Raw genomic sequence first — 144,179 nt, 5'->3', positions numbered from 1 at the left:
TATGAGAATATTACTCAATTGGGTGAAGAAATTAGTGAAGAGATTAGGGAAGAGGCTCCACTATGTGACATGAATATTTAGATTAATGAAGAGGAGGACATTACAGGAAATCAACAAGGGAATCCTGATATTGAAAAATCATAGGAAGATGTTCATCAAACAACTGAAGAGATATGCCTTGTTTCTCATGAGGGAAGTACTCAACAAGATAAGGATGTAATAAAGGAACATCCAACCACTAATATTGATATGGTTCTTTACCAAGGTACACAAAGTGAGCATCCTCTTCATGAATATACCCTTGCAATGGTTAATGCCAATAGTAATACACCCCCTGTCACTCTTACAGTTCAGAGTGACTTCACTCCAATTGCTACAGGAATGGGAGGACTTCATGGAGTTCTTGATGCAAAATAGGGTATGCCACTTTTCTCTAATGCACAATTATGGTAGATTGTCACTCAACTCCAACAATCCAATCAGCAGCTACAGTTGCAATTGCAAGCACTTGTTTCTCGGGAAAATGGAGCCACTGCTGCAACTAGAGTTGAAGAGAATATATAGATATTGAATGTCAAACCTATTGGATCCAACCAATCACCTTATTTGCATGAGGACATGCAAAGCCTTTTAGCTGGGGGGAATAATGGGTGTGAAAATTGCTTTGTTTTTGTACATTCTTTATAAATTTTTGCCTTGTCTTAAGCCTGCCCTAACCCCTATCATGCCATTAATTATTAAGGAATATAATGCATTTAATAAAGTCTTAAGGTTTAAAATATTTCTTGAAGAATGGATGGTTAATGCATAAATAATGATAGACCTTGACTCATTCTACTACAAGAACTAAGGATGCGAGAGTATGGAACCAGTCAATTAGTTGGAGGAGCAGTTTGAAAGCTATAATTTTGTTATGCTATTTTGGGCAAGTAGTTATGAATGTTTAAACAGATCAGTTTTGGGTCATATGATATCTAGGCCAAGTTTTTTTGTAATCTGTTATGTGTGGCCAATGACCAAAACAAATCATTATCTATGTTTAGGGATTAGGCCATCGGCCATTCTAGTTTAGTTATCAATATGGTTAAACATTTTAAGACTATATAAACAATTGTGAATCGAAAAACAATATAGACTTGATATATGAAAACACTTTTTTTATTTTATCTCCAAAGTTTATTATTAAGAGCATGGTGTTCTAGTAGTAACTGGTTTTAGAACATCTCTCACCTTGCAAACCAGAGGAGGGTCCCCTCTCAGGAAACTTGGTGAGATTACTGTAGTTTGTTTTGTGAGTATTTCAGTATTAATTGGTTTTGTGTGCTCTTTACAGATTGAATTGATTGTGTGCATTTATAAGAAGTTTGTTGTATATATGTTTGTTAATTAAATCTATACAAAGCTTGTTATTGATCAAGGATTCAATTGTCTGATGAAGTAATTGGTTGTGATAGTCTTATGAAGAAATTGTCTACTAAATATCATTATTTTGTTGCTACAGAAATCTATTACAAAATACTGTCTATTGCATTCTTCCTACCACATCCACCCATGTATTAAACCATAATACTCATAATATTGTCTACTACATTCTTTCTACCACATCCATCTAGTTATTGACCTGTAATATGCATAATACTCATAACTTCCTGTCATTATTCATAATACTCTCTATCACCACTTATCATACTTCCTGCTACACTCTGTATTTAGAACCAATTTGTTGTAAACAACCTCCTACCACCACTAAATCTTCTGTAGCAATCTAAGTAGATTAAAACTCTTAATTAAACCAACTTTTAATTGGACAAAACTTTGCAATAGCATTCATAAAGACATTGTGTTTAATTGTTTAGAGGTGTGTTAATAGGAATTAAAACTTTAGATTATAATCCATTTGCAAAAGTAATCTTAGATGTGTGGTAATTTGGATAGATCAATTTATTAGCAAGTAGTAATTTACATTCATAAACCTCTTGATTTATTATTTTCACCCCTTGTGCAAACTGTCATTATATCTCTCATGAGTTTATAAATCTCAAATTGACATTCTTAGGGTATTGTTGATTCGATCATATACCATCAAGTTGAACCTCAATTTTACCCAACAAGCTTCTCAATCTTCAAATAAAGGAAAGGGCAAGAATAAGAAGTGGAAGAATAAATCAAAAGATGTAGAAAAGACAACGCCACAATCCAATCAACAAGGCAAGTCTTTGAATTCAAATAAGAAGGGGGACAATAACAAGGACAAGAAAAAGTGTGCTTATTGCAAGAAATTGGGTCATGAAGAACATGAGTGTTATCATAAAAAGATTGATGAGTTGACCAACATCATGAAGAAACATAATGTTCCATTTCCTAATGCTTACAAGGAGAAAGAATCTTCTTCAAATTCAAAGGGCAAAGGGCAAGCACTCATGGAAAATTTGAGTTTTTCAAAGGAATGGATTCTTGACTCATGTGCCTCATATCATATGGGTTCTTCAAAGGAGGATTTTTCTTCAATGAAGCAGTCCAAGGTACTACACATCTTTGTGGGAGATGATACAAAAATTGAAGTTGAAGGGAAAGGAAATGTGGAGATGGAAAATGGAGAGTTCAAGGATGTTCTCTATGTTCCAAACCTAAGTTCTAATCTCCTCTCAATTTACCAAATCACTCACCTTGGAGATGGTCATAAAGCTATGTTCCTTCCTGACTCATTAAAGGTGCACAATCTAAAAGATGATTCAGTGGTTGCAGTGGGGAAAGTTAATCATGATAAAAGGTTGTATTATTTCTCCCACTTTGTGCACAAGTCTCCTTCACAAGCCTTGTTGACTCAATCCAATTCTCAAATGCAATTATGACATGAGTGGTTTAGTCATCTAGCCTTTCGCTATCTTCAACAACTTTGCTCAAACAAAATGGCTAAAGGTTTACCTATAATCAATTTTTCCCAAGATGAATGTTCAATAGGTTTAATGGATATGCATCTAGAGGAGAAGTTACATAAAGGGAAGTCTTCAAGAGCACCAGTTGTTCCTCAATTGGTTCACATGGTACTAGCAGGTCCTTTTGGAGTGACATCAATCAACCAGGGTCACTACATACTTACTTTCATTGATGATTGGTCTACTTTCTTCATAACAAGAATGAAGTATTGGACAAGTTTCTAGCCTTCAAGACTCATGTTGAATAGAAATCAAGGAAAGCCATCAAAGTTCTAAGGATGGACAATGAAAGTAGATATGTGAACAAAAGACTTAAAGACTTTTGTAAACTTGAGAGAATTGATCTTCAAAATCCACTAGCATTCAGTCTGCACAAGACAGATGTTGCAACATTGAGGATCTGGACTCTTAAGTCTATGGAAAGTTGCATGATACAAGCCAAGTCTCTAGATCCAACACTTGAAGTTGAAGCTATCAGTAGTGCTACTCACATACTTAGTAGGTCTCCTCATAATTACTTAGATGGTAAGACTCCTTTTGAGGCATGGTGTGGCAAAAAACTAGTTGTGAGTCACTTCAAAGTCTTCGATTATCCAGCATGGGCAAACATATCTTCCAAGGGATGCAAGGCACCACCACCAAGGCTTTGTACTTTCATAGGATATGAAGAAAATGCTAAGGCATACAAAATTATGGATCCTGAGACTCGTGATACTTTTTGTGGAGAAGGATGTTCACTTTGAGGAAAGTTCACCAAGCTTGTCCTCTAATCCTCTTTGCACTTCATACATAGTGGAAACTGATAGTGACACCAACGATAGTACTTCAATAGATTTAGACACATGGGGTTCTATCGATAATTACAATGAGAGGTCATGACATTAGTATAGTCCACATGCATATATCACCATATTGATAGGTCTAGCAAAGAAAGGTACACCCAGTCTTCCAACTCTAGCAACAGAGGATGACTACATAGCAGACATTTCAAGTTTTTTTGTGGAGTCATACTCAGCAAATTTAGGGGACATCATTGATGATATACATCTTCTCTTTGATGGAAAATATCCTTCTATAGTTTTTGTGAGAGCTCACTTTGACCCTCGTGTCCATTCTCTACATGATCGATCTGCACAGGTTGATGTGATTGTGGATACTTATGTATAGCAGTTGCAGGAGATCTCTTTATCAGTTGAGGAGACTATACATTCTTTGAGATAGGTTCTACATTCATCCTTCATAGGGATAGTTGAATAGATTTCAAAGACATTGGTGATCATTGGGATTCTTTCCACACACAGTGGAAGCATCTCAATTTTACCTAGGGTATTATTTATTCCAAAGGGGAGGAACACTATTCTACAATCTTGGATCAGCTTCTACATTGGAGTAGCTATCACTAAGTGACATTCTTCTTTGGGGGGGGAGCCTATCCTATCTCTCTTCCTCTTCTCACATTTTTCTATTGTATATACTTGATGTATGTCATAATGGGGGGGTCTTGATTACTTCATCCATCCATGCATCTAGTTTTTTCATCTCTCTTTTTGGGGGAGGGTTTTTCCCAAGAGATTTTCCCTCTTTCTCCACTTTATGAGACATTGCATTTCATCATGTACATGGCTACCTAACATGGCCTAGTAGCTGGGACCCATTATGCATTTCATCCTAGTTCTTGTGAACTTAAGTGTATTCCCCTAAGTTTCACTTAAGGGGGGGTGTTGGTGTAAATAAGTATTTACTATTTACACTTTACTTAAGTTTACTTAGGTTAATGCATTATTTTATTATTTATTTAGGTGAGACACTTAGGAGTTTGTGTACTCTCATGAGTTTTCATGTTGACAACACAAAAGTACGCAACTCTAATTTAGCACATGATGTCTACAACACTGGAGTTTGTATCATTCATTGAGTTTTCATGTAGACAACACAGTTATTCGCACTCCCATTTTAGCATATGTTGTCTACAACATTAATTTGAATGCTACATCTTTGTAGGCTTATCTTCTCATCATTGCATTTACTTCTGTGCTTAATGGAGGATAACTCATATCTGGTGGACATGTGCTTGGTTGTATGACATATCATGTTGCTAACTTCTATGCATTCTAGAAGCCCTCTAGAGGCCTTTATATGCAAGCACTCATGGTCTACTTTGATGTGGAATATTGAATGAATATATCATCATTCTAATCATACTCTCTCTTTGGTCTACAATTGTGCTTGTGTTTGAGTTCCCTAGTCTTGGGTGAATTCTGCCCTAAGGCAAATTCTTACAATTTTAATTAATTTTAATTCTCGACGGCTTTGTCATAGATGAATTTCAATTACTTGGAATAGCCTATTTTCATTTGTGTCAAATTAGGGTTTAACTAGGTGACCTAGTTATTTTCCCTATTCTTTTATTCACTTGAAAAGTGAATAAGTAACCAAAAAGAAATTTTATTCCTCACTTCTCACTTTTGGAAAATAGAATTTGAGAGCAAATTTCCAAATCCTCTTTTGTAATATTTGTGTTTCTATATGCTATGGGAGCTATGGGCATGGGATTGTCGTGAGATCAGTCTCGTTGGATCTATCTTGGGGAGACCTTGGATTGTCATGACTTTCGACAACTTCTACAGTTTATTTATTTTATTGTGTTGATTCTCATTTCTGCCCTTTTGGTTGTCAAGTAGGACTCTCATGTTTTTATGTTTTAGCTCTGTTTTAGCTTCTATTTCTGGTAGTTGTGTGTTAGGAGGTTGAGAACTAGTGTTCCCCTCCATTTTTTATTGCTAGTTCTACCCAGTTGATTAGGTATGAATGTTTCCCTAATTTTCAGGATGAGAGTTTGGGGTTTAGCACCATTATGCTGGTTTTTTTTGCATATGGTGTCTAAACCTAATTTTTATTGGATTTTTGTGGCTTATTCATCCTTGAGGTGAATGGATTTTATTTTCATTGATTTTTGTCAATGTTGGGTTTTTTAAGTTTTCACCTCGATTTATGTGCTGCCCAATTTTCTCAAGTTTTCTTTGCATGATTTTGGTCGTGGACTTTGATTATCTGTAGGATGTCAATTTGACCATAGTTGCACTTTTATGTTGTATTGGGATGTGTGTCGCATCTATACTCCCAAGCTTGTATTTGGTTGAGTGTTATTTTGCTTGTGTTCTCATCCATCCCTTATTTTATGATATTTGTGATGTTAGTGTACCCACACATGAGCATGTGCACGAGAATTTATTGGGTGCTTATGAGATCCAAACTCCTGGTTGTAATTAGTGGAGTTATGTTCATTGGGGTTGGGTTGGGAATGTCATTTCCTATCGGCACTCATCATGTGATAAGCATGGGTAAGGTAGGGTAGCATCATGGAGGGGCTTTTATCGTAACCTTGGTGACTATTTTCCTAGGTTGGTGTGAAGAAGGCTTTAATTAAGGGATTACTAAATAAATTACTAGGTAATAAATTTAAGATAATAAAAGGATATGTGGGCACCTAGTTTTAGTTTGATGACATAGTGTGTGCGCCTCCTTGAGGGAGTTGGTGTTGCATAATACTAGCTTGTGCTACCTAATTCCAAGTGATTTACCCTCTAGTGAGTCCCTACATAGTTGACCCATAGAGTGTCTAATTAGGACCTATTGTACTTGCATTGTCTCATGATCTTTGTTTCAGTCATCTTTACTACCTAGCATGAGTGTTAGCCATGGGCATTTGTTTTATGTGTTTTTGTGGTTGGATCCTTATCTCCATCAGCATGGCTAGAGTGGACCTATGGGTTTCATTTGGTTGGGAGGCATAGCTACCTATACCACTACTGGGGATTAGTGTACTAAGATGGTCTATTATTCTAGTGTGAATGGTGCTTGATGTTTCACTTGGTATATTCAAGTTTTTGGAGTATGTTTCCTGTGATTTATGCTTTAATTAGAATGCTTGGATATCACATTTAGATGATGTTAATTTATTTGACACATTCCTTATTTATGATGTTCAACATATGGTTAGACAATGTGATTTACTTAGTTGGAAAACCTATTACTTTATTGGTTTAGCATGTTAGATCTTCTTGTTCTTATGATGTTATTATGTTGTAGTAGTGGCGCCCTCATAAGACAACTCTAATTATCTAGTTGGAAATTTGGGATGTTATGCATGGGGGATGGCTAGGGCCTTTGAGGTCTCATGATACTATTATAGTTGGGAGGAACCATGCAAGAGTTTAGTTGTTTTTGTTTATTGCGATGTTGTTTTTCACATGTTTTCTTATACTACTATGGTTTAGATGGTTAGTTTTCTTTATGTCTTGCTAAGCTTGTGTTCAGGTGTCCAAGCCTCAATTTTTGGATCTGGTACTCATCGGTTTGGAGGTTTTAACTCTTATTCTTCCTTTTGAATGTTCATTGGAATGTTTCTTGCATTCATGGGCAATGTACTTTAGCATTGAGTGATAGTAGAAAGTATCACACGCCCAAGGGAATTCCATTGTACAATACTGGAAAGTATCACACACCCCTTGGAGTTCTATCGTACAACACTGGAAGAGTACTACGCAGCTATAGTTTTGTCATTTTTGGTCAATAATGGCAATTGGAGGTCATTGGTGTTTAGATGTTTATTTAGTCTTCTGTTGTGATATTTATGATCCTTGTATGTTGATTTTCGTGTGCATCCATACTTCTTTTTTTTTAAATGTCTTAGCTTTTATTTATCCTTGCTCCAAGGATCTTTGGGTGGGGCATTACATTTGGTATTAGAGTCCATGTTGCAACATTGGAATCTCTGTGTTATGCTTCCATTATGATATTGTTTTCAATGTGTTTATTGTTATCTTATGCTTGTTTATTTTGATATCTTATTATGGTTTATGCTTGTGCCTCTTATGATTGTTACATATGATTCTGATCTTACCTTGTTGCTTCCATATTGATGCCTCCTACATGTAGACCTATTGATCAGGGTAGTAACCAAAGGAATAACCATGAACAAGAACACCATGAGGAGGAATGTCAAGATGGTAGGGAAGAATAGGGTAACAACGATCAAGGTGGCATTGGGGCATTGATGCCTTTTCTACAGGAGATTATAGCTCGGTTGGGACCTTGTATAGAGGAAAACCAATGTGACCGTGGTTAGGAAGAGGGATCTTGTCATGGAAATTCCCATATGTTAGATCATAGAGAGGAAGATGAATGTGAGCATGAACATTCTCATACACCACCTAGTGGTAGAAGGCACCATCAAGGAGATTGAGACCATGATGGTGAGGATTCCATCCATTTGGACATTATGAAATCCCTTCAGCAGTCTAAACTGCCATATTATGATGGTAAGGGAGGTGGCCTCAGGGCTAAGACTTTGGTTACTGGATATAAAACATTGTTTTCCCATGTGTTTGTACACAACCAACTTGAGAGCCTATTGTATTGTCATGCAACTAAGAGACCACAAATCTATTTGGTGGAATATGGAGAGGCATAAACTTTAGATCAGTATAGTAGATCTCACCTAAGAGATCTTTGAGGAGAGATTCCATGAGAGGTTCCTATCCCCTCAATTTTGGTAGGCTCGTGTTGATGAGTTCCATGAGATTAAACAAGGGAACATGTAAGTGGATCATTATGAGATTAGATTCTTTAAGCTCAGGTAATACTCATGTTATAACCATGATCGGATACTTCTTACTCAGCATTTTTTTTGAGGTCTAAAGGACTCTATCATTGGAAAGGTTCAGATGCATCAACCTAGGACACTTATCCTTACTATAGAGAAGGCACAGATTGTGAAGAGTAATTTGGCTAAGGGGTTTAGTAGTAAATCACGTTCTCAGAACCATAGTGCATGGACTTAAAGGTAGGATGCACACATTTCTTAGTCCTCAGGAAAGGGCCAAAGCCAATCAGCACCCTCACAGGGTGGACATCATTATGGAAATCGGCAAAGAGGAAATTGGTCTAAGGGTAGATAGAATTCAAGTGCCTTGGGGAAGAAAGGAGATGATCAAATCCATGGCCAAAATTCGTAGCAGAATCGCCCCCCTCAAAGTAGTCAACAAAACTCTAGTAAGAAAAGCACACCATTTTCTAGTGCTACCCAGGGTAGATGTGGACCCAGTTCTAGCTTTGCAAAAGAATGTTATTCTTGTGGCTAGCTCGGCCATAAATCAATTAGATGTCCTTCAAAAACTTCCTTAGGACCTAATAGAGGTGTAGCCAAGTCAAAGCCTACTATGGGAGATGTAGGTAGAAACCATCAAGTATTTGCGATAGTTGATAACTGTCAAGTTGAGCACCAAAGTACCATAGTCGAGGCTACAAGTACATTGCACGGAATTTCATCTTTAGTATTATTTGACTTAGGTGTTTCAGATTCTTTTATTTCACCATCTCTTGTTCAATGATGTGGGCTAGTGGCAACATGTCAGGTTCATAGGTGTAAAGTGGAGTAAGCCACAAGATCAAAAGTGGTTGTAGACTCCTTGGTTAGTGGATGTGTTTTGGACTTGGATACCTTCACCACCATAGTCAATCTTCACATCCTACCTTTAGGATTGTATGAAATTGTGTTGGAAATGGATTGGTTATCCACCCATCAGATGAATATCAATTACCAATGTAAGTTGATGCTTTGTGTCAATCACATAGGTGGGTAGGTGTAGCTTTTAGGGATCTAGAGACCAATCTCACTTTGGATGATCTCAACTAGCTAGCTGAAGCAAAGTGTGTGGAAGGGATGTCATATGTTTATAGTCTTTGTCAGTGATCTTGAGGAGGCTGAGAGTCGTACGAAGACACTTGACAATCACCCACTCCTTCATGAGTATGCAGATGGGTTTCCTAATGAGATACTAGGTATGCTACCATAGTGTGACATTGATTTTCAGATCAATCTCATATCAGGAATAGAGTCAATTTTATGAGCTCCTTACCGCATGACTACTTAGGAGTTAAGTGAGCTCAGATTGCAGTTGGAGGAATTGTTATCCAAGGGCCATATTTATCCTAGTGTATCCTTGTGGGGTACACCAGTCATCTTTGTGAAGAAGAAAGATGAATCATTACATTTATGTATTGACTATTGACAGTTGAATAAGGTGACAATGAAGAATTGGTATCCTTTGCCGAGGATAGATTACTTGTTTGATCAGATGAAGGGAGCATGAGTGTTCTAAAAGATTGATCTTAAGTTGAGATACCATCATCTTTGTATTCATGAGGTTGACATTCATGGGATAGCTTTTTGTACACGTTATGGGAATAACGAGTTCATGCTTGTATCCTTTGGGTTAACTAATGCACCATCAGTGTTCATGAGTTTTATGAATGGAGTGTTTTGCACGTACCCAAATCGATGTGTTATCTTGGATGACATATTGATCTATTCTAAGACTGTAGAGGAACATGAGGTCCATTTATGCCAAGTGTTGCAGTGCTTGCAAGATCATCAATTGTATAGCAACTTGGTTAAATGTGGATTCTTCCAGTCTAAGGTGAAGTATTTGGGACATATCATCACTGATGATGGTATTGTAGTGGATTAGGAGAAAATCTAAGCTATCATGGATTGGCCGATAGCCACTAATGTTTCTAAGGTTCGCAACTGTATGGGATTGGTGAGTTATTACCTTCACTTTGTGAAGGATTTTTCATGTGTGGCTCATCCCATCACTTCTCTTCAGTGGAAAGGGAAGAATTATGTTTGGTTAGACCAGTGTGAGGCAACATTTAATGCTCTTAAGGAGTGTTTGACCAATGCACCAATCCTTGTAGTGCCTAATCCAATAGGTAATTTTATGGTTTGCATGGATGTTTTGTTAGAAGGCCTGGGTGTAGTATTGATGGAGGATGGTCAAGTGATTGCTTATGAGTCTAGGAAACTCAAAGACAATGGATTTAACTACCACACTCATGATTTGGAACTTGCGACCATGGTGCATGCACTTGTGCACTGGAGACATTTCCTTTTGGGACATAGGTTTGAGTTGTATAGTGATCATCATAGTTTGCAATATATCTTTACTCAGTCGAACCTGAATGCACAATAGTGTCACTAGATGGAGTTCTTGTGTGAGTATAACTTTGATGTTCACTACATTAAAGGGAAAGAAAATGTCATTGTGGATGCCTTGAGTAGGAGGCGACATGAGATATCAATTTTTTCATTGGGAGTAAATTCACAAGGTTGTATCTTGGAGGCCTTTCCTAGTGACACATGGTATTAGGAGGTGAGGGCAAAGATTGAGTCTAGACATAGCCTTGAGGGGAGGTTTTTAGGTGATTTTCTTGAGTTTGATGGACTGATGGAACATTTGGGGTGTATCTATGTACCAATGTTTGGTGATCTTCATACCTTGATTTTGTTGGAAGCACATCATGCACCATATTCTGCACATCCTGGTGTCAAGAAGATGCATGTCAATCTTAAATAGTTATACTTTTAGGCAGGGATGAGGCACGATGTTGTTGATTTTGTTGCTCAATGTCTCAAGTGCCAAAGAGTAAAGGCAAAGCATCAGCATCCAACGGGTCTTTTGTAGTCACATAAGTGAAATACCATATCTATTGATGTCATTACAAGTTTGCCTATGTCATCATGACAACATGATTCTATCATGGTGACAGTGGATATTTTGTCCAAGGTAACACATTTTTCACCCATGAGGACATCCTATATGGCTTTGTCTATAGCGCATGTTTTCTTGGAAGATATTGTTCAACTGCATGGGATCCCTTGTTAGATTATTTTGGATAGAGATCCAGTGTTTACTTTAGCACTATGGATGTCTCTCCAACATGCTTTGGGCACACAGCTCAATTTTAGTTTGTCTTACCACCCAGAGACCGATGGTCAGATAGAGAGAGTGAACCAAGTTTTGAAAGACATGCTTCGCATGTATGTGATGGATAGGAAAGTGAAGTGGGAGGACTATTTATACCTTGTTGATTTTGCATATAATGATGGGTATCATAGTTCTCTTGGCATGTCACCTTTTCAAACATTGTATGGTAGATTGTGTCATACCCCTTTGAGTTGGGATCGTTTGGAGAACCAAGTACTTCTAGGCCGAGAGACGCTTTAGGATATGGAGTAGTAGGTTGTTTATATTAGAGAGCATTTGGTTACTACTTAGGATAGGCAAAAGAAGTATGCAAATACCCATAGGTTGGATCGTCATTTTTTAGTTGGTGACAGGGAGTTTTTGAGAGTGTGTTTGAGGAAGAGCCCCATCCATTATAAGAAATTTTCTAAGTTGGTGCCAAGTTTTGTCAAATTTTTTGAGATCCTCAAGAGGATCGGTCCTATTGCTTATCAACTAGCATTGCCACCTAGCCTATCACGCATCCATGATGTTTTCCATGTTTCTATTTTGAGACAGTATATTGCCCAATGTGACCCATGTTTTTTATTGGGATGCTTTGAAGGTGGAGGATCAAAAGTTTTCTTTGGAGCCCATTTGTATCCTTTAGCATCAAAAACTAACTTTGAGAGGTCATGACATAGAGAAGGTAAGGGTCTAGTGGGACCTGAACAATGAGACTTCCACTACTTGGGAAGATGCTACACGATTGAGAGATTTGTACCCCTATCTTTTTCTAGGCTTCTAGGAGTAAGCCTATGCCTAGTGGGAGAGGACTTAGTGCCTCTCATGTTTTTAGTCTATACCTTGTTATATTTTGATCCAAGAGATACTTATTACTCATGTTATTTTTACATTTGAGATGACCTGATAGTCAAATATTATACTTTGATTTCCAGTATCATAGATGTTAGATTACTATGTTATTCAATTGTTCATATCTGCATGATGATGCCTTTTGAGATGACAATATGTTTTATGATGATATCTAGTTATCCAGTATTTGGACATATCCTCTTATTATGTTTATATGTTGGATTTAACACTATGGTTATTTACTTCATTTTTTCTTTGTGATGCTTTATGCGAACATGAGTGATGTAAATGGATTATTTCAGTACAAGTAAATAATGGTTAAATTAGGTTATTTAATACATTTATTGCTTTAGCTATGTTATTATATGCAATTTCACTTGATCATGTGTTTTACTGTGTAGGATTTATATCCCTAGCAGTGGCATATGGAGTTAGTGATTCAATTGTTCATATCTAGAAAAATGTCGTCCCTGTATGGTTGACGTATCTTGTTTAATTGTTTAAATTAAAACCTTCCAATGATTTATTAAATCTGAACACATTTGTATTATGTGATTAGACCTCTTAGCATGTTTGTACATTTAGAGGTTAGCATTTATCACAAAATTTATTAATAAATTATGTAATTTTGGTTTAAGGAATTTTTGGGCTTTATTTTAATTAATTTTAATTCCCGACAGCTTTGCCATAGATGAATTCCAATTACTTGGAATAACTTGTTTTTTTTTAGGTCAAATTAGGTTTTAACTAGGTGACCTAGTTATTTTCCCTAATCTATTATTCACTCCAAAAGTGAACAAATATCCAAAAAGGAATTTTATTCCTCACTTCTCACTTTTGGAAAATAGAATTTGAGAGCAAATTTCCAGATCCACTTCTGTAGAATTTGAGCTTATGTTCTTTGTAGGAGCTATGGGCGTGGGATCATCATGAGATCAGTCTCGTTGGATCCAACTTGAGGAGACCTTGGATTATTGTGACTTTTAGCAGCTTCCACATGTTATTTATTTTATTATGTTGATTCTCGTTACTGCCCTTTTGGTTGTCAAGTAGGGCTCTCCCATTTTTATGTTTCATCTTTGTTTCTACTTCCATTTCTAGTAGTTGTATGTGAGGAGGTTGAGAACTAGTATTCCCATCTATTTCTAATTGCTAGTTCTACCTGGTTGGTCAGGTATGAACATTTCCTTGATTTTAGAGATGAGGGTTTGGGGTTTCACACTGTTATGCTGGTTGCTTTTTCATATGATGTATAAATCTAATTTTTATTGGATTTTTGTGGCTTATTCATCCTTGAGGTGAATGGGTCTTATTTTTGTTGAGTTTTGTCAATGTTGGGTTTTTGAGGTTTTTGCCTTAATTTGTGTGCTACCTAGTTTTCTCAAGTTTTCTTGGCATGATGTTGGTTGTGGACTTGGATTATCTATAGGATGTCAATTTGACCATAGTTGCACTTGTATATTTGCATTGGGATCTATACTACATCCGTACTCCTAAGCTTGTATTCAGTTGAGTGTTATTTTGCTTGTGTTGTCATCCAGCCCTTGTTTTATGATCTTCGTGATGTTGGTCTACCCATACACAAGCACATGTGAGTGCATTTGTTTAGTGCTTGCGAGTCCCAAACTCCCAGTTGTAATTGGTGGAATTATGTTCATTGGGTTGGGTTGGGAATGTGTATTGCCTACAAGCACTCATCGTGTGATGAGCATGGGTAAGGTAGGGTAGGGTAGGGTAGCACCATGGAGAGGCTCCTAATGCAACCTTGGTGACTATTTCCAAGGTTGATGTGAAGAAGGCTTTAATTAAGTGATAACTAAATAAATTACTGGGTAATAAATTTAAGATAATAAAAGGATATGTAAGCACCCAATTTTAGTCTAAGGATATAGTGTGTGTGTCTCCTCGAGGGAGTTAATGTTACATGATACTAGCTTGGGCTACCTAATGCTAAGTGATTTACCCTCCAATAAGTTTCTACATAGTTGACCCATAGAGTCTCTAATCAGGACCTGTTGTACTTGCATTGTCTCATAATCTTAGTTTCAATCATCTTTATTGTCTAGCATGAGTGTTAGCAATGGACATTTTCTTTATGTGTGTTTTTGGTTGGATCCTTACCTCCATTAGCATAGTGGGAGTGGACCTATAGGTTTAAAGTGGTTGGGAGGTGTAGCTACCTATACCACTGATGGAGACTGGTGTACTGAGATGGTCTATTATTCTAGTATGATTGATGTTTGTTGTTTCACTTAGTATATTTGGGTTTACGAAGTATGTTTCCTAGTGATCCATGTTTTAATTGGAATGCTTGTATATCACATTTAGATGATGTTAATTTATTTGACACATTCCTTATTTATGATGTTCAACATATGGTTAGATGATGTGATTTACTTAGTTGGAAAATCTATTGGTTTATCATGTTAGATCTTCTTATTCTTATGATGTTATTACTTTGCAGTAGTGACACCCTCATAAGATAGCTCTAACTATCCAATTGGCAATTTGAGATGTTACGCATTGGTGATGGCTAGGGCCTTTGAGGTGTCATGATGTTATTACAGTTGGGAGGAACTGCGCAAGAGTTTAGTTATTTTTGTTTATTACAATGTTGCTTTCTGCATGTTTTCTTATATTGTTATGGTTTAGGTGGTTAGTTGTGTTTCTATCTTGCTACTCTTGTGTTCGAGTGTCCAAGCCTTGATTTATGGATCTGGTATTCCCCAATGTGGAGGTTTAACTCCTATTCTTCCTTCTAAATGTTCATTGGAATGTTTCTTGCATTCCTGGATGATAGTGCTTCAACATTGAGCAGTACTAGAAAGTATCACACACCCAAAGGAGATCTATCATACAATGCTAGAAAGTATCACATGCCCAAGGAAATTCCATTGTACGATACTAGAAAGTATCACATGTATGATACTAGAAAGTATCACATGCCCCTTGGAGTTTTGTCATACAATACTGGAAGAGTATCGCACAACCATAGTAACTTTATTGCCTAAACCCTAAAAGTATGACACAACAATGTGAGAAATGTTGTGTGATACTGGTGAAGTATCACCTAGGTTGTTTGGAAATGTCACATGGGCTTGTGAGATAACCTACTTGAGCAACCAACGTGCACTTTTCAACTTGACCAAAAGATAATTTGGATACCCTCTATGGAGTTCTTGAACCCTAGTGTTTGACCTTTCGAATTCGGGATGTTTCAGATTTGAAAGCATTTTCACCTTTGTAGTTTTGTCTTTTTTGGTTAGTAGTGGCGCTTGGAGATCGTTGGTGTTTGGATGTTTGTTTAGTCTTTTGTTGTGATATTTATAATCCTTGTATGTTGATTGTCATATGCATCCATACTTGTTTTTTTTTTAATATCTTGGTTTTTATTTATCCTTATTCCAAGGATCTCTGGGCGGGGCATTACAGTATCCATACCATAGTTCAAAAGGTGTTAAATGGGTACCTTTCTTGACTTGTACATGGTTCAAGGTATAGATAGTTGTACTTATAGCTTCTCTCCAGTATTTCAATACAACATTCTTCTCCATCATGAGTGTTCTAGCACAATCCATTATAGATCTATTCCTCCTTTCAACAATACCATTTTGTGGAGGGGTCCTAGGTGGAGAAGTTTGTCCCTTGATCCCTCTATCATTACAGAATATCTCAAACTCATTTGATGTAAATTCTCCACCTCTACCAGATCTTAGACATTTCAAGCTTTTGCATGTCTCCTTTTCAACTCTAGCTAAGTACCACTTAAACATTTGGAAAGCATCATATTTTTGTTTCAGAAAAATAATTATCATCATCCTAGAATAATCATCAGCAAATAGGATAATGTACTTTTCACCTTTGTAGCTTTTCACATCAATTGGTCCACACAAATCAGTATGAACTAATTTCAAAATTTCTTTAGAGGTGTGAGTCTTACTTTTAAAACTAGATTTTGTTATCTTGCCTAACTAACATTGTTTGCAAATCATATTGTTAGGTTTCTTTAGTTTAGGCAAACCTCTACTTCTTTTCATGTTACTGATACTAACTAAGCTACCAAAGTTAACATGACATAACCTCTTATGCCATAGCCACACATCATCAAATTCTATAACAATACAAGTAGCATCATTCATTTCAAGGTAAAATAGATTACCTCTAGTCTAATCACATTTTCCAATTAGTTTCCAATCAGTGTCATAGATCTTTGCTCTCTTATTCTCAAACTCAACTTTACAACCTGAACTATTCAGTTGTGACACACTCAACAAGTTATAGTTAAGCCCTACATAATAAGCATTGTCATACATGATATTTGTTGTCAGTTTGATTAATCCTTTACCTTTTATCAGGCAAGGTGCATCATTACCAAATCTTACACTATTTCCATTATAATAATCAAGAGTAATGAACTTACTTTTATCTCTAGTCATGTGATATAGACACCCACTATCAATGATCCATCTATCACTCTTGTTCACATAAGATACTATTGCAGTTACCTCATCCTCATCAAAATCATCCTTCATTGCAACATCAACTTCTTCATCATCATGGTCATCAGATTCATCTTTGGTTTCCTCTTCAATATGTAGCAAGACTTCTTTCCTTTATCTTTATAATCGTTGTTGTCCTCATCTCTTTTATTTATGTATTTGTCTCCACTTATATTGTTCTTCTTCTCCAGATATCTAGCAACAATATGACCAACCTCATTACAATTAAAGCACATGATAGGTAGCTTACCTTTGAATTTTCCTTTGCCTCTGTGAAATCTCCTCTCCAACAGTGCTTCTAGGTGTTCTACATCCTTCTCATTTGTATCACTATTACTAGAAACATATTTGACCTTTTTCTTTTTCTCTTTAGGTTCCTTTAATGATACTTTATCTTGAAAAGGAAATTCAACATTTTTAGATTTGAAATTACCAAAATTATAGAGTTTAAAGGCAGTGAATCTACCCATCAATCCTTCAACGGATAGATTTCTACTAGGTATACACCTTAGTTCTTGTATGGCAGAAACTGTAATAGCATAGATAGGAAACAGTGTTCTCGGTACTTTTTTTATTACAGTCTCATCATCAATGATACCATTAGCTCCTCTAATAGAATTCACAACATCTTTAATTCTTGTGCAATGTAATACCCTGCCAAGGGATCCAAAAGAACTAACCTAAAGTTTAACTAAGTTTGCCAAACTTTTTTTTAAGAGAATAACATTCACAACAATCATAAAGTAGCGGAAGCAATAACATACATAAGAAAACATAATAGATTGCATTCCTTAAGGATCCCAAGACATTGAGTCTACAAGTCCAGTCCATTTAAATAATATACATTTGTTCTGAATACCACTTGGCAATAAATTCAGAATGCACCATCATCCACTGTACATGTCAGAAGGTATGAAAGGCTGAAAGAATATACATTTATAAAATAGATTACATCACCCCTTTTGAATCCTTGAAATAAGATACAATACAATAAGCAAAAACATCCATCAAATAGATATAACCATCCATCATAATACATAAAGATAGAATGATAGGAAATGTTGAACAAGGAACTCCAAGCATGGCATCAATGGATGGATGTCAAAGGTAAGAGTAAAAAACACTACCACTCGACCTCGTGGTAACCCAAAAAGGTCCACTTCCACTGCGCTGAGGAGATAGTCTCAAGTCTCAAATAGGATATCAATCCCAAAATCAAAAGTAATATGTAAGTCAAGGAAATCCCTAAAAGTAATTTAACTCCAAGGTTCCAAGATAATACAACATCTAGACCTAGAGGCAAACACAGACATGTAGGAAATCTATATAGCTAGTGGGCAAGTGTCACTGCATGAACCAACTCTAGAATTACCTAGCTAGTCTTTTAATCCTCTAGCCCCCTAGTGACTCTATGCGGCACTAGTATCCTTTTGTACTAATAAGGCATAATAATGATGCATGGTCGCAACCAAGTACCCTCTCTACTCCCATCCTAGTTTGTACTAGCACTCGAGGCATGGGCAAGGGAAACAAGACTCTTATTAGGTTCATTTTACTCTCATTTAGTGTAGTGTTTTCACTTATTAACTACTTAAAATGGGTTACCCTGGTAGCCACTTTGGCCCTTGGCCTCCATTGCAAGCCACTTCCCAACTTAACATATAGATTACCTACCCTAGGCTCATAAAAACACAAATCAAAGAATCATAGTTTTCACCTCAGTCCTATACAAGTGACTAGAAAGCATCAAAAGATAATCCACAATAACACCTCAATTCTTTACGAGCAACTGGAAAGCATCCCCAAAAATAATTGATCAAAGAACTCAAAGGTTAAGTCAAATAGGTCATAATATTCATCTCATAATTGCATGAGGACACTAAAAGCAATAGTGAACAATATAACCAAACAAATCATAGAGCATACCAAACACATTACCGTGGTTAAGTTCAAAAGATCGAGATCAAATCATCATAATAACACAAACATAGAATTCCCAAGCCTCAGTTAACATCTTGAGACTGGTCAACACTCTAGTCAACCCAAACCCAAAACATAAGACAACATACAGTAACTAGTGCAGGTTTCATAGTTTGGTTTGATTTTGAAACACATAGCTTGAGTTTAACAGTAAGGTCAAGTTTTTGTTTTAAATAAGTTTTTGAATACATAAGATTTACACTTTAACCCTTACTATTTGACCCATTTCTTGTATTTAAACAAAATGCACAATTACCCTTATTCAATTATAAGTTAAATATTCTAAAATAATTTAAAGGTAATTATTTATTAAATTATTAAATAATAATTATTGATTTTTAAATAAAATAATTACAATTTTATTAAAATCAATATCATTAATAATAAAATAAATTTAAAACTTTATTAATAATATTCATTATTAATTAAGGCAAGAGCCTGCAACACAACGGTAACTTGTGAGCCTCTTATGTGGGAGGTCTTGGGTTCGAATCTGCTTAAAATATAAAAATAATTAATTACAATAAATAATAATAATTAATTTGGGCTTTGGTCATTTACCAATATTTTAAAAAAATCATTATTAATTAAACTTAATTAAACTAAATTAAATTAAATTAATTAATAATTATTAAAACAAACTATATTATTATTAATTAATCATTAGTTAAATTAATAATTAATAATAAAATAAAACTATTAATAAAATCATTAATAAATAAAAATTAAAAATTAAATAAATTTAAATTTAATAAAATTTATTAACAAAATTTATAAAGTAAACTTCGCAATTTAATGTATGTGTTTAAGGCCCGCATGGCCAGCCTTCGCAGGCAGTTGTTGTGCGGTCGCAGACTGTCTACTGTCACATGCAGCAATATTAATACTGCTGCTACGGCCAACAGCCAGTCTACGTATGTAGGCAAGCTAATTCGTGGGGAGAAATAAAGAGGAAGGTGGGAGGTGGGGGTTTGGTGGCCCCGCCTCCCCACTAAATTTTTTTTAAAAATAAATTTATTATAACATTTTCAAAACTACCCTCCCCAAAAAAAAAAAATTTAATAAACATTTGCAAATTCAGTCTGATAGAAAAATTATGATCAACCATTCGAATTTCCAATCCAAAATTTCCATTTCTTCCAAAACCTTTCCCAAATTAATTTACAACTTTAAATCTACTGTACAAGGGTTTTACTAAATTTCAATCCTCACATATACAGAAGAAAACAATAAGAATACCAGTAAATTCTAATGAAGGATTGAAGAGTTCATCACAATGCAATTTGGAAAAAAAAAAAATTCACAGTCACAATGAAGACAGGAATATTAAATTACATAATTAACTGGGTGAACAAAACACAAGGATCTACATACCTAGTTCTAATGCTAATATACAAACACCCAAAGATTGTGAAAGAAATCTCTTCTCTCAAACCTTCTCTCTGAAAATTCCCTTCTTCCAAAAATCTTGGTCCCTGAAAAATGAACCCTCAATTGCTAATAAAGAGTTCTCTCCTAAATTCGGGGCAATGGTTGTGTGATCACCCAAGGGAACTCCTTGATCACCACCCTTTAACTCTTTATTTACTTATCTTTTATGTTTTCATGCACGCTTTTTGCAATATAAAATATCTTTATTAAATTTATTTGCTTTCTCTTTTTAATTAATTTTTTATATTTTAATCTCATGCATAAACTTTATGCAATTTAATTAAAATAAACTTTATTAAATAATTGCTTACTCTCTCGTATTAATTTTCAAATTGTTTGTAATATAATATTTATTAGCTTAAGTAATAATAATATTTAACATTTATCTAAAAATTATCTCCTAAATATATTATTATTAAATTAAATTAATATTATTATGCTCTCAAAATAGAACTGTAAGAATTTGGCTTAGGCCAGAATTCACCCAAGAACTAAAGAACTCAACACAAACACACAGTAGGCCAAAATAGGCAAAGGATGATCAGAATGATGATATTAATTCAATAATTGGATACTAGAGTACACTAGGAGTGCCTGAATATAAAGGCCTTAGGAGAGCTTCTAGAATGCATAGAAGTCAGCACCATGATATGTCATACAACCAGGCACATTTCCACCAGATATGGATTATCCTCCATTAAGCACGAGATTAAGTGCGATGATGTAAGGATAAGCCTACAATGGTATAGCATGCAAATCAGGGGAGTAGACAACATGTGCTAAATGAGGAGTGCGAAAAACTGTGTTGTCATCATGACAACTCAGTGAATGATGCATACTCCTGTGTTGTAGACACCATGTGCATAATTAGAGTTGCATAACTCAATGAGATTTCACAAACTCCTAAGTGTCTCACCTAGAATAATAATAAAATAATGCAAAATAATTAAATAATGCATTAACCTAAGTAAAACTTAAGTAAGTGTAATAAGTAAATACTTATTTACACCAACACCCCCCCTTAAGTGCAAGTTAAGGGAATGCCCTTAAGCTTACGCAATCTAGGATGAAATGCAATATGGGTCCCGACTACTAGGCCATGTTAGGTACCCATGTACATAATGATATGCAATCTCCCATAAAGCAGAGAAAGAGGGAAAACCTCATGGGAAAAGCCCTCCCCCAAAAAGAGAGATAAAGAAGCATGCATTGATGGATGGAGTTATCAAGACCCCCCCATTATGATATACATCCAATATATACAAGAGAATAAGAGGAAGAGAGACAGGATAGGCTCCCCCCCCAAAAAGAAGAATGTCGAACAGTGACTGCTCCAATGAAGAAGTTGATCCAAGACTACAGAATGGTGTTCCTCCCCTTAGGAAGAAACAATGTCAAGGGTACAAATGAGATGCTTCCACTATGTGTGGAAAGAATCCCATGGATAAATGATGTCTCTGAAACCTGTTCAACTAGCTGAAGAACCTATCCCAAAGAATTATCTGTCTCTGCAACTGATGAAGAACCCTGCTGCAACTACTGATCATAAGTATCCACAATCACTTCAACTTGTGACGATTGATCATGTAGAGAATGAACAGGAGAGTTGGATGGAGCTCTTGCGACAACTGAAGAAGGTATTTCTACATCAAGAAGAAGAGGCAAATCATCAATACTGTCCCCCAAATCTGTCATTAAACCTATATCCGAAAGACTGAAAGTACCCTACTATTCTGGACCTATCACTGTGGCTATGTATGCATGCAGATTGAACTGAAGAAGTGACCTCTCACTATATCTGTCGATAGAACTCCACATGTCTGAAGTTGTTGAAGCACTATTTTTGGTGTCACTATCAATATCCACACTGTATGATGTGCGAAGAGGAGTAGAGGACAAGCTGGATGAACTTTCCTCAAAATGTACATCCTTCTCCACAAAAATATGATGTGTCTCAGGATCTAGAAGTCTATATGCCTTCACACTATCTTCATAACCAATGAAAGTACAAGGCCGAGATGTCTATGCCTTGCGACTCTTGGAAGATCTCTTTGCCCATGCAGGACAACCGAAGACTCTGAAGTGTGTCACAATAGGTTTTCTACAGCACCATGCCTCAAAAAGAGTTTTGCCATCTAAGGCTGGATGAGGAGAATGATTAAGAATGGGAGTGGCACTTGAGATTGCTTCGACTTCTAATGATGGATCTAGAGACTTGGCATGAATCATGCAACTTGCCATAGACTTAAGAGTTAAGATCCTCAATGCTACAACATACGTCTTATGTGGACTGAATGTTGAAGGAGTCTGAAGATCAATGCCCTCATGTCTACAAAAGTCCTTAAGTCTTCTGTTCACATCCATGTTTCCATTGTCCATTCGAAGTACTTTGATGGCCTTTCTAGATTTTCATTCTACATGAGCCTTGAAGTCTAGAAATGCGTCCAACACTTTACCCTTACTATGCAAAAAGTAGACCCAAGTGAACCTTGAAAAGTCATCAACTAAGGTAAGTATGTAGCGACCTTGGTTGAATGCAAAAGGACCTGCTAATACCATGTGAACCATCTGTAGAACACTTGTTGCTCTAGAAGACTTCCCTCTTTGTAACTTCCCCTTTGGATGCATATCCACTGAATCTGATGAACATTTACCCTTAGAAAAGTTTCTTTGAGGTAGACCTTTGAACATGTGGTATGTGCAAAGTTGCTGAACATAGCGATAGTCAAGATGACCATACCGCTCATGCCATAATTGCATGTTTGCATATGATTTTGTTAACAAGGCCTTTGAATGAGACTTGGGTACAAAGTGCGAGAAAGAGTACAACCTCTTGTGATCATTCACTTTCCCCACTACAACCAAGGAATTATCTTTAAGATTGTGCACTTTTACTGAGTCAGGAAGGAACTCAACTCTATGTCCATCTCCAAAGTGAGTGACTTGGTAGATTGAGAGGAGATTTGAACTTAGGTTTGGAACATAGAGAACCTCTTGAATCTCTCCATTTTCCATCTCCACGTTTCCTTTTCCTTCAACTTCCATTTTGCTATCATTCCCCATGAAGATGTGCGGTACCTTGGACTGCTTCATTGAAGAAAAATACTCCTTTGAAGAACCCATGTGATATGAGGCACCTAAGTCAAATATCCATTCTTGTGAAGATTTTGCATTTTCCATGAATGCTTTCCCTTTGCCCTTTGAATCTAAAGAAGATCCCTTCTCCTTGTAAGCATTAGGCAATGGAACATTATGTTTCTTCATGATGTTGGTTAATTCATCAATATTTTTGAGATAACTCTCATGCTCTTCATGACCCATTTTCTTGCAATAAGCGCACTTCTTCTTCTCCTTATTGTTGTCCCCTTTCTTGTTCGAATTCAAGGACTTGCCTTGTTGATTTGATTGAGGTGTTGTCTTTTCTGCATCCTCATATTTTCTCTTCTATTTCTTTTTACACTTTCCTTTGTTTGAAGAATGTCCAGCTGAATGTTGAGAACCCTCATTAGCCACCAATGCTTTGGACTGAGGTGATTTAAGAATCCCTATTGTTTTCAACTTATTTTCTTCATCGTCCAATAGTTTAGCATATTCATCAAAAGTGACTTTCTTGTAGGCAGACCCTAAGGCAGTCTTTGAGGTGTTAAAAGAAGATACAAATGTGGAATATTTTGATGGCAACTTGTTATGTATGAGATAGATTAGTCTGTCATCTTTGATAGAATTCCCACAATCAGTAAGCTTTGTCCTTAATTCATTCACCTTGATGATGAAGTCCTTTATTGAGTCATACGACTTAGGATCTAAGGAAACAATCTCATCTTCAATCTTGAACACATCCTCTACAGACACTTTACCATAAAGGCTTTCGAGGGTATCCCAAGCTTCCTTGGATGTAGTACATTTCTTGATTTGATACATGATTTTATCATCTACCCCCAAACATATATTACCTAGGGCTTTCCTATCCATGGCTACCCAATTTGAAATTTCACTTATTGATACATTATCACCTGCTGGTTTAGGAAGAGTACCATCTACATATTGTGAAACTCCATTATGCATTAAGTGATACAACATTTTGATTGACCACGAAGCATAGTTATGAGGAGTTAATTTAGGAAACTTAAAGTTGCCCATAATGTAGAAAAATGAAAGAAAAATGCAGAAAAGAGAGAACACAACACCAAGAACACCCCCCCCCCCCCCCCCCCTTTTCACTAAATCAAGAAACCCCCCAAAAATAGATGCTTTGCGCACTTTATCAATAGTGCGATTACAATGGTCCACTTGCCAATTTTTGCCTTCGTGGACTTTTGATTTTGCTTGTTACAACCTCTTAATAGAGTACAAATCTGAAAGTTTACAAAGTGCTACAATACTGAAGCAATACAAAGCAAAGAAAGGCCCTATTGCTAAAAGTGACAATGTTGTCCACACAACACTACAATCTAATGCCAGATATGGAAAGTAGATAAAAAAAATATGCACTTTCAAAAAAAATGAAACCTGTTTTCGACTCCAAATGTGCCCGTACGGAGCGTTTGAAGTTGCAAAATGCAGGATTATCCAAGTGCAGTCACCAAAAAATGCAAATTCTAAAAAATCCATGCACCAAAACCAAAAAATAGCTAAACCACTAAAAAATTTAGAAAATTTTACCTAATTTCAAAAAAAATTGCACCTAATTTGGAGTTAGGATGTGCGAGTTATGGCCTCTTGAAGTCGGACTGCCAAAACTAAAATCAATTTGGTGAGGGGTTGCACCAGCAAAAGATGAGGTTAAATTTGACGATCATACAGTCGTCACAGTAGTTCTAATTTGGCCTATTTTGACGTCTAGACGAGCATCAATTTTAGGCTCATAAAATTGATGACATCAGCAACGTTTCCTGCCCTCGGATGACGTGGCAGCCGATGCAAATTTTTGTACTATATGAAATCATATGGATTGGTATGGAAATGACCGCGTGGTAAGGTCTAGATCCAATGTGGCACTGACTGGACTGACAGTTGGCAGTTGTCCGTGTTACAGTAGCTTCCCACATGTCAGACAGCAATGAGGGCGCATGTCTGATGACTGTATGAAACCGTACAGATTGTACAAAAAATACCTACTTCTCAAAACCGTACACTAATTTTGTAGGCTGATTAGGCACTGTGCTGACATGTTTAATTTGCGTCAGATGATGACTGGGCAGTCTAGTCATTGGTGACTGGGACGGGCGCAGAGGCAGACGTGGTGGAGTGAGCGAACAAAAGATCATCACGTGGCACTATGCTCTGCCTTCGTGGTCGTTGACTTTGCTTTGGATTGGAGACAGTGAATGCATTGCCGAATTCTTCACAGCGATGTCAGAGAGATAGATGCAGGTCGTTGGGAATCTTGGATTAATCCCACATTGCGTGGGAGAGCAAATTTTTTGCTCTTTAAAATTGAGAACCTGCGTAGACTTCACTAAAGGCAAGGTGGCCGGTATGGTTTCCGGTGGATATGCCGCTTGAATGTTGCCAGATTTGTGGTGTCACTGGTGGGTAATTTGTTGGAATATCGTGCAGGTCGCGCTTAGATATGAGTCACGCAGATTTAGATGCAAGAGCCTGCAGATTAATAAACAAAACCCTGCAAATAAATATATTTGAAAAAATTCCACCAACCATATAGAGCCGAGCTAGGGTGTCATTGCCCGGTTCAGCAAATAAATTTTCTCTATCTATAACAAATTGAAAAAATTCAAAAATATGCAGATTCAAAAAATACAGAGAAACGGATTTGAAAATAAAATTAAATAATTAGATCAAATAAAACAATCATACCCAATTGCAAATCGGTATCTTCGAGTGCCGATTTGCAAAAAAAATTTGCCTCATGATCAACTTTCACCCAAGATAGGTGAATTTATAGTCAATCTTCACCGAAATGATGCTCCAAACACAACAAAGAGGTCAGATCTAGCTCTAGACGCTCCCAATTTATGTGGATCCTCCAGATTTGAGTCGAGGTGCTAAAGCATGAACGGTCTCGAATGGCTACGTAATGAGAATCCTCCTCAACTCTGATACCATGTAAGAATTTGGCTTAGGCCAAAATTCACCCAAGAACTAAAGAACTCAACACAAGCATGCAGTAGACCAAAATAGGCAGAGTATGATCAGAATGATGATATTCATTCAATAATTGGATACTAGAGTACACTAGGAGTGCTTGAATATAAAGGCCTCAGGAGAGCTTCTAGAATGCATAGAAGTTAGCACCATGCTATGTCATACAACCAGGCACATGTCCACCAGATATGGATTATCCTCCATTAAGCATGAGATTAAGTGCGATGATGTGAGGATAAGCCTACAATGGTGTAGCACGCAAATCAGTGGAGTAGACAACATGTGCTAAATGAGGAGTGCAGAAAACTGTGTTGTCATCATGACAACTCAGTGAATGATGCATACTCCTGTGATGTAGACACCATGTACATAATTAGAGTTGCATAACTCAATGAGAGTTTACAAACTCCTAAGTGTCTCACCTAAAATAATAATAAAATAATGCAAAATAATTAAATAATGCATTAACCTAAGTAAAACTTAAGTAAGTGTAATAAGCAAATACTTATTTACACCAACAAGAACTATAATTTTTTCTTTAAATTTAATTCTTTTATTTAATTAATTTTCCAATTAATTAAATATTGAAATTATCTTAATAATTTTTCATTAAATTAAATCATTAATTAATCTTTTAATTTGACTTAATTAACAAAAAAATCACCAAAGACCTAAAAGACGAAATATTAAACCCAACATAAAATATAACACACAAAATCAAACTCAAGGGTTATAATCATGAATTTACATCCTATGACGAATTTGGAAGGGTAATCATCTCAGATACTTGTCCTAGTTTTTTCCTAGGATAATTGGTTTAAAGGTTAGGATCTGGACTCAAGAATTTATCTCCCCTCTCTTACCATTGAGATATTACAATAGGGTACGCTCATCCTAGCAATTCAGGTAAGTCGATACCCAATACCTATAATCTGCATAAAATCCATGCATGTACAAACACATATTCTAAACTAAATAGTCAATGGTAGGAAGTGGTGCATCGTGTAGATCCTAACTAGCAAGTGAATATAACTCCCTTCCTTAACCTGTAATATCCTCTCCTATTTTTTTTCCAAAATAAAGAAACTTGCAAGCTACTTTATGATATCAATTGATTTGCTTAATAACTCAACATAGCATTTTTGTCAAACACTTGGCACACATACTACCATATATAGGAAAATCTGAAACTTCTTATTTGCTAATTAAATATTAATTTTTGCCATGTCAATGTGCTCATACAATTGTTTAACATGCTGCGACAAATATCAGTCTCGTATTTAACAACTACAATGCAAAGAATAAAAATTTGACAGAAGGAACCTGGAATTAGTTGTTGTAGTATTTTTACAGATGTAGTTGGTAGCCTTCCAAACCCTCAAAATAGCAAGAATAAACAATAAACTTGTGGCAAATACTGTTCACGCACTATAGCAAATTCACTATTCATCCACACTGTAGCAAAACACTTCAGCTGGTCTGATTTTTTATTCTTCTTGATGCCCAGATCTACTTCTAGTGTTATATTTGTGCATAGATTTCCTTTATTTTGACATGCAACCACCAAATTCACCAAGAACTAACATGCAAATGATTAGAAGTAGCATGTAACCATAAATTTTGACATGCAGCTGATTAGAAGCAACATGCAACCACCAAATTCACCAAGAACTAACATGCAAATGATTAGAAGTAGCATGCAACCATAAATTTTGACATGCAGCTGATTAGAAGCAACATGCAACCATAAATTATGACATGCAAGATTTGGGTAGTTGTCAAAACTGACATGCAACACTGAAATCTCAATAGGCTGGCAAGATCACAGCAACACACTATAGCAAATTCACTATTCATCCGCACTGTAGCAAAGCACTATTCACGCACACTGTAGCAAAACACTATTCATCTGTACTGTAGCAAAACACTAATTGAAACCTAGTGTGTTTGGAAACACCATTAATCCTCCTGACTGTGTCTTTCAACAGTGAAGAGAATGCTAGCAAAGAGGGATTCCGTCCTCCAAGCCCAATAATCAAATATCCAACAACATAACATTAATCTTCATCCAAGCCTCCTAAAAAGAAGCTCTTCTATTTCTTTTATAGTGTTCTCACAAGAGCTCAATCCTTCATTTTCTCCATGTGGGATAAAACATAACTCCCTTTATGTAACTTATGTCTCCAATGTGTTATAAAATAAAGGGGACTCTTTTAAATTAAATATTTTCCACAAACTATAGTCTATGCATTAATAATGTTAAATATTAAATTTAACTTTATAAAATAGCTTTATCAATGCATAACAAATCTTATCAATGATAAACAAGTCTTCTTGTCAATTTTAAACAATTACCATTGATATACCACTGCCCCTGGATGTTCGACCATTTCCAAGATGACTTACTATAAATAGTAAGTATGACCAAAGTTGCCTCAAAACCCCTCAGAAAGACCTGCAACTAAAACTATCTAGGCCAAATGGCCTCTAAGTCCCTTTAATGTCCTAGTTAGCCTACGGGATCGTGGGGAAATAGGCTAACGACAACATCATGCTATGAATGCTAAAAAGGGGACATTACATAACTACATCAAAAATGTCATACATAAAGAAAACGTACACACACACACCATACACATGTAGTATGGGGTAAGTATCCATATAAAACATGTACAAATAATCCATCTAACAAACATCATTAAATAATCGAAATCACTATAATAGTCATCGTCAAGGTATAATTATGAATACATGAAGTAACTAGTACCAAGTAGTCTCATCATAAAATCAACTGAGTATGAAAACAATATCTGATAATCTGAAAGATAATGTACTAATCATCAAGCATAAACTGGCCTAAATGAGTTTGGCAATAATAATAGAATGCAAACTAGGGGCAGGTACTACATGCAATATTGAACAATGTTCTTACCTTCTTGCATTCTCATGTCATCAAACTTCCCTCTTAGACTTTTAGATTTGGCTCTCAAAACATTTGTATCTCCTACATAAATTGTTTGTATAGCATCCCACACCTTTGCAATGTTACAATCCTTGATGTCATCAAACTTTGAGTAACTTAGGGTAGAGGCAGTCTCTAACATTGCCTAATTGTGTTATTTCTTCTTTTCAAATCATCAACAGTTAGGGCTCCAGTGGGAACAACATGATCAATGGTGATGGTAGATTGTGCATAGTTTCCAAGACCTCTTAGGTGTAGCTTCATCAAACTTTTTCATGCAAGATATTTTTCCTTGTTCGGTTTAGGCACCTTCTTTTTATACATCTTGATCTTTAGCTCTTAGTACCTTCAAACTATTTCCTCTCAAGCACTATGGCTCTGATACCAATTGTTGAAATTCTTTAGAATAACTTAAGGTGGGGGAGGGTTGAATCAGTTATCCAAGGTCCAGATGTATAAATAAAACTTTTCAATACTAATAAGATCCATATCCATAAAACCTCAATATGCATGCATCCATTAGATCATACAATACTTTAACTTTGTAGGTTATTGTCTTAGGTAAAAATAACTTTCCAGAAATGTAAACATGAAATACCATAAGAACATTCACACAATTTGACACAAGGATTTTATGTGGAAACCCAATTTGGGAAAAAATCGCCAGTAACATGCTACTAATTCTCACTCTTCTAAAGTGATGCCCTATGAAAGGCCAACCTTGTTAAAGGTTACAATACAAATTGTTAAATGTGACATGGTTATAGGATTTCAATCACCGTGTTAGGAGTGAGCCTTGTCAGAGGACTTTAGACCATTCCATTAGAATGTCACCCGATTAAAGGATTTAAAAAAGACTATTAGGTCAACCTTAATCCAATGGATTTTATCCACACTGGTACAATTATTAGAAAGTAACAATAGGACTTGATCTGATAAAAAATTACAACTCACTTGAAAATTACAAATCTATGTTCCAGTCCTCTATTCTACTTGGCACTCATACTTTTCAGCTCGAATAGCTTTTTCACCCTTCAAGCATTTATCCCCTTAAGCCTTCTTATTTTGTATGCCAACTGTAATCTCTTCTGTTCAGCCACTAGATGAAGTAATACCCCAAACTTCTTATCTTCCTTAGGTTCTCACACATGACAACCTTTGCTTCTAACTAGCTATCTCTATAAATAGAGAATTTAGATATTTTACCACTTAACCACAATTGGCCATTTTAGGGTTAGGTAGGATTCGATGAATCTACCCACTTTTCCATTTTGTTCCTCTAAAAAATTCCTCTACAATCTTCCTTGACTTTGACTCAAAATGATTTACCTTGAATTCTATGCCACGAACTCATCATAGTTGTCTTCCACATGCTTCACATAATTCAAGAAATCAAATTAGTCAGCTTAGATTTGTCAAATCTTTGATTTAACACTGTTTGATGTCACTCGACATCTATGTTGTTCTGTCACTTGACCAACAATAGTTTACTCAGCAAATACTAAAGTTTACTAATGCTCAGCACCAACTAAACTTTACTTAGCGTATATTAACATTCACTTGGCTTGCATTGTTTGTCTTCTTTGCTCGACACCTCTTTATTTTCACTCGACTTCTACTAATTTCTACTTGGTTTGCACTGACTACTTGACAAGGCTTGGTAAAAAAAAATTTTGATCTTCTTCCAGTCTTAAGTAATCTTTCATTTCATACTTTAAGAAAATAAATAATACACTATAGTATCAATGTCTTACTTGGCCTTAGTGCTCCTTTTATATACCAAATAACTCAACCTTTCTCTAGGTTCTTTTGTTATCTCCTCTTTTCAAATCCTCTTCTTCAATCAACTAAATGATAGCTTTTAAACCAAAAAGAAATTGTCTCACCAGCAGGTAGCACGTTTGACTTCATTGACAAAATAATAATTGTTCCATTACAGGTTCTTCACTTCAAAATAATCTCTTTTTAACATCGTATTACCATCTTGTGAGTTGGTATGAAGCTAATTATATGATTTTTCCATAAATGAGATTCTTTGCAACCTTGTTTAAATGTGATTCATTATCTGGTTAGGTTAAGTAACCCTAGTTTCCATTGACAGTTGAGTTTTGAGGGTGAGTTTTCTTTTATTCAAGAATGTTCATGTGTTGCATGGTAGCATTCTTGGGTATTTGGGATGGTTACCCCTCTTGATTCCAATTTAGTCTAGAAGTGCTTAGTTTTTTACCTTGGTTAGTGATCACTTGGTAGGTGCATGTTATAATTGGGCACCTATGACAAGGTAGAGTGGTAGGTTCCTTGTCTCATAGTGTTGCACTTGAGGTTAGATGGATTTTCCTAGCCAATAGGAAGTTTCTTGTTGAAGGACTTTGTGGCAGGTCAGTACCTTTTCTCTTGTGGTTAACAAGGTGCTTTACGAGTATTGGAGTGATGTGGTTCAAATTGTTGAGAATTCAATGAGGTTTTCTCAAGTGTTGGTGATTTTAATTTCATTGTTGGTGTGCTTGGGTTACATTCTTGGACCATAGGCTTCCAGGAGTAAGCCTAGTCTTTAGGAGGGATGATATAGTGCCTCTTCTATTTGATTCTTTTAATTCATCCTAATGGATTCAATCTTGATGATCTTTCTTTGTAAGTGATCATGATTGGGATCCATGAGTGTTCTACACCCTTGGGGCATTTTGTTTTATATTTTTGCATTAGTTGGTTGATTATGCTTATGCCTGATTTATGAGCTTATGATGTACTAGATAGTTTCACCAAGGTTTGTGCCAATTGTTACCTAGATTGATGTGATATCATGATGTTGTTTTCTAATTACCCTAAGATGTGAATAGTAGTTACATTGTGTATTATTTATCCTATTCCACTTGACTAGGTTCTTGCAATAGTGCTTACTCGTGTATTTGACCATGTTGACTTATGGTATTTTGGTCATACCTGTATCCTAGTGTTTTATGATGTTGCTTCAGGATGACTATTTGAGATTCATGTATATTGTCCCCTATTATTTTATTGAGTAGTTTTTATTATTTACAACATTAAATGCTTTAAATAATTAGAAAATGATTTATCCATATTGGATTCATTGATTTATTGTGCTATGGATAATTACATTGTCCCTTCAATAATTTATGCAAAATGACTTGTGTAATGATTATTTAAATGAGGTTAATTAAATGCTTTAATTACATGATTATGCATGTGTTTCTTCAACTATAATATATTGTGCATCTACACTTGATTATGTTCATTTACACTGCAAGACTTATATACTTGGCAATAATACATGGAGTTAGTGATCAAACCTTTCATGTTGAGCCAATATCATCCCTATATGGGCAATTTATCTTTATTGTGTTATTATAACCCTACGATAATTGGTAAATCTATATTCATCATGCATTATGTGATTAGACCTGTAAGTGTGTCAGTGCATTTAGGATTCCACAGTTGTCATAAAAAAAATAAAATTAAATGATGTATTATTGGCTTAGAGAGAGTTTAATTATTTGACTTAATCTTTATTTTAATTATATCTAATTTATCATAGTTGAATTCCCAAAAATTGGAATTGACTTGTTTATTTGGGCTAAGGGAGTGAATTAGATTATTCTACTTTAATAATATAATTTATATGTCACTTTGTAAAAGTACATATATTGGCTAAAAAGTGAGTTTATTCTCACTTCTCACTTTTCTATTTCATGGTTTTGGAGGAAATTCCTCAAAACCCTCTTGTGAGAATTAAGCATTTTGCTTACGGCATGAGTTTGTCTCAGTGGATTGTCATAAGATTAGTCTCACTGGATTCTTATCAGAATTGGTTTGCTATGTCGATGGTTTCGTCTGATTCAGCAACCCCATTATCTTATGACAATTCTCATTTGTCTCTTTTGACTACATTGCAGGGCTTTATGGTTTAATGGTTTTTAGTCAATTTTACTTCCCATTTTTTATTGCTAAATGTTAGGGAGTGGACAACCAGTGTTTGCCTCCATTTTTATATAATTCCACTACCCAGTTGGATGAGGGTGAGCATTTCTATTTTGTAGGAATTCAAAAATGTAAGTTTTGACACTGTTATGTTGTTGATTTATATGTGGTTTCTTGGAACTCAACTTTTTCCTTAATTTGGGAATGTTTCCTCAATGGGTTTTCAGTTTCGTCGAATTCCAAGATGTTTTGATTTTGGGTGTTCTTAGCATTGTCTCATTTTGCATGTCATGTGGTTATCACCCTTTTCTGTGGTTGGCTTAATTAAAGGTTTGATTTTTTAGTATTTTCCTCAATGATTAGGATCACAAAATCAGAATGGTTATAGGACATTCTAAAGTATTTTATTTCTTGATCCAAAGTCGTGTCCTAATATTGGATTTTGTGGACTTGTGTCTTTTGTTGAATTTGTTGGATTGTGAATTTGAACCTATTTAGTGAATTTTATTGGACTCTTTGTATCCTAACCAATTTCTTGAGTTGGGGTTTTAGTTTTGTTGTTATCTAAGAAGTTTAAATTTTGGGCTTTTTATTCTTGCCTCGTTTTGCATGCTAACCATATTTGGTTAGGGTTTTGGTAGTGCCTTATTGGATTTTGAAAATGGATTGTATTCCATGTTTCCGTGCATGTTATGTTGTTACTTCATGGATATTGGGATTCATGTTGAATCCATATTCTTATATTCAGGTTGGTTGAGTGGGTTCATGATACTTGGGAATTTATTGCATTATTGAGATTTGTGTAGAATCCATACTCTCGAATATAGGTCAGTTGAGTGAGTTTGGTATACTTGTATTATTTGTTGCACTTCTCATATCCAACCCTTGCATTGGTATTACTTGGTTATATTCATAAAGTTGGTTATTCTCACACATGAGCACGCGTGTGTGCATATGGCAAGATCTTGCGAGACCCAAACTCCTAGATATAGGTCGGTTGAGGGATTATTCATTTAGGGGTTGGGTTGGGAACTTGCATTGCTTTTGGGAACTCATTGTGTGATGAGCATGGGTATGTAGGGTAGTAGAGTGACTTCTTTCATGTACCCTAAACTAGAAGGGCTGACAAGTTAAGGTGAAGAGGTTCTAATAAGTGGTAACCAAAATAACTAATGGGTAATAAAACACAATAAGGTAAGAGAACACTCTACATTCTTTGTTATGATTTGAAGAGACATAAATAACAATTACATGCAAATATAAGTAATATCATAAAATAACAAAGTAAAAGAAGAAAACACAAGACACAAAGATTTAACATGGTTCACCCAATCCCTAGGCTACATCCACTAAACAATGAGTCCAATATTCTTAATTTTCTAGTGACTACAACTTGAATACAATTAGTAATCCTTATAGCTCAATATCACTGCAATAAGTAACTATCACATCACGCACATAATAAAATCCCTAACCCCAAGTTATTTTATACAAGCTTCTGTTGCTTGCAAAATTAAGGCTAGATAATCTTGACAAGTCAACCTAAAAAATCCTTAGTGATTAAACCTTGGGAAATGTTTGTTGAGTTAACTCAAAAGTGTAAAAAAATTATGAAAAGTGTACAATACTTTCCTGATCAATCACCACATAGAAGATATGGTTATTGAGTTAACTCAAAAGTGTAAAATTTTTATGAAAAGTGTACAGTACGTTCCTGATTAGTCACCACATAGAAACAATCTCCCACATAGGGACTAATTAGGCTCCACACTAAAGCACCTTCCACTTGGAGATTGACCTTGTAGCAATATCACTACCACATGAGGCTCCTATAGGATCAAACCACCCTGGATTCAGTTGTTTGTTTATTTTTTCAACCTAGAAGACCAACCGAAGTTGAAAAGGAGTTTGGATTCTCCCTTGTCACTATCTTTGTGAATGTATATGTTAGATTATCATCTATATATATCTTGTCTAGTTTTAACTGTCCATCATCCAAAACTAACTGAATGAAATGGTACTATAACAGTATGTATTTTATCTTTGAATGTAGTGAATAATTCTTGGCAAGATGAATGATGCTCTGACTATATGTATATAGATACGTATCCCTCTATAGATTTCCCAATTATAACATAAATAATTGAAGCCATATGATCTCTTTGGCTACCTCTATCATAGCAACATACTCTGCCTCTGTAGTGGATAAAGCATTCACCTTATGTAATTTAGAAACTCAACTCATTATTGTCCGACCAACAATAAATATATAACCTAGAGCACTCCACTAGGTATCAAGATCCCTTGCCAAACATGAGTCAACATAACCCTCTAAATTAGTAATAGATCCCCCAAAATATAAACACTTACTAGATGTTCCTCTCAAATATCCGAAAACCCAACTGAGTTCATTCCAATGCTCAATCCTAGGATAACTCATATACCTACTAACAATGTCCACTGAATGTGTAATATCTAGCCTAGTACATACCATGACATACACTAAGCTCCCTACAACTAAAGCATAAGGTACCTTTGAAATCTTATCCTCCTCTTCTTGTGTCTTTGGACACATTTCCTTAGTAAATTTCAAATGACCAGGCAAAAGTGTGCTAAAAGCTTTGGCATTCTCTATAGAAAAACATTGCAACACCTTCTAAATATAATCAGCCTAAGATAAAGTCAATTTCCTATTTTTCCTATCTATGCAAATTTCAATACCAAGGATGTATTTTTTTCCCCAAAATTCTTCATAGAAAATTAATGTGTTAGTTGTTATTTTAACCCATTAATGCAATCCATTTTAGACCCAACTACAAGCATATCATCAACATATAAACATAAAATAATGTAGTTGTCATCATTTAACCTCTTAAAATAAACACAATAGTCATAATTATACCAAGCATACCATGCTCATTCATAAAACTATCAAATTTAAGATACCATTACCGAGGTGCTTACTTCAAGCCATATAAACTTTTCTTCAATCTACACACTAAGTTCACCTTACCTTTGACCTCAAATCCATGTGGTTGTTCCATATATATGTCTTCATCCAAATTGCCACAAAGAAAAGTTATTTTAACATCAAGATGCTCCAAATATAAACTTTTAGTAGCCACAATACTTAAAATAATATGAATAGAAGTCATTTTAACAAATGGAGAAAATATCTCATCAAAATTAATTCCCTTTTTCTGTACAAATCCTTTTACAACCAACCCATTTTAAAATATTTTCTTATCTTTATCCTCTTCTTTCAACTTGTAAACCCATTTATTATGTAAAGCTCTTTTATCTATAGACAATTTACAAAAATCTCAAATATTATTTTTCAACAAGGAGTCCATTTCATTTGTCATTACAAACTATCACTAAAGCTTTGTATCCACCTTCATAACTTCATCGTAACATTTAGGTTTACAAACATCTGTTGATAAAATAGAATAAAAAGAGGAAGAAAATATTTCTGGAGGTCTACTTAGCCTTGTTGTCCATCTAGCATTCACTAAGATTTGTGATTTTTTTGTTGTTATTGTGGAGCGTCATGGACTATTGGAACATCATATTTTTGAGTATCATTGAACACTACATTATTATTTTATTTCTTCTCATACTACTACAACAGATCTTTGTACAACATTTCCTCATTGAATATGATATCCCTACTTCTTACAATTTTATGATTTTCAAAACCCCAAAGCCTATAACCTAATTCATCAATGTAATATCCAACAAGTATAAATTTCTCAAATTTAGCTTCCAATTTGGTTCTATTTTTAGAATCTATATGTGCAAATGCTTAATAAACAAAGGTTTTGAGAAAAGAATAACCCACCTTCTCACTCGTCCATGCTTCCTTTGGAATACCACAATTCAAGGGAGTACAGGGGCATCTATTAATCAAATACACATTAATATTGATATCATTTTTCCACATATGTAAGGGTAACCCAACATGTAACCTCATACTCCTTGCACACTCCATTATTGTCTTATTCATATATTCAACCACTCCATTTTCTTATGGAGTCCTTGGAACAATTTTTTGCCTACAAATACCATTAATGGAATAATAATCATCAAATTAAATGCTGCAATACTCACCATCATTATTGGATTTGAAAACTTTTAGCTTTCTACTAGTCTCATTCTCAACCAAGCATTTCTATTTTTAAAAAGGACAAAATATATCAATTTTTTCTAAGAAAATAAACCCATACTTTTCTAGCTACATCATTAATGAATTTAATATAATAATGAGAGCCACCAAGGGAAGATACCAAAGTTGGTCCCCATACATTTGTATGTGCAAGCTCTAATTTCTCATTTTTCCTATCCTTCAAACTCTTCACAAAACTCACTCTCTTTTGTTTTCCATAAATACAACTTTCACATAAATCCATAGTGACACATTTCAAACCTGGTAAAACTTTCTTTGAATGAAGAAATTTCATACCTTTATCACTCATGTGCCCAAGTCTATTGTGTCATAGTGTTCTTTCGGAATCCACAACTACAATTTGTTCTTCCTACTCAACTATACCAATTTTCCTGAACATTCATTTTTTTGTGAAATAATTGAAGTAGAAGAGATAGTATGACCTGTACAAAGCTATAAAGTTCCTATTTTCACACCTTTTGCTACTATCAAGGAACCTTTTGAAACCTTCCAATTTTTATCATTAAAAGTAATTGTGCAATTCTTGTCACCTAGTTGCCCTACTGAAATTAAAATCTTACTCAACCTTGGAACATGTCTTACCTCTTGTAGTAGAAAATAATTCCCATTCTACAACTTAATCTTAATTTTTTCCTTTCCAACAATCTAACAAAGTTCATTATCTCCCAAATAAATAAGCCCAAAATCCCCTTAGGTATAATCAAGAAAATAACTTCTATGGAAAGAAGCATGAAATGAAGCCCCTAAATCTAGAACCCATGAATCATAAACATTTTCTAAGGAAAGATTCAAAGCATCCTCTTTAGATTTATTATTAACCACATTTGCTTCCTTTTTCCATTCTTGTTTGTCTCCTTCATTATTCTTTTGAGTCCAAAAATATTTCTTCTAATGTCTTGGTTTCCCACAGTAACAACAATCTCTTGGTCCTCTTGATTGAGACCCCTTCCTCTTTGATTTTCCTCTTGATTTTACATGATTTCTAGAATTGTTTCCTCTCTCATTCATTTTGTCTTTGGTTCGTGCATTCAAAACACTTCCTCATGTAGATTCATCTAAGTCTTTTCTACAAGTTTCTTTAGAAAAACAACATTCACATCATCAAATTTAGAGTATTAGATTTAGAAATAGAATTACTCACAACCATTACCAAGCCATTCCAACTTTTAGGAAAAGAACACAAAATCAAGAGAGCCCTAATTTCTTCAACAAATTTGATATTTATAGAAGACAACTAATTAGTAAATGTATTAAACTTATTTAAATGTTCAACAATTGATCCACCTTCTTCCATCTTCATATTAAATAAATGCTTCATGAGAAATACCTTGCTTGAAGTAGAGGACTTGTCATACAACTTTTCTAAGGTTTGTATCAACTTTTCAATCATCTTTTCTTTCATAATATTAAATGCTACCGATTATGCTAGGCATTAAAAAATAATTCCAAGTGCCTTTGTATCCAAAATATCCCATTCCTTATTTGTCATGGTTTTCAGTTTCTTGGATTTTCCTTACAATGGTTGTTATAAATCCTTCTAATTAAGATAATACTTCATTTGTATTTTCTATAACTGAAAGTTCTATCCATTAAACTTCTCAACCTTTAGCTTACCCTCATTTTCCATTGCTCGTACTTAACCGTTAGACTCGCACTCAATCGTGAGATCACCCTATAAAGGATAACTAAAAATAACCTTGCTCTGATACTACTTGTTAGGATTTGAAGAGATAGAAATAACAATTACATGCAAATATAACCAATATTAGAAAATAATAAACCACATAGAAGAGAACACAAGACACAAATATTTAACATGGTTCACCTAATCTCTGGGCTATGTCCACCAAAAAAAAAGTCCAATATTTTTATTATCCAGTGATTTAAACTTGATTACAATTGATAGTCCCTTACAACTCAATACCACTACATGAAGTTACTATCACATCACACACATAATGAAAACCCTCAGCTATTTTATAGAATCTTTTTCTACTTATCAAATTAGGGCTAGATAACTTTGACAAGTCAACCTAAAAAATCCTTGATGAGTCAACTCAAAAGTTTATAGAATTTATGAAAATTGTACAATACTTCTTTGATCAATCACCACATATCAACATTCTCTAAGCATCTTGAGGGAGCTAGTACGAGGGTGCACTACGAAGGGATTCCCGAGGGAGTTGATTTCTATGCCACAAATAGCTTGGGATTTTCAATGCCAACAGAATTACACTCCACTTGAGTCTCTACACAATTATCCTTAGTGGGTATGACTAGTGACCTGATGTACTACATTTTCATAATAATTATATAGAAATTGGTATCCTATTCTTGATTGGCCTATGTGTTAGCCATGGGTGATTGTCTTATGTGATTGTGGTCTAGTCATTATCTCCATCAAAACAACGGGAGTGGGCATGCGGGCACCGCATAGTTGGGAGGTGTAGCTACTTATACCACTGCTAGAAACCAATGTATAGAGATGATCTGCTTCTATTCTTGAGGCCAGTACTAGATGTTCACTTGGTACTTCGATAAATACGGAGTATGTTTCCTTGTGATTTATGTTTTACCTTGGATTCTTTGATATCATGTATTAGATGATGTTTAACATGTTTACTTATTGCATTCCCCTATGATGTTAGATCTTATTACTTAGATTACTTTCTTATCACTATTATGGATTCACAATGCTATTGGTAGATTAACATGTTAGATATATTTATTCATGCGAGGTTTGTTGATGGTTATTGGTAAGGTAGATTTCTTAAGGTAACACCAATGATCTTATTGGTGATTTGAGATTTCATGGTCAGGGTATGGTTAGGGCATGATGCCATTAAGATTAGGAGAAAATGAGCACAGTTGGTTTAGTTTGGTTGCTTCTTTTGTTGTGCATTCCCTTTGTTGTAATGTTTCTTTTGTGCATGTTGTTTAATGAGGATATTGATTATCTTGGATTAGCATAGTGTGATGTTATGTGAGGTTTTTTGAGCCTCTTTATGGTTTTGATGCTCTTGAGTGTTTATTCCTCAACTTTGGTGGTTCTAGTATTCCTCAGTGTGGAGTTTCTAACCCTATTTGCTTCCCATGTTAGCTTTGTAGTATTGTCTTTGACCTGGGTGATAGTAAGACAAAATATCATATGATATTGGTGAAGTATCACCTCCAATTTGGAGAAATCATGTACAATGGTGATGAAGTTTTGTACTACAATTATATGGTATGTAGTACAATGTTGATAAAGTAATTGTATTGCACTTTTATGGTATATCATACTACCATACTATGAAATATTTCTTGACAATATTGTGGAATATCGCCTAGTTCACTTAGGAGACCTACTTGGTTAATCATCAGATGTTTCTCGACTTCTCAAGTGAAATTTAGAAGATTATTTGGATGCCCTTTTGGAAGTTCTTAATCCCTAGATCTTGACCTTTTTAATTATAAGATGTTTAGGGTTCGAGTGTTGTTTTTGGCTATTGTTGTATCATCTTAATTGGTGACTTAAATTTGTATGGTTTAACCACTTCAAAAATTTGGATTTGGGCTTTAAAATGAACCTTAATTATTATGTCATATTATATCTTCAGTTGAGTCTTGTATGGCTATTTTTGATTAATGGAAATGGTTGCGTTTGTAAGTGATGAATGCTTGGGGATCTTTGGTGGTTTGGTTATAAATGTCTTTTGTTGCAATCTCTTTTATGTTTATAGTTGCACGTATCTATGATTTATCTAAAAAATGGTTTGTCTTTGTTTATCCTTTTCTCGAAGGATCTCTAGGTGGGGCATTATAGGATTTACAATGACTTTCTATTGAGGGGGAAGCAGAGTCATGAGAGGAGTTTGATATAACGAGGGCTTCCATTTCTCTAGAGGAAGTGTTGGTTGAGATACTGAGTACTTTTATCTTGGTTTCATTGCTGTGAGAAGATGATAACACACACATGTTGTGTGGTATTGATTAAATTTCCTATCACAGTGTAGATAGTAAGGCAATGTGCTTGCAAAGGAGTTAGGGGTTGCAGAGGCATCATGTGACTAGTCAGCTGAAGGTGAGTGATGGTGACATCACTCTATCTCTTGATCATTATGATGCTAGTTGCATCTAGTTGGGTTGGTCCATTTTTAGATGAGCATGGTGATAGTAGTCTTTCCCTAGCAGAGGTTTGTGCACTTTGAGAGGCTTTTAGAGTTTTAAAGCATAATTACTCACAGCTAGTTATTGATAGGGAATACCTTCTAGAGTGGGGTAGCACCTATTATGAGAGATTGTTAGGAAAAGAGGAGGAGGTGGTTGAGCTCACCATGAGATTAAGGTAAATGTGGAATCTCTTTAGTGTGCTTAGTTGGCTCTCCAAGAGTTAGAGTCACGTTTAGATGAGGTGGCCATGGAGTTGGAGCATGTTTGGTCCACACCATCTATAGATCCAATCTAGTTGCATATTTTGGTGGTTGGTGGTGAGTTTTCTTCCATGATTAGGGATGAGGAGTATGATGATGTGGCAATCACATCCACCCAAGACATAGGTGCAATAAGTATAGAAGATGTGAGAGCATCAATTGAGGACTATAGTGTGATTCCTATTGTGCCAAGTTTTTAGAGAGATCAATTATGGTTTGCGAGGGAGCAAGTTGATGCTTCCACATATAATTTATATTGTACTAAGTCATTCATGGAGTATTTTCTTGAGAGATTAGATCTATGGGAGGATTCATATAGAGCATCTGAGGGTAGCCTTATTTGGTCTTCTCATACTATACAACGATTGGTGGGGAAGATTATAGAGACCTTGGCTACAATCCTTCCCAGGATTTTGTGGTTGATTTTACTAAGAGGGTTCGACATGATCTTGTCCAACTAGTAGTTCAAAGTCAGAGATGGGAGCAATCTCCTTAATCTTATTTTAATATTGATGAGCCCTTGGTAAAGATTGGGAATTTTGTCCAACATTACACTATGAGGAGTGCTAATCACTTCTCTCTTGACCCACATGTAGAAAATTGGGTTTCATGTTAGTGTGCGTTGGCTCCAGTTTCATACCATCCATTATGGGATGGGTTAACACCATCTTTTGTAGATGGAATTGACAACTCCAAGTTAGACCACTTATAGTATCCACACACCCAGGATAGTTTACTAGAGGTTGGAGTTGATGATAGTGATTCATGTACTTATGCCCATTATCATCTCCATAATACAGTTGGGTGTGAGTGTCAATTTGGTAAGGACTCAGATGTTGACATAGTTAGTATTTTAGTTGGATTAAGTTGTAATGATTTATTACAACTATCAGTGCCTGCAGTCAATTTCCAAATTATTTTGTCATTGATATAAGCTATTTTAGTGTTGATGCTACACGAGTAGCTTGTACATGACATGGATAGTACGTAGTTCTTCCATTGGGATCTAGGTGGATTGTGATGTTCATTTTGCTTTGGGATTGCTTGGGGACAAGCAATCTTAGGGAGGGGTGACTGTAATGTCCCCATTCTTAGTAGGCTCCTATAGTTGGCTTGGTTAGTTGACTATCACAACCCTAATGAGATGACAGTGGGATTTGAGGGTCTTAGTTGAGGGGTATAGGATTTCTTGTAGCCTATGGTGTGTTTTAGCTTTGTTTGAGGGACCTACTATTTATAATAAGTCAGATTGTTGGTTCTGATAAGCTCAGTTGAGTTAGAGGATTTGAGTAATGCTTGGGATTCTGGTTAAAACTCCAATAATCTTGGAGAGAGTGTCTAGTTATAGTAAGTCATCTTGTCAGGTTCATTCATCATTTTCATCAGGATCACTCTCGTGTTGTCAGATTTTGATTTTATGCTTCTTCATTTTTTTACAAGATGGTTGAATTATTATTATTCATCCTAATATGCTAAGGTTGATATTTTTGTTGGTGGTGTATGTTGGTCACCTTAGTATCATAGCTTGTTGGAACTAGGTTGAAAAGTTTTAAATCACAAGCACAAAAGGCAATGGCTTTGTGTGTTAAAATATTATGTTATGGTGGAAAAGGTCATTCCTGGGAGCCAAAAGAAATTAATAAATTATATTATAGTGATACTTTATTATATTTTAATGTTGTGATGAGGAAGCTTCTTAAGTGGAGTTCATTTGGGAAACTTGTGCCATTTGGAGATTATAAATATGAGCCCACTTGATGAGAAAAACATCTAATTATTTTATTATCTTTTTTTGCTTTATTGTCTTTGCGACATTTTTTGAGCTTGTTTCCTATGCCCTTGCTCAAGTAAAAGGGTTTGAGGTTGAGAGGTGTTTGAATCGCTGCTAAGGTATAGTGATTTTATTTATTCTAAATATTTATTGAGTTTCCTATATTGTGATTATCTATGGCTAGGAGATCTTGTTTGGAGTCTTGATTGCATTGTCATTTTCAATTAGAGGAGATTAATACCTAAGAATTGTGAGAGTGCCCTACCTTTTTGTATCTATTGTTGTTGGGAGGCATTGATAGTGTGGATAATTAATTGCAATTTGTGGAGAATTGGAACTGCATTTCAAAGATGAAACTTTGTGGCATGTGCATTGCAAAATAGCTGTTTTAGATATTATTCCTTGTGCTTTGCATCACACATTGGAATCAAATTTCCAGATAGGTGTCTATATAATTTAGCTGTAGAGGTCTACAATTTGCATTACCTGCATTATATATTTTTGGTATTGGCTAACGGATCATTGGATTAAAAACTTAGGGTGTTTTAGTTCTAACATTATGTGTCCTTTCATACTTGATTTGGACATGGGATTGGTCTAAATCCTAGCATATTATTGTTTGATTGGTGTGGTATGTTTTCATGCCCCTAGTAGCATTATTTTATAGATTTATTAGTGCCAATATCTTGCTCCTAGGTGTTGTCATGTTTTAGTGATCAAGGACAATTGTTTGATTATTGTTGATCAAGGATTGGAGTTGCCATTAGTGGCATCATTTATTGTTAAAAACCTCTGATCAAAATTTAAGGGGGAGTCATAACCAATCTACTATGATTCTGGTATAAGAGTTTGAGGTTGAGAGGTATTTGAATCACTACTAAGTATAGTGATTTTATTTATTCTAAATATTTGTTGAGTCTCATGTAGAGTGATTCTCTATGGACGGTAGATATTGTTTAGAGTCTTTATTGCATTACCATTTGAAATTAGAGGAGATCGATCTACATACCTAAGAATTGTGATAGGGCTCTTCTTTTCTATATCTATTGTTGTTGGGAGACATTGATAGTGTGAATAATTAAGTGCAATTTGTGGAGAATTGGATCTACATTTCAGAGATAAAAGTTTGTGGCTTGTGCATTGCAAAATATGTATTTCAAATACTATTCCTTACCTGTGCTTTGCATTATACACTAGAATCAAATTTCCAACTAGATGTCTATGTAATTTTGTTGTAGGGTTTGCAATTTACATTACCTGCATTAGATATTTTTGGTATTGGTTGAGCAAACATTGGATTGAAAACTCCGGGTGTTTTAGTTTTGACATTGTGTGTCCTTTCATACTTGATTTGGGCATGACATTGATCTACATCCTAGCGTATGATTGGCCTATTAGTCTGGGATGTTTTCATGCCCTATTAGCATTCTTTTATAGATTATTAGTGTCAATATCTTGCTTGTAGGTGCTGCCATGTTTTAGTGGTTGGTGGCAATTGTTTGATTATTGTTGATCAAGGATTGGAGTTTGTAGAACTTGATGATGAAAAAATTCATAGATCCCTCGATATCTTGCAGGAAAATAACCTCTTACAAGGAAGAAAGAAAGGTAGAGAGAGAGAGAGAAGGGTTTGCTTGATAAAACAAGAAGATTGAATTTACTTGTGCAAAAAAAATTGAATGAATTTACAATTGATCAATCCTTATGAAGGAGATCAAACTTCTAAAAGGGAAACCCTAAGAGGTAAATGACATTTAATAATTACTAATTAATTATTAAATGAAAATGTAAGGTGCATAAAGTGAAATCTTAAGAAGGGAGTAAAGGTAATTTAATAAATTAAATTAAATTGACCTTTTACTCTAACACCCCCCCTTAAGCTAAGAAACAATGTAGCTACATACAGTATAGAAAGAGCAAGGAAACTACAATGCAATGCTGAAAGCAAACTTGGGTTACCCAATCACAACCAAATCTCTATAAAACAAAGAAATAGAGAAAACCTACTGGGAAAAACCCTACTCCAAAAAGAGATAGAAAAATATGCACAAATGAAACATCTTGAGAGATTCTCTCAAGACCAAAAGTACAATGAAAACCCCTATGATGAAGTTTGAGACTCCATAGCCCCCCCCCCCCCCCCCCCAAATGACAGAACACTTGTGTTGATGAACATACCAATGTGGCTCAAATTTGAAGGAAACAAAGGTAGTGGAAAAGGATGATAAAACCCCTAGATGTAAGGTAAAGATGGAATTCCTAGCGAATGATTAAAGAAGAATGCATGAGAATCTTGAAGTAGAATCTCCAATGAAGGTGGGATAATAGGTGTGTTGAATCTATCATGTGAGAGGAGATGTATGTCCTTTGATATATCCTTAACAACTACAGTAGGTGGCTCGATGATGAGAGCTCCAATGGTAGGCAACATTGAAGAGTAATCTTGTGCAAGAGATTGAATCTAAGTAGGAGGTGGAGGTGTCGAAGTCACAAAATTGGTCTTAGGAACAATACATAAGTTCAAGCAACTTGACTTCACCTCAATAGTCTCTCGTGAAGAAGGAGAGTGAGTCTTTGATAGTGGAGATGGTGGACCAAAATGAGAGAAGGAATATAGGTGGGAAGCATGATCAACAATCCTTGTAGCAACAATATTGCATGTCTCACTATCTCTTATGTGTACTGAATATTATACAAACTCATATGTCTTCCATGTCCCACTATGTGTAATATGATAAACAGAGAAAAGGTTAGAGGTCAAAGATGGAACATAAAGTACATCATGAAATGTGCCATTATCAATGTCAATATAACCTTTCCCGCATACAGTCATAACAATGTTGTTCCCCATCAAAATGTGTGGAGTAGGAGGAGCTTCAAAAGAAGAGAACAAATCCCGAGAAGATGCCATATAGTGTGAAGCACCTAAATCCAGTAACCATCTAGAAGAATGTGGAATAGTAGTTGCACATATTGCATGACCCTTTCCTATATCTTTACCATTTGACTAAAATGATGATGATGAAGATGATCTGTGAGAAGTAGAAGGAATATCAATGTTGCTCTTCTAAAGGAGAGTTGTCAAATATGAAACATGTTTGGCATAGCCATCTAACTTCTTTTCATAGCAATGTGAATCATCATGATTGGACTTATTACAATATGCACACTTTGGTCTTTCTAGCTTTAGTTTACCCCCCTTAGGAGGAGGTGGCCCTAATGAATTATGAGTGCTAGAATCAATTTGAGACTTTGTAGAATGAGATTTCTATGTCTTCTCCTTCGTCCTTGAAGATGGTTGAGCTACCAATGCATAAGTCTGTGAGCCCGTGAGATAATCCAACTAAGAGAGCTTAGCTTGCTCTCAAGTCAAATGATCACAAAAAACCTCAAAGGATGGCATGATAAATCTATTACCCAAAGCATCTTTGGTGGAATAGAAGGTAGAAGCAAAAATCTAAAAGTTTCCATGAAGCTCAAAAAGAATCAAGTAAATTCACTCAGTATCAGTTTTTGTTTTCCCACAACCCTAAAATAAATATCTCTATTGTTTTAACTTCATCAAGTGCTCTACCTCAATCTGAAGTGCCCTAAACTCATTCACACCAAATAATCCATCAAGCTTGGTCCACATAGCTAGAGGGGTATTGCACCCATCAAGATGAAATTATAGGCTATTTGATACCTGTAAAGCAATCAAACCCATTGCCTCATCCATCTTGTTCATGTGTTGCATGACCTCAAAAGGCCTCTGTAAAACTAGTTGCACTACATCTAAACAAGATCACAACCCTTTTGACTAGAGAAGTCATCTCATCAAGGTCACCCATGTGTGATAATTATGAGGGGTCAGAAGTTCTAGAAAAGAAGAGGTCTTGGCCATTGTTTTAGAATGTCTTTGATTATTTTTTAATAACATTATGGTTTATTGATGTAAATAACTGAAACAATAATAGAAAACACCCCCATAATATAGAAAACTAAATCCTAGCTACTAAAAGGAATGTGTAAATGAGAAGAGAGAAAAAATGATTCAGTTGGAGAATAAAATGTACCTTTGAGAAATACTAATGAAAATGGTAGATAATTTGCATAGGGCTTGAGAATAGCTTTCTGACACTTCTTTCAGATCAAAAAATGGAGCTAAAATGAGCAAGTTATGCCCCCCAGAAGATTGAAGACATCATCTAAATTTGAGTAAAAAAATAGGTACCAAAATGGAAAAAATAAAAATAAAATACCTACACCATCATCTTCGTCTCTGAATCAACTTTTTTATGCTTCTTTTAGATCAAAAAAATACCCTTGTATGCTCAAGTTAGAGGCAAAAAACTGATAGGGCCCTCGTAGCAAAACAAAATTTGTAAAACTCCTTTAAAAAAATGAATAGGGGCTTAAAATTAAGGTCCTCGACCCCCCATATGATAATAGGCTAGCAATGGATACCAAGTGGAGCATGGGTGGTGCACAACTAGCACAGCGACATGGGAGCATCTTTGTGGTGATGCGTGGGCGAGGTGGCTAGAGAGCGACATTGTGGCCGAAGGGCAGCTCTTGGGTGGCATGATGGTGGCCACAATTTTTTGATTTTGATTTTATTTTTTGCAATTTCTCACAAAAAAAAATCTCATTTCGCATGCCAAGAGTCGTACAACCCTAGTAGGCAAAAAAAGTTTGCCTCTGAATGCAATGTTGGCCAAAGTGTTGAAAAGAGATTGTTTGAAGTGTAGAACCTATCATAGAACAATAATTATCTTGTTAATGATGTCAAACCTACTACTTATTGGTGAGACAATTTCTTTTTGGTATGAATGCTATATTTGTTTGATTGATGAAGAGGATTTGAAAAGAGAAGATAACAAGAGAGCCTAGAGAAAGGTTGAGTTACTTAGTGTATAAAAGGAGCACTAAGACCAAGTAAGACATTGATGATATTATGTATTGTTGATCTACTTAAGGTTGAAGTAAATGGTTACTTTAGCTAAGCTAAGAAGAAGTGTTTTCATAAAAAGTGTCTACCAAGCCTAGCCGAGCAAACAATGTAAGCCAAGCAAATTCTAGTTCAGGCCAAGCATAAAGTTCGTATATGTCGAGAGTCAGTAAAACTTAGCAAGTGTCAAGCATTAGGAAATAATAGTAGTGACCAAGCTGAGAAGATGTAGTTGGTGCAAAGAAACCCAGTGTTGGCCGAGCATCAGAAGACTGTTATTGTCGAGTGAATAGTATAGATTTTGAGTGACAGTAAAAAGAGTTTAATCGAAGATTTGACAAATTTGAGCTAACTAATTTGATTTCTTGAATCATATGAAGCATGTGGAAGGTAAGCATGATGAGTTGGTGGCACAAAATTCAAGATAAACCATTTTGAGGTAAATTCAAGAAAGATTGTAGAAGTTTTTAGAATAACTAAAATGGAAAAGTGGGTAGATTCATTGAATATTACCTAACCCTAAAATGGATAATTGTGGCTAAATGACAAAAGATCTAAAATCTCTATTTATAGAGATAACATGCTAGAAGAAAAGTTTGTCATGTGTAAGAACCTATGGAAGACAAGAAGTCTAGGGTTTTTCTTCATTTGGTGGCCGAATAGAAGAGATTGCAATTGGCATACAAAGAAAGACGGCTTAAGATGTTAAATGCTTGAAGGGTGAACAAGCTGTCAGAGATGAAGAGTATGAATGCCAAGAAGATTGGAGGATTGAACTAGAGATCTATAATCTGCAAGTGAATTGTATTTCATTATCAGATCAAGTCCTATTGTTACTTTCTAAAAATTATATCAGTGTGGATAAATCCTTTGGATTAAGGTTGACCTAATAACCATTTGTAAATCCTTTAACTAGGTGACATTCTAATGGAATTTTCTAAAGTCCTCTAACAAGGCTCACTATTAATAGGGTGATTGAAATCCTTTAACCAGATCACATTTAACAATGTCTATTGTAACCTTTAACAGGGTTGGCCTTTAATAGGGCATCACTTCATAAGAGTAAAATTGTTAGCATGTTACTGGTGGTTTTTCCCAAATTGGGTTTCCACGTACAATATTTGTGTCAAATTGCATGAATGAGTTTGTAGCATTTCATGTTTACATTTCTAAAAAGTTATTTTGACGTAGGACAATGACCTACTAAATTAAGGTATTGGATGATCTAATGGATGCATGTATAATATGGTTTTATAGATATGAATATGTTAAGCACTGAAAAGTTTTATTTGTATGTTTGGATATTGGATAACTGATTCACCCTCCCCCCTCTCAGTTATTCTAAAGAATTCCAACAATTGGTATTAGAGCATTGGTGCTTTAGAGAAATAGTTTCAAGGTACTAAAAGCTAAAGATCAAGATGTATAGAAAGGAGGTGCCCAAACAGAACAAGGAAATTTTTCTTGCATGACAAAGTTTGATGAAGCTAAATATAGGAGGTCTTGGAGACTTTTCATAATCTACCATCAACACTGAGCATGTTCATCCTACTAGAGCCCTTACTACTAATGGTCTAAAACAGAAGAAAGAACACAATCAGACAATGTTGGAGCTTGCCTCTACCCTAAGCTACTCAGAGTTTGATAACATCAAAGGATGTAATTCTGCTAAGAAGAGTGGGATGCTATAGAGACAATCTATGGAGGAGATAAGAATGTTCAAAGAGCCAAAGCTAAAAGTCTAAAAGGAAATTTTAATGACATGAGAATGCAAGAAGGTGAGACTATAGTCCAATATTGCACAAGAATCAAAGATTTTGTGAATGCTATCAGAGGAGAAAATGGCATTATTGAAGATGAGACTATGATCAAAAAAGTATTGAGAACCATACCACCTATCTATGCTATCAGAGTCTGTGCATTAAAAGAACTAAGGTGTGTTCTTGGTAGTAATCTAACCCTTGAAGGATTGATGGGTAAACCCACTGCTTTTGAACTCTCTAATTTTGATAATTTTAAAACTAAAAATGTTGAATTTTCTTTCAAAGCTAAATTGACACTGAAAGAACCTAAAGAGAAAAAGAAAAATGTCAACCATGTTTCTAGTGATAGTGATACAAATGAAGATGATGTAGAAGAGCTTGAAGCATTGCTAGTGAGGAGATTTCATAGAGGCAAAGGGAAATACAAAGGTAAGCTACCTATCATGTGTTTCAATTGTAATGAGGTTGATCATATTGATGCTAGGTGTCCAAAGAAGAAGAATAGTAGAAGTGGAGATAAGTACAGAGGTAAAAGATATGAGAACAATAAAGATTGTAAAGACAAAGGAAAGAAGTCTTGCTACATTGATGAAGAGGAAACAAAAGATGGATCTGATGACTATGACAAAGAAGCTGTGTATGCTGATATGAAAGATGATTTTAATGAAGATGAAACAATTGCATTGATATCTTATGTGAACAAAAGTGATACATGGATCATTGTCAGTGGATTTTTACATCACATGACTGAAGATAAAAGTAAGTTCATTACCCTTGATTGCTGCAATGGAAATAGTGTTAGAATTGGTAATGATGCACCTTGTCTAATAAAAGGTAAAGGATCAATCAAATCGACTAAAAAGATCATGTGTGACAATGCTTACTATGTAGAAGGAGTTAACTCTAACTTGTTGAGTGTGTCACAATTGAATAGTTCAAGTTGCAAAGTTGAATTTGATAACAAGAAAGAAAAAAAAATATCTATGACACTCATGGAAAACTAATTGGAAATGGTGATCAAACTAGAGGTAATCTATTTTATCTTGACATGAATGATGTTGCTTATCATGTTATAGAACTTGATGATGCGTGTCTATGGCACAAGAGGTTATGTCATGTTAACTTTGATAACTTAATTAGTATTAGTAACATGAAAAGAGTTAGAGGCTTGCCTAAACTGAAGAAATCTGATAATGTGATTTGCAAACAATGTCAATTATGTAAGATGACAAAATCTAGTTTTAAAAATAAGATTCACTCCTAAAAAGAAATTTAGGAATTAGTTCATATTGATTTGTGTGGACCAATTGATGTGCAAAGATACAAACATGACAAGTACATTATCCTATTTGTTGATATTATTCTAGGATGATGACGACTCTTTTTTTGAAACAAAAATATGATGCTTTTCAAATGTTTAAGTGGTATCTCACAAGAGTTAAAAAGGAGACTGGCAAAAGCTTGAAATGTCTGAGATCTTTTGAGTTTGAGATATTTTGTAATGATAGAGGAATCAAAAGACAAACTTCTTCACTTAGAACCCCTCCACAAAATAGAATTGTTGAAGGAGGAACATATTTGTAATGGACTATGTTGGAACACTAATGATGGAGAAGAATGTTACTTTGAAATACTGGAGTTAAGTGTGATCCAAGGTGTAAATCAACAACAACAAGTATCAATGACTATTGAGTTGCATACAGTGGATGTCAAGTTGCATTCAGGAATTGAGTTGCATTCAAAAGTTGAGTTGCAGATAGAAGCTAAGTACATTTTGATACTGAGATCAATGTACATGAGAGGAATGTTGATTTACATGATAGAAAAGTACATATTGATTCTACAGTTGATAGGCCCATTGAAGAAAGAAGAGTAGAACCAAGATTGTCAAAGTATGTCATAAGACATCACCCTACTGAACAAATTATTGGAGATAAAGAAGCTAGACCAATGACAAGGAATAGGTTGAGAAGTGATACATTTTTGTTGAGAATGCATGAACCTAAGTCAGTGAAGGATGCATTAGAGAATGAAGACTGGAGTAAAGCCATGAAAGAAGAGATTGATCGGAATGAGAAGAACAAAACATGGACTCTAGTACCTAGACCAAAGAACAAGAATGTGATTGGAATCAAGTGGGTGTACATAAACAAACTGGATGAGAATGGTGAAGTCACAAGGAACAAGGCAAGATTAGTTTGTAAGGGATATGCACAAGAAGAGGGAATTGACTATGGAGAGACATTTGCCTGAGTTTCAAGATTGGAAGGAGTAAGAACTTTGCTTGCTCACTTCGTATACAAAGTTTTCAATGTTTATCAAATGAATGCAAAGTTACCATTTGGTATACTAGAAGAAGAGGTTTACATTGAACAACCAGAAGGATCTGTTGATCTAAACAACAAGAACATGGTATGTAGATTGCACAAAGATTTGTATGGTTTAAAGCAAGCCCCAAGAGCATGGTATGAAAAGCTTTACAATTATCTTGTGAAGATTGGATTTGAGAAGACTGAAGATGACAACAATCTGTATTTGAAGACAGAAGGAGTTAAAGGGATTTTACTAGCTGAAATATTTGTTGATGATATCATGTTTGGATGACAAAATGCATTGTGTAAAACATTTGCAAATGAAATGAAGAGAGAATTTGAGATGTCTATGTTTGGAGAGATAAAGTTCTTTATTGGTTTGCAAGTATATCAGATGAAATATGGTATTTACATCACTCAGTCTAAGTATGTAAAGGAAATATTGAAAATTTTTCATATGGAGGATTCAAAACGTATTAGCACTCCTATGGCAACAAGACACAAACTATCCAAAACTGATGATTTTGTTGAAGTAAATCAAATATTATACAAGTTTATGATTGGAAAATTGCAATATGTAGTATATAGTAGACTTGGCATTACATTAGCTATTGGGATTTTTACAAGGTTTTATTAAAATCCAAACGAGAATCATTTGATGGTTATTAAAAGGATCATAAGATACTTGAAAGGAACAAAAGACTATGGTCTATACTACAAGAAGAATGATAAGTTTGAATAAAGAACCTATACAAATGTTGATTGCACTGGAAACAAAGATGATAGAAAGAGTACAAGTGATGGAACATTTTTCTTAAGAGAGAGATTAGTCACCTAGACCAATAAGAAACAAAATTGTATATGTCAATCTATTGCTAAAGTTGAATATGTGGTTGCTACAGTGAATTGTACACATTTGTTATGGATCAAACAACTACTCAAAGGAATGAAGGAAGAAATTACCAAACTTGTGGTACTTTATTGTGGTAATACAAGTGTTATAAACATATAAAAAAAACCATGTGATGCACACAAATACAAAACACATTGCAATCAAGTATCATTACTTGAGAGAGTTGGTTCAAGACAAAGAAGTAAGAATGGAATATATGAATACAAAAGAACGGATAGCTATTATATTCACAAAAGCTTTACCTAAGGATACCCATGAATATCTTAGATGTAAACTAGGGGTTATACCCCTATCCAAAGCTACTTAAGAAGTAAGAGTAGTGCCCTGCATCAACTAAGTTGAATGTCATATGTTAAAATTTTGATGTAGTGGATCTTACTTTAGGATTTGCCTAAAGTAATGAATGAGTTGAATCAAAATATTTATAGTCGTATGCAAGGTGACAGAGGGAGAACCTAAATTGATTATATCTACATGAAAAGATGACAAGTCTTTGGCATCATTGTCAAAGAGGGAGATATAGGAAAGAGAGAGAAATTCAATTCCTAACAAGAGAAGATATAAGTCAAAGGGAGAATATACATTGAAGGAGATTAACATGGATTACATTACCCTATACAGAGGAAGGACATATACTGACAGAGGGAGAAATTTCAATGATATTAATTTTTTTTTTTTGGTATTGTTGTTGGTATTGGTTTTCCATCAATGCCAAAGAGGGAGATTGTTGAAAAGAGATTGCTTGAAGTGTAGAACCTATCATGGAACAATCATTATCTTGTCAATGATGTCAAACCTATTACTTACTGGTGAGACAATTGTTTTTTGGTTTGGATGCTATCATTTGTTTGATTGACAAAGAGGATTTGAAAAGAGAAGATAACAAGAGAGCCTAGAGAAAGGTTGAGTTATTTAGTGTATAAAAGGAGCACTAAGACCAAGTAAGACATTAATGATATTATGTATTGTTGATCTACTCAAGGCTAAAGTAAATGGTTACTTTAGCTAAGCCAAGAAGAAGTTTTTTCATAAAAGGTGTCTACCAAGCCTGGCCAAGCAAACAATGTAAGCCGAACAAATTCTAGTTCAAGTTGAGTAAAAAGTATATGTCGATCATCAGTAAAACTTAGTAAGTGCCAAGCATCAAGAAATAATATTAGTGACTGAGCTAAGAAAATGTAGTTGGTGTTGAGAAACCCAGTGTTAGTCGAGCATTAGGAGACAATTATTGCCGAGTGAACAATGTAGATGCCAAGTGATAGTAAAAAGAGTTTAATCGAAGATTTGATGAATCTGAGCCGACTAATTTGATTTCTTATGTTAAGTGTATGGAAGATAAGTATAATGAGTTGTTGGCACACAATTCAAGATAAACTATTTTGAGGAAAATTCAAGGAAGATTGTAGAAGAATTTTCTAGAGGAACTAAAATGGAAAAGTGGGTAGATTCATTGAATCTTACCTAACCCCAAAATGGACGATTGTGGTTAAATGATGAAAGATGTAAATTCTCTATTTATAGAGATAACAGGCTAGAAGCAAAGGTTGTCATGTGCGAGAATCTAAGGAAGATAAGAAGTTTAGGGTGTTGCTTCATTTGGTGGTTGAATAAAAGAGACTAGAATTGGCATGTAAAGCAAGAAGGCTTAAGAGGATAAATTCTTGAAGGGTGAACAAGCTATCAAAGATGAAGAGTATGAATGCCAAGCAAGATGGAGGACTGAACCAGAGATATGTAATCTGCAAGTGAGTTGTATTTCATTATCAGATCAAGTCCTGCTGTTACTTTCTAACAATTATAACAGTGTGGATAAATCCTTTGGATTAAGGTTGACCTAACGGTCATTTGTAAATCCTTTAACAGGGTGACATTCTAATGGAATGTTCTAAAGTCCTCTAATAAGGCTCACTCCTAATAGGGTGATTGAAATCCTTTAACCAGGTCACATTTAATAGGGTTGGCCTTAAATAAGGCATCACTTCAGAAGAGAGAAATTGGGTAGCATGTTTTTGATTAGGTAAAACAGGTTTTACAGGGATCTTGAAACCCAAAGTTTTATAGCAAAAAGAGCGAGATCAAACAAACTAACAAACCAAAAATTGCCACTAAAGGCCGGAGACAAAAGAAGGCCCAAAGCCAAAGAACAAAGGCCAGAGTCAGAAAAGAAAAGCCAAGCGAACAGGCTAGTGGCCATCCTTGTCCATGGCCTGCTGGGTTTCTGCAGCATCATTGTCCTTCTGACTGGCCACACCCTCCTGAATCCTGGTAGGAGTGTTCATCTGGTTCCCTTGATTCACCTGGTCGTTGGCCTCTTTCTAAAATTCATCCTAGTTGAATCCTTGCTCTGTGTTCTACTTTGCATCCCTATCAAGGCCAGTTATAGTCAGATAGTCCCCCATATTGACAATATTCTCATTCAAGGTGTGAAGGTGTCCACTATCTGTTTGGTGATTATCTAGTGGACAGAATCTAGCCTTTGGACCTTCTGCTCGAGCTGGGTGAATCTGTCATCCTGATGGTCTCTGGAGTCCTAACCTTTGTCTTTCTCCTAGCTACCCACATGGTCATTGCTTCCTCTAGCTTCTTAGTCCTTGTCAGTACCCTGGTTGTTGGGCTGGTTGTTCCTAGTTTTTTTCCAAATTGGGTTTCCACATAAAATCCTTGTGTCAAATTGCGTGAATGAGTTTGTAGCATTTCATGTTTACATTTTCGCAAAGTTATTTTGACCTAAGACAATGACCTACTAAATTAAGGTATTGGATGATCTAATGGATGCATGTATAATATGGTTTTATGGATATGAATTTGTTAAGCACTAAAAAATTTGATTTGTACATTTGGACCTTGGATAATTGATTCACCCCCTCCCCCCCCTCAATTATTCTAAAGAATTCCAATATCAAGTAGACTTATTTTATATAAAAATGGGGGTTTTGATGCCTTCTAAATCCAACCGTGAGGTTTGTTTGGCCTCAAAGTGTTAGAGACCCCCTAATTTCATAGAAAATACCTGAACAATGTCATATCTATTCCTTTAAACCCTTGTTCTTATTTTTCTTCAAACAAGAACATGTAGCCATAAGCAAGGCTCTAATACCATGTAGAATTTGATGATGAACAAATTCATAGATCCCTGGATATCTTGGATGCAAATAACCTATTACAAGGAAGAAATAAAGGCAGAGAAAGAAGGATTTTCTCGATAAAACAAGAAGATTGAATTTACTTGTGCAAAACAGAGTGAATAAATTTACAATTGATCAATTCTTATGAAGGAGATCGAAAACCTAATAGGGAAACCCTAAGAGGTAAACGACATTTAATAATTATTAATTAATTATTCAATGAAAATGCAAGGTGCATAAATTGAAATCTTAGGAAGGGAGTAAAGGTAATTTAATAAATGAAATTAAATTAACCTTTTACTCTAACAATCATCAGTGGCATCATTTGTTGTTAAAAACCTCTGATCACAATTAAAGATGGAGTTATAACCCGTCTACTATGATTTTGGAGGTTGTGCAAACACATAGGTTCTATTAATGACTATTGCAATTTATTCTTGCTGCAAATTGGATTTGTTAAGCATCTTAAGGTTGATTGCTCATTATAATTTCAATTTATATGCAATAATCATCAATATATTTAGAATTGCTTGATTGACTAATCAGTTTTCAAATTGGGCTTGCATAGTAGCTATAGATTCTTTAATCTAATATTGTTTCCACTTGTATTTTATGTGCAAAAAAGAACACCATAAAACACAAAAGTAAACATCATAGCAGAATCGTGAGCCAAGTGTTTGACGAAATTGTCAAACTATTGAATAGTGAAGATAATTGATGTTATTTGAAGCTATAACCAAGTAGGGTTATTGCAGAATCACTACTAATGAAACACAAGTCAATGAGTTTGACTAAAAAACTACATAGTTAAATCCTGATAGAAAATCACAAATTGACTTGCTAGATTTTGCAAATGGGGTTGCAATTGAATGAGTTTAACCATAGAGGAAACTTCGTAGTTAAGCACGCTCGAGATGGAGTAGTACTAGGACGGGTGACCTCTTGGGAAGTCTCAATGCTTCACCTTCGTAGGCATCACCTAGAATCAATGAGTGCGAAGTGTTCCATTTATTCTCATGAGAGATGGATTCTTGTGAATTTGTACTCATGAAACACGAGTCAATCAATTTGTCTCAAAAACTACACACTTAAATCTTGATAGTAAAAATATAGAGAAATATTTATTTGCAAGATTAATGTTTTAGAGGATATTCTTCAACAGTAAAAAAAAAAAAAGACACAAAACAAAACAAAACTCCAATGAATATTAGTTGTCTTAAAAAAACTTTTTACTTTTACACGAAGTCTCTACAATTGACATATGCAGAAAATGATGATTATGTCCAATGAAGTGATGAAACAAAAGAAGCTTGATTATTCCTCTCTTAGAAAAACAAAGCATTTTATCAAAAATGAAAAATTATAAGGCTCGTGGCTTATAAGTGATTTTGGAACAAAATGAATTCAATAATTCTTCTCTTGAAAAAATAATAACTTGATTTCATTGAAAATGAAAATTTTAGAACACACATAACTTGTGAAGACAAAAAGACAAATATTTAAGTTACATCAAATATAATAAAAGATTTTGACAATGCAATACACATATTTTCTATGAAACACTGAATCAATCTACACAAGAGAACAATAATAATAATATTAGTTCCTGCCGTAGGCAGGATACTATAGCATCTAGTAGATGTCCATTTCTTTTTTATTTTGAACCAATGAAATAAATTTTTTTTTTCAAAACACTATTTAATTATAATGTTTCTACACCGAATAGTTGTTTTTTTATTTTTAAAAATTTCTAATTCTTATTACTTCATTTGATCATACAGTGAACAATCAATGTTCAAGATTTTTTAAAAGTTTGTAGTTGATCAAACAATGAAACATTTGTATTAAATTTTATTGTGCTGATGTATTGAACAATGATAGCTATTATTGTCAAATCTAAAAAATTCTGAAAAAGCAGAGATATTATTGCCAAATCTTACCAAATCTGAAAGAGTTAGGAAAAACTTTACAAATTTGTACTAAAACCCAAGATATTTGCTACGGTTGATCTATGATCAATGTTAACATTTAATGTGGTTTTCAGAACATAACTATCTCCATTAAATGTGCATTAGCCATTGGGATTTTTAATTCCACAATCTAGAATATTCACATACTTATACAGTCTCCTCTCTTCTTAGATATTTGCTACGGTTGATCTATGATCAATGTTAAAATTTAATGTAGTAAATCTTGTGGAGATTGACTCTCGTAGGACCACAAAAAAGATTTTTAGGCGGGCTCTTGCTATTTGCAAGAACAACAATGTGGGTATTATGTTTTCTTCAGTTTCTTGTTAAAATTTTCTTATTGGAAAGATGTTATATTGTTTATGATCCAGTTTTGTTATTCAAGACTAAAAGATGAATCTACGAGATATATCTTTGCTCTGAGCTTGAATTAATATCTCTTATTCTTTGTTTAAAAATCTACAAGATATCTTGGATTGAGTTATACAGTCTTTTCTTTTAAAAAGAGATTTTAGACCAGTTATGAATGTTCTGTAATTCAGTATAAGAGAATAAATCTATATCTATTTGATCTTTGTTTTTCTTATTAAAATTGTACGATGTGTAAGTCAATTTCATTATTTAATATAAGAGTATTAATATATGTTTCGCTTAGTGTTAAAACTCTTTCTTTTCCAAGATGTTTATATTGTCTATGAGGGAGAATGGATCTATGCTAACATCTCTTTAACTGAGCTTGTACTAAGCACCTTCTTTATATCTTGTAAATTTTTTTTTTTCTTTCTAAAGTTTTATATAATTTAGCAAATCAATTCTACTATTTCACAACGATCTTATATTGATGCCACTCCCACTTAACTTATATCTCTTCTACTTCTTCTTAAGGACTCTTTTCGAAAGATTTGTAACATGCACAAATTTATTTTGTCATTCAATATGAAAAATTGATCAATATGGGTATCTCTTCCATTTCTTGTTTAAAAGATTTTCTTTCATAAGATTATGAATCATTTAGAAGTCTGTTTTATCAATCGATATGAAAGAATAAATCTATGCTGATATTTCGGTATGAACCAATGAATCTATACAAATATAGTTCAACAGAATTGTACTGATATCTCTTGGACTAAGAATCTGCTAATAGCTATAGCATTTGTTATGTTGTAAAATAATGAGAATCTGTGGGGCTTTGAAGTTCAGCTGGAAGCAGAAAGAGAGGTAATTGCTGGAGAGGCAAAGGAGAGGTTGTGTCATGCTGCAGATAAGCTTGGAGCTGATTTTCTGGTTTTGGGTAGTCACGGTCATAGCTTTTTCAAGAGGTAAAACATTTGTCTACAAGCTGAAACGTTTGTAGTATACAAAGTGCATTCTGATTATGATTTGTTTGTTTTATTTTCCTTCTAATTAATTGAGCAAGAGAAATGAGAAAACTTTGTGATTGATTCAAACATAAGTGAAGTGCAGGGTGATTCTAGGAAGCGTGACTGACTACTGTACTCGGAATGCGAACTGCCTTGTTATTGTGGTGAATAGCAAGGTCTGTAATGACATTTTGTGAAACAAAAACTAAGGAATCTGTATTTAGGGAACATATGTAACAAGGTAATGAAATGCACACTTACAACTGCAGAGGAGAGCTTGTGCTATGGCAATTGGAGTAGTATTTGCATCTACTCCCCCATTTTCTTGCAAGTACCCACAGAGTTGTACATATCTATAAATAATAATATGGAGAGTTATTTATTAAAAATAAAATTTAAATACATCATAGATTGTAAAATTAAAATATTATAATGTATAAATTTCTTGTTCACTTTGAACAAGTGAAATATAGGGAATGGTAGTTGGGAGAAGTGCTTAGAGATAGAGATCTTTTCAAAGTGGTCTCAAGTAATAATTGAAGGGTATTCATTATGTTAAAGATTACTTGCTGTTGTTTTTCATGAAATCAATATTTATATTTGTGAGGATCTTCCAGGATTTTTGAAAAATATTTCAAGGTTTCTAACGTATTATGCATTTCTCTTCTCTCTCTAGCCCAAACACTAAACAAGTTACTGAAACCAAAACCATGTTTCATGAAGGGAGTGTCACGGGGATCTAAGATGTAATTCTTGCACCCCATCATTTCAGGGAAAAGGAGATGTGCTGGACATGTTTTGTTTTGTTTTCTTTGAAGTGTTGGGAATGATGTGGGGATATTGACCTTTTATTACTAATTAGGAGTCAAATACTACATGAAGGATACACAACAGAAAATGCCAACCCCCAAGCTGATGTTCGTTGTGATAGTTTCAGTTTTCAATTGTTATCAATTTTCTAACACATATAATGGATGCAAGATGTGTGGTAGAACACACACAAGTGAAATATATTCTCCTTTTCTATTCACTTTTCTACTTCTTTGCAAACAATTATTTTATATGCTGCCAAGAAAGCTAGCATCAAAATTCATTTTTAATTCTGGTATTTGATTCATCATCCAATTCAGCCAAAGTTTAGTTGAGCTTCCATTTGCTAATAGTTGATTTTGATATCTTACTTACCTAGCCTATCCTTGGTTAGTTTATGATCATGTTTCATTTTGTGATTACATATTTTTCTTTGTTACCCATTCACAGCTTCCAGGCCTAGAGGCTGAAGTAGATTCATTCGGAAGCTGATTCGAATCTAGATGCCCTACAAATGCTCACAGGAAGTGAATGGAGAGAACTTAGATGCTCATAGGAAGTGCATCCAAGGCATCCGGGTGCCCCGTATTTGCTTCCTCTCAGCATGCATAGGGCATCTGGAAGCCTCCATGAGAATCTGTGCACCCAAACGTCAATTTTGACATTTTTCGGGAAAAACTTCTTAAGAGCACTTTATAACATGCACTTTATATCATTTATTTATCATTTCTTGATTTAACATTGAATCATGAACTCAGTATTGATTTTGTAATTGTAATGATTTTCTTTTGCATTAGAATCGTGAACATAAATGCATATGAAATGGCTTATTTAATATTTATCAGATATCTTGATCAATTGTGAAGTATCATACTTTCGAATGATTTTATTTTGTATATTTCTTGCATTTCTTTACATATACATATAAACACATCTAAAAACATCCTAAATCCTCCCAAAAAATTGCACATCCGCGCACCTAGTTCACACATCCACATCTACACCCGAATCGACAACTTAGATATTTTGAGGTTGACTTTCGCTGTGCAACCAACTTAGATATTTTGAGGTGTCTAAATTTATTCTCTGAAACAAGGAAGAGTATAAACACTATCTTCACAACCTTTTCAAAGAAAAAACCACACCCAGAACACACATAGTTGCATTTGCATGAAAAGTCCAACAAATATCATAACTAGTTTCTAAGTGTCAAATAGTGGCAGTAGTTGGAGTCCTAAAATTAATATGAAAAAGAGAAATTTATCTCTTAGGGTCTAATTGTTTAGATATTTTGACATACATATGCAATTTTCTTTTCTCTTCGATGAATCACCGTGTTCTTTAAAATGATTTTCCTGTCGTTGTGGCTATTATGCATTTTCATAGTTTATATCTATGTCTTGGACAATCTGAATTTTATATTTACAGCTAACCTTACCTTCATGAGCTGCACATTTCATCATGAGCTGCACATTTCATTGTCTATGATTATTTTTAGCATACAAAATTCCTAAACCTCTGATTTTCATGGTCATGATCATCTCACAAATTTTTTAAATGGAAATTCATTTAATATCAAAAAAGTTAAAATCATGCCATACAAAGATCAAATTTGTCAATAAAATTAAAGTCCACTTCATAAAACCCATATTAGAATGCATGTCAACCAGGCCCAATACCTTGGCCATAGATGCAATTTATTAAGAACTTCCACAGTATGAACGATTAAAGTAAAAATGATCCTTTAAGACCATTTGAAGTCAATTATTAGCACATTAAAACCAGTACCATACAAAGAAAAATAGATTTCTACATTTGCAGAATTACAACAAACTCAATCCCATATACTTTCAAACTTCCATGCTTCTGAACTTGTATATAAATCTTTATTTAAGCACTATTTAAAATTGTTCTATTCAACAATTTTAGAATATAAACTGGATACATCTTTTCATTGCTTTAGTTTGGTATAGTTGACATTTAGACATCTCAAATAAAATCTCTGACATCTTAGCAGAATTTGAATAGCTCTACTATCGAAAGACTATGAAGTCTACTTTTTGCATCTGCTATAGTACTGACTATTAATTATTATTAGATTCGCTGCAACATCAATGATAATTACCCATTTTTGTTTTTGCTATTAACAAACCTTAAACAATTGTAAGCTTCAAAGATAATTTTAGAATGAACTTGACCGAGTTTGAGTTCTTATTAATTACAAGGTTCATAAAATTGGGTTAATATATTATTAAAGAAGTATTTTTATATGATGCTATTCTTTTCTTGTGCTTTCTACGCCATTTCTTCAAAAACATTTTAATATAATCAACTCCATTACATAACATAACAAATTATTGTCAAGATTTTCAAAGAATTTTTGTCAACAGCAACCTTTCAAAACAATGATAGATGGTTTCCTCTTTATATTTTTAAAATTTTATGCAGATGCAATTACCTTGTTACCATGTATAGTGACTCTGCTGCTACGTTTTAAACAGATTGATCAATGATACATATCAAAATTCACATATACATCTACACTCTTACACTCTGGTTTCTTGAAAGGAATTTGAATATCTCAAAATTTGTTTGCACAAAATAAAAAATTTAATTGATGAAATATAAAGATGTCAAAACCAAGTTACTATTATTTTACTTCAAATTTCTACAATTCAAATATGCACATAAATAGCCTGACTACTACAATAACAATGGCAAGAACTAGACGCTATGCGTCCTTGTTGATCTATATATAATTCAGTTTCATTTCTTTGGACTTATTTAAAAAAAAAAAACCAAAAATCTTCTAACATATTACAGAAAGAATGCCTTGCTTATAACCATCGCACCTTCATGATACAAGTGCTGCTTAGTCTTTTTTAACGGGGGCACGGGCCACCGGGATCTGACGCTGCGGACGGAAACAGATTTGGCGACCCTGTCTACCGCTTCCGACCTCAACTCCAATTTGTTGGCATCATTTGCAGGGTGTGTTTGGCCTGTTTCGAGATGAGGGCACTGCAACCACAAGCTACTTCCCACCATTAGGGTAGCTGATGTGGCTCCCATAGGTCTGTTTCTCCATCCTCTTGCTCTGCCTTTGATCGCCCTTCTTGTTCGCAGAAAATAACGGATCTCTGTTCTTTGCAAGTCCTGCGACAGGTGTCTTTGAAACTCTCGGACTCTGTTGGACACCTTTCAGACATGTTTTTCATGTTTGTTCTCTATTCCTGAATGATTTTTAGCATTCTAGTATGAATGTCTGCAGTGTCTCCTGGGTTTGGATAGCCAAACAGTTCTATGTGGGCAAGAACTGGAGTTTTTGTAAACCGTTTGTATTATCCAGGTTCATGATTTTATTTGATGAATCATATAAAATTTGTGTTTGAACTGTTTTGGTTGTTCTTTTGTGGCCCAATATGCCATCTCGCATTCTTACTCTGCTGTAGACATCTCATGCCACACTGGAAGACTCTCTGATAAGGTAGGCAAACTGTTTGACATAACAGCTCAGAGAAACGCAGTAGAGGGTACCCAACTTCCGTATCACTGTGCAAATGAGTATGTAATTGATTTTAAGAGAAATTTACCCATTGTTAAAATGCTTTGCTCAATAACTTTAGATATTACATGGGATCATTGAAGATGAGCGAAGAAACCTTTTGGCGAACAATATAAGATATCTCATCTCTGTATCTCTATATAATTCAAGCTTGCAATATGGCTTCACCAAAAATTATTAATATGAAAGACTCTGTTAAAATCTTTGGAACGGAAACTGAATGTTTGTAGAAGCGCTTGAGAGAATAGTTGAGGGGCTTCTTCATGTTGCGATAAAGGTTGATTTCGAGGAATATTTAATAGGGATAGGTGAGAAGCGTGTGGAAGAATTAGTCCTGCAGTGTAAGAACCTGCTTTCATGAGTCTCTATCATCATCTGATACAACAACTTTGAGCTCTCCGTGTGATGTTGTATTGTAGAGAAGTACCAATCTTCCGTCATGCAATTTTACAGCATCTATACCTGTTTTGAAACAAGTCCACTGGATATTTTGCGAGGCAGAGTGTTGAGGTTCAAGGATAGCCATTAAAAAGAAAGAAAAATAAATTCTTTTTGAAGAAATATTAACATTGTTTTTTTTGCTTTTAATAATATAAAAGGAAAGCAATAGTAGATCCACTTAAATTATAGTTGACCTGCAAATTTATTTCTTAAAATTGAAGATGGATTGGATGTAAGTTTTGAGTGCATATTTGGTTACATCAGAGCTTAATTTATGCATGCCACAAAATTCAGAAAGATTGTATAAAGATATTTTTAAAATCTATATTGTCATCAATTATATTAACCATAACGACATTAAAAAAAAAGGAAATTTACAAACACTGTTCAGATTCATGTAGTGAAATTCAAACCAAATGTCTTGTATGCATCCCTGCTTCTTCAATGTATGCAAACTGTTCATATTGTTACAGCCATAACCAATACTCTTCTAAATATACACACATAGAAAGGAGCTGTGAAAATATGGATATATATAGATTGAAATGGAAGATACATGATACAATCATAAATTAAAAGTGCAAATTTGTCTACTTATTTAGTACTGCTAATCATGAATTAGAAAATATTAATAAGGATACCTTATAAATATTCTCCGAAATATAGAGAACTGAAGAAGCACGGGTTGTTAATTTTGGGGAGTATATTGCAAACCATTTCTTCTTTTGATTAGTTTTCCATCTCCTCTCTAAAAAAGACTCTGTCCACAACCCGAAGATAGTTTTTCACTTGCAGTATTCAGTTTTGTGCAAATTGTGAATAATGGCCTACATAATGTTATTATCAGAGACACGATCTGTGTCAGAGGCAAGATGAGATAGGCTCAATCCAAAAGAGTCCATAGTTTTCAGAAAAGGAAAACATGGAAGTGTAGGTTGCAGAAACCTTGGAACTGTAAAAGCAGTCAAAGAATTGGAACGGATACCAACTCAAATATTTCCAGTTTGTTGACGAGGGAGAATTCGTAGACGTTAAGGAGCATGCATGTTGCCATTTGTAAAGGTTTGCTTCACTCCTTTTCATACCAACCTTAGTACAAAAGGAATATGGACAAATTATCATTTTTTTTTGCATTATATCAACATTTGAGAATACCAGTTCTATTTTCCATGTGACCACCTACCTATTGGACCTGTTATTTGTAATGTTCCCAAGCTTTAGTTAGCCTTCACGTTCTCCAAAGTCTAAGTGGAGGATAAGAAAAACTAAAGTCATTCAATTAAAATTAAAATGTGACTTTGTATTAATAGCTTCTAGGGTATGTATTAATTATTGGAAGGACGGAAGCTTCTCCTGATTTAATTAATTATTGTCAGGGAGGAATTTCTAGGGTATGCATTAATTATTGGAAGGAGGAAGCTTTTAGCTCTTGCAATTAATTAATGTTTAGTTCCTTCTAGAAGGATGAAGAAAAGGATAAATAGGGCTGAAAGTCTCATTGCTGATCATCGGATGATTATAACTTGGATTTGATAAGAGCTTGGATGTGTGAATCACACTCCCTTCTTTTGGCAATAGAGGACGTTCATTCTCTGTTGTAACATTCTAGACATCATTCCCTTAGGGTTTGGCCTTTGGAATACATCTCTTTGTACTTGATTGCAGCATTTTTAGAATTAATATAATTTCAGCAGTTGGTTCAGCTTTTGGGCATTCTTGGGTGTCCATTACAGTGGTATCAGAGCTATAAGTCCTGCCATCCTGTGGAGATCTTCAACATTTATGTTTGAGCATGCGACAAGGGATTTATAATTTTCGCAATACCAGAGCAAGACAAAGTAGGAGTTCGGACTTGCTTAACGAACGGGATAGTTCGTTTGTGCAGAGGGACATACAATCCAGTCATACAGACACAGAGGAGACATTCTTTGAACAAGACAGCAACATGGGTGATCGAGATGATAGAACTACCAGTTCCGACCAAGAAAATGTAATATTCAGGTTACTGGGTACATTAGAGGAGCAAAATAGGTGAATGGATACGATGTTAAAGCTAATGGCTAGATAGATGGGCATCAATATTAATCCAGGTGATGCCAACAATTGGAACAACAATAATAGGGGTAATGATAATGGAGGCCGAGACAACATTAATGGTAATAATGGACATGACAACAATGGAAATGAGGCTGATAACTTTAGACATGTTGCACGGCAAACTCGAACAACTAGCTCGAGACCTCTTCTACCCACCTTTCCACCCAGAGAACCAGTTCAACCGATTAATGAACCACAGATTTTAGAGTTACATGATCAGTTTAGGAGGGATTGGGAGGCCAGTGGGCCAGAGTTTTAGGCGGATATCTCTCTTAGAGATTACTTGGACTTGAGCATGAGACACATGCCCAGATCAGGAGGGCGAAGTCAAAACTTTGAGTTGAGAAAAAAAGTGGGGAAACTTTCTTTACCTTATTATGATGCTTCAGGGAAGATGACCGCACGAGCTTGGGTGCAGAAGATGGATACATACTTGCAGCTGAATCTTATATATCTGAAGAGGAGGCTATAAAGTATGCAGCTATTCACTTGGATGGACCAGCACATGAGTGGTGGCACCATGGCATGGTAACCTTGGGACATAATCAGATAACATCTTATGAGGAGTTCACTGAAAAGCTCATAGAGAGATTTGATACTAGGGATCCTGAATTACAGTTTAAGGAGCTGGCACAACTCAAGCAATGGGGATCAGTTGAAACATATATCAGTGAGTTTCAGAGGTTAGCTGTGTTGGTCATAGATATTTCAGAGAGGAGGTTAGTAGTATTGTTTATGGATGGATTCTCAGAACCCTTGCGAGATTGGGTCAAGGGACATGACCCAGGTACGTTGCAGGAGGCCACTAAAAAGGCTCGTGACTTAGCCCCTTCTTCATTTAGGAGCAGATTTCAGCACAAGGATTCTTATATGAAAAAGGACAAGGAGAAGGACAAAAAACCTTTTCACAAGGTTGCTCAGCCCAAAAGAGATAAGTTGGATAATGACACCTTGAATGATTTAAGAAAGAAAAAGTTATGTTTTCATTGTCGAGAGCCTTGGGATTTATCTCATAAGTGTCCTCTCAAGGCTAAGGCAAATCAAATGGAGTATTTCTCAGCAAAAGAGTCACAGTCAGAGAGAGAGGATCAACACTTAGATTCAGATGAGGATAGCACTATAGAGGAGAGCAGCATTCCTGAGGATGAGAAGTCATTAGCACGATTAACGGGGGCTCATAAGGCAATCACATTTAAGGTCAGAGGTACTATCCAAGGGCAGAAAGTGATCTCACTCATTGACACTGGGGCTACACATAATTTTATAGATGCACAATTTGTAGCCAAGAGAGGTCTACAAACTGAGGAGCACGCTAGATTTAGAGTTATGGTAGCTAATGGTGAAAAAATATTATGCACTCAGAAGATATCTAATCTTCATATCAAGTTTGGAGATGGCTATGAGTTGGAAGATGAGTTCAATGTGGTAGACATGGAAGACTATGATATCATCCTTGGCATGGTATGGATGGCCTCACTAGTAGAGTCCACACTTAACCTAGCAAAATTGGAGATGAAGTTTTAGCATGAGGGAAGAACTGTGGTACTTAGAGGACTTTCAAATGGGAGTTGCAGAGTAGTTTCCCTGAGGAGAATTCAAAATTTTTTTCGGCATAGTAACATAGAGTGGGCAGCAGAATGCTTCACTATGCCAACTTCACAAGAGCCATAGGTGAAGAGTCATCCACCAGAGATTCAGGAGATACTTGACAGGCACACTAAGGTATTTGGCAAGATTCCTCATGGGGTTCCTCCTAACAGAGGGATAGAACGTGTTATTGAGCTTGAAGAGGGAGCCAAACCAGTCATGATTACTCCCTATCGTCATCCTAAGAAACATAAGGATGAGATAGAGAAGGCAATTAAGGAGTTGTTGGAAATAGGGCATATTAGGCCTAGTAAGAGTCCCTTTGCTTCAGCAGTAGATTTGGTACAAAAGAAGGATGGGACAATGCGCATGTGCATTGATTATAGGGCATTAAACATGAAGACCATTAAAAACAGATATCCCATCCCACGAATAGATGAGCTAATTGATGAGTTACATGGTGCATGCTTTTTTACAAAGATTGATCTATGGTCAGGGTATCATCAGATCAGGATGAGGGAGGAGGACATTGTAAAGACAGCTTTTCGGTGTCACTATGGCCACTTCGAGTTTTTGGTTATGCCATTTGGGCTAACCAATGCCCCTGCTACATTCCAGAATTGCATGAATCAGGTATTTAGGGAGCAACTTAGGAGATTTGTTTTGATTTTCTTTGATGACATTTTAGTTTTTAGTAAGACTTGGGAGGAGCATTTACAACATCTTGAGATGGTGTTGTCTACTTTGGAAAAAGAATCATTGTATGCCAAGGAGTCTAAGTGTGAGTTTGGGATGACTGAGCTACTATATCTTGGACATATTATCAGTGTAGAGGGAGTTCGGGTAGATCCTGAAAAGATTAGGGCTATTGTTGATTGGCCTACTCCAACAAATCTTATAGAGCTTAAGGGATTCCTTGGTCTCTGTGGATTTTATAGGAGATTTGTTAAAAGATTTTCACAGCTCGCTACACCCTTGACAGACCTTACCAGGAAAGGGGCCTTCACATGGACAGAGGCAGCTCAGAGAAGCTTTGATCATTTCAAGAAGGTGATGTCATCCTGTCCAGTACTAGCTCTACTAGATTTCACAAAGCCATTTGAGCTTCATTGTGATGCATTAGGAGATGGGATCGGAGCGGTCTTGATGCAGGAGAAGCATCCCATTGTTTTTGAGAGCAGGAAGCTTTGTGGAGTGGAGAGAAGCTATTCCATATATGATCGGGAGATGTTGGCTATAATGCATGCATTGGCTAAGTTTAGGTCCTACCTAGTTGGGGGAAAGTTTGTTATCAAAACCGATCACAACAGCATCAAATACTTCATGAACCAACGTGATTTGAATGATAGACAACATAAGTGGATCACGGAGTTGCAGGCTTATGACTTTGACATTGAGTTTGTCAAAGGTAAGAAGAATGTGGTTGCAGATGCCTTATCCAGGAGACCTCATATTTGTGCTCTAGCTGAGATTACAGGAGTTTGGAGAAATAAGATCACAGAGGAATATGCGAGGGACACTTGGGCTTCTAGAGTAATTGTAGGCACCATACATGATGATCGCTATGTAGTGATGGATGGGTTGATAAAGTTTCAGGACAGGATATATTTGATTCTTTCATCACAATTTAAGGAAGTAATACTGAAGGCATTTCATGATGCACCTACAGCTGGACATCTAGGGGTCTTTAAGACCTACAGGCAGATCCGTGAAAGGTTCACATGGAAAGGGCTCAAGGATGATGTTCAAAAAAATGTCAGGGAGTGTACAATTTGCCAGCAGAATAAGGGAGAGCACACATATCTTGCAGGGTTGTTACAACCTTTGCCCATTCCAAATAGGAAATGGGAAAGTATTTCCATGGACTTCATCACCGGGTTACCACGAGTATAAGGGAAAGATTGCATCTATGTGATAGTTGACCGACTGACGAAGTTTGCTCACTTCTTTGCTATTCCATCCACTTATACAGCAGCACAGGTGGCTGATCTTTTCTTTAGAGAGATATTCAGATTACATGGGCTACCTACTTTCATTGTTAGTGATAGGGATAGTAAATTCATGAGCACTTTTTGGCAAGAGCTGTTTAGGTTGTGTGGTACTGAACTTACACCTAACACTAGTTATCATCCACAGACAGATGGGCAGACAGAAATTGTGAATAAATGGGTGGAAGGATATCTAAGGAATTATGTGACTACACAACAGAGGGCTTGGGTCAAATGGTTACATATAGGAGAGTATTGTTATAACACCACTTATCATATGTCCATTAAGATGACTCCATTCATGGCACTGTATGGTTATGAAGCACCTAGTTTCATGGATCTAGTTTTGGGAGATAGTGGAGTGCCCAAAGCAAAAAACTTCTTGCAGGATAGTCAGGATATTTTGAGGGTGCTCAAGGAGAATATACAGCAAGCCCAAAATCAACAAAAATTGTATGCTGACCAGCACCCGATAGAGCGTAGTTTTGAAGTTGGGGATATGGTTTACCTGAGGCTACAACCATATAGACAGTCATCACTCAAGAAAAGTGGAGCAGAGAAGTTGAAGCCTAGGTTTTATGGCCCCTACGAAGTGATCCGCAAGGTGGGTGAGGTTGCTTATGAGATAGAGCTTCCAGAGAATAGTCGGGTGCATAATGTGTTTCATGTGTCAAGGCTTAAGAAAGCCATCAGACAAAGAGTTGTGCCTTCAGCAGAATTATCACCATTAGATGAGGAGGGAAAGCTTGTATTAATTCTTGAGGCTATTCTGGATACTGGGGAAAGGACTCTGCGAAGTAGGTTGATTAAAGAATATTTAGTCAAATGGAAATATCTGCCAGAGGAAGATGCTACTTGGGAGAGTGAGCAGGTGCTACAGCAAATAGGACTAAGATTGCTTGAGGGAGAGCAATTTCAAGGGGGGCGGAACTGTAATGTTCCCAAGCTTTAGTTAGCCTTCACGTTCTCCAAAGTCTAAGTGGAGGATACGAAAAATTAAAGTCATTCAATTAAAATTAAAAGGTGACTTTGTATTAATAGCTTCTAGGGTATGTATTAATTATTGGAAGGATGGAAGCTTCTCGTGATTTAATTAATTATTGCCAAGGAGGAATTTCTAGGGTATGCATTAATTATTGGAAGGAGGAAGCTTCTAGCTCTTGCAATTAATTAATGTTTAGTTCTTTCCAGAAGGATGAAAAAAAGGATAAATAGGGCTGAAAGTCTCATTGCTGATCATCGGATGATTATAACTTGCATTTGATAAGAGCTTGGATGTGTGAATCACACTCCCTTCTTTTGGCAATACAGGACGTTCATTCTCTGTCGTAACATTCTAGACGTCATTCCCTTAGGGTTTGGCCTTTGGAATACATCTCTTTGTACTTGATTGCAGCATTTTTAGAATTAATATAATTTCAGCAGTTGGTTCAGCTTTTGGGCATTCCTGGGTGTCCATTACATTATTGTTCTGCAAAGTGACATACTTGAGATAATGATGTCCAACGATGAGTGTATTTTTTACAATTGTGTAGTCCTTCCACAAGGTGCTTCTCAAAAAATTTTCCAGGTCTCATCTAGGAACTATATTGCATCAGTATGATCAGATTTTAATTTGAGAATTGTAGTTTCAAATATGGCATAATTGTGTAAGATCCCTTTATTCAGAAGTCTTATTGTGATTTTCAGCATGTATTAAGATTTTATAATTATATTTAAGAGCTAGTTACATTCAAACAAAAGCAGTGGAGCATCCATTTCTCTCCTTATACTTTTATAGGATTAAAATAGTGGTGACTTGTAATGGAAAGTGGAAAATTGATTATTAAATCTTAAAAAGTGGTAATAGAAAATCTTTATTGGGAAAGGGGTACTTTTTTTATGAATTTAAAATGCTCGTCTTATGTCAATTTTATTTTATTTTATTTTTAACATAGGTCAATTCTGAATTTAGTCAATGGATTGATGCCGTTCCCTTCTTTAATGGTGGTGACAGGTCTTCTGTCTTCTCTAACTACCTACCGTCCCATACCATCTTGATGAAATGTTATTATTTAATTGTCTTCACCTCTAGCAAGGCGCAATTCATTTCTTAATTTTTTTCTGATTCATATTGTTTTGTTCACTAAATGGCTTATTTGAATGTTTTGGGTGTTTAATCGCTCCAAATAGCTTGGAGCACAGTCCCACAGTTCTGTACAATATGTTTTGCCGGTGGTGTGTTCCTTAGATAGTCAGTGCTATCTTAAGATTATATAGACATTTAGGGATGTAAGTTATTTGCTATTCAAAATTTTGGATGCCCCAAATAACAAACAAAGTTGTAGCTTTTTTAAGCTTTTACCACCAGACGGAGTAAAACTGTAAAACCAATAATGCCTAGGTTAAGATTTGCTTCTGATACCGACTTGTCTCAGCTCGTCTATCCGTCCACAATGACATATAGCTGTGTTAGTGTCAGATCCTTCTGTTCAGATTTCTTATTAAGAAAATTTTCATTCTGTTTAGATTTTATGGTTGTGGTTATTTTTTTTATTGGATTGAAGAGAGTGATGACAAACAAGAATAGAATGGAGGCAACAAATTGGTTTTGATCTTAAAAAACTGAAAGAGAGCGCAATGGATCAAACATTATTGAGAAACAAATGTACATTGTTATGTGAGCAAGTTTAATACTGGAAATTTGTTTGCATTAATTTATTTTTTGAAGATCTGCAATACACATTTTACACTGATGCAATGTTATGCTATGGGAATAAAGGCTCCTTGTTGAAGAGTTTAGCTATAAATTACAATCATTCAGTTTTTCAGATTTTTTCTGCACTAAGCTTAAAAATTTAAAGATATATCCTAAATCTGAAGTACACAAGTCTCAGTGATTTGAATGTCAGATCTGTCTGAGTCAATAACTACATATTGTCCATGTTTGGTGGGATTAAAATTTTTGATTGCCCCAACAAAGAATTAAACATTGCAGTATGTAGGATCTTCGTTAGCATAAATCCACCTGAAAAGCTTTTTAACTGTGATTTTATTGAAGAGTACCCTTTTGCAGAGAATTACAACTATAATCCATGTAAACAGATTTCGTACATAACAGCATCTCTAGGCAAGTGATTTTTGATACTGAAAAGTTGTTTTCCAATCTTTTAGTCTGCCTCAGTCTACAAGAATAGCTAGGAAAGAAGCACGGTATGCAATCAATGTAGTCCTTTAATCAATCTTCATTGAGGCCAGAGGAAAGGATGAAAATGCCAGTACTTACATGGAGAAACATGAATAGTTTTGTATAGTAATTGGATTGTGATTGTCAACTTCTTAATAGACTCCCTGCTCGAAATATGCATACAGAGAGTATAAGAGCAGAATAATATATGACTATCGTTGTGGTTTAATAAAATGTAATTATTTATAAATTATAGGGGAAAAAGGCTTTTATTTTTATTTTTATTTATTTGGAATTCTGATAAGGATCGAAACCTCTGTTTTATTGTTATCTTAGCCACCTCACTCCTTCAATTTGCATAGCATTATGATGTTGTCTTACATTTCTCATGTGCCTTAATCAGCTTCCATGGTTGCATAATTTTCTCTTATGTATTTCCAAGTATACTGAAAAACCATTAAGAACACTTGTCCACCATGGTTTCACAATTCCCTTTTCTTGAGATGGTTTTATCAATGTGGGCTTAAGTATGATATCGTGAGTCAGCTTTCTTGGTTTCATAATTTTCTCTTATGTACTTCCTAGTGTACTATAAAAACATTCATAATGCTTCTACATTGTTATCTTGTATTCACTTTTGGAAGTCCATATGAATATGTCATGTGCCTTGATCCAGTTATATGGTTTCTCTATGAGCAGAAACATCAACGTCGACCTCACGTAACTATCAGCTATACCATTGCATCTATTCTCAGTGCAAGTGCCAGTGTTATGCTGTAGGGTAAAATGTCTTTGTGAGGGAAGGAGGAAGAAGTATTACCAGAGATAACCCAAATTTCAGAGAGGAAATTATCTGAAAAAAGAAAAAATAAACCTTGGTTGAGGGAGATGCTGAAAAAATAGAATTCGATTACGAAGGTATTTGTAGCAAGCTGTAGAAACTTGGAAGTTGAAACAACGGAGAAGAAGAGCTCGTGGAGGTAGCAGAACGAGTTTAGGTGAGATTGCATTGCTTCATCCTCAATGTTTTCTTCTGATTCTCTCTCTCGCCAAATTTATATTTTGCAGTTGTTTAGAGATTGATTGCCCTCGTTGAATGAATGCGCATTTTAGTTTCTATTTAGGTTTTTTATAGAGTTTGTTTGGTTTCTTGTTTTTGCCTGCTTTCACCAGAAAACTATCATTTCTTGATGCTCAGCCCAGTTTCAGTTGATGTTATTGTTGACTTGAATTTCTGGCTTGAGTGCGAAATAAAGTAAGTCTTTGGTCTCAATTTCTGCATCTAAATAATCAAACTCACCTTTAGTTTCATTTGAAACCTTTTTTATCCGAGTTGCCTCAATCCCTCCGTATGTATGATTTGCCATTTATATTTTTCCAGGGGAAAAGCTGCAGTATATATCAGAGTACATTGTAAAAATCTCTTTTAAAATATTCTCCATAAAAAGATTTTGAAACTTTAACTAATTTCGCGGTTAACCATTGGTGTTGTCCTCACAAAGGTATTTGAGAGGAATTTTCAGTTCACTTGAAACATCAGCCAAATTGAGAGGAATTTTCTGTTATGATTTCATTGTATGAAACTGTTAGAGTGGGGTTGCTGTTGCACCAAAAGACCAATCTATCAATGCTCGATACAACCACGCAACTTATAGTACACAGGAGGTGGTTTAGCCCTTGTCACAAATCCTGAGGGGAGCGCTGAACAAATTTCCAACAGAAACTGCATTACCTTGAGGCATTTATTTGAAAAGCCTTAAAGCCTCCACGAGAATTCCATTTTGTGGGCATCCATCAATCATCATATTTCATGATGCCACATTTTGTTGAGGCATTTGTCGAACAACTTACTTTCCTTCTCTGCAGGTTATTGCTTCTTGAGGTAATTTGTCAAACAGTTTGCATGCCTCGTATGTGCTCCCATGTTTTGCATGTATGTCTGTCAGGGCGGCTGCGACAATAGCCTTTGTAAAAAAAATGACTCTCTACTATGCTTGATGGACAGCCATACACTTTTAAATTTTTTGATTTAGCATAAGCAGCGAGAATGCTGGCAAATGTTGTTTCATCTGCTTTACAACTGCCAATTGTATCTGTTCAATAGTTTTGAAAGTCTTTTCAGCAATCTATTTTCTGCAAATCTCGCAAGCATTGCGTTCTGTACAATAAAGTCCTCATGGGACATTGTGTCAAACAGTTAGGCTGCACAATTGATGCCAACATTTAATATGCATATTGGAATTTCAACAATTGACAAACTTCATCTGTTCTTTAATGTCTTAATTGATGTATATTTGCTGTTTCAAAATGCCCATGCTGGCACAAGTGGGTAGGATGAGGTGTGGAATTTGGCTTACACCTGCCACTGACATTTATTTATAATTTTTGTAGGCCTCTTCCATAAATCCATCATCCCAATTAAACTTTATCTTCATAAAACTTTGGTGTTTTTAAGGGATCTGCAGTTGCTTTCAAGGATGTGCTGAGAGTAATGTTTTGACTAGTGATGGTGTAATTTACTTCTCATACTGACTTATCCTTTCAAGGTCTTCTTTGTCAATTATATGTTTGAGCACTTAAACTATTCAGAGATTCATAGAAAAATAGTTTAGAAATACAAGCACATACTAAATACGAAATGTCAAGGATATTTAGTGGTTGAGGATTCTTTTTATGTTGGAATATAATTCATTGTTTGTCTTATGTATTAATGATTGTGTAATCACATGTTGAGAGAATGGATCACTAAGAAATCCTTGGTTCTTTTAGGATTGTTACACTTCCTATTCATTCTATTTACACTATCAGAGAATCTCTAGCTGTTATTATGAAATTAATAATGATGCATGCAGTATTGCATAGATGTCAATGACATCTATCAATAATTATGCAATCAAAGAATGTAAATAAAAAGGTCGATACTGTGGTAGAATCAATGAGTTAATGTCATTCTTGCATCATTCTAGTAAATAATATTTTAGATTCCCATTTACTTTAAAACTTTTATTCACCCAACAACCTTGCCTCACCTAAAACCTTTTTATAGGGTGTCAAACCTTTGGAATTTAGATGAATGACTTTGTTTTCTTAATCTTTGGTATATGTCCAATATCAATGGGTGCTAGATTATTGTAATGTTTCTTTAATGGTCGTCTTAGTTAGTCATTAGTTTATTAGTAAGTTCCAATTGTTAGCCGACTGGATGGTTTCGGCGGTATTTTGTATTCTGTAGCTGACGGTCCGGCGATGTTTTTGTAGCCGACGGTCCGGCAATGTTTCTGTAGCCGATGGTCCGGCGGTGTTTCTGTAGCCGACGGTTCGGTGGTGTTTCTGTATTCTGTAGCGGACGGTCCGGCGGTAAATAGTTTGTAGCGGATAAAATAATTGTGGCCGACGGACTTCTTCGGGAAGGTTCGGCGGTAGTATTTATATCCCGTCTGGGATCATTGTAAATCATCATTCATCTACTATTGTGAATATAATTCTGCTGTTCATGTTCATCGGCTGTATGTGTTGATTTCTTTACCAGTACGGTAAACATTTGGCGCCGTTGCCGACTGGATGGTTCCGGCGGTAAATAGTTTGTAGCGGATAAAATAATTGTGGCCAACGGACTCCTTCGGGAAGGTTCGGCGGTAGTATTTATATCCTGTCTAGGATCATTGTAAATCATCATTCATCTACTATTGTGAATATAATTTTGCTGTTCATGTTCATCAGCTGTATGTGTTGATTTCTTTACCAGTATGGTAAACACCAATTTTTCTCTTTAGTTCATGATTGTTCAATGATAGAAACATTGTCTTTCTAAATCTATTTAAGGAGCTTTCATCTCCATTGTTCAATTCAAAATTGGTTTACCATAAAATGGTGTTAGATAGGGTTCGTTTGATAGGATTTCATAAAAATTGGCAAATTTTTAAAGAAAATTTTGAGACTTTTCTGATCTAGAATTTCTTTTTCCAGAGTTTTTTTTTCATAAAAAATAAAATAAAATGTGGAGGCGGTGCAGGAGCACCAACTAGTCAAACAGGGGTCAAAGGCACTTATGCAAGCAATTAGAGTAGGGGAAATGCAATAAGGTCCAATGTACCATTGATTCATATGATGTAATAATTTGAAGTAAAATGTAAGGCAATTTGAGCCAAAAATCTAGTTTAGGACCATTTAGGGATAATAGGTCAAGAATGGTCAAACTGGTCAAATAGGTAGTAACAAGTATGTATGGCTTTTTTTGAGTCCTAAGCATATGGAAGCGAATTTAATCAAATCTGGTTCATAGGACAAAAATGCAAAAAGTTGCACACGTCGTAAAAAAGTTGTAGATGCAACTTTTTGGAACCGATAGTCAAGTGGTTCAAAATTTGGTTAATGACTGTCATGGAGTCTATTTAAGCCTCAAGGGATTGAGGATATACATATTGATGTAAGTTTGCTTCAAAAAAAAAGGAGAATTCGGAGATTTACTTTTACTTAATTGTTTTTCTTTGTTTGTACGGATTGGCAAGGAGGATCATTACACATTTCCGGATAGGCCAATGAATTAGTTTTCTACTATTTTTGGTTTGGTCTTATTCTGATAGGTTTTGTGCAATCTAGAAGCAAAACACTATTGGGTGATCTGAAACCCAGATCTACCTAGGGTTTGTGTCTAAAATGAAGATTTGACCTATCATCCATCAGCCAAAAATTCTAAAATCCTGGGGCATGATAGGTTTTCCAAGTTGTTTGAACAGATGCCTAATGATGGGAACAAGCCCCAGGCCTGGCATCTCTATGTGACAGGCCTAGGATAATTGCAACAGAGAACAGAGAGCAAATCGAGTGTTGCAGTTGGATGATTAGGGTTTGAATACAACCCAAGTCGAAGTTGATGTTGATGCATTTGAGGGAAGGTTTCCCAAGTGCTGGTTTGGTCAAAAGAAGTGTTGGTGATTGGATTCCTTTGAAAGTGGAGGCCTAATTGTGCAATTAGGTCTGTGTGATTAGTAAGCATTATCCTTGTGATATTGCTATCAGGATTTAACTGTGTAATTTTGAGTCAAACTCATTGACCCATGTTTCATGAGTAGTGATTCAACATGAATCCATCTCTCATGAGAATAAATGGAACACTTAGCACTCATTGGATCTAGGTGATGCTCACAAGGGTGAAGCACCGGGACTTCTCGGGAGGTCACCCATCCCAGTACTACTCCAGCCTGAGTGCACTGAACTATGGAGTTTCCTCCATAGTGCGCTTAACTATGGAGTTTCCTCCATAATTAAACCCAAAACTTGCAACCCCATTTGCAAAACCTTCACCAAGTGTTGTGCCTTATGAACCAGTCATTAGAAAGCCCCTTAAGCTCATCAATTGATAAGTAGGAGATAATTTCCACAACAAGTCAAATTGTGATATTGCTATCAGGATTTAACTCAAAATTACACAGTTAAATCCTGATAGCAATATCACAATTTGACTTGCTGTGGAAATTATCTCCTACTTATCAAGCATTATCCTATTAGACAAGTTGATCAAGGGTTGGTTTTAAGACACGTCATAGAACTTCCAAAAAGTGTAACTGAGAAGGTAGTTTGTTTGGTGAAAGAATCAAGCATCTGAATGTTTTGGCCCAAATATTCGTTAGGCAGGGCTAGTAGGTGATTAGGCCTTCATTGAAGCAAGTACCCAAACAGATTGTGGGTAAGGGTTTGTTGATTCAAATAGAACCTAAATAGCCTAGCTAAGAAGGAACCCATCCAATTTGTGGTCTAGGGAGAGTAGAAGCCCAATTTGGTGTTCAAACCCTATATCCAAAGCCTTAAGGAGTAAGGGTCAGTAGAGGCAACCTGGGGGTAAGGTTGAGATCTTTTAGTGTCAAGGGCACTTTAGGAGTCTTGGGAGTCTGTAGAAAGAACGTTTTGAATGTCACTTTGTTGTTGGTAACAAATGAGAAACATGGTGAGTCAAGTTATGTCTCCACCCTTGGATATTGTGAATTAATAATAAATAAATAAATATTTAATAAATTGAAGCACAAATAATTATTATTAAACTAACTATTTTTTTAATATAACAATAGAAGAATATAATAAAGTATGATTTTGTGAATTAGGTTAATTTGATATTGTAATGAAGATTAGACTTGTCTGAATATTACAAAAATCTGGAGTAGAATCTGAAGATGGGACTACTACCAGTGTAAAGTGCTCAGAATTATCTTTCCAACGACATTTTGTTTGCCCAATTTTGACATCATATGCAAAAGTTATGGCAAGAAGCAAAATAGGCTAAATTTAGCTAATTGATAACTAGTAGACACAATTATTTTGATTTTATTTCCATAATTTTACTCATTGCATGCAAAATTCGACAATGACTTGATGATCTCTCAGGTCAAAGAATAAAGCCAACAAATATTTTTTCTGAAAAAACTATAGAAATAAGGTTATGGCCCAGTCTTGGTTTTTTATTTTTTTGGGTGCTATTTTTGCTTCTTATTTGCTTTTTTAATTTTCTTGCATAATTTGACAAATTTTGGCAAACTAAGAGCAACCTGAGCCAAGTTTTCTTCTCAATGTTGGATATCTCTGAATTTGGATAAGAACTTAGCAGATTTGGTGTTTTGATACTATGTTGGAGTTTTTTGTTCAACCTCACAAGTCCATGAATCACTTGCAAGCGAAAAGCCTGTCTTGTGGACTTCCCCCGACTGTCGCAGGGACACCTAGGAGTCTCTTGTGGCCTCTAGTTAGAAGCTCAAAACCCTAAAATTGCCCCTTGATCCCAAACTTAACCAACCATTCTTATTGTTTGAGGTTATTGCAATCATTGCCATGCTTTTTTATGTTTATTAGTTTTAACTTCACTTAGTAAGGCACATTTTATTTGCAAGTCATATACTTATTCTTGGTTTACTCCCAAAGTTCCAAAACTCTCCCCACCATTGTTAATGCTCAAATATAATGCAATCTTTGTCATGTTTTAAATGTTTATTAGCCTAAACTTTAAATAGTGTGGGAAAGTTTTCATTCACAATTCATATACTTATGCAAATTCTTATAACTAATTTTTATAATTACTATACGTATTTGTGCCACTCCTTCCTGCCCCATTGTGGCGGTTGCCTTGCCATCACCAAAACCTGTCCCAATGCCCCCTTTGTCTTGAAACTCTGTGGAACTTGGATATATAAAAAGTTAATAATTCCTATTCATTTAACCATGCTCACAAAGGTTTAATGTCTACAAAGAAATCTATAACAATGTTATTATATGAATGTATGAAATTTCTGTATAATTTACCAAGTCTCTTTATTTTTAACAGCTATCCCCTGCCATCCCTTAAAAAATGGCCAAAAAGTACCCTAGTACCAGAAACCCATCTAGACCTCCCCTACCATCCTTGTCTTGGAAGCTTGGGGGACCATAGGAAATATAAAAATAATCACTCATGATCTTAGCAATAAGATTCAGAGTATTGAAGGTGCTGAAAATTTCCTGGAACTTACAGAACCAACAAAATAATAAATGTCATATTATACTAGTTATTCACCAACACGATTGATTTCATTAATGTTCATTACTCATGAAAGTTGGTTGATCATGGATTTGCTTCAATATGTATTGACCTAACATTGAGAACTAAATTGTTGATCCTGACATTGAAACTAGAGGTATACTCGGCAATTCCAAAAACATTGCTATATGGGATTTTAGCTCAGATTATCATCATCTTCCACGATCACTTGTTAAGAGATTTCTTCTAGTAAAGAGCATTCATTTGGTAATGAGAATTCCAGCTGGTTTTGTAAAGTTTCTGCAAAATATCCTTGAACTGTATATAGACTGGAATCTGCCTTTTTTATCTCCTTATAGTTTGCTGAGAATAACTTCAGATGATAGCCTTTAATTGAATTAGAGATATAACTCAGAATTCTGTCTTCTATTTCTGCAATTCGAATGAGGGCAGTAATGACTAATGAGCAGACTTGTATTTGATCTTGTGTGCTCTTAGACTTCATCCTCACCCTCTATAAGTATAGGAGTCAAGGGACATGTCCTTTATATAAGGACATGTCTCTTCAACAAATCACTTGCCTAACCTCTAGAAGTCGATGACTTTCTAAGGGTAATTAATATTAATTACAAACACAAATAAATATTGTTAGATTAATACTAAAACATCCTCTCCAAGGATAGATGCCGATCTTGAAAAAGGAATAATGCAAAGACTTGTTCCTCTACTTATCATGCTATATTAGATTTGATCGATCTATTATCAGATCAGAATGATTAACAAGTTACAGATTTAATACTTCCTCTTAACTTGATAATCATACTGAGAGATATCATATCTAGCAACATCAATAAAGATGAACAAGCAAGAATTGATAATCTATATCTATCTGAATCCCCTTGGCATGTGGTATCATAGAACACATGATACAATGTCATATTACTGAACCTGCAGTGTGACAAATCACTGCTACTAGTGATAATAATATTGCAAAGAATACAATGTACAAGATAAGTCTGAAGAGTAATATAATTTATTCATTTATCCAAGTTGTGACTCATAGATATTGGTATTTCTATATCACAACTTGATCTTGAGTTTATGACCTACCAGAATACAGGATAAACCTGGAGAATAATTAAATTCTTCTTTTATCCAAATTGTGACTCATTGACATAGCAATGTCAATGTCACAATATGATCTTAAACTCATCTAGATCTTATAGTAGAACTCTATTGTTTAGCACATTATCTAAGAGATCATCATCTCTCATAATGTTTTTTATACAAGTGTTCATTATCTCAGAGATCATCACCTTTTAAATAATGAATACAAATGGTGGAGCCCATAACAGTCAATAGCCTGACAAAATAAAATTATTTTATTAATAATTTAAAGAGTACAAATAGATTACAACTCAACCATACCAAGTCTCCTCGTGAAGTGTTCTATCTTCGCTCTAGATAGAGGTTTGGTGAGTATGTCTATTGTCTGATTTTACAGAATTCCTGTCTACCATATCTCTTACATAATGGTAAGGAATTTCAATATGCTTGGACCTGTCATAAAAAATTGGATTCACTGAAAGCTTGATGGAATTCTGATTATCACAATGAAAAATCGTAGGATTCATGGCTTGCCCAAATAATCCCACAGGTAACTTCCTTAGCTAGACTGTTTCTCGAGAGGCCATCTCTGCTGCAATGTATTCGGCTTCTGCGGAGCTCTCAGCTACTGAAGACTGCTTTCTCCATATCCAAGATATCATCGCTGATGCTAAATTGAAACAACATCCTGAAGTACTTTTTCTGTCTTCAATGCTTCCACCCCAATTTGAGTTGGTGAATCCATGCAAATCTAGATCAACTTTCTCATATTTGAGTTCAAAATTAAGAGTCCCTTGTAAGTATCTCATAATGTATTTAATTGCAACTAGGTGAATCTCCTTTGGTTCACACATAAACTGGCTTAAGGCATTAACAGCATAGCAAATATCCAGTATTATATTTACTAAGTACATAAGATACCCAATCATTTGTTTGTAGAGAGTAGAATCTATGGAAGGTGATTCCGTTGCCGCTTCCTTAAGTTTATGTAGATTAGTCTCCATTGGAAAAGACATAGGCTTGCAATTCCACATTCCAAATCTCTTCAAAACGTCTGATGTATGCTTCCCTTGATTAAGTATGATATTGTCAGAATTCAGCTGTACTTCTAGTCCCAGGAAGTAATGAAGGAGTCCCAAATCTTTCATCTCGAATTCTCTAGTTAGGTCTTTCTTGCATTGATCTATAAGATGATCATCACCTGTTATTAGTAAATCATCAACATACAGTATCAAAATTACCATATCATCTTTATCTCTTTTATAATATAAATTTGGATCTGCTTCATTCTTGGAGAATCCTAAGCCGGTGAGATACTTATCAATTCTTTCATACCAAGACTTGGGAGCCTGCTTAAGCTCATAGAGAGCTTTCTTGAGCTTGCAAACAAAAGCGTTAGGATCATGAGTTTCAAATCCTTCAGGTTGCTCCGGATATACTTCCTCTGTAACTTTACATTTAGGAATGCTGTTTTTACATCCATTTGATGTACTTTCCATCCCTAGGATGCTGCAATTGCTAAGATTGCTCTTATAGAGGTATGTCTGGCAATAGGAGCAAACATTTCTTCATAATCAATCCCTTCCATTTGAGAAAATCCTCTGGCTACAAATCTAGCTTTATGCTTTTCAATGCTACCGTCAGCAACATGCTTTATTTTAAATATCCACTTGGAAGAAACAAAATTTTTTCCTTTAGGTCTTGGAACAATTTCCCAAACATCATTCTTCATAATAGATTGATATTCTTCAATCATGACTTCTTTCCAAGCTGTATGTTTAATAGCATCAGAGGGATCGGTTGGTTCTGTTTTGGATAAATCACTCATGTTTGCTGTATAACTAGAGAACCTTTTAGGTCTTTTGCTTTCTTTGACTGTTCCAGAAGGTGCAACAAAGTCTTGTGCTTCTTCTACTCTTTTAATGGCCCAAAGTGGTATTTTCTTTGAATTTTGAGTTTCTTCAAGATTTAGATTTTTAATTTCATTTTCAATTCTTCTAAGTTTTCCCTTTGGGACCCAGATTCACTATTTCTTTCAGAACTAGGTAAAGGAGAAGGTCCTTCAGAACTTCGTGCACTTTTGAATGCTAGATCTTCTTCAAAAATTACATCCCTACTAAGTTCAATACTTTTCTGTCTAGGTATGAAAATCTCATATGCCTTAGATGTTTTGCTATACTCTACAAAAATGCCTTTCCTCCTAGAGGGTTCTAACTTGGTTCTCTTTTCTTTTGGAACATGGATATATACAGGACACCAAAAAATCCTAAGATGACTTATATTAGGTTTGACCTTAGTAAATACCTCTTCAGGAGTTTGATCTCTAAGGTAAGAATGCGGGCTTTTGTTTTGAATATAAACAACAGTACAAGAGGCTTCTGCCCAAAGGTACTGTTCTAGATTTTGATAAAAAATCATAGCTCTAGTAGCTTCTATAATTGTTCTATTCTTTCTTTCCGCTACCTTGTTTTGTTTTGGATTATAAGGAACGGTGTACTCCTTCTTAAGCTCCGATTCTTTACAAAACCTTTTAAACAAGTCTGAGGTATTTTACGCTCCATTATTAGTTCTAAGAGTTTTAATTTTGTGTCCTGAAAGGTTTTCAGTTAATGTTTAAAATTTTTTAAATCTCTTTAGGATTTCTTCTGATTCTTTGCATTTTAAGAAGTAAATCCATGTTTTCCTAGAGAAGTCATCTATAAACAAAATATAATACCAGAATCCTCCAAGAGAAGAAACAAACATAGGTCCACATAAATCTAAATGAATTAATTCCAAGACATTATTTGTTTTCCTAGTGCTATCATGAAATGGACTTCTGGTGTTCTTACCCAGAGCACACCCTTTGCATATGCTTGAGTGATCTTTATTTAGTTCAGGTGATCTAGTAACCATTTTCTCCATAGTTGGTAAGGTTTTGAAATTTAGATGCCCTAGTCTTTTGTGCCATATTTCATTTATGTCTGCAGCTTCATGAACTAAGGCTTGAATAGGTCAACTAGATTTTGTATTCAATTCATACCAAGGTTGCATGGGTACTCGTATCCACACCCCTGGTACTCGTACCCACGTACCCAAGTACCGGGTACACGTATTCCACGTACTGGGTACTCGGTGGAGAGCATCATAGCTAAGGACCTTGGTTAAGATTCTGATTTTTTTTTTTAGTTTTTTATTTTTGTATTAGCTTGTTGTTTATCAAACTTAATTCAATACCAAATCAGTTTGAAACTTTGATACTCATTAACAGTAAACTTTATCACTGTTCAAGTCATAAGTTTATCATTTGCAATATGCCATTGTCATATGATTTAGGATCTTCTTGTTCATGTTTAAAGTCTGCCTTCTTTGTTATGCATTTAAGCATTTATCATGTATTATTATTTCAAACATATAGCAAATCTGAAACTGAAAACAATACATTACATTTGCAAACTTTATCACTGTTCTTGTTTTGAAAAACCATTGTCATGACTCATAATTTCAGATTATTTATAACTATAAAAGTATAATTTTTAAATAAGTTTGACATACCCAAGAACCTTCGTCCCCTATTATGAAAATTACTTTACACATTAAACATTAAACATTCAGCAATAGCATATATATATATATATTATAATTTGACTAATGGCTCACATTTTCAAATTTCTTGTTTTGAATGCTCAATGTCATGACTCATGACATATATTTTGATTTCTATATTTTTCTGTAAAATATTAATTATATAGAAAAAATTAGGCATACACACGTACCCCTGTCCCCTGTTTTGAAAAATATGCGTACCCGTACCCTTTCCCATTCCCGAACCCACGTACCCATGCAACCTTGATTCATACAAATATCCTTTTCTTTGACCAATCAACTTTGCTTTCTTGATTGAGGAATTATTTGCCCAAGTTAATACTTTGCTATCCACGAATGCAATATTATGACCATCATCTTCAAGTGCTATAATTGAGATTAGATTTTTTTTTAATTTCTGGTACGTAGAGTACACCTTTGAGAAGAAGAGTATTTCCTAATTTTAGTTTCAAGGTGCAATTTCCAATTCTTTCAACGGAATGTGCTGAATTATCACCAATAGTAACTTCATCGTTAATCTTTTTTAATAAAGAGTCTAGTGTTTCTTTGTATCCCGTTATATGTCTAGAAGATCTACTATCAATTACCCATGCTTTACTTGAAATTTCATTTGATAGTAAGGAGTACAATACACGATTCTCAAGATCATAGGTATCTTCTTCCCTAGTAACATTTGTACAGTTTGCTTGTTGTTTAGAATTTTTAGGCCAATTAGATCTGTAGTGTCCAAATTTTTCACATTTGAAACACTTTATTTTAGATAGATCTTTCTTGGGTTTCCCATTCTTTTGATTTCCCTTTTTCTTCTTGAAATGCTTCTTCTTGTCCTTGTAGGAGTTTGTATTAAGAACATGAAGTTCTTCATCTTCTGTTTTCAGTTTCCTTCTTTTCTCTAGTTTTTTGGATTCTTCTTCAAGACAATCGTTCTTAAGTTTGTTGAAGTCAGGAAGATTATCTCTGGCACTTATTCATTGTGCAAAAGTCTCCCATGAATCTGATAATCCATCTATAGCCATTAGTGTTAATTCTGTGTTACTAATAATGGTTCCTATACTTGGCAGTTCATCTCTAATGAAAACAACCCTTAGGAAGTAAGAATTTATTGATTCTCCTTTCTTTATTTGAATGTGATTTAGTTTCCTTTTCAGTGCTAGAACCCTAGTTGCATTGTTGACCTCATATGCATTTCGTAATGCTTTCATCATATCAAATGCAGTTTGATGTTTTGTAAGCATGGGTATGATATCATTTTTTACTCCATCTAAAATGATTTGAATGGCTTTTCTATTTCCTTTGCTCTAGATAGATTTATGAGGTTCAACTGGAGGTTGTTTGGATGCTCCATCAACAAATTGTTGTACATCATTCTCTTCAAGAATCATCATGATTCTAAATTTTCAAGCATCAAAATGTTCTTTCCCATCAAACCTGTCCTCAGGTTTGATTGTGTATGCCATTGAAGATAGGAGATAGTTGCTAGATATGTATGAAGTCTGATAACTGAATATTGCAAAGCCTAGGTTCGACAACCTGGCTTTGATACCATGTAAAGTTTCTGCAAAATATCCTTGAACTGAATATAGACTAGAATCTGCCTTCTTTATCTCCTTATAGTTTGCTGAGAATAACTTCAGATGATAGCCTCTAATTGAATTAGTGATATAACTCAGAATTCTGTCTTCTATTTCTGCAATTCGAATGAGGGCAGTAATGACTAATGAGCAGACTTGTATTTGATCTTGTGTGCTCTTAGACTTCATCCTTACCCTCTATAAGTATAGGAGTCAAGTGACATGTCCTTATAAAGGACATGTCTCTTCAACAAATCACTTGCTTAACCTCTAGAAGTCGGCGACTTTCTAAGGGTAATTAATATTAATTACAAACACAAACAAATGTTGTTAGATTAATACTAAAACAACCTCTCTTAGAATTGATGCCGATCTTGAAGAAGGAATAATGCATGGACTTGTTCCTCTACTTATCTTGCTATATCAGATCTGATCCATCTGTTATCAGATCAGAATGATTAACAAGTTACAGATTTAACAGGTTTGAGTGAACAAAGTGCACATCTGGAAGACAAAGTTCAACAAACTAATGATGCTTGGGATGCCAGGTGATCACAATAGAAATATGTTATATATGTTTGACTCTGGTTGTCTTAGTTGCATCTTAGGAGCCAGGTATTAAAACTCTATGCTTCCAAGTTAATCTTTCTCAATCAAATGAAAAGTAAGCATCTTATAATTATCTCAGGTTTTTTTGGAACCTGCATTTGTATATTGGTACCAACTTTCTTTCTTCACTAGTTCTGTTGGTTGAGTTACATCTAATACTAGTGAATCGATAAGGGTTCACTGGGAAAGCATAGAGAACATTTACTGCACACAAAAATGTAATCCTTCCTTGAAGCATTTTAAAAATTTAAATATTCTTTTATGCAACCTTGTTGGTTAATGCCTTCTAATTTTAATCGCTTGGTTCAGTTGATTAGGCATGTTCAACATTGGGTATTTAATAATAATGTTTCTTGCTCTTTTACATGGGTTAGTTAAGGTCTTGTATAGATATTGGCATAGATCTTGATGTCTGTTTTTTTCTTTTTGTAGATATGTTTTCTTTTCATCTTCCCACCTCTTGAAATCCTCCCATTAATTTGCTCGATGACATTAATTAGAATGACCTTAAAATAGTATCATGTTTAGATTTCTATACAGATGATCTTATGGCAATGTAGTGAACTGAAATAATGGTTATGATAAATGTTTGTTGCAACTTTCTATCGAAGTAACTTATTCTTCCTGTCTGCATAATGGCTTTTTAAGAGCAAGAACTAACTTTGAAAAATATGACCATTTAAGACAGATAAATTGTGTTGAATTGCAACGTGTTTAATCATTAATCTACAAAATGCTCTGGATTAGATAATTTCAACACTTCATAACCTATTTTTTGTACTTGAAATTTTTAGTTTCTCTTTTTATTTGACACTTTTTTGTTTTGAATTTGCTTCAAGCTTTAGATGCGGTATTTCAAAAGAATGGACATCATTTCACAGCTGCAGGAGCAAGTTGGTCTAATTGCAGGGATTACCTTCAATACTGTTGGTACACTGCAACGAGATGCTCCACCAGTGCAGTTATCTCCAAATTATCCCGAGCCACAGTCCACCTCAACAGAAGATCCAACTGCAGTGACAGATCAACCAAGATCCCTGGCTACTGCTTTAATAGATGCAGCTAAACAGGTACACTCTGGTTATGATTTGTGAATATATGAAACAATATGATTGATATGGGGAAGTAAAAATCTGAACCTTGAAGTTTACTATTATGTCATTTGGGCTTTTTAATATCATTTGATTTCTTAAAATAAAGATCATGATGTTTGCTGTTATTTTCCATCATTGTTTTGTTATTGTGCTCTTCGAGGCATTGCTAAAGAATCAGGGTAAACTTTTTAGTGCAGACTGTTTCTGTTGAATGTCTTCAAGAAAAAATTGAAGCATGCTATCATGCAAAGTGTATCTACAAGAGGAAGTTTATGCATTTCAAACAACTGCCGTATCTATTTATTGTGTCTTCTTAACAGAATGAGAATTTTTCTTCATTTATTCCATTCTTTTTTTTGCGGCTATATTTGAACAAACATGCAGTGAGAAGTTTCTGCATCCAAATGTCTTCTTAGTTTATTTTTATGCAATTTCTACATGAAGTTTCAAGGATGGTGTTTAATTCCAATATTTTGTTCGTCAGTTTTATAGACTGGTCTATTGGATTGATTTTCTCATTATGAATCACCTCTTCTGTCATACTTGCTATATGAGTCGCATGTCTTTCCTCTCTTTTAACTGCAGTAGCCTTTGCACCCCTCAGTCCTTTCCTCCCTCCGAAGTTCTCATGTCTTTCTAACCTGAAGAGTTTGAAGTTTTATCTTTGTACACATTTTCAACAATCCATTTTAAGTCCCAATTATTTTTCAACTTTGACATTTTTAATGCAAGCTGTTAGGCTTGTCGGACATTTGCACCCCCTTCACACCCATCCTCAAGCACATCTGTTTCTGAAATTAATCTGAGTTTTTTTTCTTTGAAGTGACCCTTTTGTCTAACAAGTCAGACTTACTGCCCCTCTTTATACCTTTTGCACTCTTGTGAAGTTGAAAATGATGTTGGATCCTAGGACTAGGTTTTCACTTTTTACTTTCCTTTATAATTTTTTCTCTGTGCTGAATCCACAAGAACTGGGCAAACCTGTCTAGGACCAAAAATTCTTCAAAATTTTAATGGAGAAAGAAAAATATAAAAAGAACCTGACCAATAGCTCTCCTTAGTATCAGTTGAGCAGGGCCACAATGCCACTATGCAGTACTTGCCTATTGTTAATGTCCCCTACTACGGACTGTCAGGTTAAATGCATTGATATACACTATGAAACAATATTATGCTTTAATTAAATTATTAAGCTATAGATATTTAATTGTTCATAATACAATCCACAATTGTTATATTTAGAACTCATCCTTACAATTTGCAAACCCTAGAAGAGGGTGGTGGAATTACTATGCTAGGGTGTGTGAAACAGTCTACAAGTGGGCTTCCTGAAGGCTGTTACTCATTTTGGGACCTTCCTGTCATGTGACTGAATTACCTTCTCTCCCCACACAAATGCCCTATCTCAATGTAGGCATTAGAGAGCTTGATATAATCTTGTATAAATCAGTATTGAACTCATAGATACATTTCAGCATTGTTTTCTGTCACACAATGCTTGCCAACAACGTTAAGGATTCATTTCCTTCCTTATCTCTTCATTGCAAAGAGTAACAAATATATATTTTTATATTCCATGATCCCATTTCATTCTTGATCCTTCCATCCGGTGAGTACCCCATACATATTTAAGAATTTATGTTCATCAGTACCATCTTTAATTATCTATGATTACTTCCATACAGATTCCAATTATATTCCCCAGATGCCTGTTGTAGGTAGATTGAGTCTTCTTATATCTTATGAAATGTAGGGAGAAGTCGCTTCTTAAGAGTCATGTCTTATGACTATTCACCGATTCCTCTGTTCCTTCATCAATCACATCCCCTCCATATTTTAAATGATCTATTAAGCTTAATCGTTGTAGTAATTGCATCTCTTTATGTAATCATTGATGCTTGACTTGTCATTGTATCCCTTCACAATGGTGCTAATTTTTCATTTGCTAGTGCTTATCATGCATGTGGTTATGGAATCTTCATTTTTATGAACTAAGATGGCCTTTATGGTCCATCTTTAACCTTACTTCCTCTCATCAATGATTCCTGAGTTTGTGGGATGTGAAAGGCATGAGCTAGCTGTCATTGAATAGAGAGACTTGGACGCTTGGCTTGGAGGTCATTGGGTGCTCACCTGGAGTTTGTAATTTGAGGCTTAAGTGTAGAGATTAATGCTGATCCTTCTAATTGCCGGGAGTTGATTGTTACCATCAAACGAAATCCCTGAACTAACTCCAGCAGTTGATGGCATTACTTTCTTTGTCAATATCTCAAGGGTGGGTTTCTCAAAGTCCACAATATGCGCTACAGTGTTCTCTTAAATTGTAAGACTATATGATTTATATCTTCATCACTTACCATTCCCAATCGGTCAATGTTATAATCATTGTCACGTGTGTACTGATTGCTCAATGTTTGACCTTGTTTAGACATTTTCTCCCATAAATATTTTGATAACTTTTAATTATGATATATTATAATTAGTTTATTATTTATTATTAGTTAATGGGACATCACACTATTGGAACTACTTGGAGTAGCATTAGCACTGCTTTTTCCATCAACTAAGATGATGATTTTGATGCTCTCAATGAAGAGCGTTATGATTATTTGAATTAATTTTAATATTTCTTTGCCCAGTTGCTTTCATATGAACATTTTATCTTTCTGAAAATGGACATTGGTTATCAACTATGGTATTAGCAGCTGCGTTTTGTATTAAATTGTGTTGAAATAATGTCTGTGTGTGTAAAAACTGGCAAGTGACTAAACCCCAACTTGAACTGCAACACAGAATGTTTTTTTGGGGGTTGACGGTCGTTGGTATACCACTTGCTTTTGTGTAAAACATATAGAGATCCCAGCAACCTTTATTCATCCATTCAAAAATATTTTCTTTTGTATTTGGTTGGGCTGGTGGATCATTCTACATAGTTTACATCCCAATAAAAGACGTAGATATGAAAGATCGCTAATTTTCCTGACTCCTTTCTTGTTCCGGCCTGTTTTAAGAAAATAATTTGGATATGCTTTCTTTGTTCCATGAAAAGAGGGAAAAAGATGACATTCCTTGTTCGTAGTATATGCCTAGTTACATTCCCAGTATATGCCTATTTACAAGCATTCTTGTTTGTAGGCCTCACAAGAACTAACACTCAACTTCCTTACCCAAATTTACAAATACTAACTTCAGTTGGAGTAGCAAGAGGGTCAGTCTCATTTAAATGTTGACGGCGTTCGCCTTTTACACCATCAAACTAGCACATTGGATAAAGGTCTCAGTAAGAGAATTCTAGAGTGAGAAACACGTCTAATTAATGAGTGGGTTTAGTAAGTGCCTAGATTTGTACCTTTACTTACATAAGACTATGTGTCTCAATAATTGTTAGTATCAATTCTCTAGATATGCCAATTTATGTGATGTTCTTTTCCTAGGAACAAGTTCATTTAGAGTTTATCTTCATCAACCCATATTTCATGAGTATTGGTTCATAAGAACCCATCTCTTATGAAAATTAACTGTCCACTAAGTGTGCTTGATCTTGGAGATTATTCTATGGCCAACAATGCTTAAGTTCTACTATTGAGTTGAGTGAAATCTTGGGACGTCTAGATGCTTAAAAGTCAGAGTTCTATGCACCAAGTATTCTCTCTATGCAGTATTAATTTCGTAGACTTAATAGTAGGAGAGGAATTAGATTAATTTATAATGTGCTGTCCAACAAGATATCAAAATAACTCATAAACAGAAGTTAAATGTCAGTTCATAACATCACATATTTGATGAAAGATGATTTGTGCCTAATTTATGGCATTATGATCAAGATGTCATTAAAGGAAGGAGGAGATAAATTGCATATCTGTTGTTGAGTTCAATATTGCAAAATAATTAATTATTGTTGTGTCAGACCATTGTTAGGAACCAAAGATGCATTTAATTTTATGTTAACAAGGGACATACCTTTGAAAGGTGCAACCTAACTTAGATTGCAATAAGATTAAATGAAAATCATTTTTCTTGTGGCTGACCCCCCTTCATTGGCGCCCACTTTGGGCAAGCAAACAAAATTAAATACAATATTTAAATGCTGCCTTGGCCGGCCAAACTGGAGAGTTGCATTCATTGGGTTAAGGTGTGCATCTGCATGTACAAAATGGAGATCATTTCAACAATGCTAGATTGTAGGGATAAGGCAATATATTAGCCCTTAGTGTAGTGGAAGCTAAATTTTAAACTCATTAAAATCAATTAAAGTTAATATCTCCGATAATTTCTTTGTAGGACCAGCAAGGGTTGGCTTTGGAATATAACAGGTCCATAACAATTGGGATACCCCCTTGAATCATTAACTTTTTAAAACCTTTCTAATAGCTAAAAGGACACCATGGAGGGCAATAGCAATGTCAACAAAGTAATTGGTAGAAGTAGAAATATGATGCATGAACACCCATTAGATTTTGATGGATTTCACTTTTTGTCTTGAAATTGTCAAATCTCCTAAACAACTCTTGAAACTTGATGGATTCATTCAATGAAATAGAAGTTCTTATTTTTAAAGTTCTGGTAGCAGCTATAGAAATTATTCATGCCCATGTTCTATGTTATTATATTTATTGGGAGCTGATTCATGTCTTCTTGTGAGGCTCTATTGAATTCTTATATGCTGTTTATTGTTTGTTCATTGCGGCTGTGTATTCTCCTAAGTTGAACCGATTTTCGTCAAGAATCGTCATTGCATGTTGAGGTGCCCGATGCTGGTTGTATTGCTCTGTTATTATTGAACTTCATATATTTTAGTCTTTTCATGATCAGCATTGCCTCTGCTGGAAATGGATGACTTAGCTCCTCGCATGATATTACTCAGCATCAAAGATGACTTGGCATCGTTTCTTCTCCCTGTCTTTAGTATTGCCGGTTCATGGTTTATTATATCGACATTTTATGTTCTGTTGCCTTTAATGAAAGGGAGGGTGCTGTCGGTGGTTGTAACGCTAGTCTCTTTGTTTTCCACCGCATGGCCTTTCAGTTCCCAGGGACAAGCTTTAGTGGAGTAAAAGACTCATATTTGGTCTATTGTGAGCTGCTTTAGTTTTGAGTGCGGTGTCCGGTTTTGTTCTCTGATGTTTTCCATATGCTTGAGAAACAAGCTATAGCAGGTTCACTTACTGTATAAGACACATGTTTGTTTTGCATATTTGATCTGTGTAAGATTGACACATACATTTTTGTAAAGCCTTTCAAGTGTCTGTGAGATGCTTGTGCTTATTTGTTTATTCTGAAGTGATCAATTTGTGTTCAAAGTTGAATAAGGCTTATTGATTGACTGGTTAATGTCTTCAATCTTAAGCAAGAGATTATTGTATTGATTTGGGAATTCAATAAAGGATCACCATTTCTGTGGGCTGGGTTTTTCACTCTCAAGTGGAGGGTTTTACTGGAACAAGTCTTTTGTGTTCACTGTTCTTTGTGTTTTGAATTTCAGTTTATTGCAATTTGCATTATAATACATTCCAGTTCACAAATTTAACACTTACCACCATTCAACTCCCTATTTTAATCTCGCCAACTCAGATATCGATGCTATTTGAAAAAAGGAATAGTTTATAAATGTAAATTGAAAAGCTTTGATCAGATTGATAATTCTTGTTAATCAGTACACACTACACCCAAATTAATATTTCCTTTGAACATAAGAGCATGAAAACCCTTTCTGGGTGCTTCATGTTTTAGATGTGCTTACCATTGAAAATATTCTCAACACCTAAACCTACATTATTCTTAACAAACAACATTCAAATGTGTGTGCCTTGCATTTGGAGATTTTTTGAATGTGATTTTCACACATCTGGCCGTCTACATTGCCTGTTGTTTCATACTGGCTTTTAAAGTTGAGAAACAAGATTTTGTCTTCAAATTCTCCCCCAAAACTTGATGAAATTGACCTTGCGGTGCTAATTAGACATTCAAAGCAACTCAGTGGAGCAATAAACATACAAGATGTGCAAGGAAACATCCTGTTAGCAATGCAAAACCCATATTGAATTTTAAAAAGCATATACAATGTAAATGAATGGAAGATTCTGCGACAAGAAATAAAATCATGTGTGATAATGAATTTTTAGGCTTGCCATCCTCATCATTCTAACTCTTTGCTTAGTTAAGTGCCTAAAACAACTCCTTTTCCTTTTAAAGTGTTTTCAGAAAGCATTCATTACATCTGTTTAAAGTGTCATTCTCGTTTCTTGGGACAACAGATTACTTTTTTATTTTCATTTTCATTCCGATTATGTACTGTGTTTCGTTTAAAGATTGTGAATTGCTCTTTCTGTAAGAATTCATTTGTCTAGTGATATGTATCTTGCTAATACTTGGGGATACTGTCATTATAGTTTGATGCCTTGGTAGCGGCACTGCCTTTATCTGAGGGAGGAGAGGAAGCACAACTTAGACAGATTGAACGACTTCAAGTGAGTATCGTCAATCAATTCTTTTATTCAAAGTTAATATATAATTTGTGGTGTAGTGTGTACTCTAGTGTAAACCAGTGTTGGACTTTTATAAGCAGTACTATTGGAGAATAAATCTGTAAATGTTTTGCCCAGCAATAAAGGTAAACAACAATAAACAAAATAAAGAACACCGAGACACAAAAGACAATATTTTATCCTAGGAAAACTATCCAACTTGAGGGTAAAAACCCAGCCACACCAAAAAAAAATCTCTTTTATTAAAGAATAGAAGTTCGAGTACAATGCTTCTAATTGAATACGATACTTATCACACAAAACAACCATATATCTCTTGAATTGAGAGACTCTTCTTATCATAATAGAAAGTCTCTTCATTTTCCAAAAGCAAGACTCTTCATATTTTCAAAAGCATTTCCCTTTGCACGTTGCGTGTCTTTCCAGATTTCCAAACACATGTATATGAAAGACCACCATGCAAGTAATTAGGATCTTACCTACAGCTACAAACATCAACACTCCCTCTTAGCAAAGGAGATATCATTTGCAGATTTCATGACATCTTGACAAACACAAATGCTACACCCATGTGTGTCAACAACAGAGCTTTATCATGACATAAACATCTCAGTATGATATTCACCATGTCTACTCCTAGAGGGTGGAATGAGAGCTTACACCTCAGTTTTCTTCAAGAGAAGAATGCAACTCCACCATGCCTACTCGCAAAGGCTAGATCCACAGTACCTATTCACAAAGGGTGGACTCACCATGCCTACTCGCAGAGGCTAGATCCACCGTACCTATTCAAAAAGGGTGGATCCACCGTGCCTACTCGCAGAGGCTAGATCCATTGTACCTATTCTTGCAAAGGCTAGATTCTGTACCTATTCACAAAGGGTGGATCCACCACACCTACTCACAAAGGGTGGAACAAGGAATTTCACCTTGAACTTCTCTCGTAGAGGACTCATTAACATGTACAAAAATGTTTGAGATTCTTTCTATAACAAAGACTTCTCAGCAGGCACAACATTCTCACTGCTTTGATTATCACAATAAGAGAGCTGATTTCAAGTTGACCAAATGGGGATCTGTAAAAGGTACATTGCCACACAAGCTTGCAAAGAATTAGGCATTCTCCCTTTGTCATGCTATCTCCCTCTAAATCTGATTTCTACAGCTGGACAGTCTCCCTCTGAATGTAATATCCCCTCTAATAATGAAATATAATATCAAACCATAATTGACATCCCTGATTGTAATTGATCAAAAGGATATATGAATGGAATAACTAATTGATTATTAGATAAACAAAAACTATATATATATATATATATTGAATAATAATTTATTAAAGATAATTGTCTATATATATAAAATCAAAGACAAACTACATTTAGACATCATTTAAACAATATAAAATAATATTGAAAAATTTGTTTGATATCAAATATCAACCAGTAATATCATATGGTCGATATAAGTAATCAGTAAGTACTAAATAATCCCTAAACAATTTATAATTATGATGACCAATTTTATTTTTTGATCGGTAATAATTTTTCATTTATTAAAATATAAAGATTTTTACATAAGTACAAAATAGGCTCTTTTAGTTAGCCTTCCCTTTCCTATGCATTTCTATTAAAATACTCCTTCCTATAATACTACCACAACTATACAACTGTTGCCTCTTTTAGGGCGTTATCAGTTACATTACGCTTTTTTCATATTACAATACAAAAAGGGTCTTTTTGCCATGATGCCATTTGTCCTTTCCTTCATCGCATTCGACATTTGCAACCCATTGGCTTCCCACCATCTTCCTAGAGGCACCTCCGACTATCCAACTTTCTTTCAAACCTCCATCCTCTGTGAAGTGATTCTCCAACTTTACCATTTCCCTTGCTATGTAGACCTTTGCCAAAACTTTTCCAAAAATTGAATTCCCAAAATTCTGTTGCAGCGTTTCCTTGTTAACCATTTGCAGCTGGTGAATTACCTTGTCTTTGACTGTGTTTCTTTGGAAAACACAAAATTTCCACGGCTTAACACTGCCCCTGTTTCACTTCAGTGTTCCACCCTTATTGGGAATTTGACTCCCATCACTTGATGACTCTTCCTATTACTTGTGCTTCTCTGCTGCTTTGGATGGGTCGTAAGGAAACCCATCACCTTCCTTCCTTCCCTCTCTCTGAATTTGCCAATTTCCTCCACTAGCTTCACCCATGCCACTTTAATCTTGGCTTTATAAGTGTCCTTATCCACCCCCATTGGCTATCAGAAAAACCCAAATTTTCCTCGGGTCCTGCCCTCCTCTATGTTCTCAAAACATTCACCATAATTAAAAACCTGTCCTAGCCACGCCCATTCCAGTAGAGAATCAATTCCTACTATCAAATCCATAGGGAACATCATTTTCATTACACATTCAACCTCCTCCACAGGATATGCCAACTCCATGCCCCAAGCCATCACCATGACCACTATGTCAACATTTATTTTCCAATGGTGGGATGAGTTTTCAAACAATTTCCCTACCGTTTCCTTTACTGCTTCCACAACTCCTTGTGATGGGCACTTCAGCAACAACTTCAACCTTTGGTTTTGCACCAGGCCAAACAAAGCTTTCTGCTATCTTGGCGTTTTAAAATTAAAAGTAGCTTCCATCCTTTTCACTTTCTTCCTGTTACTTTCACTGCAGTTTTAAATTACTATTCAGCATGTTAATAACATCCCTTCTAACTACTATATTTATAACATGCCAGTAATTTCCTTTTTAGCAGTTCTTCTAGACACCACTTAAAATAATCATTTTCTTCTATTTGCGCATCCTTCCATCATGAGATCATTAATTGCAAATCCCTAAATCTGCTTGCTCACTTTTTGCTGACAATCCTTATTGACATCAGTTTCCTTTGCTCACTCACCCTATGATTTAAATTTTACTTTATTCTTGCCTTAATCATTATCTCCCATTCCTTCCCAATGGCTACACCACTCAAAACTTGACTTCCCTTCCAACAAGAATTCTGCCACCCATTTTGAAAGTTTGTCCGCTTCTTGATTTGCTTATCTATAAACATGACAAATTTTAAAGTCCTCCAAAGATTTTAACTCTTCATTGACACAGAAACATAAATTTCTGAAGTGCCAAGGTGAAATCTGGTTGTTTCTCAAAGCTTGCACCACTACCATAGAGTCACCTTCCAAAATCACTTTTACTCCTCCCACCCTTTTTACACATTTTATTGCCAAAAGTGCAGCCTGAAACTCTGCTTCATTGTTTGTGCCATCAAGTAATTTCTTTGCTCCAAAAGCCACTGTCTCACCTAAATGATCCCTTACTATGCACCCCGCTCCTGATTTTCTTGGGTTACCCTTTGCCGCCCCATCAAAATTCACTTTGATCCCAACCTTCACCCAGAGCTTCCCATCTTGCATTTTCCCTCTGATTTACCTTTGAAAAAATCTTCCCTTTTGCTCCTGCCATTCTAAATTTTATCCCAGGCTATTCTTTCTAAATATCTCTATCACAACTCATGAACACACATTTTAACATATTTTTCCTAAACACTGCAACACTAACAACTTCCTCTATTGAATGATCAATCCTTTGCAATAGCTGATTCGTAGTTTCTATTACTTCGTAGAAGATCCTCCTGTTCCTTTCCTTCCACACCTCCCAAATGACAATTGAGGGACTCACCCTCCACACACAATTCCAATAAATTTCTCCTCCTTATCCTTGGCCAAATGAAGAAAGCCATAAGAGAAGGGCTCCAAGGTCCAGACCATCCCAATTTTCCCTGAATATGACTCCAACATTCAGCTACAAGTACAATTTAACAAAAGATGATCAACACTGTCCTCCTCTTTTCCGCACATAACACATTTTGGAGGTCCTTGGAAACCAAATTTCCTTCTTCTATCCCTTGTCAGGATTCTACCTCGAATAGCTAACCATGAGAAAGTTCCAGCCTTTGGTAATATTTCTTTATTCTAGCATAAGTCCCCAGCCTCAAAACATACTTCCTTTTTATTTTTTATCAATTCATAACCAAGTTTAATTGGAAACTTACCTGAGGCCATTGCACACCAACTGATCTTGTCCTTACGCTCAATAATGCAGACTTTCCTTCGGGTGAAAATCCCCTCAGAGATTGTTGTTGCCTTTCTAAAAGACTTTCAACCCGCCAATCCTTCCATTCCCACACTTAACCAAGCATTTCATCCTTTTCCATGTCATAGTCCTTTACATTTCTTCCCCATAAATCACAAAGTTTTTGTTTCAAGTCTCTATCCAAGCATTCTTCATTTAAAGATTTATAACCTTTCTAGGAGTCCTCCCAAAACTTTGCTTGATTTTCATTGCCTATAACCCATGAGATATGGCCAGTTATAACATGTTTGCACGATAAAATAAAGTTCCATATTACTGATCCCTTTATCGGATTTTGGATTGTTAAGATCCTTATGTCCTCATTCGAGTCCAAATATTCGGCCTTCAAAATTTTCCTCCACATTAGATCAGCTACACTTGTCATTTGCCAAACCAGTTTAGCTCCTAGGGTAATATTCATAGTGTTCCAATCTCTAATTCCAACACCCCCAAGTTTTTTAGGTCTACAAATATTTTCCCACTTTAGTAAAGGCCATTTCTTACACTCCCTAGTACCACTCCAGAAGAATCTCCGCATCTACTTTTCCACTATATTAATTACCTTCTTAGGGATTTTTAAACACATCATTGAGAAAATAGGCATTGCTGAAACTATAGATTTTAGCATCAAGATTCTCCTTGTAGAAGACAACCATTTACCCTTCCAACCATCCATTTTTTCTAAAACACTTTTTAGCCAGACCCTTCCAAACCTCACTTCTGTTTCTCCCCTGGAATAAAGGGATCCCCAAATACTTATTAGGTGGTGAACCTTGCTTCATATTCAGAATTTTGCTTATTACAATTCTTTTATTAATAGGGGTATTGAAGAAAAAAATTTCAGATTTTGCCCAATTGATCTTCTATCCTGAAACTTTCCCATAGATTTCTAAAGTCTTCTTCATCAATCTTGCTTCCTGCTTTGAAGCTTCCCCCGTTAAAAAGGTGTCATCCACAAACTGCAAATGCGAAATAGGGTCCACTCCTGATGCAGGAGCATCCAGAGGTATAAGGGCAATCCTGTGTCACCCAAAAAAAATGTACTTAGACTTAGTTTCTGTTTCATGTGTTTTCATTTTTGGACACCCATTTGGGTCAAATAAAGGTTCCAACTCTCACAGTTCCACTATCAGTGTGCTAGAAGATCCCAAAAAAATAGGAGCATGTAATTGGGCCATCATTTTGGTAAACTAGAAGGTGTGAATTGGCCAGATGAATGTAATTGTGATTAGGAACATTCCAGAAAAAGAATCAGGTCGAAAGGCCTCACAGTTTGAAAGTTATTGCAGTTTTTCGGGTTTTGGAGACCTCCTAAGAATGCTTCAAAGTTAAGTTAGGGGCATTAAATGACCTCGAAAAGGACCGAAAAATGGGGGACGAGTGAAGCTGGTCCATAGGGCTATAGTGCGCTTCGAGAGCTTTCCGGAAATGTAAACGGTTCGTCAATCGGAGCTACGGTTCAAAAGTTATGCCTCTCGGAAGTTCGGCTACCGTTTTTGGATTCTTCTAGATTTGCGCCAACTTCTAACGCAGCTTCTGGAGCCTTCTATTTGGTCAGTGGATGCCTACTAGCACCTTCTAGAATGTATTCCTAGTCCTTAACCCTCCGGGGTCTATTTAAGGAGATTCCTGGCATTGTAAAAGACAGTTCAGAGTGGAGTTTGAGAGGAGGTACTGAAAGGAGAAATTATCTCCACATTTATGCTATTGTAAACCCTTAGGGCATGTTTTGAAGTTTATTTTCTCTGTACTGAATGTACTAGCTTATTTTTCAGTTAATACAATTTCCCTTTTCTGTTGTGTCCATTCTGTTCTTGGGTTGTGTCCCCATCAAGTGGTATCAGAGAAGGTTTTCCTGAGTGTGTAGACAAAGCGCCGACTGTAAGGCAGTTTGCACTAGGACTGTGTGGTTGTGGGTTCGAGTTAGAAGATGCCTCCACGAAGAGAGCGTGGCGGAAGGGCCAGAGCTATTAATCCTGAGGAGGTTAGAGCCCTCCAAAAGCAGGTACAGGCATTGCAAGAGGAGCTCCGTAGAGGAGCAAATGTTGCCGTAGGTGACGACAGTGAGGATGACAATGAAGAAGAAGAAATGGGACCAGAAGGGGAATTTGACGGGGAAGTTCTGAATCATGCAGAGGAAAGGCTTTTTAGGGCCATTACTAAGTTTGGGAAAAGACCTACAATTGAAGTGGGTGTATTTTCAGGAAATCTGAAACTAGATGAATTGATCGATTGGATCAATAAACTGGAAGAATACTTTGAGTATGAGGATATCAGAGACCCAAATAGGGTTAAGTTTGCAAAGGCCAAACTGAAAGGCCATGCCAAAATCTGGTGGCAAGAGGTTCAATTGGAAAGAAACAGAAGAGGAAAGGAGAAGATCACAAGATGGGATCGCATGGTGGACAAATTGAAGAAGCAGTTCATTCCTGTGGACTACGAGCTTGATTTGTTTAAGAAGATGCATGGGTTAAAGCAAGCAGGAAGATCAGTCCAAGAATATATAAAGGAATTTTACCGACTCTTGATTAGAGCGAGGCATGCAGAAGCAAATAAGGAGAAGGTTGCTCGTTATATCAATGGGTTGCGACCTAGCATCCAGGAGGAATTAAGTCTGGTAAGAATGACCAGCGTTGAAGAGGCATACCAGTTTGCCCTAAGAGTTGAAGAGAAGCTGAATAAAAGGTTTGAAGGAAGACAAAGAGGGTGCAGTCAAGGAGGAAGGGGAAGCGGTAGATCATCTGGAGGCCGCAATGAAACCCAAAAGAAAAATGAAGATGTGGGTACTAGCAGGAACCAGAGGAATGAGGGTTTCAACCGCTCCCATGATCAAGACTTTGGAAATCAGAGAGGAAGAGGTAGAGGACGTGGACAAGGAAGAGGCGGCTTCCGTGGTACTTGTTTCCATTGCAATGAAGAAGGTCATCGTGCCTTTGAATGCCCTCAACGACAAGGAAGGACAGATAGGAGAGCTGAGGGCCACGCTAGGGTTGCTCATGTGGATGAGGATGCACAATCATCACATTCAGAAGATGCAGAAAGAGGAGAGACCTTGGTAAATGAAAGAGTCCTACTAAGTGGTGAGATTGAACCAGGACAACGGAGGAGTTTGTTCCATACCAGAGGCAAGTGTGAGGATAAATGTTGTGACGTGATCATTGATGGTGGTAGCACTGATAACTTGGTATCAGAAGAGATGGTCTCTAAGCTGAAGCTCAAGAGGGAGAAACATCCCCAGCCCTATCGGATTGCTTGGGTAAAAGATGATCATAAGATCCTGGTAAGTGAACAATGTTTAGTGAAATTCAAAATTGGGAGTTACCATGATGAAGTTCTCTGTGATGTTATTCCGATGGATGTTTGCCATCTATTGTTGGGTAGACCATGGCAGTTTGATAGACATGCAGTACACGATGGGCATGCAAACACATACTCTCTGACAAAGGATGGAGTTCGCCACAAATTGAAGCCCATGAAAAAGGAAGGTGAAAAGGTATGTAGCAGTGCTAGGATTTGTCTTGTTGATGGAAGGAAGTTTTTAGATGGCATGAAACATCAGCATATGTGCTATGCTTTGATTCCTAGGAAAGATAAAGAAGGTAGTAGTGAAATACCACTTGAAGTTTCAGATTTACTAGGGGAATTTGGAGATATTATCTCTGATAATATTCCAGATGGATTGCCACCAGTAAGGCAAATCAGTCATCAGATAGATTTGATTCCAGGAGCTAGTTTGCCTAACAAGGTTGCTCACAGGATGACTCCTGCTGAAACAGAGGAGCTAAATAGACAAGTTAAGGAGCTGTTGAGGAAGGGCTTGATTCGAGAGAGCCTGAGTCCATGTGCAGTACCTGCAGTACTCGCACCAAAGAAGGATGGAGAGTGGAGGATGTGTACAGATTCGCGAGCTATAAATAGGATAACCATCAAGTACTGGTTTCCTTTGCCAAGGATGGATGATCTTATGGACTGCTTGAGTGGAGCTCAGTACTTCACAAAGATAGATCTCAAGAGTGGCTATCATCAGATACGGATTCGAGAAGGAGATGAGTGAAAAACAACCTTCAAGACCAAGGAGGGTCTTTATGAGTGGTTAGTCATGCCCTTTGGATTGACGAACGCCCCAAGCACCTTCATGCGGCTCATGAATGAGGTACTTAAGAAGTTCTTGGGAAAATTTGTTATTGTCTGTTTGGATGATATTTTAATTTTCAGCAAGACTTTGGAAGAACATTTACTGCATATTCGTAGTGTCCTTGAAAGGCTAAGGGAAGAGAAACTGTTAATTAATCTGAAGAAGTGTATCTTTGCAAAAAGGGAGTTAGTCTATTTGGGGTTTGTTATATCACCCGAAGGTCTCAAAATGGATCCAGAGAAGGTAAAAGCCATCTTGGAATGGCCTACTCCAAGGTCTGCTACTGAGGTAAGATCATTTCATGGTCTTGTTAGAATTTCAGTGGCATATGTGCACCCCTAACTGATACAATAAGAGGGGATAGAAAAGAGTTCAAATGGACTGCAACAGCTGCGAGAAGTGTTGAATTGCTAAAGAAGAAGGTAACAGAACAACCTGTGTTGGCACTTCCAGATTTTAGAAAGGTTTTCCAGGTGGATTGTGATGCTAGTGGCAGCGCTATTGGGGTTGTATTAAGCCAAGAAGGTAAGCCTATTGCATATTTTAGTGAAAAATTGAATGATGTAAAGAAGAAGTATTCTATTTATGATCAAGAGTTCTATGCAATAGTTCAGGCCTTAAAGAAATGGAAGCATTATTTATTGCCAAAAGAATTTGTTTTGTATACTAATCATCAGGCATTACAGTACCTAAATAGCCAAGGTAAATTGAAGTAGAGGCATATGAAGTGGGTAGAATTCTTGCAGAGTTATACATTTGTGTTGAAGCATAGAAGTGGAAAATCTAACAGGGTTGCAGATGCACTAAATAGGAGATAGTTGTTGCTTACAATAATGCAGGTTGAAGTAGTTGGGTTTGATGAACTCAAGAATTTGTACCCCGAGGATCCTGATTTTGCTGAAGCATGGAAAGCTTGTAAAGAACTTGTTGCTGTAGATAGAACCAAGTGGTTAGACTATTTGATTCAGGATGGCATGTTGTTCAAGGGTAGTCAATTGTGCATTCCAAGGAGTTCCATGAGGGAAAATCTGATTAAGGAGAAACACAGTGGAGGGATGGCAGGACATTTTGGTCGAGATAAGACCATTGCCATTCTTAGAGAACATTATTTTTGGCCTCAAATTTCACAGGATGTGAAGAAGTTTGTACAGAGTTGCCAGGTTTGTCAAGTTGCCAAAGGGTTTAGTCGCAATACTGGCCTATATCAGCCATTGCCTGTTCCATCAAGGCCATGGGAGGACATAAGTATGGATTTTGTTCTTGGATTGCCAAGGACACAAAGGGGTAATGACTCAGTATTCGTGGTGGTTGATAGGTTCTCCAATGGCACATTTCATTCCATGCCACAAGACATAACGTATTCCAAGTAGGGGATCTAGTCATGGTGCACTTACGAAAAGAAAGATTTCCAGCCGGTACTTACAACAAGCTGAAAATGAAAAAATTTGGCCGTTGCAAAATTTTGAAGAAACATGACTCAAGAAATGCATATGAGGTGGAGCTGCCAGATGGTATTCACATTTCTCCCATTTTCAACATTGCAGATTTAACAGAGTATCATGATGATGGTGTAGATGAGGAGATGGTGTTAGAGCCATGTCCAATTCCTGCTTCTAAGGAGGAGGAGATAGAAGACATTCTAGATCATCGTGTGGGTAGGAGTATCAGAAACAGGTAGTATGAAGAGTATTTGGTCAAATGGAAAGGACAACCGATTGAGGACTCAACTTGGATTTCAGCAGCTGAGGTTTTCCATTTGGGATTTCCTCTACCATTCATAAAGTGATAGGGTCACTTTTCAATCTACCCTGGGTGTCTGATGCAGGAGCATCCAGAGGTATAAGGGCAATCCTGTGTCACCCAAAAAAAATGTACTTAGACTTAGTTTCTGTTTCATGTGTTTTCATTTTTGGACACCCATTTGGGTCAAATAAAGGTTTCAACTCTCACAGTTCCACTATCATTGTGCTAGAAAATCCCGAAAAAATAGGAGCATGTAATTGGGCCATCATTTTGGTAAACTAGAAGGTGTGAATTGGCCAGATGAATGCAATTGTGATTTAGAACATTCCAGAAAAAGAATCAGGTCGAAAAGGCCCCACGATTTGAAAGTTATTGCAGTTTTTTGGGTTTTGGAGACCTAAAAATGCTTCAAAGTCAAGTTTGGGGCATTAAATGACCTCAAAAAGGGCCAAAAAATGGGAGACGAGCGAAGCTGCTCCATAGGGCTATAGAGCGCTTCGAGAGCTTTCCGAAAATGTAAACGGTTCGTCAATCGGAGCTACGGTTCAAAAGTTATGCCTCCCGGAAGTTTGGTTACCGTTTTTGGATTCTTCTAGATTTGCGCCGACTTCTAACGCAGCTTTTGGAGCCTTCTATTTGGTCGGTGGATGCCTACTAGCACCTTATAAAATGTATTCCTAGTCCTTAACCCTCCGGGGTCTATTTAAGGAGATTCCTGGCATTGTAAAAGGCAGTTCGGAGTGGAGTTTGAGAGGAGGTACTGAAAGGAGAAATTATCTCCACATTTATGCTATTGTAAACCCTTAGGGCATGTTTTGAAGTTTATTTTCTCTGTACTGAATGTACTAGCTTATTTTTCAGTTAATACAATTTCCTTTTTCTGTTGTGTCCATTCTGTTCTTGGGTTGTGTCCCCATCAACTCCTCTTGCCACTTTAACACCTTTCTACAAACCTGTCACTCTTTTTACTTGGATCAATCTCCCGAGAACTTTTGCTAGAATAATTAAAAGAAAAGGTGATAATGGGTCCCCTTGTCGTGTGCCTTTTTCTAAGTCAAAAAAGCGTTGGGGACTCGCATTTACCAGAATAGAAAATTGAACAGAACTTAAACATCCTTTAACCCACCTTATCCACTTCTCATTAAAACCAATTTTTTCTTTTAATACTTTGAACAAAAAATCTCTAGTTACCTCATCATAGGCTCTTGTTATATCTAGTTTCACCATCATTTTGCTAAGTTTCTTGACTTTAATAGAATGGATCATTTCATGGGCTATTATCACACCTTCAAATATAGATCTTCCCGGTGCAAATCCACTATGTTCCTCTGAAATGACATCACTTAGAGCCAACTTTAACCACTGTAACCCGTGTGCACGCACTTGGGTCAAAAGCCTTGCGCACCCGGTGCGCGTACGCACCCGGTGCGGGTGCGTCACGCACCCAAGCACCCCTGCCCGCGGCTTTTTCGCCGCCGCACTGGGTGCTTGGGTGCTTCTCGGGTGTGAGGGTGCGACACGGGTGCTCGCGGGGTGCTTCCCAGGTGCGTGCGGGGTGCGTCGAGAAGAGGCCCAATTTTTTAAAAAAAAAACAATACTTTTTGCTTTTTTTTTTGTTTTTGTTTTTGAAGTATGCTAACCCTAATTTGGTGTGGGTCCCATGTAGTCTATTTGAAGGCTTAATAAGACCAATAGATCTCTTATTCATTTCATCATATCATTTCACCATTTTGGAGCAGCAAGGAGCTAAGTGAGAAAGAGTGTTTGGAGGAGCTTGTGAGAGATTAGTGAGTGGTTTTGCAAGGGATTGCAAAATCAAGAGGAGCAAGAGGAGCAAGAAAGTTTGATTTGGCAAGTGTCTCCTCAAGTTCGAGTCTTCAAGGTAGGGTTTTTTTTATTTTACTTTGTTTTTTTGGTTTTAAAAATCAATTTATAATTTTTAAATTTAGTATTTAGTATTTAGTTTTACTAAGTTACTTTCAAGTTTCAAGTTTCATTCTTGAATCTTGTTGATAGTTGAATCTTCTTAGTTCTATGATTTTTTATTTTATTATTTATATTAATTTTTAGTTTTTTTCATTGTTCTTAAAATAAAAATATGGCAATATGGCATATGCTGAAATGTATTTTACTAAAATACATTTCAGCATATGCCATATTGCCATATTTTTATTTTAAGAACAATGAAAAAAACTAAAAATTAATATAAATAATAAAATAAAAAATCATAGAACTAAGAAGATTCAACTATCAACAAGATTCAAGAATCTAAAATAAAACTTGAAACTTGAGAGTAACTTACTTAGTAAAACGTTTCAGCATATGCCATATTGCCATATTTTTATTTAATATTTTCTTTTAGTATTTTACTATTTAGTTTCATTTTTTAATACTTTAAATTTTTAAATAGTAAATGCTAAAATTAAATAGTAAAGTTTTAAGTTTTAAATTATTTTTACTTGGGCTGAAATGTATCATGATCATTTTTATAATTTTACTTTCATTTTGTGAAATGCAGTTTTATAAATGGCTTCTAGATCCAGCCAAAGTGCAGAAGACATGGAAATTAATGAGCCAAGTGCATCTGATTATGAGCTTGAACTTGAGCCTGAAGGAAGTGATCATGGGGCTGATGTAGGTGGTCAATCTGAGCCTGTGGAAGAGCCTCCTTATGTTGCACCAGGGGTGCCTTCTACTGATTGCCCTTCAGAGATTTTGAGGAAGTATGCTAGGGGTCCTTATGACCCAAAGTCCCCTCTTAAACAGTTTGCTACAAAAATTACACGCCCTACACCTTCAGGGGGTGGCACACGCAAATGGAAGTGCAATATATGTGGAGCAGAATGGTTTGGCAGCATTGCAAGAGTTAATTCACACCTTTTTTGGAGTGGCTATGGTGTGAACCCATGCATGTTCTTATCAAATCCTAAGAATGTCAGATACAGAATTGAAGTAAATAAACTATGGGGCATTCCTGATGATAGTGTTGTTCCAGTGCCTAGATCTTTGTCTGCTAGGCAACAGGTACAGCATATACAATAGTTACAGGGGCAGCGAGATACATCTACTCCTATCTTGCATCAGAGAGCAGGGACTATGTCACCTACACCATCATTCTCCTCACCTACACATAGTTCAGTTGGGGACAGCAATAGGGGGAAATGAAAAGCAACTTTAAGTGATACTGATAGTAACCCCATTGCTCATTTATTTAACATGCATGCAAGGGACCGGTTAGATGATGTTGTTGGTGATTTCTTCTTTGCCAATGGCATCTCTACACGTGGCTCAATCTCCCTATTTTGTGAGGATGATTACCATGGCAGTGAATGAGGGAGAGCCATCATATGTGCCACCAGGTGACCACAAGCTGAGGACTACAGTGTTGGATAGAGCCTATGACAAGGTTGGGATCTTGATGGAGCAAATGAAAGCATGTTGGATGGACTCAGGTTGCAGCATTATCATGGATGGGTGGACGGACATTAGTCATCGTCCACTCATCAACATTATGGTTACATGCACGGAGGGCCCATATTTTTTGAAGGTAGTTGATTGTTCAGGGCATCGTAAAGATGCTGATTTTCAGTTTCATGTGCTTAGGGAAGCCATTGAGGAGGTTGGACCACAAAATGTGGTCCAAGTTGTGACAGATGTAGCACATGTGTGCAAAGCTGCAGGGAGGCTTGTTGAGGCAGCTTATAGGCATATTTGGTGGACTCCATGTTGTGTGCATGCCATGAACAATGCACTCAAAGACATGGGGAAAATAGAGTGGATTAGAAAGGTGGTTAATGATGGGAGAGAGGTGCAGATGTTTATTTGCAATCACCATACATCACATGCACTTTTCAGGAGCTTCGCAAAGAAGCAATTCCTGAAACCAGTTGAGACCAGGTATGCATCATATTATATTCTCTTGGAGAGAATGATTGAGTTGCAAGAGCCATTGCAACTCATGGTTATGACACAAGAATGGAATCGATGGCCTGAGTCCAGAACAGAGCAGGGGAAGAGGGTAAAGGAGACAGTGAAGAGTGATCAGTTTTGGAGTGATGCAAAATACATAGTCTCCATCATTACTCCAGTGTTTCAGGTGATCAGATATGGAGATGCAGATTCACCTAGCCTTGGAGAGGTTTATGAGTGCATTGATTCCATGCTTGGGCAGATGAGGGCTGTTGTGCGTGAGAGAGACCCCACTCTAGCATTCTATTCGGAGCACGTTGAGCCTATCATTCACCGCAGCTGGAAGAACTTGAACACTCCTTTGCACATGGCTGCCTATGCATTGAACCCGAAGTGGTACATACCTAGGCCTGGTAGAGTCACACCACTTCAGGATGATGAGGTGAAGAATGGGTTCTTTCGATGCATTGCCAAAATGTATGATACTGAGATTGCTAGTGAGATCCGTACCGAGTGGTCCAAATTTCCTAGTCTTTCAGGTAATCCTTAAATCTTGATTCAGTGCTCTAAACTCTTTATAATTATAAGTTCTTTTAATAATTAATTGTTACTTATAAGTTATAACTTTATTTAAGTTATTTATAATTTTAATATTATGTTGTAAACTTTAAAACTTGTAACTTGTAGGATACTCGGATATTGCAAAGGCAGATCTCAAAGCCATGGCACAAAAGAATCCCATTTTGTGGTGGAAATGTCATGGGTCACAAAAGTTAAAGATCACCTCACTAGCGATTCAACTGCTTTCTCAGGTTTGTAATACTAATAACTAATTCCAGCCCTTTACAATCTTAACTTGAAGAGTTTTACCTTGCTGATTTTAATTTATGATTCATTGATTCAATAATTATTAATCATCGATTTACCGTTTATCATTTGTTACAAATTGTATGAACATTTGTTTGTAACTTGTAAATTGTAACTTTCAACTTTGTTATCTCAGGTGTCTAGCTCCTCAGCTGCAGAGAGGAATTGGTCCACCTATAGCTTCATTCACTCTGTTAAGAGGAATAGACTTACCTCTAAGAGAGCGGAGAAGCTGGTTGCTGTACATGGTCACTTGCGGCTCAAAGATCGCAAGACACGCGAGTACAAGGAGAGCCCTGCAGCACGATGGGATGTGGAGCCAGAGGATCCAGCTCAGATTGATGAGGATGCCGATGCAGAAGCCAATGTAGGGCTAGTTGGTGTTCCTTTAGAGGATCAGGATCTTACCCAGGAGGAGTCTAGTAGTTCCAGTGATGAGGACTTTGGCATAGGGGATGATTAGAGAGCACTTGAGAATCATCCATTCTCATTATTGGCATTTTGTCATTTTGTTGATTATACTCACTTTGATATGGCTATGATACATTATTATTATTTCACTGTTTCATGCTATTCAGCTCATTGTCATCATGAGCATCTTTATGATATATGATATTCATAAAATCATATTTGAACAATGAATTTTGAATCTTGCATCTTGAACTAAGTTAATTTGTCAAATGGTCATTAGTAATAGTAATGGTTATGAAATTTCAAGTTTCAAGTTTGAACTTATGGTTTGTGAATCACATTTTAATTTTCTCTATTCATTGTAGTCAACTATATTTGATATGTTAATGTTACATTGTTATATAATATATTGAAGTATCATTTCATAATTAGCATTTTCAATCATATATATTAATAATATTATATATATACTATGCAACCCCCTCCCCCCACTCCCTCTCCTCCCCCCCTCCCCTGAACCCCCCCTCCGCACCCCCGCCACACCCCTGTCGTCCCCAAATTGAGGCTATTTTTTTTTGCACCCGAAACTTGTCCCGACGTCCCCCCGCACCGCCGCACCCCCGCGTTGGGGTAACACTGACTTTAACCTATTAGCAATCACCTTTGAGATGATTTTATATAGAATATTGCATAGAGAGATAGATTTGAAATCTTCAAAAGTCCTACATTCTTCTTTTTTTGGAACTAAAGCAATGAAAGTATTGTTAATATCCTTTAAAACAAACCCACCTCTTTTGGATTCCTCGACCATCTCCCACACACTTCAACCCCTATGCAATCCCACACAAATCTAAAAAAGCTCCCTGTAAAATCCATCTGGCCCTGGGCTCTTATCCTTTCCTAATCCCCATATAGCCTTTTTAACCTCCTCTATTGTTATTGCAGTACTCAACATTAGATTTTGCCTAATTGTTACAAATTCTGGAATGCACTCCAACACATCCTCTTCTAAAGCCTCCCCTTCAACCTCCAGCCTCCCCCCTACCTTCAATAAAGTCTACTGCCTCTTTCTTAATCACCTGTGGGTCATTGATTATTGCCCCTTTCTGATTTTTTACGGAGAAAATCTTATTATGAGCTCTTCTGATCTTAACTGAGTTATGAAAAAACTTTGTGTTCCTATCACCCTCCTTTAGCCATGTTTCTCTAGATTTTTGCCTCCAAAACACTTCTTCTCTCCTAAGGATTTCTTCATATTCCTTTTTCAACTTCTTTTCTTCTTGGAAAACCACCTCATTCATCCCCTGTTGAATAATTCCTTCATTCAGATTATTTAAAGACTCTTCCAACTCATCTTTTCTCTTGAAAATATTCTAGAAAGACTCCCAATGCCAAACCTTCAACTTTCCTTTAATATGTTGTAGCTTTTAAAAAAAATTAAGGGCTTTATTTCCTTCCCAGACAGGGGCCTCTTCCCACCACTGTTCCACCATCTCTTTAAAACCATCCGCTCTTAACCACATTGCTTCAAATTTGAAAGGACATCTATTAGGGCCACACTCTTCCTGAATCCTCAAGCTTATTGGAAAGTGGTCAGAACCATAGATTGGTAAAATTTCAGCTTCAACCATCCAATCCACCATAGTCCAATCTCCCCCTAAAAGTAACCTGTCCAGCTTTTCTGCTATATTAACTGTGGTCGTCTATTATTCCAGGTGAATTCCCCTTGCTTAAAAGGAATATTTACTAAACCATTATCAATCACAAGGGCCGGAAAATCCTCCCTCCTGTTTGGTCATTTTCCGCCTCCTTCCCCCTTTTTTCTCCACTGGGTAAAGGATGGCATTGAAATCCCCTCCCAATAATGTGATTTCATCTTGTAGAATTTCTAAAACTTCTGTTAAATTTTCCATAATCCTCTCTTCTCTCGACTTTGAACTGGTCCATACACATTAAGAATATTAAATTCAGATCCTAATTGTTTTGAAGTCACCTTAATCCATTGCCAATTCTTTTCCTTTTGCATCACAACCCTAACCACTCTATCCAAATTCCATAAGACACTTCTCCCTCCAGACGCTCCATCTACTGCAAACTAATCATCTAATTTTATCTTTGTTTCTTGCATTAGGACCACATCCGGTTTTGCTTGATCAAGGCCTCTCTTGATCAGGCGCATCTTGTCAGGGGCATGGTGTTTCATGAAACGATCTTCATCCCTTTCGGGAGGGGTTTTTTCCCCTTCCTATTTTCAGTTTACTCTAGCCTCTTGCAATTTGGATCAATGCATTTAGTGTTCTTTTCCCCCTCTTTTGGCTTTCCCCTATTTGAGCTTTATACTTTTTACTTTCTGTCTTTTCAATGGTTCTTTTTTCTTCGAGGGCCATTTTCTCCTCCAATCCAAGGTAATCTTCTTCCACTTCAGCCCCCATATCCATCTCTTCCTCATTTGAGCTTTCCTTTGAACTTGAATCCCCAGAGCCTCCTTTCAGGTTTCGAATTGGAGATATTTCAATGTCTTTAAAAACCTCCCCTAGACCTCTTTCTTCTTCCCCTTTCGAGACAGTCCTATACCCTTCATCCTCCTTCCAACCTTTTTGTGTTTCCCCATTCCTCTTAGCCTCTACTACAATCTGTGGTTTCCTTCATCTCTTTGCAATATTTTCAAAAACCACTTTTCCCCCTAGATTGACTAATGTAAACCTTTGCATTGGATGACTCCTTTGAACATTAAAATTGTGTCTTTCTCTCTCTTTTTGCCACTTTCCCCCTTTTTGCTGTCCCACTCTTTTCTACTAAAAACTTTCTTGAAAGTTTCGACTCCCATTCTGCCATCTCCCATTTCTATTTCCCCAATAGTTCAGGCCTTCATGTCTCTTGAATGGCTCAAAACTATCCACATTCTGTCCATTTCTTCCATGTTTTCTGTAACCCTCTGCAAACCTATTTGGGAAACCTATTCTCCACCACTCTGCCATCTTTTTTGTTTGTTATGATAATCGATTATTATTAATTTGCTACACAAATAATTATCTAAATTAATACTTAACGTGGGGTCATAATTTTGTTCCTAATTTCTAACCCTTGACCACCCCCACTTATAACAAGTCGTGACTTTCCTATCGGTGCTAGGGGCGGTATATAACCCATATCACCCAACTAGACAAGACACTATTGGAAGGTTTGCATATAATCTGTAGAGAAACAATGACCAAACAACTAGTTCGCATGGTGATGTAGCAGACAACATAGAGAGGTAAGGACAAGAGAAACATATTAGAAGGGAATATATCTTGACTCGACCCTAATGGAAGACACAAATACATAGTGTAACAGGTGATATGTCTACTTTCAAGTGAGTACACCACACAGATACCTCCAAGTGGGAGCCGTAGGGACATTATATGATGATTTATACCAATTGGCGGCCCACCACAAATGCAAACACTTTATATATATATATATATATATATATATATATATATATATATATATATATATATATATATATATATATATATATATATATATATATATAAGTGAGGATATTAAATATTAATAATTCCTTATAGAATCAATACTAAAAGTTGTTAAGAAATAATCTTCAATATTAAATCAATTCTAATATATAGTTAATTAATATTGAGATTATTATTAAGAATATAATATAGGATGAGATTTAAAAATATAATGATTACTATTGAATAGAATTAGTGATAAATAAGGAAGTTACTTTAAATATTAAGAATAGAATAATTATGTTGTTTGAGGATAGAGAACGTTATTATCATTATTCTCAATATTATTATTATTATCAAGTATTTGAAGAGAGGAGTCTAGATTGCAATCAAGGGGAGGCTTGAGTAAATTCAAACCAGTAGATGTATCCCAATAGAGGGTAGGGGTCAGCGCTTTGTAAATCTCCATGAAACGGACTTGGACCTGTAAACTTTGTGGGAACATCTATTGAAAATTGGTGTTTTAGCAATTTGATAACACTCGAAGTCTCCTTCTTAAACCTAAAGGTAATCTCCGACATTATCATTATCTAAAGGAAGAGTATAGTGTTACCAAGGAGGAGCTTGTATAAATCCAATCTAATGGATCTTATCCCAATAGCGGGTAGGGATTAGTGTTATGTAAGTCTTCAGTGAAATGGGCTTGGAACTGTAAACTTTGAGGGAGTCAGTAGATGGTGTCTAGGCAACTTGGATAACATCTATAACCTCTGGCCGTAAATCCATATAATAATATCGCTTGATAACATAAATGACTATCATGAACATTATGATTGATTAAATAAGTATCAATTCTGACTAATCCTAAAAGGGGATGTTATATTGAATATCATGTCTTCCTCTTCAAAGAAACTAATCACAATAAGAGGTTCTTTATGATCTTCCTTGTTAATGAAGATATGTATTAGCAATTTTGTCCCATGATTGCAAGTAGCATCCACATGTTCATTTCTACAATCTGCATGACTTTGCATTTAATCTCTCATCGTCTCATTGCTTCTTGATCTGTCCCGCAATCAAGTGAGATTAATAATAATTCCTAGAGTCAACCTATCATGAAGAGAAATATAGAGACCAATGCTAAAAGCATACACTATTCCTAGTGATATAACAAAAATTTATAATCAATATTCAAACGTGTAATCATAGAATACTTATCTCTTTGTAGTCTAATCTTCCTCAAAAAGGATCTCAGCATGCTCACAAATATGGATGAATACACAATAATCTTTCTTAACAATATTGAATAATAAGTGCAGACGAACTTCATGTGATGATTATAGCACTTGCTAAACTGAATGTGGCCATAACATAGAGAAGCATAAAATAAAGAGTAAGTCATCTTGCAGTGGGTAAAATAGCAATACTGATGTAATAGGCAAGATTGGTGCTGGAGTGAGCTCAATTAAATGTATAATGCTTATTAATGGCTTCAGAAGATCCCACCCACACTTATCTTTTATCAAGTCACAATGTACATGATACTAAGTCACTGAACATCACCCTTTAATGAGAAGAATATCGAGCATAAACGCTGCTCATACACAGCTAAAAAAAATTTTACAATACCATCACCCTTTCAATTGCAAAAGAATTATATGCTTCATATGAGAAACAACACCGGATAACAAAAAAAATGCCGAGTTTCAGAATTGAATCATCTGATATGAAAATACACCCAATCAGAAGACATCAATTATTCATGATACGGCCAAAAGGTGAGTCTGTTACCAGTGCAAGAGCACCCAAGACATCAACTTGGAACATGAAGACATCAATTGACCATGGAGGAATCTTCAAGACACAAGAATCAACTGGAGTTTATTGAAGCCAATTATGGCTTTTGGAAGCAATGAAAACAATGTAAGGATTAATTGTCCAAAGGGTGCGGATAAGGACCGTAGGACCAAAATTGGTCTAATAAGGGCCACTAGTACCCAAGAGTCAAAAGTGATCAGGAAGAATGCAAAATGATCCTAAAAGATTCAATTACCATGAATTGCTAAGTCAGGAATCATTAGGAGATGTTTGAATTAGAGTTACAAATTCAAATTTTTGAATTGTAATGGTGAAATCAGTTTAGGAGGGAAACGTAGTTTTGTATTAGTTTAATGATCTAATGGCTTCAAAGTGTCGGTTGTGGAAGCTGTCTCAGTGGTTATATAAGCCTGATCTAGGCGGTGGATGGTCATGTGATGGATTTGCATTCAGACTTGTACATATTGTCAAAAGAATAACCAATAAAAGACTCATTTTCTTGCAAATTTGATGGTTATTTAAATAGAGTGATTGATCTAACTCTGTAGATGGTTTAAACTTATCAGTTCTCAGATCCTTTAAGTTGTTATATGACTGTTTGACCATTTGAAGGCAAATTCCTCATCTGTGCTGATAGAATATTAAAGAAAAGAATGTTTTTTTATCATACTTTTGATTGAACCAATGAAATCTCGGTCCATTCCATGAATGATGCCCTGATACTCATAGAATGGACTTGGTCTAATATGTAACATATGATGCTGACTTAAAATATGCAGAAGAGGTGATGTTTGCTGGGATATCCGGTAACTTAATTGAGGAAAAAGCATTGATTTGGTGGCTAATTTATAGCAGTAGAAGATCTGCCTCAATAAGGTGGTGGTTTAATGATTGGAGTTGTCTCATATGATTAAGGAGAAGGTGTAGGGTCATTCATTTGGTCACAGAAGTGTTGAGAAGACAATCAATTAGAAAGCCCTAGGTTTTGGAGCAAATTGGTGAGGGTTTTGGGGCTTTGATAGTAAATGAAGACATAGTCTCAAATAGACTTGATAAATCCTTGATTTGGATCATATTATAATTCTGTCCTGAGTTACAAGGGTTGGGATAAATATTTAAAGTACTTCCTTTGAAAACTGGGGTACTTATGCCTTCAAACCTGACAACAATTTCAACATAGCATATTTGGTCCAAAACAACAATACCTAATCTTCTGAAATGTTTTAGCACTCTGAAAAGGGTATTTGAAAAGGTGGTTTGTCTGTAAGGTGTTTTGAATAAATCTGGTGAAAACGGGCTAAGCCGGTCACTGGAGGGCTCATTGGGCTACCAGGCCTAGAAGGAACAAGATTGACTTTGCACGCAAGATGGAAGGATAGAACTTTGTAATCAGTTGAACCATGACATATTAGGTTGGAATAGGTGTTTGAAGTCATTGGAAGCCATTGTTAAGGGTAAGTTTGGGGTTTGCCCTATTATAGCCTTAAGTTGCCATAGTTGCCGAGCAAGGAAAACTTGAAAGCGTTTCAGCATTTTGATAACAAATTGACCTTAGTCTCTAAAGTCCCGAATCCTCTGCATCAGTTACAAAAGTAAAACTGCCTCTACATATGAACCGACATTACAAAAAAATGGTGTCAATAAAAACAAAAACTGACAGAGAAAGGAAGAATGGCGGAAGTAAGAAGAAAGGAAGCCAAGCCAACAATGAACACACATATTTGAAACTAGTAGACTTCCAGGTAGCCCAGCAGACATGACACCAAGTCAGCATTTATGCGGAATCCAGGAAGTCAGAATAAATAAGGAGAATGAACCCGATGCCAACAGCACATGAGACCATGAATTTATGATGCCAATATATGATGTTTGGACATAATTGGAGGAGAATAAACAAGATGTAAAATGTACATGAAACTACTTACAAAACTGATAGAAGAGCAGACTTCACTCAGCAGCATTATGAGGAACTTGAATAAGACATCAAATGTAACCTGAATTGCAGAGATGATCAACACAGTAAGATCTATCTTGCTGCTTTCACTGAATTCAACACATACAGATTGCCTACAAAATACTCATTTCAATCTATAAAAGATACATGAACTAATGAACAAGAGAAACTCCCTTATTTGCTGTTATCTAACCCACTCTGATACCATGTTAATGTCTTGCCGAGAAATAAAGATAAACAACAATAAACAAAATAAAGAACACTGAGACACAAAAGACAACAATTTATCCTGGGAAAACCCTCCAACTTGAGGGGAAAAAATGAGCCACATCAAAAATATGTCTCTTTTATTAAAGAATAGATGTCTGAGTAAAATGCTTCTAACTGAATGCAATATTTATCACTCAAAGTATATATCTTGAATTGAGATTTTCTTCATATCGTAACCGGAAGTCTCTTCATTTTCCAAATGCAAGTCTCTTCATATTTCCAAATGCATGTCTCTTTGCATGTTGCATATCTTTTCATATTTCCAAACACATGTATATGACAGAGCATGATGCAAGCAATTAGGATCTCCTGCAGCTACAAACATCAACAAAATCTAATTATTCTGTTGGTGTCCTTGTAACAATGGCATATTTGCAAGCTTGAATTCAATGCATATCCCACGATGAACATATCATAACTAGCTCTAAAATTTAATATTCAACTATTTAAAGTTGTTCAAATTATAATTTCCAACTGAAATTTTTAATAACAATGAACTGTCTGATTTTATTAAAATATTAATCTGCATTACTTTTTCCTTCAGGAAATATCAATTTTATGTATATTTTTCATCAGATCTCTGAGAACTTGCAGAAACATGTTCAGATTTACTGTGTAAAAATTATCTAGGTGTCACTACAAATTTGTATGTAAAGGAGAAAATTCGGATGAAAATAAGGTCTCTGCTCACTGTTCTATATGTTCTGAGTTATGAGTTTTGGAGTTGAACTGTTATAGGCTGCTTTTTGTATGCTATAAATTCTGCTCTTTTGGTAAGGGGTCAAAGTATATCGTTCCCATTTTCATTCTGAGATAAGTCACTTGAATGAATAATCTATTATGTGTTAGCATGAATGTTGATGGTATTCCTTTGGGGGAGTATCCTAAGCATTGGAGAGTATTGACATGTGGCATTCATGATTGTGTTTGTCATTGATGTCAACATAGCAATAAGTCTATGAAGACTCGCAGAGTAGCAGATAGAGATCGTACTTGTATGGACAACGTTTTGATGTACAAGTGAAGCAGGTTTAAGGGCATGTTGTACCTTGTGTTTTTATGATGAGGTTAAATGCGCAAAGTCTAAGTCGAAGATGTACAGAAGCTATAAGTGATTTACAGAGAGCAGTGTAGAGACAGAGTACATGGAAAGCAATTTTTGATGATCCTTTTATATCTTCTAGTAGAGATATAATTTGGCGATGTGCGGTCAGCCAGTAACAGATGACAGTCTGATGGTGACATTAGCAAGTGCGCAAGTCCTGAAGTTGCACGTGTGAAGTTTTGTATATATTGTGAGTTGACAGTGCTATTGCAATTGCAAATTAATTAATTATCTTACTATAATTAATTGGGAAAGCCTTAAGGCTGGCTCAAGGAATTATTTTGAAGACAGGGTGTAAGGAAAGATGTTTTCCTTGTTTGAAAGAAGTAATAAAGTATATGTTCTATGCAAAGTGCGAAAAGGAGCAGAGTGTTTGGTAAATGCGAGTAAGTGATTCAAGGGATTATTGGATGCGAGATTTGTGATTTTTTTACAAGATCAGAAGGAGTAGAAGTCTGGTTGACATGACAAAAAAAGAGGAAGGAAGTACAATTCAATTCTATTATTCTGCAAGTAATATTATAGAGATCATTTGGACAATGGGTTCATTGGTCGTGCCCTTGAAGCTATTTGAATAGTGAGCCCATCTGCCTTCCACAACTCCTAATAGGGTTGGAATCTCCTAATAGGAATTCAAAGTCTCCTAACAAGGACTGATATGTACTAAATGTTGTTATAGACTCCTAACAGGGTCCATCCTTTAACAAGGAATATTTATATTAGTACATCATCTTGTGGGTATCATCCCCATTGGGGTTTTCCCTTTGATCAAGGGTTTCCTTGGTTAACATATTTGGTGTTATTGTGCATGAGTGTCTTGTTGTGGTCTCTGATTATATTATTGACATGGTTAAGTTTGATTAAGGTTGATAATTGTGATAATAGTTGAATAATTGATTTACTCCCCCCTCTCAGTTATATTGGTGGACTACATATACTAACAGTATGTTCGTCTTTGTATGTGTTGCCATTTTAACAATTCTTCTTCGAGATAACTTAAACCGAAACCTTGTCCGAGGAAAATAATCTCTTTACATTGCAGGTGAAATGTTTCTGATCTAATCTATTCCTAAAAGATAAAATCTAAAACAAATAAAATAGATTTTAACACACACTGTGCAACTTATCTTTTGGGAGTTTCAGATGTATAAACAAAATACCTGAAAACTTTTTTAATCTCAGAGGCTTGGGCACAAGAATGAAATCAAAATGTCTTACCGCAAGTATTTTTTGTTGCACAACTAAACAACAATGCAATCTGCTGATTAAAGTAGAGATCAATACATTGTACTAACAAAAATATTGGATTCAAACAAAGGTACCATGAATGTAGCGTGAGATTGAAAAATAACAATGACCCAGAAGTGTACAAATCTACTTAGAAGGATAGAAGATAGATGTTATGCAAGGTTAAATGTGTATCTTTCAAGTTTTTTACTACGAACTTGACAAATTCTTGCTCACACAGTAACTAATTTCTCAACTCGAATGCCGACATTTTCAGCTTTGAGTGAAACATGAACTCTCATTACATCCTGTGTGCCCAGGGCCCTTATTTATAAGCTTAGTGTTATGAGGCTGGGCTGTGGCGTATATTGATTCCTTGATTAGGGTCTGCTGAAGAGAGTTGTCGATTTAGAAATTGCATGCATTAGACAGCTGCAAATTGAATAGGAAACAGAAATCTTGTAAATAAATCAAGACAGATTAAAAAGCGATTGGTTTGCATTAATTCCCTTATTGATGTAATGCATGATCTTCATCCTCTGGAAATCATATCTTTATACGAATGTATGTCCTGTGTGCTTCCAGAGAACTAATTAGCTGACTATTAGCTCAGATCTGGGCATAGAATTTTCCTTTCTATTTGACTGGTGCTTGGTGTTGTAGGACATCACTGTGCTAGATGATGTGATGGCCTCAATGATGAATGCTGCACATGGAAATTAGTATACGTATGCATTGAACAGGTCAGATTTGGTACAGAAAAATCTGGTAGTTGATTGATTTGTGGAAATCTAGATTTGTTTGTTGCTATGTCTAAAATGTACTATGCAATCTAGCTGTAGTTGGAACTCAACTGAGATTGTCACCAGTGTGGCTCTCCTAATGGTACTTGGCTCTTTGTTGATTAATGGCATGCAGTTTCTAGCAATAGGGCGGAGCCACGGTCTGTGTCTTTTAGGTCAAGCAAGGAGCTGGAACCAAGTGCAAGGACCATTCTTGTTACTGTTCAATTTTTTACTTGACTGGGGAAGAGGGAATGGTAAAAACTTGTAATTTGTTGCTTGCCTAGATATGTAAAACTAATTAATGATAACGATTTTCAAGACAGTCATCATACAATTCAGAATAGTTACTATTTAGTAGTTAGCTACTATATCCGGCATTGTGTGATGATGCGATTTTTTAAGCTATATGTATTGATGAATTAAATCTAATAGAAAACACTTCCTCGTGGTTTTCCAGACACATTTGATTTTTATTGTAATTGAAATTTTCAAACAAATTGCATTTTTTAAGAAATTAAAATATTTTTAAATCGCTGAGTTTTGCCCAGATAACAATTGGATTGCTTAGCTTTTAACATTGGGAGCCAGGATGAGACATCTTTCCTAACAAAAATGTTCCATTCACTTAAGTTGTTTTACCACTGTTTTTGCCAAGCATGGTTTTATAAGGTCTTTTATGTTGCCACTAATAAAGTGTGCTTTTAAGATGTTTCTGCCACTCTAAGCTTCCCTCCTTTTGCATTTGTAAGATTTTTGCTACTTGAATTATCCTATCCTGATGGTAATGCCACACTAAAAGTACAATCTCTTCTCACTTTGCTTGCTGTTGAGTTTCTACCGGCCCTTTACCACCTTGGCCACCCTTTTAAATTGGTTCAAGCACTAAAATGGTGCAGCATTGTCTTAAGTCTGATGTATTTCTTTTTTGGGACAAGTTTGAAGTGTTCTTATCCCTTGGCATAGTTTGTGACTAATTTTGCTGCCCTGATATGATGGCTGAGCCTCTTAGACTTGAATCCTTCCTTTGTCAGATATTGATAAAGCAATTGCTCACTGAAATCTTGCAGTTGATCCAAGTCTTTCTTGTATTTTCTTTCGTCCATGCTAACAACTAAGGGGCTTGATCATTTTGTCATCCTTCCCTCTCTGTTGAGCAATCAGCAAACAACACTAGTGGACAAAATAGATCAAGAACTGATGTTTTTATTAAGGACAAGAATGACATGATTGCTGATTGAAATGTTGACTGTAGGAGAGTTTCATAAGGCTGCCAATATTGGTACTACCATGATGATAGAATTAACTTCATTTCTTTGATAATCTATCCATTTAATTGCTTAATCTGCATTTCTTCTAACTCAAGAAAATTACCATTTCATGTCTTGTTCTCATTAGAAAACTTTGCAGAAATATTTTCTGAGTTTACTGCTTAAAGCATTATTAAGATGTTACTCTGTTCCCCTGAGTTTACGGGATGGGGACAGGGAAACAGGTTTCCAGAACAGATTTTTTTCCTGGTGCAGGGGACAGCTATATATACATGGAAATCTGAAATTTCAAGTATATTCATGAATAATATAACACTATAACATCAATCATAGCAACATAATAACATTGATACATCTAATAAAATGATCATGCATTGAATTGGCATAGAACATAGCATCAAATGAATCAAATGAGATTTGTAATTTCAATTTTATACATTCATAGATATAGTACCTTGAAACAATGAAAAGTATCATATCATATATCAAAATACACAAAAGTTGCAAGTTTCAACAAAATGGAAAGTATCATATCATATATCAAGAAATAATCATCATTGCATCAATGTATCATATAATGTTAAAAGACTCACTCAAAGTCAAAATGAAAAAAAAGATAGTATGATGGTGCATCTTGTTAATGTTTAGCATTAGAAGAAGCAAAACATGGATTGCATGATATACTGGAAATTACTGCTGATTCCATAATTCTGAGGGATATATATATGTGCATATATTAATATACGTACACATATATATATGCCTACGCAATGTTATATGGATTATCGACATTACTGTGATCATGTTTTATTGATTGATCGGCAGCCTTCATTATGATCGGGCTCCTTTGTTATTCAGGAGACAACTCATTATCATGCCATGTTATTATTGGGCACATTCATATTAAGTTTGTTTGTTATTATTACAAACTAACATGCCTCCAAAGAGGCATTTCTCTACGTGGCCCTTGGGCCACGTAGAGACATGACTCTTCGGAGTCATGTCCCTTTCTCTCCTATATATATGAGCATGCTGCCGCAGGGAAAGCAATCAATCCACGGCATTCAAAGTACCTGCAGTCAACAAACAATATTGCATAAATATTGCTCACTATTATCATTATTATTTCATTTGTTAGACAGCACTTAAATTGTTACAGTTACAGTTTGAAGGAGGAAGATAATACTGTGATCGCTGCCAAAAGAAAAGCAAATACATTCTGCATTATTCAAGTAAGATATTGTCTGCAAGCATTTATTTTGTAATTGTTTTATCTATCAGAGATCCACAATATTTAACACATCTAATCTTGATCCATATCAGTGTCATTGTCATTGCTAGCGTGAGCCTCAAAGGTTGCATCATCCAACAAAATGCTAGGCAATCCTTGCGGTGTGTTGTCCTCATCAACCTGGGTGTCTTTGGGATTAATGTCCTGCGTAAAGACAGAGTCTTTCCATATTGTAGAGTCTGATGATCCTTAGGTCATAGAGCACTATGCATAACCATTAACTTATCTGCTTGTGTAGAGGTAATCCTATTTCTCTTGATGGAGTGGATAAAGCAATATGCAGACTAACTCCTCTCTAAAACAAAGGTACTAGCAACTTGTGAGAGGAGACGGATGACAAGTGTCCTCAACTCTGGTGCATTTGACCCATGCCATTGCCAGCATTGAATGGGGCTTTTCTATACCATTATTGTTCTAATTATATATCATGGATTGGGGAAATCTGTTATCTTTAATTATTGTTCTATCCATCTTTGCCTTTGGTGTGCTAAAGTTTGGACCATTAAGGTTTGTGAAGGCAACCCATTGCTCAGGAAGTCTTTTGGAATTCTCAAGTGAATACATCTTTTGAAGGGCCTTCATTAACCCACGTCTCACCTTGGTATAATCACTAGGAGCACACCTCCCAAGCATAGGCTCATACCATTTTGGATTTAGTGCAAAGGATGCCTCATGAAATGGAGTGTTCATAGCATTCCACCTTTGTATGAAAATTGGCTGAATGCATTCCTCATATAAGTCTAATTGATTATCCTTAGCCAAAATTCTCTCTTTCATCTTATGAATCAAGCTGTCAATAGTCTCATAAATCTCTCCAAGGCTAGGAGAGTTTGTATCAGCATGTTTGATGACATCTTCAACACAAGAGATGGTGGAGCAAGCATATCTACAATAAGAATAACAACAAAATCAGAATTTTTTGATTAAAATCTAAGTTGCCAGTTTAGATGAGGGTTCAACATTCGGTTACTAAATTTGATCAAATTTTGTTTGGGCTGGGTTCGGGTTCATCCGTACAAGTTTTTCTAAAAATAAAATTATATATATATATATATGTGTGTGTGTGTGTGTAAAAATATGTTGCTGCAAACCAGTTCATACACCACTATGCTAATCTAAAACAATTTAGCGAATTCAACCACCATATATATTAATGATTTTGTTCGAATGGCATGACAAAATGTAAAAATATACCACCATATGAGTTTTTCAATTCAAAAGCTTTAAAAAAAAATGTCAACATTATTAATCAATAATCAATAATTAGTCATAGACTCGTATGTGATCAAATATCAATGTATCATAAAAAGTCATCGAAGAATTCGTCATCATTAGACAATTGCTGATTAGAAGCACAATTAGTGCCACTAGCATCAGTAGTCTCAACCATAGCCTCAAGATCAACTCCATCAATACTATGTATCTCAGGATCACCATCTTCAATCGCAAGTGCATCAAAGTGGACTTCCAACTTTGTGACCTCTAGTTTGACATCCCATTGTTTTGCCTCCCCCATTTTGTATGTATTCTCTTTGTGAGTTGTGAGCCTCAAGTTTAAATGCAGAAACACCAAGTTATCTACTTTCTTGGAGCTTAATTGGTTGTGTTTTATTGAGTGGATGGAGTATGTGGTCCAATTCCTCTCAGATGATGATAAACTACCAACCTATCAAGATTTGCAAATTTACAAACAAGAAACTAGAAACTAGAATCTTAAGATTAAAAAACTTACTTGTGATAAAATTTTGATGGCAATGGGCTGCAAGTGTTGGTATTTTTGCTCATGGAAGTACCACTATTTATGAACATCAACATTGTTCTTGTCTTCAAGAGCGTCAAGACCACAATCATCGGTGTTCGCAAAACTCATAAATTCAAACCTTACTGCAGGTCGTAGGTGCTCAAGAAAGAGTGTTTGAAGGGCTGCCTTGTGCCCTTGAGCAACTTCAAGATCTCTATTTGGGGGAACTCTAGTGGTACTCCCCTTGAGGACCAGTTGACCATAGAACCTGGGGCTCAAGGCAAAGGCAAGTAGATGCAAAGGGGTAGTCATTTTGTTCCATCTCTTTACCATGATTACATGTAGCTCCTTGAAGAACATTTCATCAGGGTCTTGTTGTTTCTCATTTATTATGTTTCTAATGTCCTCAATCATGGAGTCAATGCCATCATATGCCTCACCCAAGCAAGGCCTATCCATGTCAGTGTATCGGATCATGCTCAATATACGCTCAGTGATCTTCAAAAGTTACTCAACACGATCCCACCAAGATTCATTTAGTATCAATCCCCTTATGGCAGTTGCCTTGGCACTATTAGATTGCCTTCATACACTCCAATTAGCACTAGTTACCATTCTAGTCAATGCGTCTTTAACCTTGATAAGGTGCCTCAAAACAATGGTGTTGGAGGCTAAGTGGCTCTCAACAACCTCTTTTAAAATCAAAACAGTAATAGATTAAAAATTTGAAACCATAGAAAGTTTACTAAAGTGACTAGATTTCTAAAACATGTTTAAATTTTAAATTTTAAACAATTCAACTTACCTTGAAGAGCTCCAATTTTGAGAATTGTTTGAATATGGCTTGCGTCATATGGTGGTTCATGACAAACTTTGGATCTCTTGTGCCTCTTCATACATTTTTTTATCCACTCAACCTTTGTGCCAATTTTTTGCAGCATTAGGTTGAGCGAGTGCACAACACAAGGTGTCCAAAAAATGTGTTCATTCCGCTCCTCAACCAATAAGCCAGCGGCCCTACAATTCTTTGCATTGTTGGTTATCACTTGAACAACATTATGAGGACCAACTTGCTCAATAGCTTGTATGAGAATGTTTGCAGTGAAAGGACCATCCTTTACCTCTCCTTCACAATCCATAGCTTTTAGAAACATTGCACCTCTTGTAAACACTGCAAGAACATTCACCAAAGGACGGTTCTTTGCATTTTTCTATCCATTTGATTCTATTGTCACACCTGCTTCGACCCATGAATCCTTGATGGGCAACATGACAGTCTTTACACGGGCCACCTCATCATCCAATAAAGTGGTGCGTACCTTCTCATAACCAAGGCCCTTGAACTCGTTTGGAGCGTCATTAATTGCCCTCACCATGTATTGCCAATACAGTGAGTGAACAACATTAAATGACAATCCATTTGCATAAATGCATCTGGCTATGGCTTGATCAACACTCTCTAGCTTCATTTTGGAATGATGATTCCAAGGGTCCCACTACTCTCTTACTTACAATCTGTTGTTGAAGACACAAGAATGGATGCCCTCTGCAGGTGGTTTACTAGGAGTGGTAGTTGAAGACATAGATGATGTGTTTCCTTTCTTTAAAGGCCTACCACTTTCCAATGGATGTGAAGAATTTGCCCTCCTAACAACTTCCTTTGATTGCTTCTGTTCTTAAATATAGCTATTTACGATTGTGATTTGGAAGGAAAGTTTTAGGTAGCACTCCATTTACTCTTGGCTTCCTGGTACAAAATTTGATGCCTTTTTAAGGAATAAATCACAAATGTGCTTTTACTTTACTATAAGAGCTCTAAATTCCTCTCTGCAGTGACTACAAATCCACACATAACCTCCTCCACCTAGCATTGGCCGAATCATTTGCACATGTTTCCAAAGTGGGGAACATCTGTCTATTTTGAAGTTGGGGTTATTGGCAACAGATGCACTTGAAGCCATTCTTCAAATCTACAAAATCAATACACAACAAATAAAATAAAAAATTTAAAAAGCTAATTTATGTACACGAAGTTACAAACTATCAAACTATAATGGATAGTTAGTAATAAGTATGTATTAGTAACTTTAGAATAAAAAAAACTAAGACCAATTCAAATCCAAGAACCTAAAAAACAATGAACAATTTCTCTTAAATTTAATATATATTATATGCTAAGATCCAAGAACAATTTAAGAGAAATATGAAACTATCATGCATAAACAACTATCAAACTGAAACTATGATGCATAAACAACAACTTGCATGCAATATTTTTTATTTCCTTACCTCTTTTATGAGTAGGAAAAGAGATTGTTGACTCTCTGCTGTTAAACAGTAAACACAAACACAAACCCCTGGCAAAAGCATAAATAATCGCCTCAGATCAAGGGTCTTCCTCAGCCTCTGTTCTTAGAAGAAACCGTTGCCTCAACCTCCGTTTTAAAGCATATTGCCTTCGTTGTTCTTAGAAGAAATAGCTCTCAATACTGGAGGCGTAAGTGATATTATATCAAAATGTGAAATACGGGTGTAGTTGTGTAACTAATAAGAGGCCTTTAGGGTTGGGTCGATCATGCACATAAATGAAATTATAATAAAGTTCTATGTTATAAATGAAACAAACACCTTTTCTAGATTATTAAAACATAAAAAAGTCGATTTTTTTGTTGCCCGCCCAAAGTTGTAGGCATTCTTCCCGGGCTCTTCCATTGACCACGACATTTGCTGGAAATTCTCCGTAATTCGTCCAGGGTGCGAAATATAGAACCCGTAGGGAATTCAACAGGCAAATCACGAATTTGACAGGAACTAGGACCGAATGCGAATGAGCCATGAATCTAACGTCGAATTTGCTAGGCGAGGGACGAATATGGTAACTTAGATTAAAATCAGAAATTTAAAAATCTGAAAATAGAAATAAATTTCTGATTTTTAATTAAATCTGAGAACCAACAATGTATTACCTCACAGTGGACCACCAATCATCACCAAGGATCCTTCGTTTGATGGCTTTTCCTTCAAAAGCATTTGCATTAGGCTATCTATTCCACTCTGATCTTGATGATTGGCTGATGACGAATATCAGTTGACCCATCCATTACAATGGAACAACTTGTCCTCATTCAAGTACATGCCCTCTATCACCAAATTCACCTTCTTGTATGCTTTCTCAATGAGGGTGGTGCATAGTTTATGATCTCCAAGGTTACAAAAGAGGGACTAATATTAGCTATGTCTTTGATCATTTCTTTGAAGTAAGGAGAATGGGCCACATGTAATTGGATGGCATGGGCATAAAAGAAATCAGCAATGGAAGTCTCTGTCAATAGCCGTGCTTACACATTGAACAAGTTTGAAACTCACCTTGGCTGCCCACTATCACTAGCATTCCTCTTTCTTTTTTCTTTTCTTTTCTGGCTTCTACACTATGAATACCACTACTAGTAGATGACTTAAGGTGATGTGTAGATGGTTGTGAGGGCCGAGGCATTGTGAAGGGAAGACCTTTAAACTTGTATTTAGTCTTTGTGTGTAATCTATAACATTCTAAGTTTGCATCCCCTAGATTTTTACAATATTCAACTTTTTGGCCCAAAACACCTAAGAAATGAGACCACACCCTTGTGTAGCTCCCTCTAATATGACAAATATACATTCCACCTGAAACTTTCTTTTTGACATCTATGGATAAACAAGGCAAAGTAAAGTGTTTTGGGGTTAAAATGGCTTTGTGCAGGCTTTTTTTATAGACAGTTGAAGGAATTTCAAATTTGTTAAAAGTTCATGTTTTTCTTTACCCCAACACTTATACTACCACCCCCAATTGCAACTTTCCCCTTATCCATTCTTCATCTACCACCACTTCTACTTATATTGCTAATGTTAGAAAACTAGGTTGCCGGTTCGGTTGTGGGTTCCAAATTCGTCTTTTTTTTTGGGGGCTGGGTTTGGATTCATTTGTACAAGATATATATATGTGTGTGTGTGCTGCAACAAACAAGTTCAGACACAAATGGAGGCACAAAGTTTTTCTTTTCATTCACAAATGCACAAATGACATTTAAAACAACCCTTTGTTCTTTCTATTGGTCACTTGTAGGGTTGTAGGGCTGAATCAAACTAATGAAAAAGTCAATAAAAATGACGTTTACTTTCAATTCTCCAACTCCTCCAAATATTCCTTAAAGCCCTGGTCCTGCCTTTTTTATAAACAAGTCCATGCTCCAACTCTGCCAAATGTTCCTTAAAGCCCTGTTGCTGCCTCTTTTTTAAACTAAGTTAACAATTAGGATGCGGGTGCGGATGGGGTTACAAGAATCAGCTATGTGGATATGTCATTTTTTGGGGGGTGTTTTGGATGCGTTTGGGTAGGTGTGTGTGTCTATATATAAATACAAAAAAATTAAAGAGTTATACAAGATTAATCAAAAATATAGGAAAAGAGGAGATGACGGTGGGACATATCATAATGCCTTACCAACACTAAAACCTATATATGTGGGGCTTGGCTTTATCAAAATCTTTAGGTAAGTGGAGATGACACTAGTACAAAATTACATGTACATAAAATTAATCACCTGGTAATGATCTCATCTTTTTTTTCTTTCAACTTTGCATCTTGCAGAGGCAGTTCTACAATTTATTGCTTGTATATACACAGACTACCATCTGCCAAGAGCTTGGCTCTTCCAAGGTCTAGTCTTATGGACACCTGCAATCCAATTACTAAACAAGTGTATGATTGAACAACTGACATAAGGCATTGGACTTATGATGTAACATCCTGTTTTCTCCAGCCTTAACTAACAACTATCATCCTTGAACACAGTTACTTTTTCATAGTCATGAGAATGAGAAGGCAATTATAACAACTATTTTACATGTTCATATGAAAGGGGTCAACAGTTTTAACAGATTAACTGAATCATGGTCAATTGAAAGAGAATAACTGATTTCACATATTAACTATCTAAACATATCTCAATTGAAAATGCTAGTACATAAAAGTAAAATACCTATTAAAAGAAGATAACTTGGATATAGATCATATGTCTGTCTTGTGCAAGTTTTGGTATCTGGTCGAGAGGAGAAGCATTGTCAAGGGCTTAACCTCTCAACCGTGGACTCTTAAGTATCCCCACACAATCTCAACTGAAAAATGCCCTCCCTGCCTAGGATTTTTGCATGGGACACCCCTGTTATGCCACTAAACCTACCTTGGCCCAAACAAAACTTATACCTATTGACCACCATGAGCTGAGTCGGTCTGGTTTATTGTTTAACTCCATTTCCTGATTAACCACCCTTTTGCCTTGCAGGTTATATTCACAAAAACATTTGTCATCAGCCCACACCCTTCATCTCGACCTTGCTGGTCAGCCTTGATGAATCGCACTGTGGCTGTCCATGATTCTGAATTAAAATCCGTCTACTACAATCAAGATTTTCTTACCCAACCTGGGTTTATAACAGATTCATAAAAGGAAAGTTCATTGGCATTTCATACCCCTTTTACTTGATTAGTTTTCATCAGCCCACACCCTTCATCTCAATCTTGTTGGCCGATGAATTCCGGTGTGGCTGTCCGTCATTCGTAAATAAACTCTATTTACTAGAGTCAAGATTTTTGCCCAGCTTGAGCTTGTAACAGACAATTATAAAATGAAGCTCATAGTAATTTTCATAACAGTTTCTTGACTCTTTGAGTGAGCCTTCTCTTATCCCAAAGGCACATAGATGATGCCCCCTGTATGCATTGCACAAAGTTGGAATCCTTCCAATTTATTTTAAGATTTGACAGAGTAATTATAATAGTAAACAATAGATAAATTCAGACCCTTCTTGCGTGCATTTAATCTATGAATTCAAGTCATTCATTTTCGATCTAGTCCATCTGGCTCCATCTTACATTAACAACATTCCTTCAGATTATCGAGCTAGAATCTAGAGCCAAATATAACCAAAGAGAAAAGAGAATTCAGAAAGGAGTGTATGACCTGGTTGGGAAAACAGAGGTACTATCATCCTCACTGCAGGTGGAAATTTGGAATGCCTGGTACGACTCCTTGCCTATAAACTACCAGACCTCTTGCAATCACAAATGAGCAACGACCTCAGTGTAGATGCAACTTGCAGGTGAATTCAACGGCACTTGGAATGAAATCTCAGATACGAAAAATGGGAAAAATATGCAACTCGGAGCTATGAATCAATGGTACTATGAACACAATGTGCAGATGACAAAAAAAATCACAGATAACACTTATGAGTGTAATCACCGGTATGGAGTGTTTGATCGTAGGTAAGAATGCAATCGCTTATTTGCTGTTTTCATAATTAATAACATCTCTGATGGTGCCCTTCCCTATCTCAGAGACATACGAGTAATGCCTCTGTATAGGGATTGCATAGTAGTGTAATCATCCAAGCTATCTAAGTTTTTGATATGAAATGGGTAAGTATACCACATATAGTTCAAACTGTTTTCATAAGAGCAATTCATGGCATGGCTTGAACAAAGATGAACAATTCATCAACATGGATTCTAGTCCATCGGGCTCTGCTCATGACATTAATATTTACTCATGCTACATGCCTACCTCAGAACCTGTACACAAAAAGAAAATGGAAAGAGATGGACAGGAAGGAAGCACAGCCTGGCTTGCGAACAGAGGTCTGGTCGCCCTCAATGCCAGTAAGAACTAACTTGCCTGGCATGGCTCCTTGGCTGTAGAATATCAGGCCTTTAGCTATCGCTGGCATGAGACATTCACCAGAATGCAAAATGCAGGTATAGAATCAACCTCAAAATGGATTCAATTCATAGATAAATCAACAGCACTATAAGTGCAGATCGCAGATAAGAAACATTGGATAGTATGAATGCTATCTCAGAAAATGAATCAATGACACAATGAGTGTAGAATGCAGATAGAACATTGGTTGGTATGAATGCAATCTCTGGTATGAAGCTATCGGCACTATGGAAGCAGACTGTAGGTGGCAAATGCAATCGCAGAAGTGGGAGGATGCTCCTTGCTATGAGGGCAGTCATAGATAAATAGAAAGCTGCCGCTCAACACATGCTCTCCTGAATTGGATTTATGGACAAGATAAAAGAAAGATGGCAAAAATGTAAGTTATGTTCTTGGCTTAATAATCAAGAGCCATGAAAATTAAAAGGGGCCAATAAGACAAATGTCTGCTGAAACAATGTAGGCCGATGGCACAAATAATAATATTAAAATATTGCCAAAAGATAGTACTAGTAATAAAATAGTCATAAGACGGAAATAATAATTTTACTCATGATTTATTATAATGATGCTTTACTTATATTTACATATATATTACAATTGTTCTTAGTTCGCTTTATGCTATAGTGAATACTTTTTATCATCTCATTTAAATGTGTTGACCTGGGTCACTCATAGTGATCACGTAGGTGCATCCTTGCTTGCCTAGTCCAGTTTTCCCTTGACCAAGGTGGTTTAGGATCCATACCTGTTAATTCAATGATAGGTGTTACCTTCATGCCATTTCCTTTTCTGGCAATGCTCCCCTCTGCCTTGCTGCGTTCTTGCAAAAGAACTTTATCAAGGTAATAACACATTTCCAAATTGTTTAGTCAAAATCGTATTAGCTAAACCACTTGTCATTCATATAACATTATAACAAAAACCATTATTTCTTCTTTCTGTCCCTACGCTTTTTGGTGAATGACCATCTATACACTGGATTAATCTCCAACCTAAACCTATCATCACTCGCCCTACTATTTGGCGATCTATCTGTTGAAGATGGTAGCTGCGATAGAGATCTTTATCTCTGGAAATATGAACGTTATTACTGTTATTGTTACGTTCAGCTGAAAAGGACACTTATGCTTAAACTGTAATATTGAATATAATGACATGTATCATTCACATGCATTGTGGCATGAATACTCGAAGAGTTATTATTAATTATAGGAGTTATAGGAATCTCAAGAGACTTTCAGTTATCATGTGAAGAGCCTCTCTTATTGTTATATATTTGCATTATGCAAAGGATATTGTACACTTGAACATTTCATTATCAATAAAGATATATTTTGTTGTGTGGATGGGTTTCTTCCCTTCATTCTAGAAGGGTTTTCCCAGGATAATTTTAATGTTTTTTGTTTCAGTTTTCTCTTTTTCTTATTGCTAGTTATCTTCATGGATTTCTGGGCTCTAGTTTCAACATGGTATTAGAGCCAGGTTGATATCAGCAATAAGAAGAAATGTTGAGTTCTTTTGCTTGCTTTTGCGACATAATTTATCTTTCAAATGATGTTTGTTTTGGCATCTATTTGTTATCATTGATTATTCTTAGTTTTCTTCAAGAAACCTTAGACATTTATTTATAACAGGATCAAGCTAATTGCATGTCTTATTTTGTAAGCATCAACAAACTCGTGATGAAGTTTACATTCGTGTCAGTGCATCCTTCCTGTAATCTTGTGGAGTGATGTACTGGTTTTACCTTATCTCGTTTGGGAGTTTTTATGGTTGGAGGTTTGATATTTATTTTGCATGTGATAATATGGGGCATCTCTGCATCTTTATTTTTTATAATTTGTTTGTTGACCTTAAGATGTTAGAAGATATCATTATTTCTTCTTTTCATTATATTCTTCTATTCTCACGAAGGGCGGAGCTTGAGATTTCTTCTTTAGTGTATGAGATTACTCAAAGTGACTACTATCTTTGGTTATGGTTTGATTGCCTGTTTTGACTGATCCTGTCGAACTTTTCTTCAATTGCCTTTGAGGGTGAGTCTACTCCCAGTGTATTAGTTCTCTTTCTCAATCTTTCTCATTATATTTTTTATATATTTGTCATCGATTGATCTTTTTGGTCCTTTTTGGCTTTGACTTTATCTACGTTATTTTTGGAATCAATCGGGGCCTTTGGAGAAAGTATATCCTGCTGAGAGTAATTGCAGGAAGTGGAAGTTATTTGTCGGGTATTGCATAGGAATTGCAGGATAGCTGAGCCACAAAGGCTATTCATCTCCAACTCATCATTTTGATGCCATGGGTGTAACGGCAGCAGATACTTCACATTCCCTTGCGCACTTTCTATGCCGCCATAAATTCCTTTTATGAACCACACTTCCTCCTCAGTGGCTTTGAGCTGTGTAATATACATTTTCTACGTTATTTTTGGAATCAATTGGGGCCTTTGGAGAAAGTATATCCTGCTGAGAGTAATTGCAGGAAGTGGAAGTTATTTGTCGGGTATTGCATAGGAATTGCAGGATAGCTGAGCCACAAAGGCTATTCATCTCCAGCTCATCATTTTGATGCCATGGGTGTAACGGCAACAGATACTTCACATTCCCTTGTGCACTTTCTATGCCACCATAAATTCCTTTTATGAACCACACTTCCTCCTCAGTGGCTTTGAGCTGTGTGCTATACATTTTCACAGTCGCAGGTATTTTGTGGCAATTTCTCTCTTTACTGTCATCAAAGGAATTCGAGCGTCATTTATTTCATACAGATCGACTTTGTTATTTTTGGGAGTTTTTATCATAATGTAATGCCTCCTTGATTGTCAGTAACGCTAGAGTTGGCAGTTTTTTTTAATGATCTTTCAATTTTATTTTTAGTGGATTATTGGGACTTGTCATCTCTTGAATTTCTTGGGCGGTTTCGTATCATTGTATAGAGTCAAAATAAAAGGAGTCTGTGGTAAGTATATGTTAAGTGAGAATGAGCATTATGGATAACTTGCAAAGGATAAGGGATACATATGCAGTCGGATCATCATTTCTTTGCGAACATCAGGCTATCCCATATCTTAAAGAGACTACTTCCAATTACTATCTATTTACTTCGGAAAGATGGGGAATATCTAAGTGGGCATGATATGTTTGTAAAACATATTACAACTGCATTCTACTCATTTGCTAAGGCAACATAATGAGTGTGCCGAGAAAAATGAATGGAAGACCTCGTGAGTACAACACGCTATGTCACCTGGTCACTCCACAATAAGAATCGAGCTGAGCTGCACCAGTTTCTAGTCTTCTTTTCAAATAGCGAGCAGGCGACTCTCAATAGTTCTGCTACAGCTAGGACGAGCTATCAGGATTTGATAGTTGGACTAACTGAAAATGGTAGCAAGCAACAAATCAAGCCTCGTCCAGATATAAAACTTGGCCAAACCTTGAATACCACAGAAGCAGTAGTAAATCAATTATCTGAAATGTGGCTTGTTGACTTACTGGAAAGCAATCTTTGGAATTGTAAAATTGCATCTTCTTCTTGAACAAATTGTGAATGCTCTAGTAGCACAGATTTTCCAAGGCATCAGGGATCATTTTGTGGGCTCCGCAGACCTAAAGGGATGCTTGGAAGGGCATCATAATACTTGAAATCTTGTTTAGCGGCTCTTGAATAGATTAAAGATGAGAAGCACAATACTCATACATGAAGTTGGCTTGCAATCCAACGATGAAAAATCTTGGCTCTTGTACTTCAACACTGGAGCGATTGGAACTGAATATGCACGAGCAACTACTCAATTTGTACTTGGATCAGGAACCGAGCCCCCTAGCATATCTGCGGGTGAAACTACAATAGGTCCCGCTATAGGATATGGCCTTGGAATCGGATCTATTTGAATGTGTCGATCTGCTTTGGGCTTAGCTTATTCAGTAGGTGTTTCGGCTGATTTGGGTTTCAATTCCGACATTTAGAACCCCCCTACTATCTTAAGGGCACTTCTACCCCCCACCCCTGTAGTGTGCAACTATATCCTCCCACCAATTACTATACCTCTGCACGCACCGAGGGGTGGGGGCAGGGGCAGGGTAGGTGTCAGCTCCTATTCTAAGGCCCTACAATAATTTACTGGGTAAAGGGGACGCCTTCAAAAGCTAGGGGCCCAACAACTCAATTTGGAGCACCCCCTACAATTCTATGGGGCGTCATTAATGAATTGATGCGGAAGGCTTAATAGATTAATACCTACAATTCTATAGGGTGTGGGGTGGGCAGCAGGGTGGGGGGTTCTATTGCCTCCCCCCCACCCATGTTACATAGAGAATCTTTGAGTGCAACCAACCTATAGAAGACTACCATGCCATTATGCGTGCAGGGTGGGGATGGGGGGCACTATTCTTTGGTAGGTGCCCCCACCTTGTTGCCTTGGGTCAAGGGTCGCCATAGAATTGTTGGGGTGAACCCAGGGTCTTTGCACAAACGACCCCTTTCCAACCGGGGGTATGCATGTAGGGGGCAGGGCAACACCAAGGCGAGATCAATTATTTACAACTGAGGAGGAGCTATAGGCTAGCCATCTCGTGATGATGCAACAGTGCCCTTAGGGGCTCTTATCGGCTGCCTCTCCCCCTACAAGATCGATTAGTGAAACCACTTCAACTCAATCACCTGAACCTCAATCCACTACCCCTGTTCCTAGTACAATCTAAGCTCGATCAAATGTGCAACTAAAGGATTGACTTAAACGACCTATATCCCATCAAAACGAAGTCTACATATTGACTACTACATGTAGAACTCAAGATAGAGGAAGAGAGAGATTCGAAATCTAACTCTCTCCCCTCCCTGGGCAGGCCCTTGTACTATAGTTGCGAAGCGGTCAAGTGGCTTGCCCAATACTCTCCAAGGTAATAGACTGGGTGCCCTACAGTTCGGCGAGCCTTCTCAATCTTGATAGGGGAGGGGGGATAGGGGTGGGAGTGAGCTGCCCCCAATTCTTAATTACTTTGGTATGGACCTATCTGGCCAACCACCTTACCCTTATAAATAGTAGGGGGTGGAGGTATCAAAAGCGAAACAATAGTGCTTGGGAGTTGGAACCAATAGATCCAAGATATGTACGAAGCGAAAGAAGTAAAGGGTCAACTGAGAGGGATCAGCGTTTATGCACACCTTTAGAACTTGCATAAGTCAGGACATAGATAGTAGCCCTTAAGAGACTATAGCATAGAATGTAGGAGATCCAGCAAAGATAGCATGCTATGGGCAAAGGATGGGATCATGTATGCAAATGTGCCCCCCTCTTATTGTAGGCCCTTCCTACTATTCTAAGGCCTATAGATAGTAAGGGCCGGAATCCTTCATGAAATGAAGGTGCCTATCCAAGGTCTTTTTGTAAATCTTATTCAAGATCAAGAAACAATAAAAAATCAATTTGTTCTACAAACACTCATTGGGTGCGGAGTAGCAAATGATGATTTTCCCCTAAACAAATTATTCCCCCTAAACAGATTATTTCTATGGGGACCGCATATGGAGGTAGGGCACTCATCCATGATAGTTAGCCCAACTACTTCAAATCTTGACCAATCTTATCTAGACCTGAGCAAAGAACAACAAATGAGCATGCATCTTTAGGAGCTCATTGGCCTAAAAGCTATCCTGACCACTTTCTAAGTAATCTTAATCTTCTTATAAAGGAAAGATAGCGAGAGAGAGAAGAGCCTATAGTCTTCCATAAAATCTACACCCACTGTTACAAATGAGGGCTTTGTTTCGTAACGTCATGCCCTTATTTGTAAAGTAAGAAACATAATGATTAACCAACTCTTTAATTTCACATGAACCCATAATGAACAACTAATACTTAATCTTCACATGTAATAAAAAATAAATAACAATTTAACCGACCAATTCAATTCCATTTGAAGTCTCAACGGCTATAACAAATATTTTTAATTAAGCAAAAATTTGGGATGTAACATATGATTAGTATAACGTCCAAAAGTATTATCCACACAGAAAAAACGTTTTTTTGAAGAACGCTTGACAGCTTGATCTCAGGTATACAAGTTAGATAGAGAAATTCAAGTGGTTAGGTACATAGGAGGGAAGCATCTGGGCTTAAATGAGGATTACTATCTTCAAATTGACAATGAAACCTATATGACTAATTGACATAGTCTAGCAATGTTGCCTAATGGCAAAATAAATACATGTATATAGCATCTAAAATGACTCGTCATGATGCATAACAGAATTTTATTCTCTGTGACCCACTTATTGAGTATTGACGTCTTCTAGAATATATTTATGATTATTACTACATTCCTTAACATCGTACTTCAGTACATTGCATAAGGCTGATCTCCTTCAAAATTAGATCCTAGATGCGGATGGATTTGCTAAGGATGAGCAACCGGACACATCCACAGGGTATCTAGATGCATACTCCCTGTGGGCATCTGCACCGGGGCAGGGGTCACAAATCTGGTAATTTAGTTTTTAAACCCTCCTTGCTTTCTTGAAAATGAAAACAAAGTGATTCAAATGAATGAGAATGAGCGTAGTTGTGACATATTTAGTCATGTTTAAGGTTACCTTGAGGTGTGGGGTCCATGTTCGATAAAATTTGCAGATATATACTAAAATTGACTTGCATTATGCCTCCTGTTGCCAGCAACGGCTGTCCATCCCAACCGCCCAGAGGATGATGAGTGGTTTCTGGGGCCAATGTTGACCATTTCCAGGACCTTTTCCTATTTTTTTGCATGGCCTGGGACATCTTGGAAATGTTTCTGGCTGTCCTCCCATCCCTAAAATTGTTCATGTTTCCAGTACTTCTACATTTAGGGTGGGAACACGTTTCCAAGTAATGCTAGTTACTATAAATTTGTTTTTATGTATGTGTGACAGAATCTCTCAATTTAGGTGCTCAATCTACTTTGTGTTTTCCAAAATGAAATACCGTTTTATGACATCTTGTGAAAACATTTGCAGAATCATTTTCTGAGTTTTCTACTCAATCATTAAAATTGATCTGTGCATGTGTATCATAGATATATCATAATGTATCTATTTCCATTACAGGCAGAGAATGAAGAAGTGGGCAAGGAGCTCCAAAAGGAATTGGAATCTGCAGGTGAAGATCTTAGTTACGCTTCTCTTGAAATTTTCTTGATTTGCTTGGATTTTGTCTTTTTTGTAATTCCAAAAGCAGACCTTTCATTTTAAGTTTCAGCTCTTTTTTTGTACTCTAGAATGAACATTGTTGTAATTACCTGACAGAGTTGGAATTCAAGCAAATACAGGAGCTTTTTGATACGACAACAGACAATTGTTTTAATCTGAAGTCGCCTCGCTAACCATTTGAGGGATGTGGAGTATCCCACTATAGGATGTAGTAAGACTGGCATGTTATTAGTTTTAGTCAAGCTTCAATATTCAATGAGACAATTCTTTATTTGAAAGGAATGACTGGCCAATTCTCATTGACCTATGTTTGTATCATGTTCTTTGCAGAGGAGGCAGCAAAATGTGGTTGACCAGGAGCGTCTTTTGTTAGGCTCTAGATGATTAAATAAATGAACAAAATTTTGATGCTGAATTATGTAAATATATTTGTAATTTTGGATTGTTCAGTCACATTGATCCATAATTAGTGTGGATTTTGCACCACTGTAAATCTTATTCAATTGTAATGTTTATTGACCAACATAGATTCTGCTCCGTGGAAATAAATATGGAGAGAGAGTTCTCAATTATTCAAATTTAGTTTGTTAACAAGTTGTGCAACAATATGAAAGAAACCATGCATATAACAATTACAGAGCACATAATACAAGGAAAGGTTAATGACAATCTAATTTGGAGATTCAAAAATGAGGAAACCTTGGAAGGAAGAATGAGGCATCGTTCCTTCACAACTATCTACTGCCCTAAACATGTAATGTTGGAAATTGATTGCTTTGCAACATTAACCTTTAGTTTTTGCACTTATTTTGCTGTCAATTTACCTATTGTGTTGTATGTTCATTTCCTCTTGTTTCTAGCTTTCCTCATGATCACATAAAGACATGCAAGTACTCTGGAACCTTAGAAATTCCATATTAGGTGTTGAACGATTTTGTTTCTACAGATTTGTATTTAATTTTCTTAATTGACAGTGTTGGAGTTCATAACAATTGCAAAAGCTTTAGGAACTCCCAAAGCAAATGTTATCAGCATGCATGGAGTCAAGTCCACAACCTTTTCCATTTTCCTCACCACTGTGCCAAAATGGGATGAAATTTCTTCATACTGTGATGGTATCATAGATCACAGATGACTACTGTTTGACAAAATGCCCCAGGGGACTTCGTTGATATTAGATTTAGAAATATAAAAGGGAAATGTGAAATGTTTAACAGAATATCTTAAAGGCAATATTGTTTCATTAGAAGACATTAGTGCATGGGCATAAAAATCAGTTGTTGAAATTGCTTTACAAGCTTTCGAGAAGATGCAACCAACAGGTGTAAGGTCATCTCAAAAACCTTTGCAAGCGTCCTCAGTTGTACATGATAAAATGGAAACTTCTTGAAAAATGTTTGGGCAATAACGAACATGTATTAATAAGAAGAAATTTGTCATATGTTATTGTTAAAGGCATGGTGTTTGACATGCATTCAAAATGTCAAATTCCAGATGATGCATTTGAATTATTCAAGAAAGAAGCTCAAACAAATGCAACCTAAAGGAATGGAATGCAATGATTGTAGAATGTGAGAAAAGTGAAATTTACAGAGAAGCTTAAATAATCAATCAAATTTATGATGCTAGTAAAACTAGTAGCGCATGTGTGATTGCGTGTTCTTGGTGTATGTGAATCACATATGAATATTGGTTGAGATTTTTCAACGCTAATTAATGATGCTGCAGTTTATGCCTTAGCAAATATATATGCAAAGATATGATGACGTGGTGAGGTCACAAGCAATGAAGAAATCAATAAAGAGTAGAGATGCTACGAGCTTTATGTGGAAGTAAAGACAAACTATTGTTTCTTATCCCAAGATATTTCATCATCACATTCAAAGAAAGCGAAATATAGATATGAAATGAAATGAAATTGAAGATTTTAATAACATCCAAGAGGCGACAACAGTCTATGGGACCCACAATCAACACGTCCCTAAAAAGGGAAAAAAAATTAAGTTGTAACTTCTTGACTAACTCCTCCCTTCGTCAGTGGATTTTAATAATCAGCTTTGTTGTTTTGGCCAGCTACTTTTCTTCAAATAATTAGTTCAGGTTGTCGCTTTCTAAAATATCCACATACCCAACTCTGATGTCTCTGTATGTTGGGCACTCCATAACAAAGTGATGCACTGTCTCCACAACCTCCATGTTAGAGAATACGCATGTCTAGTTAACATCTCTCCTTTCAATCTCAGCTGATGAGAGCTAGTTCTAAGCTGGGTTGTAAGCATTTTTGCTTTCCATTTAATACTAGCTCCAATATACGTTTTTTCCTCATGACTAGTAGCTGGATTAAATTCCTTGATATAATAAGATTTTTTCCTCCCCTTATGTCTTGTCCACATGGCATTGTGAAATCTTACATGCATGTACTTTTTAATTTCTTCATTACAACTTAGGCACATATAGATGTTAACATCCCATTTTTGCATCCATTTTTCATTTTGCTTCATACATGTTCTTTTTCTCCCATCAAGCATCTCCTTCGTGACTAACTTAGGCCAGCAATGACTTTCCATATTTTGAGTTTTCTTTACGTAACTTGTCATCCGGACCAAAGCAACGGCTTCTAGCGGAAAGGAACAACCTCTGCCAATAAGATCTCATAAGGCACAATAGTTTTGATTTTGAGGTTGCTAATAATAAAGTACTTTTTAAATTCTCATCCCATTTTTGATTCGACATACGATTGCCCTAAATTTTGCACACATACAAGATCATCAGAGTGACAAGTAGACCAAAGAGCGTTTTTTGGTCTTCTAATCCCATAACTCTGCATTCTTGCACTTATTTTGCAGAGAATACAACACCTTCCACCCCCCTTGAATTCTTTTTGATCTGCACGTTTCCCAGTTGAGCTTGTTTCGAAAATCGATTCCTAAATAGTTGTATTCGCTCACCATCTCTAGATGATTACCCTCAAAGAGAAACCTATTTGAGGACCTCTTATCTCTCTTGAATGAGAAGATCATAAGGTTTTATTGGTGTTCACTTGCATTACCATCTCTTGACAAAAAAAATATTATTCCTTCAAGTGTTTTCTCAAACCATTAGTTGTCTTAACAATTATGATGAGATTGTCTACATACAAAAACAACATTATCACATAGTTAGCTAGCTACACCCCCTCACCACTGAATTTTTTGAAAAGTGTCGTGGGAGAGCAATAACGAAATTCTAAATTTGAAACATTTTATTTGCGACTATTGCCTAAAATCTATGACAAGATGAAATAACAATGTCAAAAGCATGATTGCACTCCTATTTTGAAATTCACACTTCTTGAGATGATGAATAGGATATCGGGAAATGTTAGCATTTAGGACTTTGGGAAGTTGATGGAAACCCAAGAAACGATTCTCTAAGCATCTAAAATTTTAGACAATGGCTTGGCACGTATAGATCACTCAATGTTAGCTCAGTGTCTAGAGCTTACGTAAGAATGCATGAGATTATGCAATCTAGGTACACGAGAGGTGGTGTCAGTTGATGACAAAGTGGTAAAAAGACTTTATTCAATGTCTATTGCAATTATTTTTAGATTTTGACTAGGGATTAGTTTGTAGATGTTAGTAAGGAATATTGAGAAGAACGTTTTGTCAATAATAAAGATCAGCGTCTCAACTGTGTAGCCAAAAATTGGCTCATGGTACCTAAGAAAGGAAAGTCGCCCTTGGCAAAAATAATCCATGAGTCTTTTTGACAAAGGATGTTGTTAACATGGTTATTTTTTTTAGCGTGATAATGGGAGTTTCCCATGAATTTGAATGTTGGATGCTCTGTTTCATCAACATCATTTCTGAAGGTGTTTAGTTCATTGACTGGGCAAAAAATATTAGTGGCAACCTACATAAATGACTAATGGAGTGTGAAACAAATAAATATTTTTGCATGACTTATGATCTCTTCTATGCCATCATAGGAAGGAAGAGTTAGGGCATAAGCGAAGTGTATATGAATATGCAAACTTAATTTATAATTATTATCCAATATTACAATCAAAGAACAAATTTAATCATTTTAGAAGGGTGAATGATGCTTATTTTTAAAGAACCCAAAGGGAATATTGGGCTTAGAATTCATTAGAGGTGACAATTGCAATTTAATAGTATGGGAGTTATGAACAAACAAATCAACAACAAAGTTATGTTACTGATGGCTCCCGCTCGTGCGGTGATTCAAACTCCTGCT

The 144,179-nt window shown here is 35.9% G+C and overlaps 1 protein-coding gene across 9 annotated transcripts; it reads left to right on the top strand.

Annotated features, from left to right (window-relative positions):
* Positions 1-63,934: 63,934 nt before the first annotated feature.
* MED21 (mediator 21) lies at positions 63,935-140,518 on the top strand. 9 transcript variants are annotated; one of them, XR_016355336.1, is made up of 9 exons: positions 63,935-64,141; positions 74,611-74,909; positions 89,124-89,354; positions 95,768-95,845; positions 121,571-121,650; positions 121,826-121,946; positions 139,839-139,890; positions 140,037-140,151; positions 140,271-140,518. XR_016355336.1 is itself a non-coding variant. In XM_089796732.1 (7 exons), exons 3-6 carry the CDS (start codon positions 89,130-89,132, stop codon positions 140,111-140,113), a joined length of 432 nt encoding a protein of 143 aa, XP_089652858.1. In that variant the 5' UTR covers positions 63,935-64,141; positions 74,611-74,909; the 3' UTR covers positions 140,114-140,151; positions 140,271-140,518. The 9 variants fall into 9 exon arrangements, 8 of the variants coding, with proteins under 8 accessions (XP_089652858.1, XP_089652856.1, XP_089652857.1 ...); XM_089796732.1 differs by lacking the exons at positions 121,571-121,650; positions 121,826-121,946 and having other exon boundaries at positions 89,130-89,354; XM_089796730.1 differs by lacking the exons at positions 121,571-121,650; positions 121,826-121,946.
* Positions 140,519-144,179: the final 3,661 nt, after the last annotated feature.

The sequence above is a fragment of the Cupressus sempervirens genome, chromosome 8 (genome assembly GCF_028749045.1).
Source record: "Cupressus sempervirens isolate cs-2001-9-10 chromosome 8, ASM2874904v1, whole genome shotgun sequence".
Classification (NCBI taxonomy): Eukaryota; Viridiplantae; Streptophyta; class Pinopsida; order Cupressales; family Cupressaceae; genus Cupressus; species Cupressus sempervirens.
Note: the sequence above shows the minus strand (reverse complement) of the source record. Positions and strands in the feature narration are given on the sequence as shown.

Bases quoted from the DNA above. Each gene is read 5' to 3' on its own strand.
- MED21 (XM_089796729.1), top strand. From the start codon at position 89,130: ATGCGGTATTTCAAAAGAATGGACATCATTTCACAGCTGCAGGAGCAA. The intron at 89,355-95,767 runs GTACACTCTGGT...CTGTCATTATAG, and splicing joins TAATAGATGCAGCTAAACAG to TTTGATGCCTTGGTAGCGGC. The intron at 95,846-110,800 runs GTGAGTATCGTC...TTGTTATCTCAG, and splicing joins GACAGATTGAACGACTTCAA to GTGTCTAGCTCCTCAGCTGC.